Source organism: Callospermophilus lateralis, chromosome 4 (genome assembly GCF_048772815.1).
Source record: "Callospermophilus lateralis isolate mCalLat2 chromosome 4, mCalLat2.hap1, whole genome shotgun sequence".
NCBI lineage: Eukaryota > Metazoa > Chordata > Mammalia > Rodentia > Sciuridae > Callospermophilus > Callospermophilus lateralis.
Window position 1 is genome coordinate 88,434,917 of NC_135308.1, and position 144,179 is coordinate 88,579,095.

The window sequence follows — 144,179 nt, forward strand, 5'->3', positions numbered from 1 at the left end:
TTCCTTTTGAATAGGGCATCAATATACAACTGGTTAGTTTTCTAGGTGCCTTTGTACCAAGAAATTCCCAAGAGAGGCATCACCTGTTTCTCAGCAGTTCAAAGATGATTGTGCATTCACCACTCCCAACATCTCCCCTTTTTTATTTTTTTATTTACATATAAGTGATAGGCTATTATTTGAAGTTCTCAGATTTCTTTCTGGAAGATATAGCATACCGTTGTTATAACACAAAATAGAATTAGTTGCAAACACATTTCCCAAAATGTACCATACTGAATGTTTTAACATGTTCCAAAGATTACATCCATTTAAATCACAAAGTATGTTCATCAAGTCATGCAGGATTCACATACATGGTGGCTGGAGACTTAGGGTCTTCCTGCTATTTGATTATATGTTGAGCCTCATGTGTCAGGTTCTTCAGTTGTCCCCACATTAGCAGATTGGCATTCTGTGTCTGCGGTCTTCTTCACCTTCCTCTTCTTTCTTCTCAGCTTCTTGTTCCCAGTTGGGTCTAATACCAACAACTCCAGCTCAAATCCCAGTTGCCTGAACTGCAGCTTCAAATCTTCCATGGTGATGATGAACAGCATGTTCAGGCACCAAGATAGGATGAGCCACACCCTCTGAAAAGACACAAGCATGGTCTCTACCACATATTATTACCTGATCTGGTCCATTTTATTGTCCTATTCATAAGTCTTTCTACTAGACTAAGCCTGACAGGCCTATTGTGGTGGGAGTTGTGTGTTGCTCAGCAGCAGTGTGATCTTTAACATTACAATTTTAAAAATTTAAAACAAAAACAGCATGATTCAAACAACTTTGTGGTGTTCTATCCTCCTACCCCCCTTTTAAAAATTATCACTAAAGGGACAAGTAAGCCTGGTTTACGCTAACGTGGTCTTGGGGATTAGAAAGTTTACAAAATACAAAATGAAATTAACAAGAGTAAAACCACATTGAGTTTGTACAATAGTTATGAACCAATCTCAAATTTTTAATTAGCTATATATTTTTTATTTTAAGATCACAGTAATTTTTATAGCAAAAGTCTATGTTTTTAAACAATTTTAAATGAACTTAAGTAGGTATCTTAACATGGAATAAGATGAGAGACAGAGTCTTAACTTAGGTGATATGGCCTCTTGAAAAATCTTGTGTTTTATTTTTGAAACTGATTTATTCTCTTTTTAAAATATTATTTTATAAAGGTTTTATATATCATTTATGAGTCTATATGAATCAGTTAACACAATTTAACACCACATCTGAAACATAAATCAAACACATTAAGAGAGCTTTTGACCTCCTTTTGTGGGAAAGTTGCAAAATTTGTTTACATCCCATATTGTTAATCTCTAAATAAACCAGGCTCTCCTAATCCTCTTTTTTCAAATGAATTTCAGTTCCCATCCTAGTGGAAAGAGTAACAAAACATCTTATGACTTATAACAGGTAATTTTTATCTCATTATAAAATAGTAAATGATGTAAATAAAATTTTAATGAAATTGTTACTTTTACACAAGTTTGTAAGAGACATTTTTTTACAGAGAACTTTAGTTTGGAGGATACCAGCTGGTAAAAAGTTCTTTTAGATGTTATACTTTAGAGGCTTATATACTTGGGTGATAAGAATACATTTAGTATAGGGCTGGGGATATAGCTCAGTTGGTAGGGTGCTTGCCTCACATGCACAAATCTCCAGTTAGTAAGTTAGTTTTATTTTTTAATTTTACCATTGATTTCTAATTTCATTCTACTATGATCTTGTAGAATGCAAGGTATTATCTCTGGTTTTTTTTTGTATTTGCTACAAATTGCTTGGTGGACTAAGATATGGTCTATTTTAGAGAAGGGTCCATGTATTGCTGAGAAGAAAGTGTATTTTCACTTGTTGATGGTTGAAATATTCTTTATATGTCTGTTGATTCTATATTATTAATCATATTTTTTTAGTTTTATAGCTTATTTATTTAGGTTTTTTCTTTTTCTTTTCTTTTTTTTTTTTTTTTTTTTTTTTGGAGAATTTGTCCGGTGGTGAGAGAGGTGTGTTAAAGTCACCCAGTATTATTGTGTTGTGGTCTATTTGATTCTTGAAATTGAGAAGTTTTTTCTGATGTATGTAGATGCTCCATTGTTTGGGGCATAAATATTTATGATTGTTATGTCTTGTTGATGTATAATTTCCTTAAGCAGTATGAAATGTCCATCTTTGTCCCTTCTGATTAACTTTGGCTTGAAGACTACTTTATCTGATATAAGGATAGAAACCTTCACTTGTTGACAAGATCCATGTGAATGATATGTTTTTTCCCATCCTTATACCTTCAGTATATGTGTTTTCCTGTGAGGTGAGTTTCTTAGAGATAGCATATTATTGGGTCTTGTTTTTAAAATCAATATGCTAGTCTATGTCTTTTAAATGAAGATTTTAGGCCATTTATATTCAATGTTACTATTGAGATATGATTTTTTTAAGAGAGAAAGAGAATCTTTTTTTTTTTTTTGGTAGATGGACACAACACAATGCCTTTATTTTTATGTGGTGCTGAGAATCAAACATGGGTCCCGCTTGTGCTAGGCGAGTGCTCTACTGCTGAGCCACAATCCTAGCCCAAGATATGATTTTTACTCCCTGTCATTTTGATTTATTTCTGGCTTTTAATTTGAATCTGTTTCTCTATTGATTCATTGTTATTTTAGGTAGTTCCTCACTTTGCTTGTTTTCACTTTGACTTTTCATTTCTTCATGAAATATCTTATTTGAGTATGTTTTATAGTGCAGGCTTTCTAGTTGTTAATTCTTTTAACTTTTTTTCTTATGTAAGGTTTTTATTTCATTGTCAATTTGAAGCTTAATTTTGCTGGGTATAGTATTCTTGGCTGGCATTTATTTTCTTTTTAAAATTTTTTTTAATGAATGACAGTATGATGCATTTATGCACTTTTGATATAGCATACATAGATAGGATATAATTCCTCATTTTTCTGAGTGTACATGTTATAGAATTGCATTGGCCATACAGTCACCTATATACATAAAGTAATAATGTCTGTTTCATTCTACTATCCTTTCTATGCCCACATCCTCTCTCCTTCCCGTCCTTCATTTCCCTCTACCTAATCAAAGGTAACTCTATTCTTTTCTAGCCCCCCACCCCATTTATTGTGAATTAGCATCCACATATTAGAGAAAACATTTGGCCTTTGGTTTGGGGGGATTGGCTTATTTTGCTTAGCATGATATTCTTCAATGCCATCCACTTACTGGCAAATGCCATAATTTCATTTTTCTTTAAATATGAGTAATGTTCCATTGAATATATATGCCACATTTTCTTTGTCCATTCATCTATTGAAGGACACTGAGGTTTGCTCCATAGTTTAGCTATTGTGAATTGATCTGCTATAAACATTGACATGGCTCCATTACTGTAGTATGATGATTTTAAGTCCTTTGGGTATAAACTGAGGAGTGGGATATCTATGTCAAATGGTGATTCCATTCCAGGTTTTTTGAGGAATCTCCATACTGCTTTCCATAGTGGTTGCACCAATTTTCAGTCCCATCAGTAATATATGAATATATCTTTTTTCCTACATCCTTGCCAACATTTATTGTTTCCTGTATTCTTGATGATTGTTATTCTAACTGGATAGAAATAAAATCTTAGTCTCTAATTGCTAAAGACATTGAACACTTTTTTGTACATTTGTTGATCAACTGTATTTCTTCTTCTGTGAAGTGTCTGTTCAATTCTTTAGCCCATTTATTGATTGGGTTATTTGGTTTTTTGAGTTCTTCATATATCCTAGAGGTTAATGCTTTATCAGAAGTGCATTTGGTAAAAATTTTCTCCAATCTGTAGGCTCTTTCCTTACATTATTGTTTCCTAAGCTGAGAAAAAGCTTTTCAGAGTTTGATATATATTATTCCAAGACCTCCTTCCTAGCTTTGAGGGTCTGGGTTGAGAGATCAGCTGAGATTTGGATTGGTCTCCCTCTAAATGTTACATGTAATTTTTCTCTAGTGGCTTTTAAAATTCTGTCCTTATTCTGTATGCCAGCCATTTTCATAATAATTTGCCTTGGTGTGGTTTGTTGTAATTTTGTATATTTGGGATGCTGTAAGCCTCCTGAATTTGATTTTCCATTTTGTTCTGTAAGTTTTGGAAACTTTCTGATATTATTTCATTGAAAAGACTGTGCATTTCCTTTGTTTGTATCTCTAAGCCTTTATCTATCTATGGTCTTTTCATGTTATCTCATATTTCTTGGAAGTTCTATTCATTGTCTCTTAACATTTTTTTCCATGATCAACTTTGTTTTCAAGATTATATATTTTGTCTTCATTGCCTGAAACTCTGTTCTCTAAGTGATCTAATTGGTTGGTGATGTTTTTGATTGAATTTTTAATTTGGTTTATTGATTCCTTCATTTCAAGAATTCCTGCTTATTTTTTTCCATCATCTCTATCTCTTTATTGAAGTGATCTTTTACTTCCTGTATTTTCTGATTTCACTTTTATGCCATATTTTACCTCACAGATCAGTTTACCTATGTGCATTCTAAACTTCTTCTCTGATATTTCTTCTACTGTGGTGTTGATGGATTGTGTTATTGGAGCATCTTGATTTGTCTGGTGGAATTTGTTCCCTTGCTTTTTCATATTGTTTGTGTGTCTACCCACCTAACAGTATGGATCTGAGGCAGTAGAGTTTCTACCCTGTGGACTTATAATTCCTGAATATTTCTAATATCTCACTGTTTAGGGGGAGACAAATAATAACAACAACCAATGCAAAGAGTATATAGCATTAAACCAAATAGTTACTACTACGAAAGTTACAATGTTAATTGTCACAATAAGCAAAAGATATGATCAGTTATTGCCTACAATAAAAATAGCAAGTTTGCAAAAGCATTTACAATTTCAAATGGTAGAAAGGGAGAAAACAAAAGTGATATAGGATGTGATGATTATGAGGGAGGGGGAGAGAATATAGAAGTAAAAAATTTTAAAATGAGTGAAAGAACAATAGATATTGGCTGTTAGTGGAAGAAAAGACAGAAAGAGAAGCAGGGGAAATAGTAAGAGAAAAATACAAATACAAAAATAAAAATAAAAGAGTATAAAACAAAAATAAAATATAATAATCAAATATAGTCCTCTGATCCATGAAAAATAACTGGCTTCAAAAATGCTTGAAATGAGAAAAAAAAACAAATATGGATATGTATAAATGTCCGTATATCTTTAAGATCATGATTAAATTGAGAAAAAAAAGGGGAAAAAGTAAGAAGAAAAAAATGAAAAAAAAAAACCTTGATGAAAAGTTTAAAAATTCTTTTGGTTGGAGTTCAAAAAAGTCCCAGCTTCTCTTCTCAGCAGTTTTAGGTGCATGATGCTTCAACCTCAGATTGCTGAAGTGAGAGAGGTAATCTCACAGGTGGAATTCTTGGAGGCAGAGTTTTGGCTTACGTGGACTCCATGCTCTTTGCTGAATGCCAACTTGTCTGGAGACTTTAAATTAGTGCACCTCCAGAGCCCAGTAATTGCTTGTTCACTCTAGAAGACTGTACCCCAGGGATCTCACCTGGGTTCCACTCGTGTGGTGGAGGAGACAATTCTTAGTCCCCTATGTCACCTGTGGCCCCCATGTTTTCTGATCTTGGGTTTTGTATCCAACTCAATCACTCCTGCCCTGCTCTTCTCAATTCCTGGCCAGATGTATCTCTACCAGCTGGTCCTGAAAACAGCCAGATTGGAGGGAAAGGGGTAGAGCTGGTTGGGTTTTCATAACCGGTTGTCCCCTATGTAAATGTCTCTCTATGTTTGATATTTTCTCTCTCTCTCTCTCTCTCTCTCTCTCTCTCTCTCTCTAAAGCTTTCATAAACTACATGGTTTATTGCCAAAGAGAATTTTTTTATGGTTACAGTGCTTTAAAAAAGGGTGAGAGAAATATGAAGAAACCTCACAGGGAGTTTGATTTTCTCTTAAAAACACTTTATTTTGTTCAGTGTGTATATCCTGAACCTCTATTTCAGGCCAAAGTTGGGTTTGTCAGGATTGGCTCCCACAGCTGCTGGCCTCTGTGCCACAGCTGTAAAATGGTTCCTTCCTTTGTCTTCTGCACACCACTGGGAGTAATGGCAGCCTCTTTACCCACAAGGGTATAGTGCAGCACAACTTTCATAGTTGAGCAATGTCCCTGATCTCTAAATGATCCATACTCAGACATGCCTCTGTCCTCCTAAAAACGCAGGTTCCTTTAATTCTCTTACCCCTTCATTTTCCTCAGGGAAAATGAGGTGTTTACAGCCTAGCCACGGCAGCAGCTGTGTTCCTGGAGATTTCTTTCTTATTTTATTATGTCTAAACTCCTGAGTCCCTGATATGCTTTGAATGTCCAGTTTTAAATACCAGTAAAGCTCCCCCTCCCTTTATTGTTCACCCACCATGCTGAGAAGCTGCCTGTCTGCTTTCTTGATTTCATGCCATGAGGCAGCCAGGAAAGTGACCATCTCTATTCCATCATCTTGAAAATCCCCCCTAAAAATACCTTTCTACTTCCTGGTTACCATGTCTTAAGCTGCTTTCCTTTGCCATACCTTTCTGCCATGATGTTCTTCCTCACTGTGGGCCCAGAGCTATGGATTCAACCCATATTGAACTGAACCTCTGAAACTGAGGTTTAAACATTTCTTCCTCCATGTTGTTCTTGTCACATGACAAAAAAGCTACCTAAAACAGAAATTGTTACTGAGAAGTGGGGTTGTCGCTGTGACTAACCTGACCATGTGGTTCAAAGGTCGTTGGAGCTGGTTTGTCTGAACAGAAATTTTGAAAAGTTTAGAGATGAAAGCTGGATCAACTTTAGAATGTTGTATGCTGAATGAATGATTCTTGTGGGAGCTCAGAAGACCAGAATGCTATTGGGACTGTGGACAGTAAAGATTGGGCTCATGGAGTTTCAGAGAAGAAGCACTCTACTGGAAATTGGACTAGAGGCTATTTGTATTATATTCTGGAAAAGAGATTGCCTAAATTTTTCCCATGTCCTGATCCTTTTTGTGAGGTTGAATTTAAAGGTGATGTAGTAATAAATCAGGCAGAAGGAATTTCAATATTGCACAGTATTCTGGGGTGGCATGGGTATTGCGTGTGGCTTTTAGCCAAGATTGCTGTGATAATCAGAACCAAAAATATCTGAAAATTTTGAAGTTTGGCTAGAAAACTGTGAGTAAAACTGGGGCTGAGGAAGTTGCTGTTATTAAAGTCATTATAGCTACTAAATAATGCTAAGTACTTTACTCAGAAACGATAGGAAAGATGGCTTAAAGGCATCTCAGAAGTTGCAAGGCCATACCCATTACAGGCTCCAAGGTATAAAGGAAAAATTTCCTTTGATAAGGGGGTCACACTGCTTACACAAGGGGGGGCCTCAGAAGATTTTTCCCATAATGCTCAGATACCCAGGTACTTAGAGGCTGCTGCAGTTGTCATCCCAGGAGGCTTGCTTTAAGATGGCAAGAGACCTTGGCATCAACCATGTGGTGTTGGTTGTTCAGGAATGAAGAATGCTGGAGTTTGGGGGTATTGAAGATTTCACTGAGATTTCAAAGGAAGACTTGGAAGGCCAGAAAAAGTGGAGCAGAGTCAGAGTCCCTATGCGCTGTCCCTGAAAAGTTGATGCATGAAGATGTGAGAAGGAAGCCAAAGCTGCAGGGGAGACCTCCTGAAATTAACAAAAATCCAGTAACATGGGACATCTTCCATAGAAAACTGTGGTAACTGAGCAGAGACAATCCATGAGAGAAGCCATGTGGGCTAAAACCAACAAGGACATGAAAGTGAAGCTTCACAATCCCTTTGGAAAGAATATCACAATACCATGTGCCCCAGATGCTAGATATGGAGCTATAGGATGTCCATCTGGATTTTGTGTGACCAGCTGGATTTTGATCTTTCTTTGGTCCCAAATCTTCTATGTCCCTATTTCTCTCTTGTGAAATGAAACATTTACTCTATGCCATTATATATTGAATACTGACTTGCTTTTGATCTTTACAAGGGACAACCTTCATGAGTTCACTTCACTCTCCGATGAGATTTTGGACTTGGACTTTTGTCTAATGCTGGAACTATTACGAGAACGGGACTCTTGGAAATGGGCTAAACGTATATTGCTTTATGAGATGGGCATGAATTTGGGGGGGGGCAGGGTTGGAATGTTATAGTTTAAATATGAGGGTCTTGTGAAGAGCTGTGACAGAAAATGGGAGAGCAGTAACTGAGACTGGGGGTCTCTGATGACTTCACACCTGAGGCAAACCTACTGCCTGGGAATGTTTCTGTGCAAGGGCACAGGATGCCTAGCTGTTATGGTAATTCCCTGCCTGAGGAGGCTCTGTGCAAGAGTCTTATCAGCTTTGACCTTGATCTCAGGCATATAGCTCCCAGGGATAGAGGAATTATCATGCTAGACAACAACAATGTTTCATCAGCTCTGCTACTCTTGAGCCTGACTGCTTAAAAGTAAATTTAAACAATGGGCTTCCTTGAGTGCTACACAAAGCTCCTATCATTGCACGTTTCAACTATGAAAAAGCTGCACAGATCTTTGTAGTTCTGTGACTTTCCTGAATACAAAGAATAATGCTTGTATAGTCTGTAACCTGATAATGACACATATATAAATAAAGATTGTTGGCATAACCCTTTAGATTTGCTTCTACATCAGAGAGCAGCCCTCTAATTGGTCCCAGGTAATTCATCTTCATATTTGTGTGTGAGAGTCTTTCTTTTCTAATTCCCCATCACCCCTTGCTGGTACCACAAGTTTGGCCATGTAGTATCCATCAGTGTTCCCCAAAAGCTCATGTGTGATAGAGTGTAATAACTTGTGCTATACTTCAAATCCAGAGGCAAACTGCTGGATAAATTTCTTTGGAGAAATTCAGTTTTTTCAAGATAGAAGGTAATGCATTTTACTCAAAGTCTACAATCTCATCTAAAAATAAATACCTTCAAAGAAACATCCAGAATGATGATTGACCCCAAATATGGGTACTGTGGCCTGGCTAAGTTCATACATAAGATTGACCATTATTGGGTATAAAAAGGACACCCACAATGGAGTATCCTAGTATAAGCATCAGAACTGAACAGGGTGAGGAAGACATCCCAATGGCATGAGGAATGTGGTCTCAGGGCAGAAGTCTGATGTAAGATATTTGAATAGGGTGAGAGGATGTCCTAGAGGGAGGGCATCCCAATACAGAGTTAGTTTCACATAGGTTAAATGAGACATCTGTAAGAAAAAGAATATGGTGCCAGCAATGGAAGACTGGGTGGCACCATTAATGGGAGATTGGATGACAATACCATACTGCCTTAATTATTTTGTCTTATAGTTCCTAACTTCTGATAGTAGACTTCATCACCTTTGTCATTCTTCAAGATTTCTTTGGTTTTTCTTGGCCCTTTATGTTCAATATAAAGGATAAAATAATTTTGTCAATTTCCACATTTCAAAAAATATTAGAGTTTTGACTATTCTGGGTCTCTTATTTTTTCCAAATGAATTTCATGATTGCTTTTTCTAGTTCTATGAAGAATGTCATTGGGATGTTAATAGGAATTGCATTAAATCTTTGTAATACTTTCGGTGGTATGGCCATTTTGATAATATTAATTCTGCCTATCTAAGAACATAGAAAAATTTTCCATCTTCTAAAGTCTTCTTCAATTTCTTTCATTAGTATTCTGTAGTTTTCATAGTAGAGGTCTTTCACCTCTTTTGTGAGATTGATGCCCAAGTATTTTTTTGAGACTATTGTGAATGGGGTAGTTTTACTAATTTCTCTTTCAGTTGATTCATCACTGATATAAAGGAATGCATTTGATTTACGTAATTTAATTTTATATCCTGCTACTTTGAATTCATTTACTAGTTTTAGAAATTTTCTGGTGCAATATTTTGGATCTTCTATATATGGAATCATGTCATGGCAAAGAGTAATAGTTTGAGTTCTTCTTTTCTGATTGTATCCTTTTAATTTCTTTCTCCTGTCTAATTGCCTTGGCTAGAGTTCCAAGGATGATGTTGACTAGAAGTAAGTGGTGAAAGAGGGCATCCTTGTCCTGTTCCAGTTTTTACATGGAATGCTTCGATTTTTCTCCATTTAGAATGATGTTGGCCTGGGGTTTAGCATAGATAGTTTTTACAATGTTGAAGTATGTTCCTACTATCCCTAGTTTTTCTAGGGAAAAAACTTTTTATGAAGGAGTGCTGTATTTTGTCAATGCTTTTTCTGCATCTATTGAGATAATCATTTAATTCTATTGATGTGATAAATTAGCAAGGAGAGTGAGGCAAGAGGCATCACAACACCAGACCTTAAACTACAGAGCTGTAGTAACAAAAACATCTGAGTATTGGCACCAAAATACACACAGAAACCAATGGTAAAGAATAGAAGACACAGAAACAAACCCACATAAATATAGTTATCTCATACTAAACAAAGGAACCAAAAAAATTCACTGGAGAAAAGATAGCCTATTCAACAAATGGTGCTGAGAAAATTAGAAATCCATATGTAACAAAATAAAATTAAACCCCTATCTCTCACCATGCATGAAACTCAATTCAAAGTGGATCAAAGACTAAAGCACTAGAACAGAGACCCTGTGCCTAATGGAATAAAAAGTAAGCCCAAATCTTCACTATGTTGACTTAGGATCTGACTACCTTAACAAGACTCCCAAAGCACAAGAAGTAAAATCAAGAATCAATAAATGGGATAATTCAAACTAAAAGCTTCTTCTCAGCAAGGAAACAATCAATAACATGAAGAGAGAGCCTACAGAATGGGAGAAAAATCTTTATTACATGCACCTCAGATACAGTATAAATCTCCAGGTTATATAAAGAACTGAAAACACAAATAGCCTAATCAATAAATGGGCAAAGGAACTGAACAGACACTTCACAGAAGAAGAAATACAATCAATCAACAAATATATGAAAAATTATTCAACATCTCTATCAACTAGAGAAATGCAAATTCAAATTACCTGAGATTTCATATCAACTCCAGTCAGAATGGCAATTATCAATAATACAAGCAACAAAAAATGTTGGTGAGGATGTGAGGCAAGAGGTACCCTCATACACTGCTAGTGGGACTGCAAATTAGTGCAACCATTACTGAAAGTAGTATGGAGATTCCTCAGGAAACTTGGAATAGAACAACCATTTGACCCAGATATCCCACTCCTTGGTTTATACCCAAAGAACTTAAAGTTAGCATAGTATAGTATCACAGTCCCATCAATGTTTATAGTTCAACTCACAATAGCTAAATATGGAACCAACCTAGCTGATCTTCAACAGATAAATGGATAAAAGAAACTATGGTATATATATATATATATATATATATATATATATATATATATATATATACACACACAATTGAATGTTACTCAGCATTAAAGAAGAATGAAATGATGGGATCTGCAGGTAAATGGATGGAGCTGGAGAATAGCTAAGCAAAATAAGTTAATCCCAAAACACCAAAGGCTGAATGTTTTCTCTGAGATGCAGATTCTAATTGACAATGGGGATGGGGGCTAGGGAAGAATAGAGGTATTTTGGATCAGGTAGAGGAAAGTGAAGGGAGGAAGAAGGTATAGGGGTAGGAAGGTTAGTAGAATGAAATCAGACATCATTACCCTATGTGCATATATGACTACATGACCAGTGTGAGTGTACATCATGGATAATTAGAAGAATGAGGAGTTATACTCCATTTATGTATGATGTGTCAAAGAGCATTCTATTGTTATATATAGCTAATTAGAAAAAAATTAAAGCTCCTCTATAAGGGCTACATACTAATTCCAACCATGTGACATTCTGAGAAGGGTAAAAGTAAGGAACCCATAAAAAAATATTCATACTTGCTGGGGACTTTGGGGAGGAAAGATGAACACTGATGGCACAGAGTATTTTTAGGGCAGTGAAACTTTTCTATATGATTCTGTAATGGTGGATACGTATGATTATAAGTTTGTGCCAACCCACAGAATGTATAATTCCAAGGGTGAATTCTAAACTATAGATTTTTAGTGAAAGTGATATGTTAATATCAGTTGTAACAAACTTTCTAAAAAGTAATAGGGTTTTGCTTGAAATTACTCTGAACCCATTGATAAATATTTGAAGAACTGACATCCTTTCAGGATTTTTAAATAGTATGACTGTCTTTGTTGAAAGGATGTCAGTTATTCAAATAAGGATCATGATATAAGTCTTAATTTCTCTGAATAATGTTTTATAGTTTGATGGTAAAGTTGTTAGATACCTGTTATAAGATTTATTCATTGTATTTTGATGTGTTATTTGTGTGTGTGTGTGTGTGTGTGTGTGTGTGTGTGCTTGCCATTAAGTACCAAGGATCTTTATATTTATTCTCAGTTCTGAAATGGAGTCCTCATACATTGCTGGTGGGACTGCAAATTAGTGCAACCTTTACTGAAAGTAGTATCTGAGTCTGTGACTCAGATAATATGCCACTATTTGAAAATAAAAGGTCCCGACCAGCCCCAGTCTTCCCAAGTCTTTAGTTACAAGATCATACTTCATTCACCACACAAGATAATCATGGTGAAGAATTAAGGAGGCACACTGAAGATAAAAGCAAAAAAGGAATAATCTTACAAGCAGATCATTCCAGTTACTTAAAAGGTTAAGTTTCAGATTAATTTACACAGTAGTGACAAAACTATTTAGTCTCAGTGAAAACAAAGACAGTCATTCCATTTAAAAAAGATCAATTCAGAAATACTAATTCAGGCAAGAATGCAAAATTCAGAATATTAAAAAAAATGCAAGGCCTGGATGCACAAATACACTCAGGTGAATTGCAAACAGAAAGGGACACTTGAGGGATCCGCAGACCAGTTCTCTCTTTCTATGAATGAGGAAAGTGAGCAGACACAAACTGGCAAAGCTCATGTGGTGACATCATGTGCACACAGATCTAACTCCTGGTGCCATCTGCAACCCCATATACTTAAAATAAGGACATAATACCCAGAACACAGAAGCCCACTGATTTAAATAAAAGATTTTAGGACTGATACAGAGACATGAGGTAAAGTTAACACAGCACAGTAGCACACCTCACGTTTCAGAGATGAAATGAACTCTCAAAGATTTAATGCTCCATTTTCTCAAACAATAAAGTTTCTATCCAATTTGCTGATTTATAGTAAAATGTACTAGCTTAAAAAATGTGCACTCTTCACACTTTTTTGCCTAACTTTTAAAACAGAATTGGCTGTTTTTAGCCCAAGAAACCTATGTCATGCATGCACTTTAACTGCATGTCTTAGGAATACATGCAATCTGTGATATTTTAGTAACTTATAGTGTATTTATAAAATGAAAAGCTCTATCAAAATACAATTTTCACTAGGAAAAATAAATAAAACAAATGAATGGATCTCCACAAAGCAAACAACAACTTTGGTAGACTTCAGTGTAGGGCAGTCTATAACAAACACATTAGCTCTTATTCCCCCAGACCTGCTCATTTTCCAAGTTAAGAATTTCTAACATTTTTTTTATCTGAGATTTTATTATGTTGACATTCGTTTCTCATTCCACATCATCTTCAGTCAAGTTCTGAGCACTCACAATTCTCTAATTGTTGGGAGCTTAGTCAGAAGCATCTGGAACACTTGGTGGTGCAAGAGTTTTCTGTAACACTTGCAGCAACTGCTGTGGCTGTCCACGAACAGCAGTTGCGTTTGTCAGATGGTCCACACCTTTCTCATATTCACCTCGGGCTAGCAGCTCTTTGCCGAGTTGTATTTCTTCAAGGAAGAACTTCTGAACAGCTTCAGCATCTTTAAGGTCGGTAACTTGGAAAACCCAGCTCTCTCCTTGGCAAGCTTCTGCTTCTTTCTCCGGTCCCGACGCCTGTTCTTGAAGTTGGGGTGGCTCCAGTTGGGTCGAAGTAGATGCAGTAGCCAGAGCGCCCCACTCACGCTAGCGGCTACATGAGCCTCACCACCCTCAGTTCTGTATGCTGGAAGGAGGAACCTGTGTGTGTTTTATGCTACATAAGTAGTATGATTTACTAGTATCATTTTCTAAGTATTGATATGTGACAAAAATACATTTGATTTTGTATGCCTTTGTAGCTAGTTAACTTGTTAAAATTAACTTACTAATTGTGATAGTTTATCTGTAGCAACTTTTGGATTTTTTACATATTCAAACTGTAATGCCACTGATATTTTACTTTTTTTTATCCTCACTAATTTTAATACTTTTTCCTCTTGGTTCCTGGCTAGCACATACAGTATAAGGTAGATTGGAAATGGTATAGTAGGTACTGTCTTCTCACTCCTGACATCAACAGCAAAGCTTCTAATACAGCCTATTTAGCTAAGTTTGGTGTAGAGTTTTTTTTTTTTTTGGTCATGATTGTGTCCTGAAACATATCACATGGAATTTGTTACGTATTTTCTCACTCTAAGTTAATGTTTACTTTTTAACCCCATTATGTATTCATAATTTTGAATTTTTTTTCTTATATAAGTTTTCCCTTCAAATTTTATAAACCTAAAGTGGTGTAATAGTTAGTACTGCCTTGGTGCAGGTGTTTAGCCCTGCACTGGGTGTCCAGCCTCCAGCTGTCTTCCTGCTACCCCATCCTTCATGTCATTCTTTCATACCTGTACTTATTGCCTCTGGTGTGCAAAGCGGCTGCTGCTTCTAAAAGGATAACATCCACAGTTCAGGAAGGAAGAAGAAAAAAGGGCAAAATGTCTCCTCAGAAAGCTTAGTCTTTTAGAGCAAAATAATTTGCAAACCTCTGCCAATATCTCTTTGGCTTAAACTATACTCACTACAACTTCAGTCACCAGCAAAGAAAACATTGTTGTATTTGGTTCTATTATTCCCTCATTTAGAACTGGAGTTTTTTCTTTCTCTCCATCATCTCCCATCAGCACTTGCATTGGTAGCTTATGCAAAAGCAGGAAATCACCGCATATCCATAAGTGTATGAAATTACCTAGTACTTTTTTTGTAACTGTTTTCATTGTATATTTATTGACTCTAATGAAATGACACCAACTTGAATTGTACTTGAACTTTATTGCCTATAACTTGGTTACTACCTTCCTCAGGTACACACCATTAAAACACACATCCTCTATATATTCTTGTATTGAAATGAGGAAGTAATTGTACCATAAACACTCATTGGAGATCCTCAAAATCTAATAATTTGGAGACCCAATTTCATTTTATTATTATTGTTTTAACTATGTGTATTTTTTATGAAATATTATTTCAAAACCTCAAAGAGCATATAGGAAACTAAAACTGAAAGACAAATGCCTTATTCTTTGACCCTCCTCATAATGAGTCTAATGCCCCAGAGACACCTCTTTTAAGTAGTCTTGTTTTTAATTCCTCTGCTAGTGAGCTTCATAATGTTAACATGTGTACCCATTAAATTTTAATTTGTCAAGAAACATTTAAATCTATGTTATAACTATGAGGAATGGTTATTCCTTCTTCTTCCTTTTGTATTTCTTTCCCCAACTTTTGATTTTCAAAGTTAATTTTTTAAGATCCTGTAAATATTGATTACATTTAGAATTATATATCATACATTAGTCAGGCACAGTCGAACATACCTATAATCTCAGAGACATGGGAGGCTGAGCAGGAGGATTGCCAGTTCAAGGTTAGCCTCAGCAATTTAGTGAGACACTGCCCCAAAATAAAAAAATAAAAAAAAAATAAAAAAACCGAAAAGGGCTAGGGATATAGCCCAGTGATAAATCACCCCTAAATTCAGTCCTTAGTACCAATAGATAATAGAAAGATGATAGATAGATAAAGTACTACTTCTAATACTATTTAACTTTATATTTCTCTACAATATTAGATAAGAAAATTATAGCCCTAGATTTCTCATGGCCTGTTCTCTTGTAGCTTTCCTACAAATACGTCTGCTGTGACATAATCTCTGTTCTTATGAGATAATGCCAGTTTTCAGGACAAGAACTTCTGAGGCCTCAGAGATGCCACAACAAAGGTCATGAGAGATCCCCACGCACTCCAGCACCCACTCTCTCTGGTCTGCTTGCTCCCATCAAGGGAGAAATGTCAAACGAGTGTCAAGGGAGGACCCTGTGCTATCTTCCCCATGAAATACTATCTCCCCCATGAGGGGTTAGGAGTGAACCCAGAGCACTAGGTCTAGATTCATGTCTCTCTGAGCTGTAATGCTCCAGTGAAGAAATTCAAATGGGTAAACTGTGAGCAGAGTGAGACTCAGCTTTCTTTGATCATGTCAAACCTCTCAATAGGGATCAAGGTGTTCCCAATAAATTTCTTTTTCTTTAGTTTGCCTTCATGATGAAGGGTCCTGAGGGGACCTAGGTGCCACTCCTCCTAATTTTGACCCTCACATTGTCATCAACACTATCTGCCTTGAATCCATCAGAACTAATCTCATTTTTATTCTTTGTTCCTGTTCATGTAACTCAACTAAGAAACCCCAGAATTCTAAGTACTCATTCACTTTTTACACTGTGTTCTCAGGATCTCACAATCCTGTTTATACTCAAACTCCTGAATGAACATTCTCTTCACCAGTGCACATCTAAGAGAAATTTGCTCCCCTCAAAACCTTCTCATGCAAGCACTATTTACTTTTTCTCACAACTATCTAGATACAGGGTAAAAGTCCTTGTTCTTCATTTCAGCTTCCAGACTATTTTTCCCACATACAAAAAAAAAAAAAAGCCATTCATGTCATAAGCCTGTAATAGTACACTTCACTTCTGTAGTCATACAAACTCCAAAATTGTACACCTCTTATCCATAGATCCTCTCTCATATTTCAACACTATTTCTGTCTTGAATCTCAGATACTTTTAATACATCAGGTGTATGAAGTCTGAAAAAAATCACAAGCTTAAAATTTAACTTTTAACCTGTTCTACCCAGTCTTTGTCATCTCAGTTTCTTTCTTTTTAAAGGACACACTCATTTAAGAAGTCATATGGGTCTACAAAATTCTGTAGAAAAGCCTTTAATTAAGAGGCTTGTTTTCTGCTGTAGTTTGGATCTGGAGTGTCCCCCAAAGACCCATGTGTTAAAAACCTGGTCCTGAGTTTGATAATATTAAGTGGCAGAACCTTCAAGAGGTGGGGCCTAGTGGGAGGAAGTTAGGTCATTGGAGTTGTGCCCTTGGAGGAGCTATTAGGACTCTAAACCCTTCCTGTCTCTTTGTTTCCTAGATAACACAAGGTAAGTAGCTTCTTTTCAACATGGTTCCTGAGGTGTTCCCTTCCAACAGGCCCATAACAACATCATCAGTTGACCATGGACTGAAACTCCTGATTCTGTGAATCAAATTTTCCAACCTTTTTAGTTGGTTTATCCTAGATATTTGTTATAGTAACAGGCACCTATATATTTCTTATAATAACACACTGTCCAGTTACCAACTCAGAATCTTCTACCTAACTTCCAATTTCCTTCTAAGTGCATTTAACATTCCTATACCTTCTTCCACTCTATTCCTTATGGACACTCTCATTTCCTTTATATTCAACACAAATGATCACAGTGTATTGACACTCACTTCTCCCACCTTCTTTCCTACAATCTCTCTACCATTAGGGATTTTGACTTTCATTTAAAATTGAGGCAGAATGAGGAGTAGATGAATATGTTCATTTACTGTTTTGAACCAGAGCCCTATAATATTAAAAAGTTTTCATGTACCTCTAAAATCTTTTCATTATTTTTACTCATAAATTAAAAATAATATGAAGAGGTTTAGTTTTTCATGGATATGTTGAATTTTATTGACTTCAGTTTCATAAAAGAAGCTACTTTTCAAAAGTATCATTCTCCCAGATAAGTTTTGGAAATTAATGCTTGTGTTCTAATTTAGGATCCAATCAATAACAAACATTGATCTACAAAAGCCTCCTGAAACTGGGAAAATAGTCCTTTGACAATATCTGGTACTACAAGTGGTCTGTAAAAGCTATTTTTCTCATAATGTCCTTCTATCCTTTTATTCAGATACTTATTTTTAAAAGACTTGAGTTGTTGGATTTAAATTACTGAAAAAAAATTCCAACCATCTTCACTACATAATTTTTAATAACCTGATTACGTTTGTCAGTATTTTGAACAAAATGAGCAAATATATGACATGAGTAATAAAGGAAAGAATTGATAACAAAAGATGACATATTAATGAGCAATCTACTTTGAAAATTCATATCTGGAATGAATAGAAATATCAAAGAACAAGTACTAAATATACTAAAAGGTTGTAGGTTTACTTCACATGAAAGTAATCAACGTGAATAAAATATTTCAAGTTCACATGAAAGGATGAAAATCTCAGTCTCTGAATAACCCCAATATACAAATTTGATAGCATTAAATAGATTTTTAGAATAGAAAAATTTTAGAACTATTTGGAAAAGGAGACGTAGGAAACAGACCCTTTCTTTGAATGAGTTAAAAGAGAAATTGTTGCTTTAACATAAAAAGTAAATCTGGCTTTAAAATCCTGTTTAGTGGTTGTCATAAATGTCTCCCCTAAAACATCTCAAGTGCTGTTCTGATACTTCAGACATATAGTGAACACTTTCACCATGAGAAAGTTCTTAAAAGATAAGAAAAGTTACCTGCAGTACCTCTAATGATTTTTAAACAATTAAGTTTTATACTGTGTTTTCCACCTCTGGGAAGGCTGATAGAATAGAACACTATAGTTTAGTTTTCATTTCTTCATCATTCAAAACCTTGGAATTTTGTTGAACATCTTTGCACTCTTTTTCTTTCTCTGTAATCTTCGTCACTGCAAGCTCAGTTCCTGAAGGGTCATTTTCACCAGGTAGATGACGCTTTCTCAAAAGAATCAGGATCAAAAAGGCAGGAATAAAACTTAATCCTCTTAGTGCTGCTGGCAATCCAAGGTAGATGTGTCTATTTAAAAAAATATTAATTAATATTAAATCTTAGCCAATGTGATTAGCTCAAACTAATTTTGTTTATAATTATAGACATTTTATTACCCTAAAAATAGAAATTATTTTGCATATCAATATATAAGCAATTTTGCCAACATTAATTCCAGTGTTTATTTTTTTAATTTTCTATGCAGAAACTCCAAATTTATTTTCTTCATATCTACCATTTGTTATTTTCATTATTATTTTTCACATTTAATAAAACCTCCAACTTAAATGTAATACTCAGAGTAATAGCAGTTTTATTCTAGTATTTAATAAGAATACTTTCATAGAATCATCATTAATCATGATATACACTCTTGGGGTATTTTTTTAGATGATCTTTATCAGGTCGTAAGTAGTGTCATGAAGGAATGAGGTCTGAGAGTGCTGAGGCCAATGGTGGCAAACTGCTCAATTTCTGTGGCTCCATCTCCAGTGTAGAACTTGCTGGTTTGACTACTCCCCCCACACTCTGAAGCATCCTGGATGTGCACCAGCCTTGGACATTTTCCATCCTGCTAGGAGCAAAGATTGTAATCCATGGGGCTAAATATATAGCCATCTGGCATGGCCCACATAATGCCAAAAAGCTCAGCTAACAAGAAAGGTTTTCTGTGGCTCAGGAATCAACCACATCACCAGGCATGCAGGATAAGGGCCTCTGGAGAAAGTATGCCCATGTCTAGAAATAAGTTCTCAAATCCAAACACACATCTCTGCTAGGAAGAATTTTTGACTCATAATTTCCCCTCTTGTCTATTCTATATTATATTATTTTGCTGTTTTTCATTACCTTTTTATCTTATTTTTATTATATTAAATAGGATTTTCTCTTTCTCTTCTCTTCTACTCTCTCATTTTCCTTCTTTTTGAATTTTGCTTTTTTTAAATTTTTCAGTTTATTCTGTAGTATATTTGTCCCATTCTTTTCTATTACTACTGGTGTTGCAGTTGTTTTCAATTTATTTTTACTGTATTTTGATATTTGGTTTGTTTTTATATTGTGGGTATTATTATTGTTTTTTTTCTTCTTTGTGAGTGGAGCTCTGACTCAAGCATGGCACCCCAAGCATGTGGGTGGGGGCTTTGTCTCTGAGATACTCTGAGAGCACAGTTGAGAGAAACTCCAACCATGACCTAGTCTCATTCAGACCTTAATGAATGCTCTAAATTAGGATAAATAAATAAATGGCCTGAAGAGACAGAAGCCCCCATCCCGCAACCAATGGCTCAGCCTTCTGTATTCATAAAAGAAGGGTTGTGAGGTCCCACTTTTGAAAACTCAATCCCATAGCAACAGACAGAGAATAATGACACAATTACTGTGGATACCACATTGTTGACAAGACAGGAAGAATTACCACAGAAGGTGCACCCAGTATACTATGCTATCTACAATACACCAGCCTAAATTAGGGGGGGACCCCTATTCTTTCAAGACCTACAGAGGAAGCAGGTCTTTCAAGTTCGAATAGTATGCACTGTATCCAAACTCACCAATCATAATCAGCTAAGCCATGGGAAAACTATACTACTAAATACATTTGTAATAAAATTCAACAGTACACAACAAATTGATAGCCTAGGGCACATAATTAACAGAAGGCTATTCTCTAAGAAGGCCTTCATATAAAAATAGAAGATATATAAATCCCAATAGATAGGCAAATATTAACTTAGATATAAATGAAACAAAAGAAAATGAGACATCATGACTTCTCCAAAATCTGATAATTCTCGGAATAATTGATTCTAAAGATACTGAAGTATAGAAAATGGCAGAGAATTTTTTAAATGATGTTAAAATGATCATTGAATTTAAAGAAGATATCAATAAACAGTTTAATGAGTTAAGAAATAAAATGAAGGATATGAAGAGCAATTTTAAAAAGAGACAGAGATTCTGAAAGAAAATAAAACCCATAAATCTTAAAAATGTAAAGCTCCATAAGCCAAATAAAAAATTCAGCTGAAAGCCTCAACAACAGACTAGATCAAGTGATATAAAAAATATTAAGACTTGAAGATAAACCTGATGAATTATACATTCAGACAGTAATCAGGAAAAAAATAAGAATGACTAGAACATACAAAACCTATGGGTCATGGATAAAAGACCAAATGTAGATGATGTGATGGTGCATGCCTGTAATCCCAGTGGCTTGGGAGGATAAGGCAGAAGGATCTCAAGTTCAAAGCCAGACTCAGCAACAGCAAGGCACTGAGCAACTCAGTGAGACTCTGTCTCTAAGTAAAATATGAAATAGGGCTAGGGATGTGGCTTAGTGGTTGAGTATCCCTGAATGCAATCCCCAGTACCCGCCCCCACCCCCACAAAAAATAGAGACCAAAATGTACTTACCCCATGTACAGATAAAGGAGCAGAGGTAAAAGCTAAAGACAAAAACAATTTATTCAGTGAAATAATAGAAATTTCTGAAATCTTGGGATGGATATGGATGCTTGGGAACATGAGACATCTAGAAACTTAAATAGACATGATAAGAAAAGAACCTCTGCACAATAAAACATAATTAAACTGCCCAAAATACAAAATAAAAAAGAATATTGAAAGCTACAAGAGAGAAGTTCCAGGTCATGTATGAAGGCAAACCCATCAGAATAATAGATTTCTCAACAGAAACTTTAAAGGCCAAGAAGACATGGGATGATATACAGCAAGTCTGAAAGAAAATAACTTCTAACCTAGACTACTGCATCAAGCAAAATTATCCTTCAGAATAATTTTAATAATAATAATAATAATAAATAATTTAAATAATATAATAACTATTATTTAAATAATGATTTAAATAATTTAAATAGTAAAAATTAAATAAAGATCTTCCAAAATCAGCATTAACTAAATAACTTCATGACCACTAAACTAGTATTACAGAATGTACTTAAAGGAATTCTGTACTCAGAAGATAAAGCATGATAAACACAATCACAAAAGCACAGAAAAGAATAAATCTCACTCTAGAAGAGTACAAAAACAAATGAGAATTAGGAAATAAACATTATTAACTCAATAAACCATCTTAAGATGGATATAGAAGAAAGAAATGAACATATGGTATTCAAAACAACCAGAAGAAAAACAACAAAATGACAGGAATTAGTACATACCTTTTTAATAATCTTGAATGTAAATGGTCTTAATTCTCCAATTAAAAGATGCAGGCTGGCTGATTAGATTAAGAACAAAGATCCAACTGTTGGGAGTCTCCCTGAGAACTCCCCAGGCCTTTCAGACATGGCGGCAGGCAAATTGCCAGTGGGCAGCTAAGAACTCCCTGGGCCTTTCAGATAAGGAGCCCCTAATGCAATATGGTGGTGGGCAAATTGCCAGTGGGCAGATAAAAAGTTGTTTTGAAAATTTTCTAATTGGTCCTCTCGTCTTCCGTGATCGTGGACAGCTCGTGCCCCCCATGAATCTTATGCAGGGTGGACGTGCGTGCACTGTAGGTGATGACCTGACCTTTACTATGATTGGCCCTGGGAGCTTCCTGGTTTAAGATAACTGACTCTCACTTTCTATATAAGCTAACACCAGCTTGCAATAAAGTGCTTCATCTTTGTCACTGCTATCTGTGTGTGCGTTTTGATCTCTGACGACGAGACTTGGCCTTTCACCAACAATTTTATTTTTCTACAAGAAACTCACCTCACTAGGACAAAGATTTTACAAAGTAGATCATATTACACCATAAGGCAAGTCTTAACAAATACAAAAACAAACAAACAAAAAAAGTAATTTCCTTCAACTTTCCAGATAATATTGAGATAAGCCTCATATTAATATAAAGATAAACTATAGAAACTGTACTAAGACATGGAGATAAAGAATAGGTTTTTAAACAAAAAACAAACCAAACAAACAAAAATGAGCCATTGAAGAAATCTGGGGAAATTCTGAAATTCCTAGAATTGAACAAAAATGGAAACACAACATATCAGAATATGTGGAATACAATTAAAATAGTACCAAGAGGGACAGTTTTAGCTATGGGGGCCTACTTAAAAAACAGACAAACAACTGTGAGATCTTTTTCAAATAAATAAGCTAATAACACAACCTTAAGGTCCTAGAAAACAAGAATAAAGCAAAACCAAACATAATAGAAGGAAAGAAATAGTAAAAATCAGAGATAAACTAAATAAAATAGAACAATACAAAGGATCAATGAAACAAAATGTTGGTTTTTAAAATAAATAAATAAATAAACAAGTTCTACAAACTCTTAGCTAAAGTAATCAAAAGAGAGAGAAGACCAAAATAAAAAAAATTAGACACAAACAGGGATATTATAACAGATACTACTGAAGTACAGATTATTATGAGAAACTATTTTGAAAGAACATATTCCAATAAAATAGAAAATATAAATTGACTAATTTCTATGTACATATGACCTACCAAATTGAATCAAGAGGATATTAAAAACCTACAAATATCAACAACAAGCTATGAGACTGAATTAGTAATAATAATGTTCCCCCCCCCAAAAAAAAATCAGAAGACTGGTTGAATTCTTGCTGAATTTTGCCAGATTTTTAAAGAACCAACATTAATGCTCCTCAAACTGTTCTTTAAAATGGAAATAAAAGGAACCCTTCCAACTCATTCTATAAAGCCAGTATTACTCTGCTATCAAATCCCAATAAGAACACACAGAAAAAGAAAACTCGGGACAAATATCCTTGATAAATGCAGATTTAAATATCCTCAGCAACATACTTAGAAATCAAGTTCAACAATCTATTTAAAAGATCATACACTATGATAAAATTGGTTTCATTCCAGGGATGCAAGGATGATTTAATACGCATAAGTCATTATATGCAATATATCATTTAAATACAATCAAAGATAAAAACCACACTATCATCTCAACAGATGCAGAAAAAGTCTTTGAGAAAATTCAACATCCATTCATGATAAGTCTTGAACAAACTAGGTAAAGAAAGATCACAACTAAACATAATGACTCCATATGACAAAGCCATAGCCAACATCATTTTGCATGGGGAAAAATAAAGCATTTCTCCCCAAATAAGAAATGAGACAATGTATCCACTCTCACCACCCCTATTCAATATAGTATTTGAAAATTTTTTTTCAGAGCAATCAGGCAAGAAAAAGAAATAACAGGATATAAATAGAAAAGGAAAAGGTCAAATAACCCCTGTTTATAGATGACATGATTCCATACTTAGAAGGTACTTAGAGATCCCACCAAAAACTTAAAACTGATAAAAAAAATCAGCAAAGTAGCAGGCTACAAAATTAACATACAAAAATAGTAGTTTTTCTATTCAGCAATAAATAACTCACTGAGAAAGAAATCAGTAAAACAACCCCATGAACAATAGCCTAAAAAAATACCTAGGAATAAACTTAATCAAGGAAGCAAAGGAACTCTACAATGAAAATTATCAAACACTGAAGAATAAAATGGAAGAAGACACAAGAAAACAAAAAGATCTCCATGTTCATAGATTGGGAGAATTAACATCTCCAAAATTGCCATACTGCTAAAAGAAATCTACAGATTAAATGCAATATCCATCAAAATATCAAATTGGAAGTGCAGCTGGTCATTCTTTGAAGAACTAGAAAAAATAATCCTAAAATTCAAATGAAAGCAAAAAAGATTTCAAAGAGCCAAAACAATCCTGAGCAAAAACAGCAATGCCGGTGACATCACAATAATCAATTTCAAAATACACTACAGAGAGACAGTAATAAAAACACCAATGCACCAAGGGAATGCACTAGAGGACCTATAAATAAACCCATGCATCTATGACTATGTGGTTCTCAAAACTGGCATCAAAATACATTGAATAATGGACAGTCTTTTTAGCAATAATACCGAGAAAACTAGACATCCACATGTAGAAGATTCCAACTATATCCCTCTATACAAAAATCAATTCAAAATGGGTCAGAAACCTTAATGTAAGTCTTGAATATTTGAAACTACTAGAGAAAAACATAGAGGAAACATTTAAAGATGTAGACACAGGTAACAATTTCCTGAATAGGGCTCTAATAGCTCAGGAAATAAAAGTAAGTATTGACAAATGGGATTACATCAAATTAAAAAGCTTCTGCAGCATCAGAGTAGGTCTCCCAACTACTTGACCACGTAGGAGTACCGGGTACTTGAGTGGGACCACCATTGGCATCAGCACCTACACATAATTTCTGGCCACCCACTCGAGAAAAAATCACAGACTCCCATGCAGGACACCTGGCAGCTTCCCATGCACAGGAACTCTGGCTGCCACTCCCTTGTGGACCCCCATCTACAGGGTCGCCTTCATCTTGGGACTCCGCAGCAGTGGAGATACTAAGCTCCGTGGCCTGCCTGCACTCAAGCGAGAACTTCACACAGGCTGTGAAGTCAACCAACAACCACACACTGCACACCACAGAGCTCATCTCTCAACTCATCATCCAAAGCCATCACTCAGCTACCCTCACCAACTCAACAGCCCATGGCTGAAAGCAACCACCTCTATCTTGGGCCACCTTCATCACCATCTTTAGGAGGGGGAAACTCCCAGTTTGGAAGTGCAGCTGGCCAGGTACCCAGTTTCTAACTCCCCCCTCTCCCCAGTAGCCACTAACCAGGCACAATGAGTGTTCAAAACAAAACAGCTCTCAGCAGGGCAGGTGTGCAGTGCGCCTTTGGGCACTGTGTCATGGCTCAAGAGCCCTGGAGAGAAAGGTCCTCATTTGGAAGTAGAAAGGGAAAGGGTGAGTGTGATACAGTTTAGAGGTTAACACAGAGACCAGGAAGTGGGAGGTCTTCAGGAGAGATAAGAAGATAAGACCAGGTACTCACATCACATGAGTAGGCCCAAAAAGAGATCCTTGAGATGCAGTCTCCCATACATATGGGAAGAATAGATATTGGGGAGAGGGGTGGGAGAGGAAAGGAGGTTGGAATGGAGTAGAAAAGAAGATGGAATGAGATGGATATCATTACCATAAGTACATATATGAAGACACAAGTGGTGTGAATATATTTTGTATACAACTAGATATTTAAAAAATTGTACTCCATATGTGTAATATGAAGTATAATGCATTCTGCTGTCAAATTAGAATTTAAAAAATTTTTAAATGTGGATATTTAAATATTATTGGAGTTTTGCTACAAATTATCAATTTTGTACTCTTAAATAAACCATTTTATGTATTATAATGTATTTAATTCTTCACATCCAAGAAATCACTTAAATCAAAAGTATTTTAAAGATTCAGCAGATACAAAGCATATTTGTTCTTCAAATGTAGATCAAAAACTATTTTAATGTAGTTCTTTATAGGTTTTGTCTTTAATGTTTTAATTTTTTCAATTAAAAGAAGGCATTTTCGAGGATGAATAGGAAAATTCAAATACATACCATATATTAGGTGATTCACATTTTTCCTAATACATTTTCTCTATATCACCATAGTAACAGTCAAGTGGGTCGGCTGTTTGGAGAACACCATTGATGGCAAGTCCTTTTCTATGCAGTCCAGTTAATGATTGTCAAGAAACTTGTGTGTATTATTTGCCATGTGAAGCCCGGGGCTATGAATTTGCAGAATGAGTGTTCATTTATAGATAAATATTTTGGGGATGACTTGAGTCACTCTGCCACCTCAGTTCATTCTAAACTCAGTAACTTAACTTGTAACTAAATTAGTATGTGTACCCAGGAACAGCTTGGAAAATTGGACTGTGCTCTATTCTGATAGGACAGATAAAGAAATTTTCAGATAAATTTCTTTTCAAAAAATTCTCTTCCATCATCCCAGTTAAATTATGTCAAATAGGGGTAGATGTTTTAGTTGTTTATTAAGTAAACAGATTAATGTAATTAACAACCTGAGTTTCTTCTATCACAAATATAGATACAAATCTCTTGGCTCTCAAAGCTCTCAATCCTTATCCCCACAAAGAGGCAAATGAAACTAGGTGAATGTACCTTCTCTGACAAATGCAGCCAAATTTATTATCTGTTCAATATGTAAACACAGTAATAATTCTATTATTTACATTTCAATTAAAAGAATTTATATCTTCTTTCTCATAACCACATAATAAAATATATATTTTACATTAAAAAGCTTCTGCATGGCAAAGGAATAAACAGATTGAAGAGACAACATATAGAATAAAAGAAAATCTTTGCTAGCTATTCATCTGAGAAGATTTAATATTCAGAATATATAATGAACTTTAAAAACTAACATCAAAATGACAAAATAACAGTAAAAAGAAAAAAAAGGCAAATGTTCATGATCTCATCCTCGTAGGACACTGAGGCAGGAGAATCTCAAACTCAAAGCCTACCTGGGCACCTAAATTAGACACTAACTCAAAATACAAAAGGGCAGGGGTATAGTTCATGGGTAGAGGGCTTTGCCTCCCATGTGTACAGCCTTTGGTTCATTCCTCATTACCAGAAAAAACAATGAACATACAATCCGAAAAGTTACTTCTCAAATGAAAGACAAATGGCTATGTAAATATGTTGAAAAAAACGTTCAGGAGGGAGGGAAGATGGCCGCGAAGGGAGTGCAGTAACTCCGTGAACTGTGTCACTGTGAGGGAAAATGACGAGTTAGAACGGCTAAAAGCTATCTTGTTAGGAATTTCCAGCAAAATTGGGGTGCTCCAAAACCTAGTGGAAGGATTTTCATCGCACGAGGATCAGCTTCAGGGGCTCAAACGCGAGCCATCTGTCCGTACGAAGCGCTGCTTGTTTGGCAGATCGCCCCGCGGCTGGAGTCTGCGGCGCGCGCTGGGAAACGACGGGCTGGTGGCGCAGAGATACAGCGATGCTGATTCTGCGGGCTCCTGCCAGCTAGGCATTTGCTGAGCTCGGAGCTGAATTCTGGGTTGGAGACGGGGGAAGGAAACGGTCCAGTTCGCTTCTTCACACCGGTCAGACCACGGAGGAACCCAGCGGCCACCATCTTGGAGAGCTGACGTCACCATCCTTGTTTTCGACTGATTGCAGCTCTTTCAGCTATAGAACAGGTAATTTCAGGCTGACAATTGTCTGCGTCTCGCAGACAAATTGCTCAGACTTAGTGCTAAATAACCCGCGGAAACTGCTTCTTGGAGCCTGCTCCTATCAGAACACGCACCGAGCCCGGAGCGGCGGAGCTCCGGCTCCCGGAGCTGCTCTGGCCCAGGGCTATAGAACCCGCGGAAACTGCTTCTTGGAGCCTGCTCCTGTCGGAGCATGCACCAAGTCCGGAGAGGCCGAATTCTGGCTCCCGGAACTGCTGTGGCCCAGGGATAAGGAACCCGCGGAAACTGTTTCTCGGTTCGGGTCCTGCTGAATACTGTGGAGGCCAGAGGGGCGGAGCAGAGCCGCCGCCGGAGCCCGGAACAGGCCCATCGACCCGCCGGCGTGGTGTCGCGTCGCCCCGGCTAGAGCAGGGGCCGAACAGAGCCGCCGCCCGCGCCCGGAACAGGTCCAGCGACCTGCCGGCGTGGTTGTCAAGAAACCCCAATTGGAGTAGGGGGAAAGCAGATCCTCCACCCGCGTCCGCAAGGTAGGCAGGCCTGTGACAGACTGGCAGAACAGCCCCAGCGGCCTGCCGGCGTGGTAGACACGTCACACCACTTGGGGGAGGGGCAGAGCAGAGCCGCTCCCCGAGCCCGGATCAGGCCCAGCGGCCTGCCAGCGTGGCAGTCACATCACTCCATTTGGAGTAGGGGCAGAGCAGAGCCGCCGCCCGAGCCTGCAAGGTAGACAGACTTGCGACCGACCGGCGGAACAGGCCCAGCGGTCTACTGGTGTGGTAGACACGTCACACAAATTGGAGGAGGGGCAGAGCAGAGCTGCCTCCCGAGTCCGCAAGGTAGGCAGACCCGCGTCCGACCGGCGGATCAGGCCCAGCGGCCTGCTGGTGTGGTAGACACGTCACCCATCATCCCAATTGGAGTAGGGGCAGAGCAGAGCCTTCTCCCGTGGTCGGAGCAGGCCCAGCGGCCCGACAGCGCCATAGTCACGTCAACCCAATTGGAGCAGGGACAGAGCAGAGCCGCCACCCGCGCCCAGAACAGGTCCAGCAACCTGCCGGCGTAGTAGTCAAGACACCCCAATTGGAGTAGGGGCAAAGCAGATCCTCCACCTGCGCCCGCAAGGTAGGCAGGCCTGTGACAGACTGGCGGAACAGGCCCAGTGGCCTGCCGGCGTGGTAGACACGTCACACCACTTGGGGGAGGGGCAGAGCAGAGCAGAGAAGAGCCGCTCCCCGAGCCTGCATCAGGCCCAGCGGCCCGCCGGCGTGGCAGCCACATCACCCCATTTGGAGTAGGGGCAGAGCAGAGCCGCCGCCCGAGCCTGCAAGGTAGACAGACTTGCGACCGACCGGCGGAACAGGCCCAGCGGTCTACTGGTGTGGTAGACACGTCACACCAATTGGAGGAGGGGCAGAGCAGAGCCACCTCCTGAGCCCGCATGGTAGGCAGACCTGTGACCTACCGGCGGATCAGGCCCAACGGCCTGCTGGTGTGGTAGACACGCCACCCGTCACCCCAATTGGAGTAGGGGCAGAGCAGAGCCTTCGCCCGTGGTCGGAGCAGGCCCAGCGGCCCGACAGCATCGTATTCACGTCAACACAATTGGAGCAGGGACAGAGCAGAGCCGCCACCCGCGCCCAGAACAGGTCCAGCAACCTGCCGGCGTAGTAGTCACGACACATCATTGGAGTAGGGGCAGAGCAGATCCTCCACCCGAGCCCACATGATAGGCAGGCCTGTGACAGACTGGCGGAACAGGCCCAGCGGCCTACCGGCGTGGTAGACACGTCACAACACTTGGGGGAGGGGCAGAGCAGAGCCGCAGCCCGCGCCCAGAACAGGCCCAGCGACCTGCCGGTGTGGTAGTCACGACAACCCAATTGGAGAAGGGGCAGAGCAGAGCCGCCGCCCGCGCCTGCAAGGTAGTCAGATCCGCGACTAACTGGCAGAACAGGCCCAGGGGTTCACGGACGTGGTAGACACGTCACACCAATTGGAGGAAGGGCAGAGCAGAGCCGCTGCCCGCGCCTCCAAGGTAGGCAGACCTGCGACCAATCGGCAGAACAGTCCCAGCGGCCCGCCAGCGTGGTAGACAGATCACCCCAGTTGGAGGAGGAGCAGAGCTGCCGCCCGCCCCTGCAAGGGAGACTTTTCAACTATACAAGAGCAATATAAATATATAGGGGGAAAATTTCAAAAACACAACAGTTTCACTAAGCAGAAAGAAACATGAGCAATATGAAAAGACAAGGAAAGAAAGGACCAAAAGCAATGCAGGTCAACTCAACTTTAGAAGAGGTAATAGCTGCAGCAGATGGAATGTCAGATAAAGAATTCAGGATATACATGCTGCAGATGATCTGGAGTCTCAAGGAAGACATTAGACAGCAAAATCAGACAATGAAAGATCACTTCGACCACTTCGACAATGTATTACATAAACAAATCCAAGAAGCAAAAGATCAACTATACAGGGAGATAGAGGTAATAAAAAACAAACAAACAGAAATCCTAGAAATGCAGGAAGCAATAAACCAACTTAAAAACTCAATTGAGAATACTACCAGCAGAGTAGAACACTTAGAAGATAGAACATCAGACAATGAAGACAAAGTATTTCAACTTGAAAAGAACATAGACAGCTCAGCAAAACTGTTAAGAAACCATGAGCAGAACATTCAAGAAATATGGGATAATATAAAGAGACCAAACTTAAGAGTCATTGGGATACAGGAAGGTATAGAGGTCCAAACCAAAGGAATGAGCCACCTATTCAATGAAATAATACGAGAAAACTTCCCAGACTTGAAGAATGAGACAGAATCCCAAATCCTAGAAGCATACAGGACGCCGAATGTGCAAAATCATAAGAGATCCACACCTAGACACATTATAATGAAGATGCCCAACATACAGAATAAGGAGAGAATTTTAAAAGCTACAAGAGAAAGGAAGCAGATTACATTTAGGGGTAAACCAATCAGGATAACAGCTGATCTTTCAACACAGACTCTGAAAGCTAGAAGATCCTGGAATAACATATTTCAAAAACTGAAAGAAAATGGGTTCCAACCAAGAATCATGTATCCAGCGAAATTAAGCTTTAGGATGGAAGATGAAATTAAAACCTTCCACGATAAACAAAAGTTAAAAGAATTTGCAGCTAGAAAACCATGTCTTCAAAACATCCTCAGCAAAACATTACAGGAAGAGGAAATGGAAAATAACAATGAAAACCAACAGTGGGAGGTAGGACAGTAAAGGGGGGAAAATAATCAAAAAGGAAAACAAACCATGTTTAGTAACATAAATAAACAAATATGGCTGGAAGAACAACGCATATCTCAATAATAACCCTAAATGTTAATGGCTTAAACTCACCAATCAAGAGACACAGGCTAGTAGAATGGATCACAAAACAAGACCCAACAATATGCTGCCTACAGGAGACGCATTTGATAGAAAAAGACATACATAGACTGAAGGTGAAAGGTTGGGAAAAATATCACTCATATGGACTTCGGAAACAAGCAGGAGTGTCCATACTCATATCAAATAAAATAGATTTCAAGCCAAAGTTAATCAAAAGGGATAAAGAGGGACACTACATACTGCTCAAGGGAACCATACACCAATAAGACATAACTATCATAAATATATATGCCCCAAACAATGGTGCAGCTATGTTCATCAAACAAACTCTTCTCAAGTTTAAGAGTCTAATAGACCAACATACAATAATCATGGGAGACTTCAACACACCTCTCTCACCACTAGACAGATCTTCCAAACAAAAGTTGAATAAGGAAACTATAGAACTCAATAACACAATTAATAACCTAGACTTAATTGATATATATAGAATATACCACCCAACATCAAGCAGTTACACTTTTTTCTCAGCAGCACATGGATCCTTCTCAAAAATAGATCATATATTATGTCACAGGGCAACTCTTAGACAATATAAAGGAGTGGAGATAATACCATGCATCTTATCTGATCATAATGGAATGAAACTGAAAATCAACGATAAAAGAAGGAAGGAAAAAACATGCATCACTTGGAGAATGAACAATTGGTTACTAAATGATCAAGGGGTTATAGAAGACATCAAGGAGGAAATTAAAAAATTCTTAGAGATAAATGAAAGCACAGACACAACATATCGAAATCTATGGGACACATTAAAAGCAGTTCTAAGAGGAAAATTCATTGCTTGGAGTTCATTCCTTAAAAAAAGAAAAAACCAACAAATAAATGATCTCATACTCCATCTCAAAATCCTAGAAAAAGAAGAGCAAAACAACAGCAAAAGAAGTAGAAGGCAAGAAATTATTAACATCAGAGCTGAAATTAATGAAATCGAAACAAAAGAAACAATTGAAAAGATTGACAAAACTAAAAGTTGGTTCTTTGAAAAAATAAATAAAATCGACAGACCCTTAGCCATGCTAACGAAGAGAAGAAGAGAGAGAAATCAAATTACTAGCATACGGGATGAAAAAGGCAATATCACAACAGACACTTCAGAAATACAGAAGATAATCAGAAACTATTTTGAATCCTTATACTCCAATAAAATAGAAGATAGTGAAGGCATCGATAAATTTCTTAAGTCATATGACCTGCCCAAATTAAGGCAGGAGGATATAGACAACCTAAACAGACCAATATCAATTGAGGAAATAGAAGAAACCATCAAAAGACTACCAACTAAGAAAAGCCCAGGACCGGATGGGTATACAGCAGAGTTTTACAAAACCTTTAAAGAGGAACTACTACCAATACTTTTCAAGCTATTTCAGGAAATAGAAAAAGAGGGAGAACTTCCAAATTCATTCTACGAGGCCAACATCACCCTGATTCCTAAACCAGACAAAGACACTTCAAAGAAAGAAAACTACAGACCAATATCTCTAATGAACCTAGATGCAAAAATCCTCAATAAAATTCTGGCAAATCGGATTCAAAAACATATCAAAAAAATTGTGCACCATGATCAAGTAGAATTCATCCCTGGGATGCAAGGCTGGTTCAATATACGGAAATCAATTAATGTTATTCACCACATCAATAGACTTAAAAATAAGAACCATATGATCATCTCGATAGATGCAGAAAAAGCATTCGACAAAGTACAGCATCCCTTTATGTTCAAAACGCTAGAAAAACTAGGGATAACAGGAACTTACCTCAACATTGTAAAAGCAATCTATGCTAAGCCTCAGGCTAGCATCATTCTGAATGGAGAAAAATTGAAGGCATTCCCTCTAAAATCTGGAACAAGACAGGGATGCCCTCTCTCACCACTTCTGTTCAACATAGTTCTCGAAACACTGGCCAGAGCAATTAGACAGACGAAAGAAATTAAAGGCATAAAAATAGGAAAAGAAGAACTTAAATTATCACTATTTGCAGATGACATGATTCTATACCTAGCAGACCCAAAAGGGTCTACAAAGAAACTATTAGAGCTAATAAATGAATTCAGCAAAGTGGCAGGATATAAAATCAACACGTATAAATCAAAGGCATTCCTGTATATCAGCAACAAATCCTCTGAAATGGAAATGAAGACAACCACTCCATTCACAATATCCCCCCAAAAAATAAAATACTTAGGAATCAACCTAACAAAAGAAGTGAAAGACTTATACAATGAAAACTACAGAACCCTAAAGAGAGAAATAGAAGAAGATCTTAGAAGATGGAAAAATATACCCTGTTCATGGATAGGCAGAACTAACATCATCAAAATGACGATATTACCAAAAGTTCTCTATAGGTTTAATGCAATGCCAATCAAAATCCCAATGGCATTTCTTATAGAAATAGAGAAAGCAATCATGAAATTCATATGGAAAAATAGAAGACCCAGAATAGCAAAAACAATGCTAAGCAGGAAGGGTGAATCAGGCGGTATAGCGATACCAGACTTCAAACTATACTACACAGCAATAGTAAGAAAAACAGCATGGTACTGGTACCAAAACAGGCGGGTGGACCAATGGTACAGAATAGAGGACACAGAAACCAATCCACAAAACTACAACTATCTTATATTTGATAAAGGGGCTAAAAGCATGCAATGGAGGAAGGATAGCATCTTCAACAAATGGTGCTGGGAAAACTGGAAATCCATATGCAACAAAATGAAACTGAATCCCTTTCTCTCGCCATGCACAAAAGTTAACTCAAAATGGATCAAGGAGCTTGATATCAAATCAGAGACACGGCGTCTGATAGAAGAAAAAGTTGGCTACGATCTACATACTGTGGGGTCGGGCTCCAAATTCCTCAATAGGACACCCATAGCACAACAGTTAATAACTAGAATCAACAAATGGGACTTACTCAAACTAAAAAGTTTTTTTCTCAGCAAAAGAAACAATAAGAGAGGTAAATAGGGAGCCTACATCCTGGGAACAAATCTTTACTCCTCACACTTCAGATAGAGCCCTAATATCCAGAGTATACAAAGAACTCAAAAAATTAGACAACAAGATAACAAATAACCCAATCAACAAATGGGCCAAAGACATGAACAGACACTTCTCAGAGGAGGACATATAATCAATCAACAAGTACATGAAAAAATGCTCACCATCTCTAGCAGTCAGAGAAATGCAAATCAAAACCACCCTAAGATACCATCTCACTCCAGTAAGATTGGCAGCCATTATGAAGTCAAACAACAACAAGTGCTGGTGAGGATGTGGGGAAAAGGGTACACTTGTTCATTGTTGGTGGGACTGCAAATTGGTGCAGCCAATCTGGAAAGCAGTATGGAGATTTCTTGGAAAGCTGGGAATGGAACCACCATTTGACCCAGCTATTCCCCTTCTCGGTCTATTCCCTAAAGACCTAAATAGAGCATGCTACAGGGACACTGCTACATCGATGTTCATAGCAGCACAATTCACAATAGCAAGACTGTGGAACCAACCTAGATGCCCTTAAATAGACGAATGGATAAAAAAAATGTGGCATTTATACACAATGGAGTATTACTCTGCATTAAGAAATGACAAAATCATAGAATTTGGAGGGAAATGGATGGCATTAGAGCAGATTATGCTAAGTGAAGCCAGCCAATCCCTAAAAAACAAATGCCAAATGTCTTCTTTGATATAAGGAGAGTAACTAAGAACAGAGTAGGGACGAAGAGCATGAGAAGAAGATTAACATTAAACAGGGACGAGAGGTGGGAGGGAAAGGGAGGGAGAAGGGAAATTGCATGGAAATGGAAGGAGACCCTCAGGGTTATACAAAATTACATACAAGAGGTAGCGAGGGGAAAGGGAAAAATAATACAAGGGGGAGATATGAACTGCAGTAGAGTGGGTAGAGAGAGAAGAGGGGAGGGGAGGGGATGGGAGGGGGATAGTAAAGGATAGGAAAGGCAGCAGAATACAACAGACCCTAGTATGGCAATATATAAATCAATGGAAGTGTAACTGATGTGATTCTGCAATTTGTATACGGGGTAAAAATGGGAGTTCATAACCCACTTGAATCAAAGTGTGAAATATGATATATCAAGAACTATGTAATGTTTTGAACAACCAACAATAAAAAATAAATAAATAAATAAATAAATAAAAGAAAAAGAAAAAAACGTTCAATATTCTCAGCCATTGTGGAAATGCACTTCAAGCCTACATTAAGATTCTACCTCAGCCCAATCAGAATGGCTATCAGAAAAAAAAAAAAAAAACTTCTAATATTCATATGGAGAAAAAAGAACCCTTATACACTATTGATGGGAATGTGGGAATGTAAACTAGTATAACCACTATGGCAGCAATACAAGTTTCCTAAAAAAACTAAAAATAGAACTACTATATGATCCGGTTATACCACTTCTGGGAATACATAAGAAAGACTTACATACCTATCTTCACCTATTTAAATAGTCAAGTTATAGAATTGGGCTAGGTGTCTATAAACAGATGAATGGATAAAAAATATGAGATATACACAATGTAATATTATTCAGCCATGAAAATGAAATCATGTCATTTGTAGGAAAATAGACGGAACTGTAGGTCATCATGTTCAGTAAAATCTGCTAGAAACAAAATCAAGTACAGCCTATTTTGTTTCATACTTGGAAACTTAAAAAAAAAAAGTGGGGGGACTATTAGAGAAGATTGAGTGAAAGAAAGGTTAATAGGGAAAGAAGATAAAATTAAAGCACAACATATGCATATATTGAAATGTCACAGTGAAGCCCATTGATTTGCATAATTAATGAGTTAACATTTATGATAAAAATATGTACATTTAAAAAATAAATTATCTTTACCTGAAGTTTGTTGAATCATATATTCTGCATGCCCCTGGCTTACCACATTTCAAAGTTCCCCAATGTAAACAGGTAGAGTCCACTAAAGCTCCAAAATATATTGGTGCTGGAATGCCAGCTATAATTATCAGAAAAAGAAAACTTCATCAACAAGTTAAGAATTAAGAGACATTTTTTTTTGGCAAATATTTCAATTTCCCCTATATGATTAACAAATATTGTGTAAAAATATAAATCAAATGCTCTAAATTTTACTTTAGAAATGTTCTATTACTGTATAACTAATATATATAATAGTTTCTAGATTATAAAAATAAGTCATGATAAATAAAATACAACAAAATTATTGATAGAATAAAACAGTGACTAAAAGTAGACTATATTTTCTGAAATGTTTTGGAAAAAATTATGTGTACATTTCATTTTAACAAAATATTTCCTATTTATTCTCAAGTATTATTGAAGAGATGTGTAATTAAGTTTTGATAGGAGAAATGAAAGGGAGAAATTCTCTATCTTCCTACATAATTCATTCTCAATACTAATTAAGAATTGCTTATAAACAGAATGCATAATCCTAAACTGTTATTCTGAGAGAATTATTTCATTTATAGTTTATTAGTATGTATCATACTAGGAAAAATAACATCCTACCAAATATTCTTGTGCAAAATGCATGTAATCCCACACCAAGGGACTTCTCTTCAGACTTGATACACCTAATAAAGAAAAGAAATTTATAATAAGCAAAAGTAAAGATTTTAAACCTATCAGAGTTTCTGAAAAAGATTATGCATGCTATTAACAAACACTGAATATTTTAAAAATGTACTTCCATGATCAGGCCTTGGTTACTTAGGGTCTGATTATTCTGCTTGTACCCAAATAGGAGCCCAATTTCTGATCCCTAGAATTTTATCCATCACTTTTTGCTCAGTCAGGTGTGTGCAGAGATACTAGAAATGAATCCAGAGGTGCTCTATCAGTGAGCTACATTCCTGGTCCCTTTTTATTGAGACAGGTTCTCACCATGTTGCCCAGGCTATATTTGAACTTAAAATCCTCCTGCTTCAAAAGCTTCTGAGTAGCTTGGATTGCAAGTCTGTGCCATCATACCTAACTTTCTTATTCTCTCTCAGAAGAATATATTTCATTTCAATCCATTTTTATCCCAGTATCTTTATATTGACAGTAGTATGCTGGGAGCTATCAGCCAAGTAGGTATGACAATTTCCTTGCCAGCGTACCCCCATGTTTCTTTAGTGGAAGGACTCATGGAAATAGGACATTTTGCAGCTACATTGCATGTAAGGTGACCTTGCTCAAGGACCAGGGCGGATCCGTGTTTAGGGTGTTCCCGGTTTAGCATAATACGAGATTAGGGTGTTCCCTGTTTAGAATAGGGCGTATCCTGCTGCCTGAGTTCCTCTTGAGTTCTTAGGGTCAGACAGTATATTTTGGGAGACAGAAGCCCAGTGGAAGTGGATTTTGGCAGAGAATGTGGATTTCCCCAGAACGTGTTTGTAGAAGGCCGGTGTGAGATTGGGAATAAAGAATTGCTGTTTGAATCTACAAGTTGTGAGTGGCTCGTGATTTGTGCCCAGCCAGACTGCGGCAGTAGTAGTTCTTGATCTGAAAGGTTAAACCTTTAGCTGAAAGCAAAAACAGCACATACCTAGCTTTTTCAAATTATCTGCATTAATAAGATGTAGGAAATTTCAGATAAAGGAAATGTAACTTATGTGAGTAAGTATAAGAAAAAAGAAAAGCAATAATAAAAACTTTCCAAATAAAGTGAATTTAAAAACTACAAAGCAAAACTATTTTAAGTGATTTGACATAATTTCAAGAGTTTAACAGAGATTTCTCCATTTTCTGAAAAAATTTTCCTTGCTTTTCATTGTTGTCTGGAATTCCCATATGTGGAAATTTACACTCCAGACAACATTGGAGTGTAAATGAAAACTATACTGCAAAAGTATTTTTGATGTCTCAAACACTTCTGCATCAGCATGGCTATATGCTCAAAAAGTTCACTTTAAGAACTTCCCTGTTCTACCTTTCCTTTTCTGATTAACTCAAAGTTGAAAAATATTAATGCCGCTTTCTTCACAGTATATTTTCAACAAAAACTACATTTCATTGGTATTTTCTTTATACAGATATTATATTAGATAGAATAATTCTACAATCTTAAAAAGTGAAATGTCATTGATCAAAAGACCATCTATCCGATGGAGAAGTTATTTAAATAACATCAATAATTTTATTTAGAAATTTTATTCAGAGAGAATAAAATCCAGCAGACTTAGAATGATCCTTTTGGTCACCAAATTTATTTTTAATAAATACAAAAATTAGAAGCCGCAACAGCCGCCCAGCCAGACCGGAGCAGGAAGCCGCGACAGCCGCCCAGCCAGACCGGAGCAGGAAGCCGCGACAGCCGCCCAGCCAGACCGGAGCAGGAAGCCGCGACAGCCGCCCAGCCAGACCGGAGCAGGAAGCCGCGACAGCCGCCCAGCCAGACCGGAGCAGGAAGCCGCGACAGCCGCCCAGCCAGACCGGAGCAGGAAGCCGCGACAGCCGCCCAGCCAGACCGGAGCAGGAAGCCGCGACAGCCGCCCAGCCAGACCGGAGCAGGAAGCCGCGACAGCCGCCCAGCCAGACCGGAGCAGGAAGCCGCGACAGCCGCCCAGCCATACCGGAGCAGGAAGGCGACAGCCGCCCAGCCAGACCGGAGCAGGAAGGCGCCAGCCGCCAGCCAGACCGGAGCAGGAAGGCGCCAGCCGCTCAGCCAGACCGGAGGAGGAAGTCCAGTCCCCACCCCAGCGCTAATCTCCAGAAAGCCCATCAACCCTTAAAACCCATCAAAGTGGGTGTGGCTACCAGCACAGTTGCGGCTGATCCAGGTACCCGGTTTCCAACTCCCCCACCCTTAGCTGCGATAACTCAAAATATTTCCCACAAGCTTTTGGGGATTGTAGCTATCAACACAAAACAACAACTGTAGAGGCACCTGGTTTCTACCTCAGAGACTAGAGTAGGGAAGATACAGGTGGAAGCTCATTTCCCTTCACACTGGCTATACCCACCACCCTGAACACAGAGGCTCAAACTAGGAATAGACAACGCCACCTACTGGAAGCAAGGAAAACAGTGTTCTGAGAGACTTTTTTTTTTTTCCTCTCTTTCTCTTTTCTTCTCTCTCTTCCACAACTTCAGCATATGTGAAACCAAGAACTGAGCATGAACAACTGAATTACCAAAGTAATATAATATAGAGGAATTGCATATACCCCACCTCCCCCCTATTTTTTTTTCTGTATTTCTATCTTACTTCCCTTTCCCTTCTCTTATTTCTCTTTTCTTCCTTGTTATTTCTTTTCTTTTTTTTTAATTCATATTCTCTCTATACCACTTTCAATTTCCTAACTTTTGCTATCTATACATAGGGTAACTATCTAAATAGGAGGTTGAGTCTATACATTCTTCCATAAATTACCAGTCGAATGGTTAGAGTTCTCCAAAGGTGCTAAGTTAGTTTAACCTCATTCCCTCACTCCTTTCTCTTTAAGTATAACATCCTTCATCTGAAATTAAGTTTTCTATATGCCACCAGATATGGTACGCCTTTTATGAAACTAAGGAATATATTCTTAAGTAATAATTAAATCCAATATCTATAGTCTTAGAATCTAACTATAAATGTATTAATAATGAAAACTTGTCCTTAGATAATGTACTGTTGATATTGGGGTCTGTTAACATTGTCTTTCTCCGAAAAAGAGGGATATTGGAGCTATTCAAGAACAATACAAATATATAAGGGGAAAAACATTAGCTCAACAGTTTCACAAAGCTAGAAAGAATCATGAGCAGTATGAAAAGACAAGGAAAGAAAGGACCACAAACAATACAGGTCAATTCAACATTAGATGAGGTAATATCTGCAGCTGATGGAATGTCAGACAAAGAGTTCAGGATATACATGCTTCAGATGATCTGGAGTCTCAAGGAAGACATTATTCATCAAATTCAGACAATGAAAAATCACTTGGACAATGAATTACATAAACAAATCCAAGAAGCAAAAGATCAACTCTATAGGGAGATAGAGGATATAAAAAACAAACAAACAGAAATCCTGGAAATGCAGGAAACAATAAACCAAATTAAAAACTCAAATGAGAGTATTACCAGCAGAGTAGAACACTTGGAAGATAGAACTTCAGACAACGAAGACAAAGTTTTTTAACTTGAAAAGAACATAGACAGCTCAGCGAGAATGTTAAGAAATCATGAACAGAACATCCAAGAATTATGGGATAACATCAAGAAACCAAACCTAAGAGTTATTGGGATACAAGAGGGTACAGAGGTCCAAACCAAGGGAATGAGTAATCTATTCAATGAAATAATACTAGAAAACTTCCCAGACTTAAAGAATGAAAAAGAAATCCAAATACTAGAAGCCTACAGGACACCGAATATACAAAATCATAAGAGATCCACACCAAGACATATAATAATGAAGATGCCCAACATACAGAATAAGGAGAGAATCTTAAAAGCCACAAGAGAGAGGAAGCAGATTACATTTAAGGGTAAACCAATCAGGATAACTGCTGATCTTTCAACACAGACTCTGAAAGCTAGAAGATCCTGGAACAACATATTTCAAACGCTGAAAGAAAAAGGGTTCCAACCAAGAATCATGTATCCAGCGAAATTAAGCTTCAGGATTGAAGATGAAATAAAAATCTTCCACGATAAGCAAAAGCTAAAAGAATTTGCAGCTAGAAAACCAGCTCTTCAAAACATCCTTGGCAAAACATTACAGGAAGAGGAAATGAAAAATAACAATGAAAACCAACAACGGGAGGTAGTACAATAAAGGAAAAACTAAGCATAGAGGAAAAACTAATCATGTTAAATATCATACATAACCAAATATGGCTGGAAATACAAACCATATCTCAATAGTAACCCTAAATGTTAATGGCTTAAATGCACCAATCAAAAGACATAGGCTAGTAGAATGGATTAAAAAAAAAGATCCAACAATATGCTGCCTACAGGAGACTCATCTGATAGGAAAAGACATACACAGACTGAAGGTGAAAGGTTGGGAAAAATCATATCACTCATACGGACCCCGGAAGCAAGCAGGGGTGTCCATACTTGTATCAAATAAAATAGACTTCAAGCCAAAGTTAATCAAAAGGGATAAACAAGGACAATACATACTGCTCAAGGGAACCATACACCAACAAGACTTGACGATCATTAATATATATGCCCCAAACAATGGTGCAGCTACGTTCATCAAACAAACTCTTCTCAAGTTCAAGAGTCTAATAGACCACAACACAATAATCATGGGAGATTTTAATACACCTCTCTCACCAATGGACAGATCTTCCAAACAAAAATTGAATAAAGAAACCATAGAGCTCAATAATACAATAAATAACTTAGACTTAATTGATATATACAGAATATACCACCCAACATCAAGCGGGTACACTTTCTTCTCAGCAGCACATGGATCCTTCTCAAAAATAGACCATATATTATGTCACAGGGCAAAGCTTAGCAATTACAAAGGAGTTGAGATACTACCATGCATTTTATCTGATCATAATGGAATGAAATTGGAAATCAATAATAAAATGAGAAAGGAAAAACCCTACATCACATGGAGATTAAACAATATGCTACTGAATGAACAAAGGGTTACAGAAGACATCAAAGAGGAAATTAAAAAATTCTTAGAGGTAAACGAAAACTCAGAAACAACATATCGAAATCTTTGGGACACTATGAAAGCAGTACTAAGAGGAAAATTCATTTCATGGAGTTCATTCCTTAAAAGAAGGAAAAGCCAACAAATAAATGACCTCATGCTACACCTCAAAGCCTTAGAAAAAGAAGAACAAATCAGCAGCAAATACAGCAGAAGGCAAGAAATAATTAAAATTAGAGCAGAAATCAATGAAATCGAAACAAAAGAAACAATCGAAAAAATTGACAAAACTAAAAGTTGGTTCTTTGAAAAAATAAATAAGATTGATAGACCACTAGCCACACTAACAAGGAGAAGAAGAGAGAGAACCCAAATTACTAGCTTACGGGATGAAAAAGGCAACATCACAACAGACAATTCAGAAATACAGACGATAATTAGAAATTATTTTGAAACCCTATACTCTAATAAAATAGAAGATAGTGAAGGCATAGATAAATTCCTTGAGACATATGAACTACCCAGATTGAATCAGGAAGATATAAACAACCTAAACAGATCAATATCAAGGGAGGAAATAGAAAAAGTCATCAAAAGACTACCAACCAAGAAAAGCCCAGGACCGGATGGATATACAGCAGAGTTTTACAAAACACTTAAAGAGGAACTAATATCAATACTCCATAATCTATTTCAGGAGATAGAAAAAGAGGGAGAACTCCCAAATTCATTCTATGAGGCCAATATCACCCTGATTCCCAAACCAGAGAAGGACACCTCAAAGAAAGAAAACTACAGACCAATATCCCTAATGAATTTAGATGCAAAAATCCTCAATAAAATTCTGGCAAATCGTATACAAAAACATATCAAAAAGATTGTGCACCATGATCAAGTAGGATTCATCCCTGGGATGCAAGGCTGGTTCAATATACGGAAATCAATAAACGTTATTCACCACATCAATAGACTTAAAGATAAGAACCATATGATCATCTTGGTGGACGCAGAAAAAGCATTCGACAAAGTACAGCATCCCTTTATGTTCAAAACATTAGAAAAACTAGGGATAACAGGAACTTACCTCAAAATTATAAAAGCTATATATGCTAAGCCTCAGGCTAGCATCATTCTAAATGGAAAAAAACTGAAGGCATTCCCCCTAAAATCTGGAACAAGACAGGGATGCCCTCTCTCACCACTTCTATTCAATATAGTTCTCGAAACACTGGCCAGAGCAATTAGACAGACGAAAGAAATTAAAGGCATAAAAATAGGAAAAGAAGAACTTAAATTATCACTATTTGCGGATGATATGATCCTATACCTAGAAGACACAAAAGGGTCTACAAAGAAACTACTAGAGCTAATAAATGAATTCAGCAAAGTGGCTGGATATAAAATCAACACGCATAAATCAAAGGCATTCCTGTATATCAGCGACAAATCTTCTGAACTGGAAATGAGGACATCTACCCCATTCACAATATCCTTAAAAAAAATAAAATACTTGGGAATCAACCTAACAAAAGAGGTGAAAGATTTATACAATGAAAACTACAGAACCCTAAAGAGAGAAATAGAAGAAGATCTCAGAAGATGGAAAAATATACCCTGTTCATGGATAGGCAGAACTAACATCATCAAAATGGCAATATTACCAAAAGTTCTCTATAGGTTCAATGCAATGCCAATCAAAATCCCAACGGCATTTCTTGAAGAAATAGATAAAGCAATCATGAAATTCATATGGAAAAATAAAAGACCCAGAATAGCAAAAGCAATTCTAAGCAGGAAGTGTGAATCAGGAGGTGTAGCGATACCAGATTTCAAACTGTACTACAAAGCAATAGTAACAAAAACAGCATGGTACTGGTACCAAAACAGGCGGGTGGACCAATGGTATAGAATAGAGGACAGAGAAACCAATCCACAAAATTACAACTATCTTATATTCGATAAAGGGGCTAAAAGCATGCAATGGAGGAAGGATAGCATCTTCAACAAATGGTGCTGGGAAAACTGGAAATCCATATGCAATAAAATGAAACTGAATCCCCTACTCTCGCCTTGCACAAAAGTTAACTCAAAATGGATCAAGGACCTTGATATCAAATCAGAGACTATGCGTCTGATAGATGAAAAGGTTGGCTCCGATCTACATATTGTGGGGTCGGGCTCCAAATTCCTGAATAGGACACCCATAGCACAAGAGTTAAAAACAAGAATCAACAAATGGGACTTACTTAAACTAAAAAGTTTTTTCTCAGCAAGAGAAACAATAAGAGAGGTAAATAGGGAGCCTACATCATGGGAACAAATTTTTACTCCTCACACTTCAGATAGAGCCCTAATATCCAGAGTATACAAAGAACTCAAAAAATTAAACAATAATAAAACAAATAACCCAATCAACAAATGGGCCAAAACCTGAACAGACACTTCTCAGAGGAGGACATACAATCAATCAACAAGTACATGAAAAAATGCTCACCATCTCTAGCAGTCAGAGAAATGCAAATCAAAACCACCCTAAGATACCATCTCACTCCAGTAAGATTGGCAGCCATTATGAAGTCGAACAATAACAAGTGCTGGCGAGGATGTGGGGAAAAGGGTACTCTTATACATTGCTGGTGGGACTGCAAAATGGTGAAGCCAATATGGAAAGCAGTATGGAGATTCCTGGGAAAGCTGGGAATGGAACCACCATTTGACCCAGCTATTGCCCTTCTCGGACTATTCCCTGAAGACCTCAAAAGAGCGTACTACAGGGATACTGCCACATCGATGTTCATAGCAGCACAATTCACAATAGCTAGACTGTGGAACCAACCCCGATGCCCCTCAATAGATGAATGGATAAAAAAAATGTGGCATTTATACACAATGGAGTACTACGCAGCACTAAGAAATGACAAAATCATGGAATTTGCAGGGAAATGGATGGCACTAGAGCAGATTATGCTAAGTGAAGCTAGCCAATCCCTAAAAAACAAATGCCAAATGTCTTCTTTGATATAATGAGAGCAACCAAGAACAGAGCAGGGAGGAAGAGCAGGAGGAAAAGATTAACATTAAGCAGAGTCATGAAGTGGGAGGGAAAGGGAGAGAAAAGGGAAATTGCTTGGAAATGGAAGGAGACCCTCATTGTTATACAAAATTACATATAAGAGTTTGTGAGGGGAATGGGAAAAAAATAAGGAGAGAAATGAATTACAGTAGTTGGGGTAGAGAGAGAAGATGGGAGGGGAGGGGAGGGGGGATAGTAGAGGATAGGAAAGGCAGCAGAATACAACAGTTACTATTATGGTATTATGTAAAAATGTGGATGTGTAACCGATGTGATTCTGAAATATTTGTAATGTTTTGAATAACCAATAAAAAAATAAAATTAAAAAAAAAAAAAAAAGAAAAAAAAATTCCTACAGTAACATAACAAAGTAATTAAATATGTTGTGGAGGATTTGGAAAGGCATACAAAGATATTTCTGTTTTTACAAATAGTATAGACTATTCCTTGGTTTGACAGTACTTGAGTCTTATCCCTGCTTATGTAAATACTCCACTAAAAAATAAAAGGAGATTTCATTGTCAAAAAAAAAATAAATAAATAAATAAATAAATAAATAAATACAAAAATTAAATAAAACATTTAAGTTTTATTGAGGAAGTTTTCTTTCTTTTCTGTTTTTAACATATGCCCTGTGGTCTCACAAAAACATAGAATTCTGAGAATTCATAAATTATAAGCAGTTTAAACTGTTCTCCAAATTTTATTATTTCTTGACTTTGATAAGAATATCAATTTCTAGAGTCTAGCAATAACAAAAAAATTAGAATGTAGTTATGGAAAAAATGCTGATAGAAATTTAAATTTTTATTTTAAAATGACAAACTAAAGTAGATGATGCATCCCTTCACCATCACTTTAGAGGATTCCATAATAATAGGTAACAGATATAAATATGTCTATTAAAAAATCCAGGTGTTAAATTCCATAATATGATCTTGGCAAAAGATGTCAGAAGAATAGAAACAAATAAATCATGAACACATAAAAGCACTTGTTTTACTAGAGAGTAGATTTTAATAACTAAAAGTTTTAAAATTGATACGCAAAGAATAAATGTTGTTAAGAATCTCAATATTCCAGTCGACTGTTTGAAAAGTATAACTTGCAGGGCTCTGTAGTAGAGCATGTGATTAGCATGTATGAAACCCTGGGTTCAATTCCCTGTATACACACACACACAAACACACACACACACACACACACACAAATACACACAATATAACTTTCAAAACAGCAGAAATAAATCCAATCTGTACAAAGGGAAGAAAAAAAAAGTGCTAACAGAGTTCTACCACAATAATTATAATAAATATAAATAAATATAAATAATTATAATAAATATAAATGTGTTAAATTCACCAATATCAGGTTAGAAAATCAAATATAGCAAGTTGTTTAAGAAGTGAAATGTAAGATTGAAAATAAAGAGAAGGAAACACACCTAATGGGCATGTCATGAACCATAGTGTAAAGGTTAAATTTAAGTTTTGCTTTTCTGTAAGTTTAAGTTCTGTTTCCTTGGAACTCGAAACTTATGTTAAAAACAGTTACTTATGTCAAAATGTACCCTGACCCAACACCCCCTGACAAAACGCATGATTATTCTGTAATGGTTATTTTGTAACAATCCCACCCTCGCACCCTAACTGCCATATGAACTTCCCTGTTTAAACACTGCATAAAAACTCTGCTTAAGCTGTGCTCACTGCTCCGGCTTCTCTCAGGAGAACTCTGAGCCCCAGCATGCTGGTCTAATAAACCCTTTGCTTTTGCATGAGATAGTCTCTTGGTGGTCTCTTCCTCCGATGTTTGCCTGACCCTAACAATAGGAAAGCCAGAACTATAATTTTAAGAAGAAACAAAATAGAATTCCCTAAAAGAAAAGACTAAATGATAAAGAATAAACTTTATTACTGGTAATAATAAAAGTATAATGATCAAAGTAAACAAATGATTCAAGCATTAAATTAAATCATTGACTAAAGAACAACCAAAGAAGCTCAAAGGGGTTGGAGAATAATAAAGAGCAGAAATCCATGAAACATCAACTAAATCATAAACTGATTATTTAAAAAAGAAAGTTAGATGAGCCTCTGGCAATATTGTTCAAGAAACTAGACTAGATGCAAATAAGTAAAATACAGAATAAAAAGGAAATGTCTTTTAGACATCAGAGAGTATGAAAATAATAAAAGAATATTATAAACACATACTAATAAACATACAACATGTGTAAGCAGAAATAAAATATGTGACAGAAAATAAAAAGTAAATAAAGAGAAGAAAATTCCACCAGAAAAATTAGTCCAAAGTACAAATATTTTAACAGGTGAGTTTATAAAATTTTCAACAATCAGACAATTTTAAAACAAAGAATAATATCCTTTATCACAAGACTTCTCAGAGATTTTTTAAAGTAGTGCATTATATTTTTACATAATAGTATAATTTTTTACATATTTGTACATGCAGACAAACTAGGGGATGAAAGCAATAATCAGATATTTAACAAAAGTAACCCTAGAATTGAAAAACTAGAAAATTTACCGGTTCTTTTTGTAGGCCAATGATCTGAGAAAGGAAAAGAATGAAAAATAATAAATCTATTTTGCTTATAAACATAGATGTGACAATTGTTTGAAAGGGTGCACTGATCCATTCAAGTAGATCAGTGTATAGAATGGATGGAATAAGTCCCTGTTCCTTCTTCCTGTTCCAAAAATCCATTTAACATGTTTTCCTCAAATAGAGAATGTATCAGAAATTAAACTGATAAGAACAGATTGTATAGTTGACTTTAGTAAAAATGCCAAGAAGCAATAGCTATAACAATTTTAAGAAAAATTCAAACAAAAAATATTCAAAAAAATTAAATCATATTTTTAACTATATTGTGATTAAATGGTACTTTTATCAGATAAGCAAATAAAGCTCAACATTTTTCACTTAATCTCACTAAGCAAAAGTTCTGAATTGAAAAATCACATATTTCATTTTCAGAGATTAAGAAAAATCTATTTGATAAAGTTTACCACCTAGTTTATTATCAAAACTAGATAAAGACTACATATTAAAAGTATACAGCAAGCATTATACTAAATAAAGAAATTTGATAAGGTTTGGAAAATAAGAGTACTGACTAAAGAATACTCATTTAACTATAGTTCAGTATAGTTTGGGGATTGCTTGTTGATACTATAAGAAAATTTTAAGTCTGAGATGAGTAAAATCTGAAAGTGAAAAGATAAAACTTCCTACTTAAACATGGAAAATTTACATAGAAATCCTAGCAAAACTCTCAGATGTGGGACCCATTCAGTGTCAGTTAGCTCCTGTGTATCATAGGTGGAGGCCGAGAACAAAACTACAATGGAAGCTAGACCAGTAATGGTCCGAAATTAAAGACTCAGGAGGAGTGACTGAGAGGACTGATCCAATTCTGCTCACTGCTCCAGAGAGATATTTAGAATCACCATGAGATCATTTATCTCAGCAGAGCTGATGGAGCTGGGGTCCAAGTTTAGGTAAAAAATTAAACGAAGTATACTGGCATGGCTGCTCCACCTGTGGGACACTGCGGCAGTTGCGATAATGTTGAATGTTACAGAATCATCTAAGATGGCTTCAATAACTGCTCACCCTACTTTATAACAGTGCCTTCACTCCAGTGCAGTGAGGGGAAAGTAGCTTTGACTGCTTCTCACCGCTTACAATATGTGACCGAATTCAGGAGATATTCCCGTGCCCAGAGGCAAGCTCTATAGAAGAATTACAGGCCTATTTTCAGGAACTGGGGATGAAATATGCTATTTACATGCATGACTTCTACTGCCAAAACGAGGGATATAGTGCTGTTTACAACTCAGTCCATCCATCCAATTAGGGTACCCTGGTGTTAATATTATCCACATTGGCAGGGCAGCACCTCCAGTGAGAAGTGCAAATTACAGCAGATATGTAAATAATACAGCAGAAAACAGTAGTCTAAAACCCAGCGCAAACTGGAAAGGCATTTTCAAGACTCCCATAAACAGATATAGGTGGACTTATTTGTAGCAGGAGTAGATGAAAGTAAAATAGATAAGCAACCTAATGCTACTCTGGTACAATCATGAAAGCAATCACCTAAGGACAAAAGACTTAATCTCTTACTCCCCAAGAAGGGAAAAGAAAGAGATACAGTGAGAAATGTAGAATGGACTCCTACTCAAAAAGGAGGTAAATACAAACTTCTCTTATTAGGAGACATAATAAAAGCAAAGCTCATGGTTTCCCCTGAGTTTTTCAGCCCTTGGTTGTGGAATAACTAGAGGGGAGGTTGAGAAACAGGGGTCTGAGCCATGTCTCCAGACAGGAGGCTGTGTATAGAACTGGCAACAGACTGATTTTCAAAAAATATTTAGAGAATAAAAGCATTGGTGGACACGGGAGGTAGAAGCACATTGATTTTGCATAAAGTAATCCTGACAAATTACTAAGCTCTGGAAGAGTTTAGTACTCAGTTGGGAATATATCATTGTGTCTAGACCTTGTTAATATCTTCTCTAGCATAGATATAACCCTTGAGAGTCAAGACTCATTTGCCTTTAGGTAGGAAGGCAGACAATGGACTTTTACCATGTTACCTCAAGGATCTCTCCATAGCCCCACCATTGTCACAGGTAATTGAGATTGACCAAGAAACTAATTTCAGAGGCCATGACATATAATAGTGGGCTCAAATCCAGGACACATGATGGATTTTCCACCTGCTGTGCAATACAACAGGAGCTGGGTTAATTGAAATAATGAATGGTCTGCTGAAATAAGGGTTAAAGACTGTTATGGCTTAGATATGAGTTGTCCTCCAAAATTCATGTGAGAGATAATGCAAAAAAGTTAGAGGTGAAATAATTGGGTTAACCTAGTTAGTGCATTGATGCACTTGAATGGATTAACTGGGTGGTAACTGTAGACAGATAGGGTATGGCTAGAGGAGACAGGTCACTGAGGGCATACCTTTGGAGTTTATATTTTTTCCCCAGGAGTGGAGATGTCTGCTTGCTGATTACCATGTCTGAGTTGCTTTTCTCCTCCACACACTTTTGCCATGATGTTCCGTCTCACTTTGGCCTAGAGCAATGGAGTCCGCCAACTATGAACTGAGACCTCTGAAATAAACTTTTCTTCCACTAATTGTTCTGGTCAAGTCTTTTGACCACAAATCTGACTAAAACAAAGATCAAAAATAACTCTACGCCAGGTGGAATATTCATGTGCCTGAGTCACTGAGAACATTAAATGAAAAACCCAGACATCAGGGGCCTGCAGTCATTTCTTATGTTCACACACCTTGTGGCTGCCAGCATTAATATTGCAAATAAAGGACACATCTACTGAACATATTCTCAAACTTTTCTGGGGCATGAGCAACAACTTACAATTGCCAACTCCTCAACACATCACATATGAAATAGGAAGCATTAGTTGGTCATGGACTATACAAGTAGGGACCCAGTGGTTCACTCTACTGACACCTTGTGGAGAGAGAGAATATCTAAATTTAAAGTAAAGCCTACTGTGATGGGAACCTGGCCCCCACAAGTACAGTGGGTTTTACCCTCAGGATTCATCACTTGAGGAACACTTTGTATCAGTTATGGCAGTTATGTATTTCAGAGGTATATTTCTTTCTATGCCCCCAAAGTGCAAATAGATTGGTCTGGTGTACTTGCCCAAGCAAGCCTATTGTGCTGGTTACTTAACTAACACATTATGGTACAGTGGCCTGTATTCTGCCTCATGGAGCTATGTTGCCATTTTTGGTGCCTATTAAATACTACTCATATTTGCCATAGGTTAACAACAAGTTTTCCTGGACTGGGCAACATATATTGCATAATACTCCAAACAGACTATTAGAATGCTCAGAACTCCCTGTGACCAGCAACACAAGGACTTCCCTGGGTAGTATGACTTACAAATGAGATATAATGGACTTGGTTGAAATAACTGCATTGAAAATACTCACAAAATGGCCATTACATAATTATGCTAAACCAAGGGTTTTGCTTTAATTAGAGAGACACTGAATACTTCTCAAGTACCTGGGCGCACTTATGTATGGAATGGGCTTTCATGGGATATAGCAATTCAGGTTATAGTTAAAAAAGACAGTATTCCATTTTGTCACCCAATAGGTTCCTGATAGCTTGACTCTGGGTAAAAACAATGAATTCAGCAGATATCCTCAACCTATGTGACTCACAGGCTTTCCCCCTGCCATGGGGTGCACTATGGATACATGGGTCTGTGGATGACCTTGTCTATCTTACAATTGGACGGGATGGTGTACATGGGGATGGCCTTATAGCCCAGCCCTAGTTCTGCCTCTTTTAATATGTATAATAGTGACGGAGATAACATCAAGGTACTTCACACAAGACAGTGCTATGCTGTGCCTCCTGGTGGTTCTATCCATTAGCTATTCTTTCTCTACAAGCTGCAATGATGGTGGAAACACTCAAGTCTCAGCTTTACCCTCCCACACTGCCCAAACTGTCAGTCAGACTAAACATGCCATATCCTTGATAACTGAGGACAACACTCAGATTTTTTAAAAAAGGTAGTTTTATAAAATAGGATGATACTAGTTAGGCTAATGGCTGCCCAAGCTGGAGTATGTGCAGTCTTGGAGACAGAATGCTGAGGATATATATACCTGGTAATGAACACAGTATTGCCCATACTTTACCCTAGTGTCTAAAAAAAAATGATGCCTTGATGTCTTTCAGTTGACCCATTCTCTGTTTAACTTCCTTTCCTTTGACATGGCGCTGTATCTTTTATGTTCTCTTAATAACCTTAGTGTAATTGCTGACAGGCTCCTGCTTCTTGTACTGCTGCTGTAGGATATAGAAACAACATGCTTCCAGATCCCTGTCCTGAGGGCTTTGCAGAGGATGGGAGGCAGTAGGCCTCATTAAGGAGCTTCCAAAGCACTGAAGGGATGGAGTGTTGGGGTAAACACTAATTGGTGCCTGGAAGACTTGTTCCTGGTTGTGAGATAGAAAAACTCTAAGGAATATGATGATGAAGGAAGAGGAGAAGGAAAACCAACCATTTTCCTTATTTCCAATCTTTAGGTAGGGATCAAAGCAGAGTGACCTTGGTTGTAAAGTAAAAGATTATGCTAATAAAAGATCTGAAAAACTCCGTCTACCCAGCAGGCATGTTACCATTCTATATATTCCCCATTCTTGTCAACATGGGGTAGACCTGCATTGTTTCCAAGTCTGCTGCTGCCAAAGAAGTAAGTAATAAATTGTCTAAATCTTCGCTTCTCAGTCTTCCAAGTTCTTTCTGTGAGATTGGTAAACAGTATGTGGGGGTTTTTGTAGCCTTGGGGTTGAAAAGTTTCCTTCATAATAAACCAGTAAATGTAATAAAAGTGCTTCCCTGAGTTCTATAAGCCATTATAGTAAGTCTTCTAACCTGAAGAATCTCCAGCCTATCACTAGTCAGTCAAAAGGCTGAGAGCCCCAGATTTTCCATGCTCATAAAAAACAATAGAAGTCTGGGGGAACTGAGCCCTTTAACTCTTGGGATCTGATGATAACTCTAGGTTGATATTGTCAGAACTGAAATGAACTGTAGGACACCTTGGTGGTGCCAGAAAATTGATGATTGTGGGGGAAAAAAACAGAGTCTGGTGTCAGAAGGCTTCTCTGTGAATAGAGAAACTTTTTCTCAGAGTATATACATATGAATTCATAAGTATGTATATAGTTTATATATTTGTGTATGTATCTAGGAAGCAACCTAATGACATATCACCTTTATGAAGAATCTTTTAAAATTCTACTCAAGTACATAAAAGATATTGATATTGCAGCTTCACCAATATTTCATGTCCAGTTTTCTCCACCTGATCTGCAGAACCCTCATAAACCCAATCAGAATTTATATGTAAGTATAAAAATCTAAATGGCTAAATCAATTTGGGCAGAGATTAGGCACAATAAAGGTGACAAGATGGGTGGGCAAGGAAGTTACCATATGATATTTTAACATTTGCAATGCTAAAGCAATTAAATCAATATGACACTAATTTAATAATAAGAAAATCTATGAAACAGAAAATATATGAAAAATATACCCATGCTGTGAAAATTTAAGATATGATAAAGGTGGCACCACTACCAAAGAACCTGTAATTTAGGTTGTGATATTGGTAAAATTACTTCATTATATGAAGATAAATTGAATTGGGCATCTTTCTCTCTTGCACTATATATAAAAATAGAGTTAAGATGATTTTAAGACTATAAAAGCAAAAAATAAAACTATAAAGCTTTTATCCTAAACCTGTTAGAATAAAATGTATAAGGCAACATTTTTATAAACTGAGAATTTGAAAATGCTTTTTAAATGTGACCACTCACTACCATACACCCAAACCATAAGGTAAAAAAGTTGTTATGCTTACATGCAATTTTTAGGATTTTACTTCATAAATAGAGAAAAGTTAAAAGAAACATAAGACTAAAAGATAATTATGTCATTGCATCAATTATAGGCATATCATTATATAAATTATATCATTGTTTCAATTATATCATACTGCTTATTACATTATATCAATATAATATTATAAATTATAATTTACATAGTCACCATCCAAATCAGCAAGGCAAAGAGGAAAATGGGGTAAAAAAAAAAAAGAATCAGCATCTTGAAGTAGAAATCTAAATACTAAATAACTAAAAATTAGTTCAGATATGCTTAACTTTACTCACCAGGAAATCACACTAAACATCAATGAACCACTATTTTACACCAACTGGAACAGTAAACATTAGAAAGTTAGATAATTCCAAGTGTTAGGGAGGCTATAAAGTGGGGGGCAGGACACTGAAGCAGTGATGGTATGAGAACAACTCTTAAGCACTAGCTATACTTGGTGTCTTTATATATGCATGTACTTTAAGAACCAAACCAAGGCATAGAGCACCACCGTCTGAGTGAAGTGCATACTGAAAATGCATATTGAAAAAAACATATCTATCATACTTAAGTGGGTGCCTATGGTGAGTGAAAGTAGGAGATGAAATTTAATACAAATGAATAAATAAATAAAATAAAGCAAGAGAGAAAGCTTGCCCCAGCTCATAATGATAAAACGTAATGAACTACGATTAACTTAATTCTGCTTCTGAATTTCAATGAGACAAGGAGAAAGGGGAGCAGGTGGGCAACTGTGTTCAGGATTGTTTATTAGGCATGAAGAATGCTATAACTGAAAGAGCACATGTTTAATATACCTAAGTTTGGAACAAGGCTCTGCAATTTCCTAGTTTTAGGAAAACATTACTTGTATCTCACAGTAGCCTTGTAAAAGAGCTGGGCATTTACCATTTATGCCCATTTTTATTAAAGAAAAATTGAGCTTAGAAAGATCAAGGGACCCTGGTAAAAAAGGGGGGCTTCTAGTAGTTTTAAATTCTGCTGTCCTGTAAGCTAAACCAAATGAGGTGGCTGCTACGCAACTATTCTTTACCTATCTAAACAACCATTTCATAAGGCTAACCCTAAAATGGGCATGTATCTCATCTTGCACTACACAATGAAAGATCCACTTATTCTGAGAAATAAGAAAGGAAAATAGCAAAGGATAGGGAGGGAAAAAAACAAAAGATGAACATCCATATTATTAACTTCAAAATTTTGTAAGATTCAACAATGTTTAATGCAAGATCCTTAATAAATGTATAATAGAGCACAGAGTTCTTAGATATCATAAGCCTCAAAATACTTAGAAAAAGTTACTATAATAAATTACCAGAAAGAAATCCAAATAAAGAAAATAATTACTGTACCTCAGGAGAACCATATATCCAGGTATGGCAGCTAAAGAATAAATAAAACTGCTAATTGTCGACAAGATTAGAAAGTACTGGAGCATCATGGAGCAGTCATGGCCTTTGTCACAAAGCCCAAGAACTGCAGATGAATTTCCTGATGTTCGAATACAGCTACAATTTTGGAACACCTGTCAAAAATAATATATACTATTTAAGAATTTTGAACACAAATCTCAATTTTTTTATGTAGTCAGTTGGATCAAGATGGAGACTGCTGGGGCTGGGGGTATAGCTCAATGGTAGAGCACTTGACTAACATGTGTGAGACTGTACTACTCACACACACCAAGGGAAAAAAGTATGGACAATGCTTATCTCTATGTTCCCATCTCCTTTATGGTCTCTCTCAGGATTATAGCATAAAACAAAGCATAGAAGTATAGTTTCAAAATATGACATTTTAAAAATTTGTTCTAATTTGTTATACATAACAGAATGAATTTCAACTAATTGTACACAAATGAAATACAACTTCTCATTTCTCTGGAAATACATAATGCAGTCACACCGTTCATGCAATCATACATGTACATAGGGTAATAATGTCTGTCTTGTTCCACCATCCTTCCCACCCTCTTCCCCTCCCCTCCCTCCACTCCCCTCTGCCCAAACTGCCAATTTCAAAAAACCAAAGGCCAAATGTTTTCTCTGATATGTGAATGCTGATCTATAGTGGGGAAGGGGGAGGGAAGAATAAAATAAATGGTATTTTATGTAAATACATGAAGTAAATCTGCAATAGCTCAGCTATTCTAAATGCACACTTTTAAAAAAACAAACACTTACCTGCCACAATACAAAGTAAGAACAACAAAATCTGTTTGATTGTTCAAATGTCTACATATAAACAAAGCTGTGTCCTCCCAAAATATAGTTTATTTTAAAAACAGAGTAAAGTCATCACTTTTTGAATTATTATGTTTCCCGATCTCATTAATAATAAAATTTGTATTTTACTTTGGTCACCAGCCAACTTTATAAGGTTGAACATTCTTGAGGCAAGAAGACATGCCTAGAGCAGGCCCAGCGGCTTGCCAGCGTGGTAGACACATCGCCCCATTTGGAGGAGGGGTGGAGCAGAGACGCCGCTCTTGCCTGCAAGGTGGGCAGACCTGCAACCCAACGGCGGAGCAGGCCCAGCGGCCTGCTGGCATGGTAGACACATCGCCCCAATTGGAGGAGGAGCACAGCCACCACCCGCCCCTGCAAGGGAGATTTTAAAACTATACAAGAGCAATATAAATATATAGGGGGGAAATTCAATAACACAACAGTTTCACCAAGCAGAAAGAAACACGAGCAGTATGAGAAGACAAGGAAAGAAAGGACCACAAACAATGCAGATCAACTCAACTTTAGAAGAGGTAATAGCTGCAGCCGATGGAATGTCAGATAAAGAATTCAGGATTTACATGCTTCAGATGATCTGGAGTCTTAAGGAAGACATTAGACAGCAAAATCAGACAATGAAAGATCACTTCAACAATGAATTACATAAACAAATCCAAGAAGCAAAAGATCAACTATATAGGGAGATAGAGGTTATAAAAAACAAACAAACAGAAATCCTACAAATGCAGGAAGCAATTAACCAACTTAAAAACTCAAATGAGAATACTACCAGCAGAGTAGAGCACTTAGAAGACAGAACATCAGACAATGAAGACAAAGTATTTCAACTTGAAAAGAACATAGACAGCTCAGCAAAACTGTTAAGAAACCATGAGCAAAAGAACATCCAAGAAATTTGGGATAACATAAAGAGACCAAACTTAAGAGTCATTGGGATACAGGAAGGTATAGAGGTCCAAACCAAAGGAATGAGAAATCTGTTCAATTAAATAATACGAGAAAACTTCTCAGACTTGAAGAATGAGACAGAATCCCAAATCCTAGAAGCCTACAGGATGCCGAATGTGCAAAATCATAAGAGATCCACACCTAGACACATTATAATGAAGATGCCCAACATACAGAATAAGGAGAGAATTTTAAAAGCTTCAAGAGAAAGGAAGCAGATTACATTTAGGGGTAAACTAATCAGGATAACAGCTGATCTTTCAACACAGACTCTGAAAGCTAGAAGATCCTGGAACAACATATTTCATATGCTGAAAGAAAATGGGTTCCAACCAAGAATTGTGTATCCAGCAAAATTAAGCTTTAGGATGGAAGATGAAATCAAAACCTTTCACGATAAACAAAAGTTAAAAGAATTTGCAGCTAGAAAACCATCTCTTCAAAACATCCTCGACAAAGCATTACAGGAAGAGGAAATGGAAAATAACAATGAAAACCAACAGTGGGAGGTAGTACAGTAAAGGGGACAAATAATCAAAGAGGAAAAAAAAAGCATGTTAAGTAACATAAATAAACAAATATGGCTGGAAGAACAATCCATATCTCAATAATAACCCTAAATGTTAATGGCTTAAACTCACCAATTAAGAGACACAGGCTAGTAGAATGGATAAAAAAAAAAGATCCAACAATATTCTGCCTACAGGAGACGCATTTGATAGAAAAAGACATACATAGACTGAAGGTGAAAGGTTGGGAAAAATCATATCACTCATATGGACTTCGGAAACAAGCAGGAGTATCCATACTCATATCAAATAAAATAGATTTCAAGCCAAAGTTAATCAAAAGGGATAAAGAGGGACACTACATACTGCTCAAGGGAACCATACACCAACAAGACATAACAATCATAAATACATATGCTCCAAACAATGGTGCAGCTATGTTCATCAAACAAACTCTTCACAAGTTCAAGAGTCTAATAGACCACCATACAATAATTATGGGAGACTTCAACACACCTCTCTCACCACTGGACAGATCTTCCAAACAAAAGTTGAATAAAGAAACTATAGAACTCAATAATACAATTAATAACCTAGACTTAATTGACATGTATAGAATATACCATCCAACATCAAACAGTTATACTTTTTTCTCAGCAGCACATGGATCCTTCTCAAAAAGAGATCATATATTATGTCACAGGGCAATGCTTAGACAATATAAAAGAGTAGAGATAATACCATGCATCTTATCTGATCATAATGAAATGAAACTGGAAATCAATGATAAAAGAAGGAAGGAAAAAATCATGCATCACTTGGAGAATGAACAATAGGTCACTGAATGATCAATGGGTTATAGAAGACATCAAGGAGGAAATTAAAAAATTCTTAGAGATAAATGAAAACACAGACACAACATATCGGAATCTATGGGACACAATGAAAGCAGTTTTAAGAGGGAAATTCATCGCATGGAGTTCATTCCTTAAAAAAAGAAAAAACCAACAAATAAATGATCTCACACTTCATCTCAAAATCCTAGAAAAAGAAAAGCAAAACAACAGCAAAAGAAGTAGAAGGGAAGAAATAATTAAAATCAGAGCTGAAATTAATGAAATCGAAACAAAAGAAACAATTGAAAAAATTGACAAAACTAAAAGTTGTTTCTTTGAAAAAATAAATAAGATCGACAGACCCTTAGCCATGCTAACGAAGAGGAGAGAGAACTCAAATTACTAGCATACAGGATGAAAAAGGCAATATCACAACAGACACTTCAGAAATACAGAAGATAATTAGAAATTATTTTGAATCCTTATACTCCAATAAAATAGAAGATAGTGAAGGCCATGAAAAATTTCTTAAGTCATATGATCTACCCAGATTGAGTCAGGAGGATATAGACAACCTAAACAGACCAATATCAATCGAGGAAATAGAAGAAGCCATCAAAAGACTACCAACTAAGAAAAGCTCAGGACCGAATGGGTATACAGCAGAGTTTTACAAAACCTTTAAAAAAGAACTAATACCAATACTTTTCAAGCTATTCCAGGAAATAGAGAAAGAGGGAGAACTTCCAAATTCATTCTACAAGGCCAACATCACCCTGATTCCTAAACCAGACAAAGACACTTCAAAGAAAGAAAACTACAGACCAATATCTCTAATGAACCTAGATGCAAAAATCCTCAATAAAATTCTGGTGAATCGGATTCAAAAACATATCAAAAAAACTGTGCATCATGATCAAGTAGGATTCATCCCTGGGATGCAAGGCTGGTTCAATATACGGAAATCAATAAATGTTATTCACCACATCAATAGACTTAAAGATAAGAACCATATGATCATCTCGATAGATGCAGAAAAAGCATTCGACAAAGTACAGCATCCCTTCATGTTCAAAACTCTAGAAAAACTGGGGATAACAAGAACATACCTCAATATTGTAAAAGCTATCTATGCTAAGCCTCAGGCTAGCATCATTCTGAATGGAGAAAAATTGAAGGCATTCCCTCTAAAATCTGGAACAAGACAGGGATGCCCTCTCTCACCACTTCTGTTCAACATAGTTCTCGAAACACTGGCCAGAGCAATTAGACAGACGAAAGAAATTAAAGGCATAAAAATAGGAAAAGAAGAACTTAAATTATCACTATTTGCAGATGACATGATTCTATACCTAGCAGACCCAAAAGGGTCTACAAAGAAACTATTAGAGCTAATAAATGAATTCAGCAAAGTGGCAGGATATAAAATCAACACGCATAAATCAAAGGCATTCTTGTATATCAGCGACAAATCCTCTGAAATGGAAATGAGGACAACCACTCCATTCACGATATCCTCAAAAAAATAAAATACTTGGGAATCAACCTAACAAAAGAGGTGAAAGACTTATACAATGAAAACTACAGAACCCTAAAGAGAGAAATAGAAGAAGATCTTAGAAGATGGAAAAATATACCCTGTTCATGGATAGGCAGAACCAACATCATCAAAATGGCGATATTACCAAAAGTTCTCTATGGGTTTAATGCAATGCCAATCAAAATCCCAATGGCATTTCTTGTAGAAATAGACAAAGCAATCATGAAATTCATATGGAAAAATAAAAGACCCAGAATAGCAAAAACAACTCTAAGCAGGAAGTGTGAATCAGGCAGTATAGCGATACCAGACTTCAAACTATACTACACAGCAATAGTAACAAAAACAGCATGGTACTGGTACCAAAACAGGCGGGTGGACCAATGGTACAGAATAGGGGACACAGAAACCAATCCAAAAAATTACATCTATCTTATATTTGATAAAGGGGCTAAAAGCATGCAATGGAGGAAGGATAACATCTTCAACAAATGGTGCTGGGAAAACTGGAAATCCATATGCAACAAAATGAAACTGAATCCCTTTCTCTTGCCATGCACAAAAGTTAACTCAAAATGAATCAAGGAGCTTGATATCAAATCAGAGACATGGCGTCTGATAGAAGAAAAAGTTGGCTACAATCTACATACTGTGGGGTCAGGCTCCAAATTCCTCAATAGGACACCCATAGCACAAGAGTTAATAACTAGAATCAACAAATGGGACTTACTCAAACTAAAAAGTTTTTTTCTCAGCAAAAGAAACAATAAGAGAGGTAAATAGGGAGCCTACATCCTGGGAACAAATCTTTACTCCTCACACTTCAGATAGAGCCCTAATATCCAGAGTATACAAAGAACTCAAAAAAATTAAACAATAAGATAACAAATAACCCAATCAACAAATGGGCCAAGGACCTAAACAGACACTTTTCAGAAGAGGACATACAATCAATCACCAAGTACATGAGAAAATGCTCACCATATCTAGCAGTCAGAGAAATGCAAATCAAAACCACCCTAAGATACCATCTCACTCCAGTAAGATTGGCAGCCACTATGAAGTCTAACAACAACAAGTGCTGGCGAAGATGTGGGGAAAAGGGTACACTTGTACATTGCTGGTGGGACTGCAAATTGGTGCAGCCAATTTGGAAAGCAGTATGGAGATTTCTTGGAAAGCTGGGAAGGGAACCACCATTTGACCCAGCTATTCCCCTTCTTGGGGTCTATTCCCTAAAGACCTAAAAAGAGCATACTACAGGGGCACTGCTACATAGATGTTCATAGCAGCACAATTCACAATAGCAAGACTGTGGAACCAACCTAGATGTCCTTCAATAGACGAATGGATAAAAAAAAATGTGGCATTTATACACAATGGAGTATTACTCTGCATTAAAAAATGACAAAATCATAGAATTTGCAGGGAAATGGATGGCATTAGAGCAGATTATGCTAAGTGAAGCTAGCCAATCCCTCAAAAACAAATGCCAAATGTCTTCTTTGATATAAGGAGAGTAACTAAGAACAGAGTAGGGAGGGAGAGCATGAGAAGAAGATTAACATTAAACAGGGATGAGAGGTGGAAAGGAAAGGGAGAGAGAAGGGAAATTGCATGGAAATGGAAGGAGACCCTCAGGGTTAGACAAAATTACATACAAGAGGAAGTGAGGGGAAAGGGGAAAAAAAACAAGGGGGAGAAATGAATTACAGTAGATGGGGTAGAGAGAGAAGAGGGGAGGGGAGGGGAGGGAAGGGGGGATAATAGAGGATAGGAAAGGCAGCAGAATACAACAGACACTAGTATGGCAATATGTAAATCAGTGGATGTGTAACCAATGTGATTCTGCAATCTGTATATGGAGTAAAAATGGGAGTTCATAACCCACTTGAATCAAAGTGTGAAATATGATATGTCAAGAACTATGTAATGTTTTGAACAACCAACAATAAAAATTTTAAAATATAAAAAAAAATTTAAAAAAAGAAGACATGCCTAACTCTATCTATCTTGTTTAAAAAAAACTGTTTTTATGTGAAAAACACAAAAAGCACATACATAAATATACATAGAAAACAGAAGAAAAAAACACAGCAGTTTGAGAACAAAATTGAGAACAAAATTGCCAACTTCTTTTTCAATGATAAATTGTTTTCTGTCCAGTATATTTTTAACCCAAATTATTTTAATAATAATCTAAACTGGCTTAAAATTACAGATGAGTACTCAGACACTGTGAAGGCGTTACATAGATCTGAGAAGTGAAAAGGTAACAAAGTGTGTATATAGAAGGTAATTTAAGTTATACAAATAAAAAAAAGTCTGGTTTTAAGAAAAGACTAAATTTGTTTTCAGCAGATATAGGTCCAGTTCAAAGTTAGAAAATGCTAATACAATACACAGAAGGTCTGTCAAAAAGGCCAGTAGGATGTATTACCATGTTCGATCCAGTTCCAAAGGATGTCTCACAACCAGCAAGACAAGCTGACATATATGATAAATCATTGTCAATACATAGAAGTTCTGTCAAAAAGGCCAGTAAGATATGTTACCATGTTCAATCCAGTTCCAGAGGATGTCTCACAACCAGCTAGACAAGCTGACATATATGATAAATCATTGTCGCCACATACAGGATCCCATGTTTTAGTTGGACAGTTGCAAGCTCTATTGCAGTCATCAAGGACTTTATTTCCCACATATAAATCTTGTTGTATTCTGAAATGATTTAAAATAATACCATGGATACTGAAACACTATTCAAGACTTGTTTTTCTTCTTTCTATCTTAATCTCCAATTATGTTTCCTCCCCTCCACCAAAATAGAAAAAGAAATCTTCTATCAATGTGTGACTTGCCTACTATAGTTTTGGTGTAAAAGATAACCAGGTGCAGTGTCACAAAACCACTTTTTCAATGATTTATTTTAGAAAAATACAATCCATAAACAAGCACTAAGTGCCTACCATGTGGGATGCATTTAATTTTTTTTTAGTTATAAATGGACAAAATGATTTTATTTATTTTTATGTGGTGCTGATGATCAAACCCAGTACCTCACCTAAGAAAGTGCCCTAGCACTGAGCCAAAACCCCAGGCCCATGGGACGGAATTTTCCGGATATTATTAGAACTAAAACATGAAGATGACCTAATCTCTAAGGTTGATCCATGTGGGAGAAAATAATGAGAGAGCTAACTTGAAGATCAAAACCTCCTATTTCCATTTATAATGCATTTACTTCAGAAACAAAGTCACGTGAGTAAAAAAAAAAATCATTCTTCTGGTTTAGTACCCAGTACTTATAATTGTGATCATGCACTAACTAATATAAGAGTCTAGAGAATGAATTCAAATCCTGTGACTAGACCAAAGTGTGGCCTTCCACATGTTCTCTCTGGGAATCAGCATAATTGGAGATGCAGACAATCTTTAAGATTCTTTCCAATTTTAAAACCTACATTTCTACACTGATATGGTTGAAGAGGTTTTTTGAACTTCTCTAATCTTCCATTTCTTTATCTATAAAATGGAAATAATAATGCTTATGTTAAGCGGAGCTTGCAAGATTCAAATCAGATAATATATGCAAAAATTATGATTTTATATTTGAAATTATTTTAATACTATAATACTTGATGACTTTAAAAGGAACACTTTAGGAAGCTTTTCATTTCATTTTGACTTGAAGTGAATTTTTTAAATTTCTCATTACTATGGAAAAATCTTTCTGTAAACCCAGATAAACCTCAAAATACAATATCTAAAACTATTTATACTTTAGACATAACTATATCAGTGATGTACATAATTTATATATTAATTTACCATGAATTAGGATTCAATAATGCTAATTAAGCCCACCATGGAAAAATCTAAAGGCTATTTAGACTGCATAGTCAACTTTTCATTTTAATATTTACAGGGGTATAAAATATATGGATAACAAATCCTAATATAACCTATAGGTAGCTTCCTTTATGTACATTTTAATGTCCACTAGGATATCACAAAGACTACCAATTATACACATACACACACAATCATAAACTCATTCACCCTGTGATGTTCACTGCTTTTTTAATAAAACTAGAGTTTGAATGGATTGGTATATAATTGATAGGTAAAGGAAAGATGCAGGATGACCATGGATCACTGCCATTAACTCCTAAAAAAATGATTTGGTTTTGTACAATCACTAGAGAAAATATGCTACTAACAGTCTGTTGAAAGAATATGGTATTTACCAGAAAAAAAAACATACCCTGCATAAGAGGTAGTTATGCCAGCAACTGGAGAATTATCACAAGTCACAAGAAAACATAAAAAATAGAGAAGGTACTCAATTACAGATAACCAACATCCTATGTGGGCAGCTTGTTTAACGGTAATCTTGAACTTCTTCATAATTAAACCACCAGCAATATATCCAATGCATACTGGAGGTAAGTTATAAATACCTATAAATGCAAGTAAAATGTTATTTACAAATTGACAACAACAAAGAACAAATATATTATCACTTTTGCCTAATATGTTTTACATAAGAAAGTATTTAGATTGAAGTAGTGGTGATTTTAACCCTACTCAGTTACACATCATGTACAAGGAGATTTCAAAATGACTCATAATGTCAAGTATATTTTTTAAAAAATATTATTATCATTCATTTAATTATTCACAATAGGTTTTCAATTTCTTATAGTCAGGTATCATGATCAAAGTCTCTTTTATTAGGATATACATAGGAGTAGCAAGTCCGAGTTGACCAGTAATTTATTATATTACTCTCTAGTGTGTGGGATAGGAATATATACATATATAAGTATTTTATATGTATATATATAACATATGTATATATATATATATATATATATTTATATATATATGGCAGTTCAGTTACTTACTCCCACTTTGATTATTAAGAATTTGACTCAGTTCAAGGTACTTTAGAAAGTCATTCTGCTGAAACTTTGGCTGTTGAGTGTGGCTATATTTCATATTTTGCTGTGCTAACCAGCATTCTTCTTTCCCAGCTCTTTGTCCCCTTCTTCAATACAAAAAAGGGAAAAAGCAAAAGGGAAAGACAGCCCTAGGCTGCTTTGTATAATATCTGCATCACTGAATCATATTCTTGGATGAACGTGTTAAAACTCAAGGCATATAGGTACACATAGCCTGGGATAGTCATTTTTTAGAAGAATAAAAAGATCTCAGGAAAAAACTCAGGCAAAGTAGAATCACTGGGGTTAGGGTAGTTACAGGAAAGGCAGAAAGTATGTAGATGCAGAAATATTTAAAACCATCAGGGGACCAAGGAACTACATTAGGAGGAATATGGAATCCAAGAATTTAAGCCAAAAGAGTAAAACACAGAATCCTAATGAGTTAACTTTAATCCTTTATAAATTAATGAACTGCCTATCTGAAAATTCACTAATGTTTGCATTTCCCGAGATTTCCATAAACATTATGAGTTTCTATTCTGACTGGAAAGAGGGCAGAAAAGAGAAAAAAAAGACAATTTCTGACCTCTTCCCCTTCATACACTTCCTTAATTTTCCTAGAGAGTGGAAAGAGGAAATTTAGCAGAGACAGGAATATCCTAAAAGATTTCAATTTAGGAGTTTCCTAATCTCTTTGTCACATTGTTCACCATTTCATGGGGGTTGGGGGGTAGTATGCCAATAACTCAGAGAGAAACAAACATACCAATGAGAAAGATTGCATCAGAAGTTGATTTTCCATATTGTTGTTCCAGATATTTAGGCATAAAGGAGAACATGTTAGCAAATGCATTGAACTGTAACACACTTATAAGTATGAAAAGCATGTAAATTGGATTGCAGGAGAGACTTTTCATGAATGGTAAAAAATCTGAAATGAAAGAATGATAGTGTCAGATCAACTTGGCTTTGCATTTTGTGGCAGGTGTTTTCCTGAAACATCAACCTCCCTCCTCGATTATACTTCGTAATGTACATATATCTGTTCATTCTTTTTACTACCTGTAAGCTGAAAATATATAAGCCGAGTGGCTTCTGGAAATCAGTGATATACCTAACTGGGTAGAATTATAACACAATAGTTTACCTTCCCTAAGTCATTATTTAAGCAAAATTTTAAAGAGACAAATGTAGGGGCTGGGTTTATGGCTCAGTGGTGGAGCACTTGCCTCACATGTATGAGGAACTGGGTTCAACTCTCAGCACCACATATAAATAAATGAATAAAATAAAGGTCCATAAATACTGAAACAAAAAATTTAAAAAAGAGACAAATACAGCATCTGGGTCCACACCATTTTTTTATCCTTTTTTTCTATTAATATCCTCTCTTCTCTAGAGATCATCTAGAATGGAAAATGCTTTTTCTCCATAATCTGGAAGGAAATCACTTTGATAAAGAAGTATGTACTAAAATATAGAAACTATCACTCCCTGAATATTTAAAATAAAGACATGGGAATTAATGGAATAAAAATTTGTTTAAGTACCAGGAATTTTTCTGCTTCTTCAGAACAACAGTTTCAATTGTTGTTTCATCAGTTCACAATGGGATGTATATTAGAACTACCTGGAGATATTTGTTAAACCATATGCAGGCTCTGTTCACATAGATTTTGATTCATTTGGTACATAATAAGGACAATATAAATGATTTAACCAAAATTTTTTTCTGCTTAATTTGTGGCCTGTCTATGGTAAATGGGTTGAGTCACATTGCAGATATTTTGGCTCAAATTCTAATTTCTTTTCACTTTTTCTATCTTCACGTTCTCTGTCTCAATTTCCTTGTTTTGTACTGTCCTAGTTTACTTAATATTAACTGCCTACAACTTACTCGAGTCGAGAATGAAGTATGAAGAAATAAACCATTTGGTAGAAGAAATAACCATTGGTGGAGGAAGCACAGCTTAATGCAAAGAAATAAATCCCACTTGTAGAATTCCTGCTTAAGAATAAGGTCCATGAAGGTCCATGCAGAGGAGGGAGATGTGGTCAATGTGGGGATTGAACTCAGGGTACATGACCACTGAGCCACATTCTCAGCCCTATTTTTATATTTTATTTGGAGACAGGGTTTCACTGAGTTACTTAGCACCTTACTGTTGCTGAGGCTGGCTTTGAACTTGTGATTCTCCTGTCTCACCCTCTGAGCCTCTGGTATTAGAGGCGTGCGCCACTCGGCTCTTTGGGCTTTTTAAATCACCCATTTTTGTTGACATCCCTGTCCTAATAGAAGAGTCTTGATAGTTCAAACCTATTTAACATATTTTATCTTACTCTAAGCTCTTCCCTAGTTTTGAAAGTTGATCTTACAAACCACAAAAACTATTCTGTGTTAATATTCTCTATCAGTCTGTATTAGCCCTTTTAGAAGAATTGTTATCATAATCATGATGCTTAAAATTTTCAAGATTGTAAACTAATCCTAATCTTCCAATAAGTATTAAATAGTGTTTAGTTGTGCTTCAAGTGAATTTGTGATTGTTAATAAAAATTAATGTGTAAATTGTAAAAGAGCTTGTGAATTATGGTAAAATAACAACATCAACAATGAAAATATTAGTACTAATAGGAATAATAATAGGAACATGTACCAGAATTCCTTTCACCTGTACACAATAACTCTATAATAAAAGTAATGCTATTATTGCCATTTTACAGATAATGAAACAGCCCCCCCACCCCCGCCATCACCACCCATCTTCCAAATAAATACTTTTTAAGAATTCTAATGCCCAGGCTACATTCCCTAAGAATTAACTCAAACTTCCTGAGACTACTATACTACTTTCAAGCATCAGTAAATTCTAAAATTCCTAAGTGATTCCAATGTATGCCACGTTTGGGATAAAAATACTACATACTAAAATTATCTACGCTAAGTTTCCCACCGAAACATCTTCTTGAAAACTTTGCCTTGAACTTTGATTAAAGATCTATATAAAAAATGCTACATTAATTATGCTCTTGCATTCACTGAAATTCACTATGTTGCTCAATGCTACTTGTATCATACATCATATGATGATATTTTTTCTACACTTTTATACTTTGTTATTGAGGGAACAATTTATCTTTAAAAATTATCATTCACCCCTTTATCAAATATAAAGAATCATATTATCTATAATGTTTCCTTTTTCTGCCTTAAACTCCAGGAAGCTCACAGCTAAGCTAAAATTTTGGTTATAGAACTATACTACCTATTATGATTAGTGCATGTTTTTTCCTACTATTGTTCTTTAATTTCTACTTGTTCATTTTTAAATTAGACTTATGTTCTCTATAGAACAGATTGTTTTAAAGCAGATAGGACCAAATATATTTGCTTATTTGGAATTCCAAGAATGATTTCAATTTTTATATAAAGACTCAGATAAAACAGCTTTCAAATTATATCATTTGTTTTCAAAGATTAGCACAGGAAGAATCAGACTAGTTAGATATTATTGACTTGTGATCAGTAATAACAAAATATCTTAATAGCGTACATCAGCAGCATAATATATTATAGTGCTAAGCTAAAACACAGAAACACCTATGTAAAATAAAAGGTAAATTATGGTGTTTAAAATTTTTATATTTGCCTTTAGTGATTCCATCCTTTTCCTTCTTGACCTCTCCTCTCTGTTTTTCTTCTTTGTCATTTTTAATGATGTCAGCATTACCCTCTAGTCCCTCCTTTGGAAGCGTTTTGGGCAAAAAGAAAAAAGGAATGGCAGTGAGGACATTCACTCCTGCACAGATCAAAAAGCCAAACCACCATGCACCAACCCAACGAGTATCAGTGGGAGTTATGGTCAGAGCATCTGTAAAAAAATTTATATATTTATATTAGTTTATGTCATATCTCTTGTATAAAATACAGAAAATTATTAAAATTATAATTCTCAGGATCATTCAGATAGAAAATTTTCATACAATTCAGACATTTATAAATTTATCTAAGGTTGATCAATGATATGAAGTTAAAGTTAGAAGCAAGAAGTCTTGGTGAGCTGTTGCACAGTAGGGTGATTATAAGTAACAGTTGTGTACTATACATTGCAAGAAAGGATTTTGAAAGTTTTCCTCTTAAAGAAAAGAGAAATAGATATTATACATTGTTTACATATATCAAAACATCACATGGAATCCTATTAGTATGTATAATTTTTGTTTTATGTATCAGGTAAAATAAATTTAATTTAAAAAGATTTGTCTGCCAATGTGTACTGCTATGACATAAATAATAAAGCAATAAATTAGCCTTGATTATCTATCATATCACTAAAGAATTTATAACTAGGTACTTAATAAATAACTGAAAGGTCTATTCCATTATCTACAAGTGATCCCTTGATTACAAGAAAGTAAAACTTATATTCTTAAATCTTTTGAAACCAAAATAATGGCTGTGATATGACAGAAAGAGTAATGGACTTTGAATCAGAAGATCAGCATTTTATCTTCCTCTACTATTTACTCCACTTTGATTGGCTGATGTAAACTTGAAATAATCTACCTTTGTGAGGGTCAAATAGGACAACAATTACATGAAATTACATTCATAAGATACTTTGCATACTCTGACACTGTTTAAATAGATTTTATTGAATTACCTGTGTTTACAGATCCAGTGTCTACATAAATGTTTGCACAGAATGACGCTAACAAAAGTCCAATCAAAGGACCGATGATAGCTCCTGTTTCTATAAACCCTAAAAAAACCAAAAATACAAAGTTATAGTATAGTTACTCACATAGAGTCTGGTTCTATGAAAAGAATGAATTTTTCATTTTTTTTTTTTGAGAGGGGTTGTGCTAGTTGTTGAATGTAGGGACTTACTCATGATAGGCAAGTGCTTTTTTGCTTAGGTATATCCCAATTATCGGAGATATTTTTGACTGAGATATTCAGCTTATAAGAAAAATAAACTTGGTGTGCATATAAAATAACATTGATTTTGTAAATGTTGAAAAACAAGCTGCTATTGTTTGAATCTGCGATGTCCTCTAAAGCTTCATAGGTTAGAGGCTTAGTCCCAAGTTTGGCATGATTAGGAGTTGGTGCAACCTTAAGATGTGAGGACTATTGGAAAATCTTCAAGTCGTTTGAGTCATGCCCTAAAAGGGGTGATGAGACTCTAGTCCCTTCCTCTTTCTCTCTTACTTCCTGGCCATGAAGTAAGTAGTTTCACACACATGCTTCTGCATCATGTGTTACCTCACTACAGGCCCCAAAACAACAAGGCCAATTGATCATGAACTGAAACCTCTGAAACTGAGAGCCAAAATAATCATTTTTCTCTTTATAAATTGATAGTATGGTTTAGATATGAGGTGCTCCCCAAAAGCTCATGTGTGAGATAATGCAAGAATTTTCAGAGGCAAATGACTTGATTATAAGAGTTGTCACCTAATCAGTAGATTAATCTAATGATGGATTAACTGGATGGAAATGTAGGAAGGTAGGGTGTGGTTGGAGAAGTAGATTACTGAGGGTGAGCAGAGCTCTCTGTGCTTCCTCATTTCCATGTCCTGAGCTGCCTTCTTCTTCCATACCTTTCAGCCATAATGTTCTGTCTGACATTGAGCCCAGAGCAATGGTGTGGTCCATCTATGGACTGAAACTGTGAATTAAAATAAACTTCTGCTTCTTAAATTCTTTTTTGTCAGGTCTTTTGGTCACAGTGACAAAAAAAAAAAAAACTGACCAAAACACTGATTATTTCAGGTACTTGCTAAAATAACAGAAAGTTGACTAACATAGAAGCCTCATAATTTAAAGCCAATTTCTCAATACTTCCAAATTCTCTTTTATGCTGAGTAAAAGCTTTGCTCTAACAGCACAGACACACAGGCATCCTATTGAAAAATCCATGATAAATAAAAATAAAATATTTTTGATGCTTTACATAGCCATATTTTTAAAGAAATTCTAAAGCAATAACATGTAAAAAGAATTTTTTATACATATTCCTCAGAAAAACATCACTCCAAATCTTCAATTAAAAATTCCTTGAAAAGAATATGCCCTCATTATTATGGTACATCTCATTGATTTTATCACAGTCTCCTTTCTTATCCTTCACATTCTTATTTTCTACTTTCCTCAGTCTCTTATATCCTCACTTGGCTTCTTAATAATTGAAAATTCATCAGCAGCCACCTCTTGATTTATGTGCAATTCAGAATGTATGCTGATCCGTTCCTGATCACTGAAAATCCAGGCAGGAGCTTCTTCAACTTCTTCTGCCTACTTCAAATTTTGTCTCTGCATTTTGTCTGCCTTCTCCACAGTCTCAGGGCTGAAGCTCAACTACCCCATGTAGTCCTGACTTGTCCGGTACCAACCCCTTTTATATTATCTGTGGTCTTTATCTGCCTAACATTCCCTATTCTATGCTTATTTCGTATCCTCCCACCCAATGATTGTTACACTATCTCTAAAGCACTCTGCTCTATTTCCTTTCCCTATACTCTATCTCCATTTCCTCACCTCCTCCTCACTTGCTCGAATCTCTTCACATTATACTAAACAGTATAAGTAATAACTCTTTGTCACTAATCCAGTGTCCTATCTTGGTCTTCATCCTGCTAACTCTGTCATTTGACATTGCTGACTAACTCTTGTCATTTTTCTCCTAGAACCTTCACAAAACTGTACACTCATTACTTTACTTTTCCCACTATGACTACTTTTTCTTTGATTTTTCTTCCTCTTATTCTACTCTTATTCTACCTCTTATTCCAATATTTTACCCTAGGGTCTCTCATTATACAAATGAGCTTCCAATGACAACCTCATTTTTCCATTCTAATTTTATTTATTATCTCTATGTAGATGATTCTCATGCTGTATACCTAACTTTCATATTCTCTCCTAAACTCCAGAGCTATACATGGAACTATTTTATTGATGTCTAGGTATTAGATTTATAATTATTTCGTTGTACATACACACATGCAGATATATAACATTGATATAATTATGTAGTTATTTATTTACTAAACTTATTGTGGACATGTATCTTATTCATCTTAATATGTAGATAAATTATCATAGTTTTACATATTATGTACCTATTATGGTTTAGATATGAGGTGTTCCCCAAAAGCTCATATGTGAGAGAGTACAAAATGTTCAGAGGTCAAATGATCAGATTATGTGATCTTTGACCTAATCGATGGGTTATTTCACTTCAGTGGATTAACTGGGTGGTAAATGTATGCAGAAATATATGACTGGAGGAAGTAAGTCACTAGGGGTATGACTTTGAGGTTTATATTTTGTCCCCAGTAAACAGCGCTTGCCCGCTCTCTCTCTTTTTTCTTTTTTTCTCCTCCTCCTCCTCCCTCTTCCTCCTCCCCCTCTTCCTCCTTCTTCTTATTCTTGGTTGCCATGTCCTGAGCTGCTTCCCTCTATAATATCCTTCTGCCATGATGTTCTGCTTCACCTTAAGCCCAGAGCTGTACAGCCAGCCAACAGTGGACTGAACCTCTGAAACCATGAGCCAAAATAAACTTTTCTTTCTTTAAATTGTTCTTGTCAGGTATTTTGATCATAGCAATGAAAAGCTAACTAAAACAGAAATTCATACCAAGGAGGAAAGTCACTGTTGTTACTAACCTAACCTTCTGGTTCAAAAGCCTTATGGAGTTTATGAGAGGAATTTTGAGAAATTTAGAGATGCAAAGTATAAGACATTTAAAATGTTGTAAGCAGAGCTTAATTGGAGATTCTAATTGGAGCACGAAAGACCAAAATGCTAATAGGACTGTGGATAGTAAAGACTGGGATCATTCAGAGGAGAAAGAAGACTGAATTGGAAATTGGACTAGAGGCTACTTATGTGGCAAAGTTGTCATCTACATTTTGTCTATGTCCTGGGACACCCTAATTAATTTGGTGGAGGAAATTTCAAGGCAGCAAAGAATTCAGGGGGCAGTATGGCCATTGCTTGCAGCTTTTAGCTAAGTTTACTGTGATAATCAGAAGCAGAAAGCAGAGTAGAAAGATTTGAAAAACTTGCAGTTTGGCCAGAAAAGTGTGACTAAAACTGAGGCCAAGGAAGTTGTGATTGTTAAGACATTACATCCACTAAAGAGACACCAAGTACCTTATCCATAAACAATAGCTTGAATGCATCTCAGGAATGGACAAGACAATGCCTATCACAGGCTCAAAGATCTCCTTTGAAAAGAGATCCTGGAGGCATCTTGCTTGCACAGTGGGGCCTAGGAAGTTGTTTCACTGTGCTCAGTCATCCAGGCACTCAGAGGCTGCTGAAGCCATCATCCCAAGAGGTTTGGCTACTGCTCAAGATGGTGGCAGACCTTGGCACCAACCACATGGTCCTAGTTCTGCAGGAATGAGATGCTGGAGTTATGGTGACAGGGAGGTTTCCATTGAGATTTCCTAGGAAGGCCAGGAAAAGTGTAGCCAATTCAGAGTACCTGTGGGCTGTCCCTGAAAGGGTGATGCAGAAAGATGTAAGAAGGAAGCCAAAGCTACAAAGGAGACCCCTCTGAGATCAAGAGATGCCAGTAACATGGAATATCTGTCAAGGAAGCTGCAAGAACCTATAGAGATAACCTAAGAGAGAGGCCATGTGGACTGCAACCAGTAAGGCCACAAGGGAAGAAATATACATGCCCTTTGAAAGTAACTACATGATCTCATGTTCCCAAGATGCTAGGACTCGTTTGCTCATCTGGATTTTGATTTGTTTTAGTCCCATATTTTCTTTCTATGCCTCCATTTCTCTATTGTGAAATGAAAATGTTTACTCTGTGCCATTGAATATTGGTACAATTTGCTTTTGATCTTGGCTCAAAATCAAGAGTTTGCTAGAGTCTTGAATGAGATTTTGGACTTGGACTTTGGGTAATGCTGTAACTGTTAAGACTATGGAAATGAACTTATGTATTTTTGTATACATAATTATGTAAATGAACTAAATGTATTTTTTACTGTGATATGGACATAAGCTTTGGGGGGGGGGGTGCAGAGGAGGAATGTTATGGTTTAGATGTGAAGTGTGCTCCCAAAGCTCACATGTGAAATAGTGCAAGAATGGTCAGAGAATCCACTGATGGGCTGGGGATGTGGCTCAAGTGGTAACGTGCTCACCCGGCATGTGCGGGGAGCTGGGTTCGATCCTCAGCACCACATAAAAATAAAAAAATAAAGATGTTGTGTCCACCAAAAACTGAAAAATAAATATTAAAAAATTCTCTGTCTCTCTCTTCTCTCTCTCTTTAAAAAAAAAAAGAAAGAAAATCCACTGATATGAATTAACTGGGAAGTAAATGTGCATAGACAGGGTGTAGCTGGAGGGAGTAGGTTACTGTAAGTTCAACTTTGGGGCTTATATTTTGTCCCTGGTAAGCATAGCACATGCTCGTGTTCCACCTCCTCATCTCTTTATCTTTATCTCCCTCTCTCCATCACTTTCTCTTTCCTCCTTGCCAGGTCCTGAGGTGCTCTCCTCTGCAGTGCCTTTCTGTCATGATTTTCAGCCTCACCTTTTCAGCCCAGAGCCATGTATAGGGTTGGATGAACATAGACTGAATCTGTAGAACTGTGAGCCAAAATGAACTTTTCCTCCTCTAAGTTGTTCCTGTCAGGTCTTTTGGTCACAGTGATGCAAAAGCAACTAAACCAGTACCATAGTATTTTATGAATATTAAAATACATATTAAAACAAGCTGTTTGCTAATTTATTTTAGAAACGTGTGTGCAATCTTTCAATAGAAGTATGTGAAGGGATTTAAAAAGATTGAAAAGAAAAATAATGAGATTATTGTAAAGTTAGTGAATCTCCAAAAAGTTCCAAAAGTTATTTGGGGTAATGATTCATAGTTTTTTAAAATTTTAATCCATCTTGATTATGTATAAGTCTGTTCTTATTTTCTCTCACTCGCTTAAAGTTATTAAGTTTATAAAAAGATAAATCTACATTAATAAGAAAATAACCCTATAGACAAAGTTTTGATTTTTTCAACTAGATAGAATAGCTAAGGGATATAAGCAAGTCATTTATAACAAATTAATATTACAAGATTGGGAGAAATATAAGAAAGTGGCCCTTGGGTTGACCATTATACCAGATAATACATTAATATAAAAAGGTAATTATGAAGATTGCTTTTGTGAAAAAATATGAAGAATCCCCTAAGACATGGAGACTGTGATGAAGAGACATTATCAAGGAAACTATATATAGGGTATCAGGGTTGTGATTGATAAGTAAGAGATCAGAGTTAATAAACAAGAAGCCAGCAGGTGTCATGAAGGTGGTAAAGAAGACTTGATTAAAACAATGTTTCAGAAAGACTACACTGCAAAAACATTTATAAGAAATCAATAAAAGAGCAAATAGAAATAAGTGACCAACAAAGAAGTTATAATAAATTATGAAGCAATGAGAATCTGAACAAAAACTGAAATAGCAAAAGTAGTGAGAAAGATCTTGAATCTTCTTAGAGCTTAGAATCTTCTTAGAAAGAATGCAGTGTTAGGGAAATAGAGCATTCAGAGGATTTGAGGAACACTAGATTAGTAGTCTTTTTAATAGTAGAAAGCAGATTTTGCAGCTAGGCAAACTTATACACACGTGTAATCCCAATGACTCAGGAGGGTGAGGCAGGAGGATTGCAAGTTCAAGGCTATCCTGGGCAACCTAGAAAAACTCTTTCTCAAATTAAAAAAAATTAAAAAGGACAGGGGATGTAACTCAGTGCTATAGTGTCCCTGAGATCAATTGCTAGTACCTTAAAAAAAAAGAAAAGGCAGATTTTACAAAGTGGTTTATAATTGATTGCCACATTCAAAAACCTTATGGCTAACTATGCCAAGGGACTCTACTCATCATTCTGGAAAACACTAAGATTCTAGGTAGACAATAAATTTTTAACCTAAGGGAACTTCTGTCTTGAATAGGAATTAAGGCAGATTTTTAAACTTACCAATATACAAAGGAGAGTTTTCAGATTTGGCAAAATCTTCTATATAGGAAATACCCAAAGGCATGATGGGGGTTTCACCTATTCCACGTATAATATTTCCTACCAGTACATATACCCACATTAATGACTTAACTTCCTTCACACACTCTGCATTAAAATGAACAAACAAAAAAAATTGCATTAGTGCTTGGATAGTAAGTGTTAGTGACACTTAATTCAAAGTTTTCTTTAAGCATTTCATAGTTCTTATATGCCCATGACATCTTATCAATAATTTATCTACTTGGCCAGCAATTAATCATTGGGTCACCCTTATTGCATTTTTTTTGCAAGATTGCTTAGGTTTGGACAAGTATAAGTGGTGTGCTGGAACCTGTTCTTTTGGGCTGGGAGAAAAGACTACATATACCCTTTCCCAATTCAATATTTAGTGTCAATTCTTTTGGGCAGTTTGATGGGAGTATTTACATCATATAGAATTTGGCAAACACCAAATATCAGGCTTACCCCAACCCCCCCAAATTTAGTTTACCAGTAACTACTGGTCCCAGTTAACAGCTATGAGTGTTATCTCATTCCTACACAACTTTGGGTAGATAAAAAAACACACATACACAAATATATCTCCCCATAATTCATATCACATTTATCAATATCACATTTATTTAAAACCAAGTTCCATTCAAGATTGAATTTTCTACAGCTGATAACTTTATAAAAACTAAAAATATTTAACTGGGAAATAATCACTTTATTTTCTATGAAGACTACTGTATACTGAAACTACCAAAATCTTTTAACAACACCACCCCAATCCTTGGAGCAACACCTTCTTATTATAATAATAAAGACCAGGTCCAAGGGAATTCAAAAGAAAAAAAAAAGAGAGCTCTCTGAAGACTTAGATCTACCTTTTTGCCATTTTTGTTCTAAGACAAAAAAGCTGTTAAGCCTTAAGGAAACACTGTAGGGTCATGTTTTCGGGAGAGTGAAAGACAAGGTACTTTCACCTCCTGTAAACTGGCCAGGTGTTGTTCACAAACATCAGGGACCTGAGCATAGCTGTATCCCGCAGTTTTTTGAGAAGTCTAGCTCGAAGTCATTCCCAGTCCCAAAACATCATAGTCTCCATTTCTGGAGATTTGTTTGTTTTCCCCAATGATAAGCACAATGATTTGCATCTAGAGATCACAGACAAATCCTAGGCTTACTCTAGGGCAAAACTGAAGATGTTAAGTGACGAAAGAATGAATGCACTTTCCTGGAGATGCACCAAAGAGGGGAGGCTTTGCTGCCCCCACTGTAATGCAGACTAGTGCCTACACAAGCCTTCTGCAAAGCCAGAGTGAGTTCAGGCTACTGGTGATGTTTTCCCTTTTTTTCTCAGTAGCTTCTTTGGCTTAGCTCTTCTGAGACAGTTAGTCTTTAACTCTGATTCCATAATGGCAGTAAGTTCCCAGCTATCAGGACTACTGCAACTTCCACTGTCACAAATCCAGTATTAAAATGTCCCCATCAGAGGAGGAGAAGTTCTGGTTTGAGGTAAGTCAGCAGTCATATCCAGACTAAGTGTCACTAGAAGATTATTTAGATCCCTTAGCATATGAAGGAGCAGAGGGCAGTATGCTGTTACAGTTTTGTGCTAAAGTGTAAAGTCAAGTCTCTGTTAAAGAAGGTCAAGGAAATGGAAAAACAAATTCCCATTAGTAGAAAGGGAATAAAGTAATTCCAAATTTTAATATACTTGCTGCTTTCCTAGCTATAGAATATCAGTGATATAATACAAAGCTTTAGAACTTTTTTTTCTATTTGCTATTTGCATAATTGTAGAGACCAAATAATGAATATAAATTCATCCTTCAAAGTAATTTTTCTTTGTGAGATTAACTCTATAGTGGTCCTAGGATGGTTATCATTGACTCATTTTTTTGTTTTTTGTTTTTTGCTGTACATATTGGAGATTGAACCCAGTGTCTTACACATGCTAGGCAAGCTCTCTACCACTCATCTACATTTCCACCCCTCTTTGACTCATTTTTAAATAACCATTTTAAGAAACAGACAGGGAAATCTTAATAGATACATTGAATAAGGGATAATAATCTATATTATTAGACATTCCTATTTTCCTTCTTGTGATCCCCTCAGAATCCCAGAAGAGAAGAAATATCTTCTGTTCATTCACCAAAATCATTTAACTAAACCCAATATTTTGTCCAAAAGACCAGTTATGAATTCACTGGACAGAATGCCATACAATGAAGTAGACAACCTGATGGATCTTGTGTTGGTCTTGAAGTCTGGTTGCCATTTTCCATACACAGGAAACTGTTTGAGGACAAGTTGCTTGAAACTGAAACTGTAGATTCATATTCATATCTGTATGAATATGGGGAAAACATATTTATGTTAAAGAATTAATGAGGACAATGTGGGCATTTTGCAGATTACTAACTCCTGCTTCACTTCAGCCACAACATTCAAATCCTGTAAAGATGTCTTTTCATCTTTGTTACTCTAATGATCATAAATTAATATCATCAAAAGAATCAAATAGGCTGCTCATTGAAAATGTAGACTCCCCTTACAGTTAGCTTTCAGTTCTCTACATGTCAATGTTATACCTTTTAGATTATCTGACATCAACCATCTGTGGTTTTTAGGTGACCATTTCCTGGAAATGATTAATATGGAACAAGGAACAAAAACTAAACTTAAATAGAAAACTCAACATATAATTAAGAAAATAAAGGCTTTGGTGGGGAGGGAGACAATCTCTACCTTTGGATTCTCTGAAGTTTGCTCATAAGACGCATAACCATGAATTCTGAGAATCCAAAAATAATTACTCAATGTGTTCATTAACTCCTAAAAAAAGGAAAAAAATTGCCCATCATAATGAGGGGCCTTGGGAGAATCTCAACTATCAGCACAGCTTAATGTAATTTTTTTCCTCTTCTCACAAGAACAAAAGGGTTAATAGATTGTGGCCATTTAATTTAGGCAAATTACCACAGGATCCAAATATCCTTTCTCAGAAAATAAATTACATACTACAAGATTATAGGAAATTATGTCCAACTGAGTCTCTCTTTGTTAGAAATTATTCTGTTCTTTTTAATGTGTATATTAGATAAGAGAAAGCCAAAAGAAAACTTTCCCTTCTTAGTTGTATATGAGCTAGAGTGTTATGCTTGGATACCCTCAATAGTCTTTAATTTCTATGCTGCCGGATATAATACAAAGGGTTTAAATACCTTGTCCTTAGAACAATTGCCTAGTCATGCCCATAGAACATGGCTGTGAACTGTGAACAAAAGTTTCTATTTCCTTACTGATGAGCTCATGAGACATAAGAACTTCAAAGAAATAAGACCTTTGGCAGATGGTGGAACAAATGTAAATAACAGCCAATATTACTTGATATTACCTTAGATAAGATAGAAAATAAAAGAGCAGTAAAAACTCTTTGCCTGAAAACATTTGATCCCTTCAAAAATACCCGAGAAGATAAAATAAAATAATTTGTTGATTTAATTTATATACTTAAAATTTAGTCTCTTATTCAAAGTCCATTTATTCATAAACACCAACCAAATAGCAATAAAAGGATTTTAAAATGAAAAACAAAAATGCACAATTCAACAAGGATAAAAAGACTGGGAAATCTGACAATAAGGCGGAGTTTGAAGAAATGTGGAAAGTGGGAAAGCAGGTATGTCAACCATGACTGAGTGGGAGAATGAAAAATATTGTCATAAGCGTCTACAGGGGAGCACTTAAACACATGCTGTACATCTCTAGAAAGTTTCAGGCAAGATACCTAAAAATGTAAGTGTGCATGACCCAAATTTCAAATGATTTACACACTTTGTTTTAAAGTGTACATAAAAATGAGTTAGACCTACAAAGACATCCCCTGCCTCTCACACTAAAAATGTACATTGAGTCTAAAGTCTAAACAGGCATACTGAGGACAGGAAGGCCATGCTAAAAACTGAGTATTCAATAAAATAGAAAAACTGCATACTAAAAAATGAGGTTACCATTCCTACCATCTGGTAGCCAAGCTTCTACCTCCCAAGCAACAGAAAGTAGAATCCTTGCCTAGAATAATTAATTAACAGGTGATGCCCAGTTCTGAGCCATCTGAAAACAACCAGTCCTTACCCTATGAAAAAGTCCTCCATTAATCAGGACAAACATGGAATTTCTAATTAGCTTATTGTTGCTGTTATTCCTCTCTTAAATATGAATAACCAAGAACAAGATACATGAGGGACACTACAGTGGTAAAGACAGAGACAAACAAAAACTACACTTGGAGGAGCCAGAGACAACAAAGACAGATGAAGAAAATTTAGATGGGAAAAGATATTGCCTTCTTGAAAGAATAAAATGTTCCTCAAAAAGAGATATTAAAAAAATAAAGGAGTCCTTGAAAATAAAAAAAAATGATAGTATAAATTAGAAACCCATCCAAAGGTTTGGAAGACTCATCTCCCAGAAAGTAGAAGGAGATATACCATAAAATTAGAGAAAGAAGATGAGAAAAACATAAGTTTAATCCAGAATATCCAATATTCAAATAATAGAAGTTGTAGAAAGAGAAAAAAGAGGGATATGGGGAGAGAGATATTATCTAAGGGAAAAAATACAAGTAATTTCCCCAAATGTCCACTGAAAGCACCTAGCACAGAGAAGAAAAGAACTTATGCCAAAATAATTATGAATTTCTGACTCTAGAGTTTAAAAGAAAAATCTCAATATTTCCCAGAGAAAAGAAACTGGTCACATAGATTAGAATTGCATAGTATTCTCAATAATAATAACACTGAAAAGAAAAAATAAAAACAGCACTTTGGAATGGTTTCTAAACTATAGATCAAATGTGGAAGTAAAATAAGAATATATTCAGATGAACAAGGTTTTAAATATTATTTTTAAATACTTTCTCAGAAAGTTACTAAATTACCCCCTAAAACCTCTCTGACTGCACTGAGAGGGCAACTGCTCTACCAAATGGTGAGGAATTAATGAGAGATACAAAGAAAGCTAATCAAAAGAAAAAGTCAATTATTATAATTCAGGAAAAATAAAAGTTACATAACAGAAAAAAAACAACATGATTCAGTGGTGAAAAGTGTTTTCAAATAATACAAATATAAATACTGCATATGATTTTATAGTAGGAATTCAATATACATCCAGTACAATGAGGTATTAAAAACTAACAAAATACAGAGGCAAACCCCTAAAAGAGCTAAGGCAGTTACAAGGTTACAAGCGGTTGCCCTTGGAAAGCAAAAATCAGGGGTAGGGGACAACTCTTTCAATATAATTTTATTTTTACAATCTTATACATAAATTATTTTGGTAAAAATTAAAATAAAAATCAACATTCAGACTGCTCTCTTTGTGACCTACAATTAAACAGAATCTTATTGCAATCAAAAGTATCTAAATAGTCCTGAGAAAGGAGTAATTCCCCAATTCTGGCAGGTCCTAAGTATTTTTTCACTGGATTCAACCTCATGAAAGAAGTGTCCCAAATCTCTGTTTCACGGATTGACAAGGTGTAACTGTGTGAGTGGAAGTGAGGCATCCAAGGGCACAAGACAGAATTCATTTCTTCCAGCTCCTACTTCACTATTGTGTTCTTTAGGAAGCATCACTCCCAGAAGGGGAATTACAAGCCTCAGTTCTTGCAAATAAAAAACAAACCTAAAATATCATCAAAGACTGGACTACTTACCGGTTCATGAGGAAATGAGGTAGCGATATTAAGAAACACCCTAATCCCATAACCACACATCCAACACCAATCATTATAGGTCTATGTAGTTTAGTTCCAAAATAACTCACAAATATAATCAACAAAAGATTTCCTAGGGAAAAAAATTGAGAATGCTTATATCAGTAGGTATTAACAAAATCTAAACAGTTTCACCCAGTCATTTATACAATAGTATTTACTATATAACAGCCATCACAAGTACTGGGATTGATACTCAGGATGCATAAAACCTTTAAATAAGTAAGACAAAACTTCTGTCCTAAAGGAGGATTCTGTTTCACAATTAAGACAGATACATAAACAGATCTCTGTGGAACATCACCGTTAAAGAGGGCAGAGGAAAGGAAGCTAATGAAAGATACTGAACAATAATTTTGGGGAATTTTAAACCTCTGTGATTATCCAACCTTGGGAAATAGGGCACAAAAGTAGATAACAGCTTGTGTGTGACCTCTGGCCTCTCCTTCCATACCTGTTCTACAAAACAGGTATGGAGTTAAAAGCTGAAAGAACCAAAATGTAAGTAGGTTCTTGACAACCAGGCATTTTTAATTCAATAAACAATATTTACCCTGATTCCAGTATGTGTAAAGAAAACCTCTATGATAAGCTTAAGCATTATAAAAATTTCAAAAAATCTTTTCCTCAAGGAGTTAATTTTCTAAGTAGTGTTGAATACTTTGAAGACTTTTCTTTCAATCTCTGTTTCTCTCTAGTCTGCATTACATATAGAACAGAAGTAGTGTTTACATTATTTTACATGGAAAGTGCCCCACATCTATAACCACATTGGCCTCTCCACATCTGTAAAATTCCCAGTACTAATGCTATCCTTGTTGAAGGTAATGTCTATGGAAGCTCACTGAAATCTGTATGTTTTTGTAAATGAAGAAAGGAAGAGCTTTCCTTCCATACATTAGTTTGAATTCATCTTTCACATGGCCTTGCTCTGTCAGTAAAATCATTGCCATAAGGACATAGGACAAGAGAAGTGTGGACAAGGCTATGGAGAAGGTGCTTATAAAAATAACCATTGAGGAATTCAAGTGAAGTCACGTAACTTACTTCTGTTTTTCTCCCTCAGCAATTTATTTTGGGTCTTCAACATTCTCAAGTCACCTATTACATCCAGTAGGAGTAGTGGTAGGAGTAGTTAATATTTTATACTTTGTTAAGAAATTTAGGGCAATGAAATATTATGGTATATGGTTTTCCCACCCTGGGGCCTTACTGCCTTCCTTCAGTTTCAGAGGTATTGGTGCCCATCTGACCATTCAAGTCCAAGAACAACATCCATTTTCTCCAGCAATTCATACCAACAATTAAAATCTCCCTCACATATTTTAAACCTCTCACTCTCACTAAACTTTAGTCTACAGATGTCTTAACTAGTTTCTCTCTAAACGTCCAAGAACATTCATCTATACTTGCAGATTCCATGTCCCCCCACCTCCCATTCTTTCCTGAAGTCACTGCTGTCTCCACTACTTTTAAGCTTCTATTCTTCTTTTTTTATCTTTTCTTTTTTTTTTTTTTACATGTTAAGAGATTGAACTCAGGGTCTCACATGTACTAGGCAAGCACTTTTTAACCATTGAGCCACATCTCCAGCCCTACTTTTTGCTTCTAAATCTACTATTCAATTAAAAGTACTTGGCACATGTCATTGATTACTTCAACACTATGAAACGATGGAAACAGTTCTCCATCCTTATCTAATTGAATATTTCTAATGTTTTTAACACTGTTGACACATCCTTTCACATGAAATTGAAATACATTGTTTCTTCTGGAAATTTTTACTCACTTGGCATGTATAGTACCATTCTGTCTTGTCTATTTCTCCTACCATTCTTTCTTTTAACACTTTAATGGGTTCTTTTTCTCCCATCTCTGGCTTAAACACTGGTACAATTCCAGGATCCACTCTTTATCCATTGTACTTACTCATTTGTTTGTTTCACTTTGCAGTGCTGGAGATAGAACCAGGGATTCCTGCATGCCAGGCAAGCATTCTATCACTGAACCATATTTCTAACCCCTGTCCATTGTACTTATCTTACATCCTCTCCCTGAATAGACTCATCTATTCTCTACTCTTAACAAACTCCTACTTACTCACTATTCAATAGCTCCAGCCCAGGTAGTTTCCCCGTGCTTTAGACTTTTGACTGCAATGTAAAGATCACTACCCAAAGGTCTCACAGATACCATCATGAAAAAATCACCTAAATAAAGCTCATCATCATCTCCACAGCCACTACCATTATCTTGCTCCTCTTTCTGTATTCTCAGCCTTGACACTACTATCCTTGCCACTGTCCAAGTTGGGAAGCCCTTTCCCTTACCTGCCTCTTATATGTCATCAGGTTCTCTGGAATTTAACTCCCAGATTATTTTAAGTCACTCTCTTTTCTTCATTCCTATAAGTATGATCCTGGCTCAGACCCAGATACTTCTCCGTTGGCTTCAGCATCAGCCCCCTGGGCCCTCTCTATTCTCTATCTGGTTTTCTACCTTCAAATCTATCTCAACACAGTCATAAGCATTGCCCTTCTAAAATGTGAATCCGACATGGCTTTAAACAGGGATTCTTAGTCATGGCTAGAAATCACAGATGACATGAACTTGAGGGAGAAAAAAAAGTTGCATCTTTATTTTCACTAATCTCTATTAGCTTTTCCATTGATGGTAAAAAGTAGGCAATAAAATAAAATAGCATTAACAATTCTTATGATTTTGTCACCAACAGAAATATAGACATTTGCATGTAATTACAGTTGTTGCAGATACTCAAATATTATTAACACCAATAATTAGTTGAAAATTAATGCTAGATCTTGTTTAATGTGTTAAAATCCAGGACTATTATTTAAAAAGCTATTTTTATATTTTGATATAATGCTATTTCAATATATTTGGCTTCCTTTCTACCGCTATAGTTTTTTGTTTTATGAAATTACATGATTCTGAGATCATACGGCAACAGGTTACCAAAGAGGTGCTTAGCACAGAAGAAGACCAACAACACCCTTTCCAATCCTTATTGACTCTCTCCCTCACACCAAGACTAAAAAATATACTCCATAACAATTCCACAAGTCTCTGCCCATTTCTTACCCTTAAACACCCTACCCACTTCTCCAGGTTCACATCCTAACAATTTCCACCTCAAGCTTGACTACCCAACAACACAGGGCTGAAGATTTCTCCCCACACAAGCTACTGTGCTGTTTCACCCTCGTGCTGCTGCTTCTATTGGAACTCCCTTCACATTTACCTAATACCATTTCTTCACCTGGAAAACTTTTACTCATCTTTCAAAAGCCTGTCTTTCCCAAATGAGGTTGTGTCCCCTTTCCTATTTCAATAGGATCGTGCATGCATTTATGAACGATATTTATTGCATTCAAAATTATTATTTTGCACCTATGCCCTCCACCAGCCTGTGAGCTGAGTCTATGCAAGGAGTCTATGCCAGAAATCTATGCAGGAGTTAGTTCTAACTCTATTTCCAGGAGTTAGGAGAGTCAGAGTAAGATCTGAGATAGTTCTAACTTTATTGCCAGGACACAGGAGAATCAGAGTAAGATCTGATCAGTCATCCCAGGTTTCAGTTTTGCTTCTCCTCAACCCTGGTTTTTCTTCACATTTTGGTTAAATCTATAAAAGGCAATTTTTATCTTGAAAGAAGTAGAAGCTATTATAAAACTGCAAAGGAGTAGCATCACTATTTCTATGTAGCATTGTTTACAGAAATCTTTTCCTCCCTCATCTTTGTTCTCACAAATTCCCAGTTACTCCAAAAATTAGAACCTAAAAGTAAACTTCATTCTTCCCCATGGGATGTTTCTAAAATAAATTCAGAGAGAGACAGGAAACTAGTTTCTTCTTCTTTCTGAACTTGGAAAGGAGAATTGTCAACCTCCCTGGCATAAAAGGAAAAGAAAAATATTTGTGTTTTCCTTTGAAAAACAAATTCCTTTGGTCTCCCACAATACATGCTAAATTCAAAGATGACAACCTTGTTTCACTCAGGGCTGTCAAATGATAGATTTAAATATAAATACTCTGTTACTCATGCCAGATAGCCAAGAGACTATTAGGATAAAAAAGATAGTGGTGCGATATGTGGCAATATTTAGGTATTAATTTGAGGTAATATTTAAATGGATTGTTTGTAAGCATATCGTAAGTTTAGCCAGGCTATTCAATCAGTTTTAGAAAACATGTAATTCAGTTAGATTAAATGGCTTAAAACAGTAAATAAAGAGAATAAAATTCAGAACAGCTAATAGATAAAACAAAATATAAACACAAGTAATGCAAAAATAATTCATTACCAATTTCAAAGCTCCCATTAATAAATCCAACTAGAGATGTCGGGATATTGAATTGTCTCTCTATTTGTGTGAGCATGGAATTCATATAAGATCCGGATAGTGTTTTGGATACATATGCACAAGTTAATGCCAACAAAAACATCTAGAAAGAAACAAATAAGAAAACTTTATTATTAAATTATATTTTCATCATCTATTGGGAAAAAGTCCTCTGCCATTAGATTATCTGCAACTTAAGTAACCCGTGAGCTTGCAAGAAACTTTAAAATCTGGTCTGTTCTTCTGGTCTGTCATGACATGTTTTCTCTCTAAAAATTCAAAGTGGGACTAAATGACTAACGGCACTGAATTTTGTAGGTAGTTATAGTCTCATTATTTTATAGGCATACCTTATACATACAGAGAAACAACTAGTTATTCTAACACACAGCTGTTGATTCAAACATCTTAAGCACTACAATGCTATCTATGGTACAAATGAATACATATATTTTATGAAAATAAGGAATACAGAATCAAACAAAGACACTGTTGATGTAGCAAATCTGTTCAAGTTCTCTCTGAAGGAGGACAAGTCCCAGATGACCTTAACCAATCCAGCTCTTCCTCCTCTCTTGCTTGAAATTTCTGGGCAGAATTATTGCAATCTCAGTAAATAGGAAATGTCCAGGACAATCTAAAGTATGCCTTCATTTTCCCCAGCACAGGATGTTCTATAATATTTGAACTCAGCAAACAAAATGTTGCCCATGATATATAAACCCAAGGTCAAGCACTTTTGGGGTCCCTCAGCTGTGGAAAAAAGGTAGGCCTATGCAGAGATGAGACTCCATCTTCTCTGGGTGGTTTTCTGGGTGTTGAGGGACCAACTCACTACAGATCCCAGGCTTCTGTTTATCTTTACTACCTGCCTGTGAGAAATAAATTAATTTTTCCTGATGTGTTGTATGAGTTTTCTTCTCAGCAACTCATAACTCCAACAGCTGGGTTTATGCAAAACCTCCTGTCAGATTTAGGAACTTTTGTAGTCTCTTATTCAAAGTAACATGCAGATTATATGATGTCAGATTTCTACTTACTGGTACTAAATTTACTTAAAGTAATATTTTCATTACAAACTATATGTAAATATGTCTTTAAATTGAACAGGTTCTTATTATGATAAATAAATATGCATACTACAAATTTCTACATCTGAATCAATCATATCTGCTACATAATTAGTTCCAAAAAGCAGTGATGTTGATGCCTTTTTGCTTTTCAGTATTGGGGATCAAACCCAAGGCCTCACACACACTAGGGAAATGCTCTACCACTGAGCTATATCTCCAGCCCTTTTCTACCTTATTTTCAGACAGTGTCTCATCAAGTTGCCGAGGCTGGCCTCAAACCTGCCATCTTCCTGCCTCAGCCTCACTAATTACTGGGATTACGGGCATGTGTCCCTGTGCCTAGAGAGGTAGGGAGGAGGGTTGATGCCTTTCATATAACATCAAGGAAAACTTCAAAATTAGAACCACTGTGATCAACAGAGCTAGTACAATTTTATTTAAAATGTAAAAAACTAAATTTCTGATAGGTTTATTAAATAAAAAAAAGACATCTTTTAGCAAGGATTTGAAAACAGAAGCATATTGGGTACTAGTATAGTTAGGAAGATTAATTCCTGCATCAGAATCAACAGAATATGGAATATTTATGTCAGTCTGAATGGTGGTTTCCAGTCACATGCCATAAGACTTTTTCCTTGCCCATATTTAAAGTTACTTCCTGATGATATTTCCATCTCAGACTTCATTTTAACCTACTTTAGCCATCATTTTCAAATACCTAAAATCCTTACTCCACACACCCAATCTTGAGCCGACCCATAGTTTGTGGGCTGTCTCATGCATTCCCTTCAAAATTACTTACAACTTTATTCTTTTTTTCAGTCTCCAACCCAGTCACGTACTCTTCCATGAGCAGAAAATGATTATCAGCAACTTCATTGGAAAAGTTAGCTCTATCCCTATCCCTTCTAATTTTCATCTAGTTCTAGAATAAGTATTCTTTCTCCTATAAAATAACATCCCTTCATCCATGCTCTTAAGTGTATTTTTCCCATTTCTGAAATGAGTCATCAATTATCGCTCCCTCTCCTCTCACTTCTTACTGCCTCTCTCCCCCCTGTAACTTAATAATGCATTCAAGATACTTCTGTGTCTTTTGAAAACAATATATTCCCTCATGCCTGATGGTAGATGTTTAGAAGAATAATATATATTCATTGCATACATTATTTATCCTTCATTCAGCTTTCAGTCTGCTATATAGTCCGGCGTATTCTGAAGGTATTACATTAAAAAATCAGAAACAACTTCCTAAGTTCCAAATCCAATAGACAATTGGATAGTCAATCATTGGCTTATTTAATGTCTCCAAATTATTTGTTACCATTAATCTCTCTTTTCTTCCCCAAATTCCCTCCTCCCACACATACCTAAATTTCTGCTTACCTGATAGACTCTATCTACTTGGTTTTCTCTTTGGCTAACACATTCAAACTTTAGTTTGTATTTTCTACTCTTTCTGCCATGCATGTTCTCCCAAGAAATATTATTCCCAGTGCTCCAATTGTATGCCTACCTCTATTACAGCCCCTATCACAGTCCATTTTATCTATGTGTTAGGATTCTTCCCTCATTGTACTGTGAATAATTCAGAATTAAGAGCCACATTTTACTTGCTTTTGTGTAATTTATGCCTAGTAAGTGGCTAGTGTAAGCACCTAAGACATGTTTATTGAATTAATGACAGATCAAAAACAACCTGAATAAACAGTCAGTATGAACTAAAAATAAAACGAAATCTAATGGAGTCAAACACATTGTCGTAATCCATTTCAGGTGTAATAACAAAATACCATAAACTTATGAACTCTAAAACTTTATTTCTCACAGAAATACAGAGGCTAGGAATTCCAAGATCAAGGCACTTGAAAGTCTGATGTCTGGTAAACACCCACTTACTGGTTGAAGGACAGCTGTCTTTTCATTATGTCTTTACATGGTAGAAGGAACAAGAGGTCCCTTGAAGTCCTCTTTTAAAAGTGGCCTGATTTCACTCATTAGGGTTCCACCCCTGTGACTTAATTATCTCCTGAAGGCCTTACTTCTTAGCATTATCACCTTGGGGGTGGGATCTCAGCACATGAATTTAAGGATCACAGACATTCAGATCACAGCATACACCTAAGCCAAAGGTTATCTGTACCCATTAGTCTACTGAAATCTGAATAGAAATTTTTATGAAAAAGACCTGGGAAATTTTAATATCAAGCATAGCATAAACTGCAACTATTATATAGCTGCAAAATACTGTAGCTATGTCTCCAGCTATTTAAGTTTTAATATTAAATATCATTCATGGAACTTCTCTCTTCTCACTATAAGCCTTTGCAGATCATATTACTGAGACTATACAACTTTCACATGACTTTATAATTCAGGTCTCACATATAAAATCAAGGTTTTACCAAATCAAGTACAAATCTTACTTGGGAAAATATTTTTTTCTACTTACCATTTTAAGAAAGAAACCTAGAAGGATCATGATCCCAGTGTTCTTTCCTTAAAACTATTAAATGAATTCACTAAATAGATTCTATTCAGAGAGTGAAATAAGCCAGTGGTAGTGGCATTCTAAGTCTAATGTTAACCTGTATACACAGCTAGTTCATATATATATTCCTACTAACTTTTAACAATTATGTTCTAAAGTTTGAAGCAAATTTGTTAAAGACAGTCCTCTGATGCTTCCAAAAGAATTTTGCTGAATGAGAATATTTCAAAATTCAAAAAAGTAGAGAAGTCCAATGGATTATTAAGAAGTTGCCTCTCATTTTTACTTGCTAAACTTGTGGTTGCAATATTTTGCCATAACATTCACATCAGTATATAATCTTGCTAAACTCCAAAGTAATAAAAAATAAAATTTAAGACCTATTGTTTATAAATATGCCTGACAACTTTTCTGCACAAATGCTAGTAATGATAAATATTTGAAATATTCATAATTTTTCCTAGCATCTAAAAAAAACTCCTACAAAATAGGATGATTGTTATTATACTTTTCAGAGGAGAAAAATTAAGCACAAAGAGGTTAAATAAGTCACACAATGTTATACAGAAAATAGTATCTGGACACAGATAGGAACCTAGAGAATTCAGACTTAGATTCTTATTTTTAACTAGACAATTAGAGAAGATCATGAGAATTGAAGAATAATTTAAGAGGATTTTTTATAGTTAGCATGGCATTTCAGGCAAAAGTAGTTTTCTAGATCTATATTATAACTTACCACTGTTGTGTACATACACAGATTTGACCCACACATGTGTAATGGGAAAATGAGCTTTTGATAGGAAAATGAGTGCCAGTTTCTTAGGAAAACACTCTCAACAGGCACTAGCTGTGGAATTAAGACAAATGCTCAAATCCCCAGGTTGAAAATAAATATAATGAATATAAGATACTTTTGGAGCTTAAAAGAAAGAATTTGCTCTAAAATAGTCAAAACCATCAGAACAGCTAACAAAACCAGTATTTTTCTTGTAGACAATGATTGTTATAATGCCAAAGCTTGAAGAAAACATTTGTTTTACTGGGTCATTGTGAAGTAATCTTAGCATACTAACAAAGCATTTCTGTCCAATGAACTATTTTCTAATACTAACCCCACATACTTCTCTGAGAGAGTAACCCCTGAAAGGTGAGCATTATATTAGTATTCGTGTCTTATTCCAGAAAATAATTCCTGGAAAAATATAATGTGTGCCTCAAAGTTTTTAAAATCCTGTCCTTATTATTTAAGTCCCTCAAAATCATTCCTGATTAAATTGCCAATATCAGTAATTTTATTTAGATATACTCTTGGTTACAAAACTAACTTCTTTAAAGCAAGAAATTATCAATAGATAAGGCAATATGACATTAATGTTAGATCATCTCATGTAGATATAAGCGGTTTTACAAGGACTAAGTTTAAGAAAAACACTTTACATATATATGTGTATGTGTGTATATATATATACATATATATACATATACGTATATGTATATATACATATATATATGCCAAAAAAAAATCCATACCTTCACTTTGGAAAGACATTTTATTCTGTGGGTTTCGATCCTTTTCTCAGTTTCTCCCATGTTGCTCTTCTGATTATTCCAAGATATTTATGTTTTAAATCTTGATATGTCTTAGTTCTATCTTTATAAGAAAACAGAAACCTATTAAATTACTGACAAAATCATATCATCATTCTTTTGAAAAAGCATTGAATTTGAACAACATATATGGAATCTACTGTATTAAACAAATATCTAGGAAGTTTTTGATTCAGATCTAGTAAATAATGGGATTAGAGAAGATACAGTTTTAAATTTCTATTGAAAAAATTACTTTAACTATAATCACTCTTTATTTGCATAATTCATTATCATCCCCTTGCAAATAATGACTATGTGGTTAAATTATAGCTTTTCTCTTCTTTAGCCAAAACTAACAGACCAAAGTGATCTCCCTGGACTCACTTGAAAAGTGCTGCTTTTAATAATACAAACACTTTGGTTTGTTTAGTGCCAAAATTCTGCTTCAGCAAGCACACAAAGGCTCACAAATCTTTACTTGGCCAGGCTTCCTCCTCAAGTTCTTTGCATTTCAAGACCTCCCTGGCTTCTCAGGAAGAGAAATGCTTTTTGGGGCACTGTTGATTCACAGAAACCTGGGGAGACAAGGAATTTTAATCATGGAAATAGCCTCAGTAAAAATAACAAATAATTCTACAATCTGAGAAAGAAATCTACAATTCCAATTGAAGATGTAAAGTGTAATAGAGATGAAATATAAATGGAAGGGTGTGTGTGTGAGAGATATACATATGAATAACATTATACATATGATATATATGTAATAGATATCTACATGTATACATAATATATAGGCACAGATTTTTTTTCAGGACTAGGGATTGAATCCAGGAGTACTCTACCACATAGCTACAACCTCAGCCCTTTTTATTTCTTATTTTGAGACAAGATCTCCCTAACCTGCCTGGGTTGGCCTTGACTTTATGATTTTGCTGCCTGAGCCTGCAGAGTAGCTGGGTTTACAGGCATGCACCATCACCACCAGCTAGGCATATATTTTTATATGTAATAAAGGAAGAGGACTTAAATTCTATTAGTTTGTAATAACTTCTTCTCAAAGATTTTATTTATTTGGTGTCTAGAAAGAAGGACAATATTTTGCACCAAAAGGAAAATATTTTACTTTGATAATATTTATTCTAGCAATTGTTTTCAAGTTACAAGTACAATATCTTAACAGTATCCCCAGCATTAATATATTAAATATCCTTTAAATGATATTCATCTAATCAGTGATTCTGAATGGTACTAACTTTAACAAGTGCTGTCCCTTTCTAAATTTGCTGAATCCCAAATATACACATTAAAACAATCATCACTAAGCAATTATGTACAAGCTTAGCTCTCTCTTCTCATACCCTCCAGATTAAAGCACTGGAACTCAGCAGTGAACAAGACAGGAAAGATGTCCTATGGAGAACATAAACTAGTTGGAGAAGTCTAAGTCTTTGGGGAAGGCACTTGGACCCAGATCCCTAGGAACTTATACTTTTATTAGGAAAATAAAATTTAAATAAAACAGTGAAATAAAATCAGTGTATGATGTATTACAGCTTGTTTGGTTTGGAAATGGTAAAATAAAACAAACATAGGTTATAGATGAAAATTATAGAAATTCTCTAGGTCATAAAAATGAAACCATGCTGAAATTTCAAAATCACAAAAAAACTTCAAATTTTGCATTACCTTAATGTAATGCAACACTGGTATTGAAAAAAAAACTGATAGAAAGGGATAATTTTCATCAGAGTAGAAACTGACGTGATTTAATCATATACCAAATATGGTTTAATCAGAAGCCTGTCAACTTTCCCCATCTCTTCTTTTGCATTTAGAATCTAATCTCTCTTCCCTGATTTTTTGCCTTCTATCCCTTCTTGACAATATTTGAACCCAATTTAGTCACTCTATCAAACAATGAGAGAATTTATTCCTTTTCCATGTCAAAATTGTCTTCTCTTTTTTAAATGGCTAAAGCCATGACTATTCTAAATGTCTATTTTTCATATTGTAGCTAGGGGGCACAGAAGCTGGATTGGGTGCCCAGAAAATCCTCACATAGGGAATTTTGTAATTCCTTCCATAAATTATGTTACTACCTTACCATCTAGAACCGATTTTGTCACCATACCTTGAAGACTTGTTTTAAAAATGCTTTTATGGTATTGAGAAAAGTTTTGTGAATAATTGGACTGGTATAAGAGGTAATAAAGTTAAACACATGGAAATAATTCAATGTAAATAAATTAACCCTAAACTTTCTCTAATTTTCCAGCTTGTATCATGAAAACATTCCATCCTTTCGAATACATTTTAAATGTTTTCCTGGAGGAAAATAAATGAACAAAATCTATTTCATTTATTCAACCCAGAATTCATGAAATCCAATACTTAATGTCACAGGCACCCTTGAGCACTTTGACCCTAAATCAGGAAGGCATGTAGAGCAAGATCCAGCCATGTGAATAGGCCCCTTTTGTTAGCACAGTGTTGTTTACATGGTGACTTCTGCTCCCAAGATCACAGAGTATCACTGACAAATCCTCATCAATCATCACTGTTAACAAAAACAACTTGCTGAAGTTTAATTAAGTGGATAATCATTTTATTTCTCTAACTCTTCAGCATACAAATGGAAACAAGTAATAGAACCAAGTAATGGAACAGGTAATACCCCCTCAAGCAAATGTGCTTGAATTTCTTCTGGTAGCCAGTTACAACTTTAAGTTGTTTTGTTTTGTTTGTTGTATTGTAGTTACACAAACACACATGCACACATACACAGACACACACAAAACAGAAAATGTGCTCTCTTACAAAATTTTAAGGACACAGTACAGAATTGTTGATTATGTGTATACGAATTGTTAAACAGCCACTCTGTGGAACTTTTTCTATCTTGTATGACTGACTCTAATCCCAATGAACACCAATACTCTGGGATTTTTGACACCCTTTGATTGCCAACCCCTAATGAAATTTCTCAATAATAAGAGAATACATTTTTAAAAAAGGAATACAGCTCATTTATGCTCTATATTGACATAGTTTATAATATTAGAAACCAGCTGGGGAAATACATGCATTTAATTTCATCTTATTCTTTACTACTGAATTAAAGAAATAAAGACTTTATCATGGCAAAGTACATACATGAAGAAGGCTTAGGAGATGATCCTTTCTCTGGGAATAAAAGAGAATCACACCAGCAAAAAACCTTATGAAAAGCTCATATTTCCAGGATCTTCAAATAGCTTCTAGCTCTCTGAGAACAGCCTCTTGGGTGGTATCCAGTTGAAACAATTTCAACCAATACCAAACCAAGCAAGCGCATGCCAAGGAAGTACGTGTAGAATCAACAATGACTTTTTGTATGAGGCCTAGCAAATTATTTTACTTCTATTTGTTCATTTTCATCAGAAATTAAAGACGAAAATGATGGATTCTGCCTATCAGCCTCAGAAATGTAGGCAATATTTTATTTTCTATATTCAGAGGAGGAACCAATAATGCACAGCTCTAGGAAAAACTAAGTAAGAAACTGAACTTAGCATTAGAATATTATCCATACAGATGATCTCACCATGCAAAACAAAGTCTGGAACACAAGCAGAATTCTTCATCAGCAATCAATTAAGCAGTAAAAACACCTATTCATAGAACATGAAACAGAGAAATCAAGCTAAAACCCAAATTCTGTCTGTAACAGAAATGGTTGTGAATAACATTAAAGTCATATCCCATACCTAGCAATGATTAGATAATTATGGAAATAACCAGTTTCCCACCCTGTGTTAACAAAACACCCTCTTCAGCCTAAGTGTACTCAGACTCCTTTAAATCCTCTACATGCTGTTCAATCTTGCATTTTCTAGTTAGAGCAAGAATCTTAAAGCCAGTTTAGAGAATCCCTCACACTTGATACCTGATTATCTGAAAATCTGATCAAATTCTTCATCCCAGGTGACATCTGATCACTTTGACCTTACTTCAGCAAGAATTCTGTGGTTTGATTTAACCAGAATCTGCACCCCCCATACCTTTATATTTCCTTTTTGTAATTTTCCGTCACTGATCCTCACTCTTCTCCTTGCGTATAAAGTCTCACTGCTCTGTGCTGTATTCAGAATTGGAACAAGTTCTATATGAAAGTTGCTCTTCTGTTATTACAATAGTTCCCAAACAAAATCTGTCTTTACCACTTTAACTACTGTCATCTCTGGTTTTTCTCTGAGAGAGATAGGAACTGTTTAATTTCTTCAGATTATGATATCAAATCTTCTCTTCTTGTTATCTGCACAAAATTTTAGATACAAAAATATATATTTCCATTTAATTTTCTGCAAGTAAATACTGCACTTTTTCTTATAAAGATTTCTATGTTTCTAAAGATCCAAAAATAAATAAAATGCTTAGACTTTTTCCTAATCCATTTATTTATGTATTTTTTTCATTAACATTAGTGAATATAATGAGGTAGCTAGCTAGAGTCGGAATGTCAGACATTGGAATTCAGTTGACCTGAGTTTAATCCCTGATTAGCAGTGAGTTGTTTATAAACTCCTTCAGCCTATTTCTTTTATTTGTGATTTTAGAATGTTTACGTCTACCTTACAATACTGTCATGAAGATCTAGTTATAAAATTCACATCAGCTCCCTACTGTGGTGCTAAAATAAAACCAGTCCCTCCATCAATGATAGTGATTATTATTCATTCATTCCACAAATATTTATTAAGCCCTACTACATTCCAAACACAGCAGTAGGCGCTAGGGATACAAAGATGAATTCCATGTGCTTGCTCTTAAGAATTCTCATAAGCTATTGGGAGAGATAATTAAATGACGATAATAGCTAGTTACTGCCATAATACAGACAATTTGAGCTAAGTAGTAGAAAGAGGAGACTAATGAAAACTATTCATTTGGGCTGTCATTTGTAGGCAGCAGAATCATTTAAAGATGGGCTTTGAAATTAGGCATAAGTGTGAAAGCCTCTTTTAAAATTAGTTTTTAATTTTGTACAAGTAACTTAAACCTATAAAAATGAAGACAGCATCTTTCTTTTCAATGTCCAGATAGGAATAGACCTCACAATGGGTAATAAAGGAATTTAATATCAGAAACTAGTTACAAAGGTATCAAAACTATCAAAAAGCCAAACTGGGAATGGTGGACAACTCAGAGATTTATAACACTGGAAAGTCACTCCTTACCCAAAGGTTGTATCAGAAAAAGAAAGGGCTCAGCTACAGAAACTTGAGTCCTTGAGAACTCAAGACTATCACAGGCCACAAGTGCCTTTCTCTTGTCTACAATCCCAATGTCACACAAACGTTTCCCAATAACACAACCTAACAGGAAGTCAGATGTCAAGGGAGCCTGGGAAACTCACTTTTTAGAAGTCAGTCTCTTGGGATACAGAGAAGACCAGAAAATGGGGGAGAATACATGTGAGACAAGAATAATAATTACCAACACAACCTTAATCCTTGCAGTAGAATTCAATAAGGTATATTAAATGAATAATATAAAATTAGCACACAATCAGCATTCAATAAACAGTAGCTATTCATATCATTAGATAATATAAGTTGTCAATACTCTTTTTATTCTCAGTAATAAAATATTCAGAAAACTTAATTATTATTTATTTGGCTAGCTTGCCACTTCACAAGTGATCTCTGTGTAATACCAAATAAAATGAGATTTTTGTCATCAAATCAACTGATTTTCAGATGACCTGAAAAGATGAACTAATCACTTTTGCATCATATAAACACAGCCATAGTCACCAAATCTTTATCCAGCAAGGTATTTACGGTTTTGTTATTTTATAAGTTACATATGTAAGGAAAGTATTCAAAGAAAACCAAGTTGATGGTACATACATGTTCTTGGTTACCTCTAAGTGCTTTATAGGAATGTTTTAACAGACTTTAAAATGGTACATAAAAATACCATTAAAATGTTTTATGGTACATAAAAAATGGTACAAAAAAGTTACATAAAAATGTTTCTATGGTGGAAGGAGAAAAAGAGTAAAGTATAATGATCATATTATTATTGTTGTTGTTGTTATTATTTATTCCTAATCTCCTCTCTACAGGTATGTGTGTGTATTGAGAACCTAAGCCAAACACAGGAGTACCAGATCCAGAATCTTAAAAATGGTTCTCTCTGAATGGGATTATGATTGATCTTGTTTTGTTTTTCCTTTAATAATTCCTGTGTTGTTTTCTATAAGGATCATTTCTTCTAGTAAAAAAATACAAATGGATAAAGAACTAGCATCATTTGAACTGAATCCTTAAACATATAACAACAATACAGCACACTTCTGATCTATGCTAATGCTATTCTTAACTACTTTTGAGGGTTTTTTTTTTTTTCATGTTTCTCTAATTATTTCACTTTCACGAGGAACTTGTCAGTTCTCCTCTTCCTTCTCTAAGGACTTAATTCAGTAAATGCCTTGCTTAAGGCAGCTGTAACCTTCCTGATGGAAGCCACTGGATGTTAAGAGCTGGGAGGCACCTACTATTTGGATCTTCCCAACTGGCTGCATATGTTTAAATGTCAGAATAATATCAATTCAGATTTCTACTTTGGGACTGGTAAATAAGTTAATTGTTTAAGTTTTTCAAAGGGAACCATTTGGAGTTATAAATAAATATCAAGTGAGATGTTCAGGGACTAGATTTAATCAGAGTGTATGTATAACTCACCTCTCTGTCTACCACTCAGCTGAATACCATTTGTCAGCATAGTGGTTTGGGTCATTAGACAACTATAAATTTTTATTTGTGGTCATATGCTGTTTTATTTTTACTTCTAGTGGATCATTAGGTAAAGACAGGAAGCATAGAGAACACCAATGTTAAAGTATAACCTAATGAGGAGAATAGGAATCATAGTGTTATGAGCTTCCTTTGAGATTACTTTTATGTGATCAGTAATTTCATACTTTTATTTGTAATTTCTATCTAGTACCTCATTTTATGGTTCCAAAAACAACTTTTGAAAATAAATAATAGCTGGAAGATTTTCCCAAATGGAGTTTTTTATATTCAAAGAAATGTCTGCAAATAATGATATAAAACCAATTTCTTATTTTCTCAATTTTAAAGAAAATTAATATTACAAAAGTTTATTTTTAAAATTATAAAAGGGGCTGGGATTGTGGCTCAGCTGTAGAGCACTAGCACTCGGGACCTAGCATGGGCGGGACCCAGGTTCAATTCTCAACATCACATAAAAATAAAGACATTGTGTTGTGTCCACCTACAAAAAAAAAAAAAAAGATTCTCTCCCTCTCTCTCTCTCTCTCTCTCTCTCTCTCTCTCTCTCTCTCTCTCTCTTTCTCTCAAAAAATAAAAATAAAATTATAAAAGTGTTTAAGTGTAAAAATTCCAAAATCATCAAATCAGTTTTCTTAGATTTTAACAATTTAACATAATAAACTCTAATTTACACTTTAATATATGACTTTCCAAGGTTTAATTCAATATAAAGTCATTTTTTAATTTATTTCCTCTCAGGTCATACTTTTAAAATGAGTGTATAGCACATATTAAATAATATGACACAAAAACAAAAAAAAAGTCTTCATAATACCTAATATCATACTAAAATAAACTTCATAATTCCTTACATATTGATCTAAAATAAAACATTTTAGTTAGAATATCTATTTTTAAACAAACTTTTTAAAATTTTATCAATATTTATAATTAACAACAATCTTTGGAAACAGTAATATACAGAATGAAGAAGAAAAAGGAAATAATAATGATTCTTAGCTTTCTATCTTGTTGGTAAAAGTAATTGAGATAGAGAATACAGAAGGAAGAATAGCACTATGGGAAAAAAAGCAAATTCAATCTCTGAGGTGATGAGTGTGAAGTACCTATAGGTCACATTCAGGTAGATGTGTTCAGTGGGCAGAGATTAGAGTAATGCATTTGCAGGTCATCAGCATGACAAAGGACTCTGGCATCCAGTTGCAGAAACATAGAGGCACTGAATCTGGATGGGAAGAGACTTCATTGACCTTTATCTTCAGGGCTTTATATTTTTTTATTTTATTTTTTTTAACTTTTGATATCTTTTATTTACATTATTATTTGGTTCATGATATTTCCTCTATTACTTTGTGATTATTTTGGTTGTTCAAAACATTACAAAGCTCTTGACATATCGTATTTCATACATTTGATTCAAGTGGGTTATGAACTCCCATTTTTACCCCATTTACAGATTGCAGAATCACATCGGTTACACATCCACGTTTTTACATATTGCCATTCTAGTGACTGTTGTATTCTGCTACCTTTCCTATCCTCTACTATCCCCCCTCCCCTTCCCTCCCATCTTCTCTCTCTACCCCATCTACTGTAATTCATTTTCAGGGCTTTATAGACATAACCTTTTCATCTCATCAAGCCCCTATTTTCTTGGGCTACTGAGATATTTCTTTCAGAGTACCTTAGAACATTTGCAAAACTAAATAATCCCAGTTTATGGTAATTTCTTCTTGCACTGAGAACTGATTATATATGGCACTTACTATCTCTTCACATAATAGCAGACAAGGCAAGAACATGTACATAGCAGGTGATTAATAAATGTGCATCTCTATTACTTAAAGTCATCTAAATCTCTGTAAAAAAATTAACTTATGCTTCTTGCAAGAATTTCTGGTTTTGCTTTTCAAGTTTAACTTTTAAAAAAATTTCAAAGACTGATTTTAAAATATAAGTCAGCAGTACTTAATAAGTAGGTATCTCCCATTCATCATATAGACTGAATTATTTCTTTCATTATCGCTACATTTTAGTTACTGAAGGATTTGAAAACATCCATTTCTCATCTTAAATCATGGAGTTTATCCAGCTGAGGTTTCAGAGAGGGTTAGGATTATAGTATCTGACATGACTAATCCCTGATTCCAGTTAGTGATGGAGATTGAATTTCACATTTTGCTTATTTGAAAAATATGTGCAAAAAGAGTCACTAAAAATGAGAACAAACTAAGCTCTGTTCCTGTTGAATGGTTTAGATTTTTTTTGTTTGTTTGTTTGGTATAGAAGAATCATCAAGCATGAAGAATTTGATGCTGGAATAAAATCCAATTGTTCTTGTAATGGAAGTAGAATATCATTGTTAAGATCATGGAAGTTCTAGAACTTCTCTGGAATAGTCACCTTTGTAAAGCATGGATTATAACATGAGATTGTAACAATTATTATATAGGACCCAGGAAAGAAAAGGAGAGATACTATTCTCTGAATTTGTTGATATAATCAACAAATATAGAATAATGGTAAATGTGCTTTCTGTCTTAGGTTTCCACAATTAGATTAGTAAGGTAATGGATTGCCATTGTGATAAAAACTTAAACCTTCACACTTAGCACACCTTCTGCATATATTCAATTAATGAATCTCTGTTATTATTCCAGAAGAATGGATACCTATCCTCTTGAGGATATTTATACAGTGAGCACTCCAGTGTAATTTTGAAACAAACACTGGGCTCAAATATAATTGCCATGCTACATTCTACTTTGAAATAAGATACCCAGAGTATATATCTATAACTCTATTAGGAAAATTCATTTTGCTTTTCATACTGCTGTCCTTTCTTCATGTTGGGGTTTCTTGACACATAGGTAGGTGTATATGAAACACTGAAAAACACTATCATCATGGGTTAAACTCCAAGACAGTAATGTCTCAATTGCTAAAGCACCATTATCAAATAGAAAGGGCTACCAGGGCACCACTGTGGTTTACAAAGAGGACAAATGTTTCCATGTTTAGCTATTTCATGATTGCCACAGTTTGGGGATGTTTTGATACATTATTAAACTCAAAAGCATCAGGAAAATTTCCATTCAGGTCATACTTGTTATTATTTCCCTTTCTGTTAGTATACAAACATTTTTTTGTTTTTGTTTATGTTTTTGTTTTTTGTTGTTTGTTTAAGAACTTTGAATACATCTGGGTTTACTGAAGACATGATGGATATCCAGGTACTATTGATTATATTGTGATTCCAGGATCTTTTCCATCACTGATTATAAAATATTCAAGAAGACTTAGCAACGATATTATCTCATATTTTTCATCTGGACTCTGGGAACTCAATTCTGTGTTCCTTTGGAAATTACTCCAAAACATGAACTCACAGTTTTCTACCTTGAATTACCTCAATGGCACAAAGTTCATGGGTAAAAATCAATCAATTTGGTGAATACATCCAATCCTTTTGGGTTGACAAGTCATTGAAGAGTTCATAGGTCTAAAGGGTTTGCTAAATATTGACTTGGTAATGTTCTCATTTAGCAAATAGGAAAACAACCATTTTGTAGTACACATGCATGAAGAATATTTAGTAAAACAATTACATGCACACAAAGTTTTGACTAAAAAACAAAATTACTGAATCTCATGATTTTTACTGAAGTTCATGATTTTTAGCCAGAATATATCTTCATTTTCTGCCTACTTGCTTATCTGTCTTTAGGCCTTTTCATATTATATAACACTCCTAGCCAGAAATGAACTTTGTTAAAATAAGAGCTTTTAGAAAGAGTTCTATTTATTTTATCTGCTTCTTTAGACACGTATTATTTTGGTAACTTTTATTTTGATTGAGCTTTAAAATACTTATACATTTATTTCAGTATGGATTCACGGGGTGTTTTTTTTTTTTTTTTTAATTCAATGGGATATAAACTGCTGGGAGCCACAGCTGAGTCAGAATGGCCCCTGGCATTTTGCCAATAGTACTGGTTGACAGGGGAGGCATTACTATCTGCCTCAGCGGCTACTTTGGAGTTCTCGTGGGGATTCCCGGAGAGTTCCCATTGGTTGGGGAAGTGCAGGAGGAGGGATTTCCAGAGGAGATATTTCTGGTGGCTGGTTCCTTGACTAGCCACATGGGGTTTGGGATAGTTCCCAGGGAGCATGTGTGGAGTGTGCTGGTGGAGTTCAGATATAAAGTTTGTTCCTGCTTCAGTGGCTCGTGATTTGTGCCCAGCCAGACTGCGGCATTAAACTACTTCTGGGTTATTATATTCATGTTAAAATTTTCCAGTAGCAGCTCCTTCAATTTGATTCTTATATCCCAATATATTCCCATCCTAGTAGAGTCCTCTTCAGACTGATTCTTATACCTTTTTGACATGACCCAATTATTGCTTAAGCATTTCTTTGCTTTCTGTGACTAGAAGATGTTCTGGGCTCATTTTTTTTTTTTTTTAATTTTCCAGGAAGAGTTCTCAAATTAACACTTTCTACAGGGAATCCTGGTTCCTTTTATTATGATATAATATTTTAAAACTAAGAGATATAATAATATATATGTGTATACCCAGGAAATATATATGTGTATCAATAAATATAGATAAACATAGGTAAATAAACAGATATTTACATGAGTTTATACTGAATTCCAATTCCTACCCAATGATCAAGAATTACAACACTTGTTTACAATTGCAGATAAAATTAACATTCAGAGAAGCACAAAAGTTGTAAATATACAGTTCAATAAGTACTGACAATTGAATATGCCTATAGAGCTCATATCCTACCAAGATACAGAATATTTCAATCATGCCAGAAAGGTTCTTCGTGGATACCACAGTTTTGAATGCTGAAGTCATTTGGGATTTTCTCAGAGTAGATTTTTTAGTAATATCTAGGAGTACTTTAACTAAGAACTTTAAAAAATTAATTAAGAATGATTGACCACACCGTGAAATATACACAAATTGTTTTTTAATGAGTTACGATGTTGACTTTTCAAAGGAAAATAAAATAATAAGGAAGAAATGAAACCTTAGGCTTTGTTACCTCAGTCTATAAATTAAGGTCACGTATGGATTATGTTTCTTATAATTATTTTAATCATCTTTTTTGGTGACCCATATTTATCTGCAAATAATCTTTCTTTCCCTCTTAAAAAATCTTGTTTCTCTTTATTATCAACTTCAGATAATTTTTGATACTGAGTTCTTATATCAAAGAGATTTTGTTTTCTCTGGTATATTTGACTTTTAAACCTAGAATATTTTTATCTTTCCATGTACCTATCAATAAATTCATGCCCTTCTTGAATTCATTAAAATAAAACTAATCTTGTAAAAGATCTTTTGCTACTTTTTAAATTATTAGTCAGGGATGGCAATAACCTGTACTTGAAATTGCCTTGGGATTTGACCATGTGTATCTGTTCTGAGCACTCTGTCCTCTGGCCAGTTCCTGTGTTCTCTAAACTATAGCAATGAAAACTCCTTTTGTACTTTTTTGTTGCTACTGGTTTTTTTTCTTTGCTTTGGGTTTCTTTGTTTTGTTTTATTGCAGTAGATTAGCTAACAGACTTAATTAGAATGAAAAAATTTAAAATAGTCATCATGAAGATTAAAATAAGAAGTTGAATGGAAGAGAGTAAAGGAACTGGTGAATAGCATTGACTGCTAGACTGGACAATATTGGAGAACATACATTTGTAAAGATGTTTATCAATATCATTGCATAATTTATGATAGAAATATTCAATAGACAGTAAAAAAGAAGGAAATAAGTAGATTTTTGTGTTTACATAGAATTTGGGGTTAGCTATATATATTCAGCAATGGGGTAATGAAGTAAAGGTACCTCTATATGAGGCCAGTAGGTATAAAACTGAAATTATGGACTATGAAGTCAAGTTTGAATACAGAAAAGAAGGAAGAATTAAGGAAGTGATATTAAAATCACAGGGAGGGTAAAGTGATGAGTTGTATAATGCAGGAGAAAAGTTGGTTCATTAAAAAAATTAAAGAATTAGATAATTATATCAGTACTGTCAAAGAGAAAATACTCAACGGTTTCCTGTTGGAAGATACCAGATGGGAAATAGCTTCTTGAGGTTCCAAGGCCACTGAACAGCCACATTTACAGTCTATTTATTTAGAGTGCCAGTGAAAGTCAATGAAATACAAGAGTGCAAAAGTGCTCAGAAAGGCAATACCAGGGTTTGAATAATTAACCCATAAGGGTGTGAAACTTATTCAGAGTAAGCAAAAAAGTTCTTCTAGTGCATCATTCCTAAAAATTTCTAACACATCATATAATTAGACAAGACTGTGGAATCTTCTGTCATTAAAAAGAAATTCCCCCGACCAATACTGTAAAAATATTTATATATGTTTCCCTGATATATTACATAAGCCAGAACCCCACCATCTGTGTCATAAGAGACTCAGTCCAGAGGATAGTCCTTTTCTGAAAGAAATATGGAATTTACTGGTGACCACTGTTGAGAATCTCAATGACCCAAGCTCCTGGTCGGCCATGGATACCATTAAGAGATGCTACTTCAGAACAGGGCTCTCTGAGAGCAAAGGGGGCAATAAGACTGCAAAACAGTAGAGGCCAGTTTGATAATACTTGAATACAAGTAAAATGGGTACAGTTATTATAATAAACATCAAGGTTAGTGTCTTAGTCCATTTTTTTGTTGTTGTTGTTGTTCCTAATAATAAAATAGCACAGACTGGGTAAGTTATAAAGAAAATAGGCTCATGGTTTTGGTCCAAGGGCAAAGGCTCAAACCTAGTAATCTTCTTCTTCCTGCCAGAGTCCTAAGTCAACACAGGGCACCACATGGCAAGAGATAGGGATGGCAAAAGAAACCTAGCCAAACTGGTTTTTATAGCAGAACCACTCTTGACATAACCCATTTACCCATTAATCAAATGAATGAATCAATCTATTCATGAGGGCAGAGTCCTCAGAATCACCTCTAAAGGGTCACCTGGACTCACCTCTTAAATCTCATAACGATGATTAAATTTCCACATGGGTTTTGGAAGGGACAAAACATATTCAAACCATATCAGTTAGGGTAGCAACCAATAGGATCTGAAGTGCGGAAAGTCATGAATATAGTTAACAGTTCATGACACCTTTAGGTGCAAGATAGATTGGTACTATCTATCTTGAATTGGTACCTAACAAAGTTATTACTCAATCCACACAATCAATAAACATCAAGGATACATTGCCAGTAGGCTGAGAACCTTACCCCTAATAAAATGTTGCAATACCTTGTTTAATTTCCCAGTATGGAACATTTTTCATATTGGAAATTACTGACTGAAGGAAGGACCATGTCCCCTAAAGGAAGGGAAGATGACGTCTTAACAAGTATATGTGATTTCCTCCACTCATTGCACAAAGCTAGCTGTATGGCCATATTCTAGGGTATATGTAGTAGGGAAAATCTTATACCCAAATATCTCAAAGACTGGTACACAGGCTCTGAGTGGAACTGATACCTGGAAACCATATTAGTAATTAGAGCACCCTGTTAGTCTGCAGCTACATGTGGGCATATAGTAAACGTCCTTTTCTAGGTGTGGCTCAAAGTGGGTCCACTAGGTTCATACATACACATGATCATTCTTTGCTTCCCAATAATTAGAATGGCCATTCTTGGTAGATGGTAGAACTCCACATTTGTTCCTTAGCTTGCACGGTTAGAACTATCATAGTGATATATATACAGAGCATCAGAGGTTAATGCTACTGTTATAAACCAAAAGATGAAGTATTACTTTACTACCCTCCATTTAATGCACCACTCTGATCCCTGAAATAAATAGACAAACCCTGAAAGATGATAGTATATTACTACAAACTCAATCTATCCCCCTTTGCAGTTGTTGTACTAGATGTGATATGTTTTCTAGGAGAGAGTAGCATGCCTTCACATACATGTTATACCACGTTGACCTGTAAATTTTATTAATTTCTACCCTTATCAGTGAAAAAAAGAATCAGAAGTTATTCATATTTATGTGAGAGGAAAAAGAGAATACATTCACAGAGATATCTATGAAAGGAAAAGACAGTATATGAAGGTTATGGCATAGTATAAGAATCACAATAGAGATCCTTAGGCATGTAAGGGCAATACAGTATGCAGCTACTAGGCCATGGAATAGATGGAGCACAGATCAGGGTGCATAAAGTGACCATGTGGCCAGAGATGCCCACAATGTTCTAGGTTCTTTCAGACTCTCCACGTCATAGAGTGTGTAGGCCTTACATATCATAAGGAGAAGTAATATATTCAGGACTAGGCACAAATGGGTTGAGAGCACACATAAGCAGCATCGGTAGGCCAGACTCCAAGTCACCCAACAAGGTTGTTATCTGCATCTCTCCCTGAGATCACATCTATAGCATCAGGAAAGTTCATTAACATCCGCTAATAGAGGAGGCAGAAAAAGACTGAGCTTGGTTCATAGATGGGCAAGTTTAATACAAAGGTACAAGACAAAAGTAAACTGCTGTTGCTCTACAGCCCCACTCTGTGGTGGCCTGAAAAGAATGATGGCAGGCAACCTTCCCAGTTACCAGAGCTTCAGAAGGTACACATGGTCATCTTACTTTACATGAAAAGGGAAATAGTCCAAATATATGCAAGTCAACGGGAAGTGGCACTGTTTAGAGACTTTTAAGAGGAGGTCTGAAACAAGTGGATGGTTTTATAGGAATTCATACATTAACATGAAGATCTTTGAATGGCATGGTAATGGCTACAAGGGAGCATCTACCATGTAAGAAGCACTAACAAAAATAAACAAAATGATCCAACCAGTTGGTATTACTCAGTGGGATTGCCCTAGAGCTGATATATTGAGCACATAAAACAGACTAATTATGAGGAGTCATGGAGGTGACCAGGAGAAATAGAAAAGATTCCTAGAAACAAAGCTAATCCAGCTAGTGTCATGATATTTACCCAGTTATTCAGGAAGAGAGACCAACTCTGAGCCCCAGCACAGTACGCTGGAGAAAACTATTCAGTAATTTGATGGTAAATAGCATCCTTTCCACCCTGAAAAGGGTATTGATTCATTTGTACTGTGACTGATATGTACTACATGTGAAAATGCCTTGCCTCCTCATAGGGCTTGGGCCATTATCTAATCATGTATAAAGTGCTTTTTAATTCCTGGACTGCAGATACCAAAGTTATAAGCCCCAGCACTACCTGTGGGATCTAGGGATGATTACCCTGATATCATACACTTCTATGAGTGTGAATACCAGTGCCACAAGCCCCAAAGTTAACCACACATGCCCCAGGAGTCCTAGAAAACATCTCCTCCATAGCCAACAGACTTTGGATCACAGCCCTGGTACCACTTTGTCCCCCAAGACCTGGAGGAGGTATCATCTGGTCCTACAGCTCCACAAAAGCATCTAACAGTGCAACAAGCCCTAGCACCATATATAATCACCTCATAAAACTCAGGGATGGTTAAAACCTTAAGTCCATGATTACCAGTGCCATACACCCTAGCACCACCTGGACTCATCCTATGGAACCTGGGGAAAAGGCCTCTTCCAATTTTGTGGCTCACCTCATGGCTTAGGGACTATGGCTGCTGGTACCACAACCCTTGGCATCACCTATGCTTTCTCTTAGGAAACTGGGTAGAATATTTTCCACATCCACACTACAAAGACTGTGGCAGCTGCCACCAAAAGTTCCAGTGCCATCAGGGCTCAATTCTGTGGAGCCTAAAACCTAACTTTTGAAGGAAAAAGATTTTTTTTCATTTAGATATCAGTTGGATAGATGCTTTGGGTTTAGTTATAGGGTAACTCAAACATATTTTCTTCTTTTTTTCTTTTTCAAATGTATTTTCTTGTTGGGTGTAGTGGCACATGCCTCTAATCCCAGCTGCTAGAAAGACTGAGGCAAGAGGATAGCAAGTTGGAGGCCAGCCTCAGCAACTTAGCAAGATCTTGTCTCACAATGAAAAAAGATAAAAAGGGGCTGGGATGTAGCTCAGTGGTAAAGCACACCTGGTCTCAGTCACCAATACCAAAAATAAAAGAAAAAAAATGTATAGTCTCTGTGTGATTTCTTCATCTTTAATGAATATTGTTGTATGATTATGCAGTGGATGTATTACTGCATAATCATACAACTATCTTCATGAACTACTGCAATCTAGACTATAGAGGCACTCAGATACTGCTGAAATCAATTAAAGATGAAGAAACCAAGAATATTATACCCAAATTATCCTTGAAAACTGAAAGAAAAATAGTCTTTCCCAGATAAACAGAAACATAGAATTCATCACCATGGGAACAGCCTAAAAGAAATACTTAAGGGAAGCCTACATTAGAAACAAACAAACAAACAAAAAAGGTAACAACCATCATGAAAACACAAATATACAAAACTCAATAGAAAAACAAATAAGTGAAAGAAAAAGAGAAGAAAACCAAAACTTAGTATGGCAGGAAACTACCAAGTCCCAAAACTAAATAATAAGGGAGGTAGAAAGGAACAAATAATATACAACACAAGCAGAACACAATTAACAAAATGATAGAAGGAAATTCATACCTATCCACAATAACTACAAATATAAATGGATTAATTCACTAATCAAAAGACACAGACTGGCTGAGTGGATAAACAACAAGACCCAACTATATGCTGCCTATAAAAAGCTCACTTTTCTGGTAAACATACACATAGACTAAAAGTAAAGGGTTGGAAAAAGATATTCCACAAATGGAAATCAAAAGCAAAAAGGAGTAGCTATACTCATATCAGATAAAGCAGACTTTAAATTTAAAAAAATGGAAAAGGGACTAAAAATATTCTTTAAATATTGGTAAAATGATAGATTCAGCAAAGCACAATATATGCAGATATAGCAATTATAAATATATATGTATCCAACACAGGATAACCCAAATATATAAAGCAAATAGTATTAGTTTTAAAGGATAGATAGACTCAAATACAATAATAGTGGGTGAGTCTAATACCCACTTTTCTCAATGGATGAATCATTTAGACAGAAAATCAACAAAGAAATAGCTAATTTGAACCATACTGTGGAGCAAATGGACCTACCAACATTAACAGAGTACTTCATCTAATAGCAGAATACATTTCCTCTCATCAGCACATGGAAAATTCTCCAAGAGAGATCATATGTTAGGCCCCAAATCAAGTATCAGCAACTCTTCTAAAATTGAAATCATATCATATATCTTCCCAGGCCACAACAGAATAAAACTGAAAATCAAATGTAAGACTATTAAAAAAAATACATGGGATGAGTAAAGTGCTCCTAAATGAGCAATGAGAAATAAAAGGAAAATACAAAAAATTTTACAAATAAATGAAAATAACAACAAAACATACCAAAATCTGTGGGATATTTTGAAAGTAGTACTGAGAAGGAAGTTTATAGCAATAAATAGACACATTTAAAAAAAATAGAGAGATCTCAAATAAACAACTTAACAATGCAACTGAGAGACTTAGAAAAGAACAAACCAAACTCAAAATTAGTAGAAGAAAAGAAATAATAAAGGTCAGAGCAGAAATAAAATTGAAACTAAAAAAAATACAGAAGATCAATGAAAATGAAACAGAGTTTTTTAAAAAGACTAACCAAAACTGACAAACCTTTAACAATACTAACCAAGAAAAAAAGAGAATCAGAGATGAAAAAGGAAACATAAAAATGATACAACAAAAATACAAAGGATTGCAGGAAACTATTATATTATAAACATATGCTTAAAAAAACTAGAAGAAATTGATAAGTTCCTGAAAATATGCAAAATTGAACTCAGAATAGGAAATCTAAATTGAGAATCTTCCATCTAAAAATGTTCAAGACTTAATGGACTTACTGTTAAATTCTATAAAATATTTTAAAAAGAGCTAATTCCAATTCTTCTTAAATTATTCTAAAAACTGAAATGGAAGAAACTGACAACTTTTCATGAGGCCTACATTACCCTTATATCAAAACCAGACAAATATAACAAAAAAAGTGCAGATTCATATCCTTCATGAACACACATGTAAAAATAAAATACTTGCAAATCAAATTCAACAGCACATCAAAAGATCATGCACCATGATCAAGTGGGATTCATCCCAGGGATGCAAGGATGGATCAACGTATTCAAAACAATAAATATAATATAACATATCAACATAATGAAGGACAAAAACCATGTGATCATTTCAATAGAGAAAAAGTATTTGATAAGATTAATCATGACTTCATGATAAAAACTCACAACAAATTACAGAAGGATCCATACCTGAAAATACTAAACACTTTATATGACAAAATGATAGCCAGTATCATACTGCATAGGAAAAAGCAGAAAATGTTTCCTTAAGACTGAAACAAGACCAGCATGTACATTTTGCCACACTTATTTACTATAACTGCAAGTCTTAGCAAAAGCAATGAGGAAGAAAAAGAAAGAAAGAAAGGGCATCCAAATTAAGGAAGAAATTAAGTTATCCATGATTGCAGATGACATTATTTTATACATAGAAAAAAATAAATACACCATCAAAAAGCTGTTAGAATTTACAAATAAATTCAGTAAAGCAGAAGGCTATAAAACCAACATACAAAAAACAGTAGCATTTTTATATATCAATAATGGACTTGCTGAAAAAGAAATGAAGAAAGCAATCACACTCACAAAGCTTCAAAAAATAAAATATTTAAGACTAAATTTAACCAAGGAAATGAAAGGGGTCTACAATAAAAATTATACAATACTGATGAAAGAAATTTTAGAGGACATGAAAAATTGGAAAGATATCCCACTTGTGGGTCAGAAGAAAAATTGTTGTTAAAATGATTATACCACCCAAAGTGTATAGATGCAGTGCAATTCCCATCAAAATACCAGTGACTTTCTTCACAGAAACATTTTAAAAATCCTAAAATTCACATAGAATCATAACCAAAGTGATCCTGAGGCAGGTGTGGGGGATCAATGTTGGAGGCATCACAATACTTGACTTCAAAACACTACAAAGCTAAAGTAACTAAAACATAGAATATGCTCCTAGAATAGAGAGCCCAGGAACTAATCAATGTGCATACAGCCAATTGATTTTTGACAAAAGTGGAGAAAAATCAGTGTCTTGCATAAATGGTGCTGGTAAAATTGGATGTGCATATGTAGATAAATAAAACTAGATTTGCTTCCTCTCACTGGACACAAAAGCAACTCAAAATAGATGAAATACCAAGTGTTAAATCTGAAACTATGAAATTTCTACAAGAAAAAATAGGGGAAACTGTTAGGGTCTATAAACAAGTCAAGATGGCACCTGCCATTTTGCCAGAGGGAGTGGTTTGTGAAGTAACGCCAGCGAGCCATTAAGTGTGGATATTCCTTATTGGTTGACTGCTGTATCTAGTTTATGTTAATTAAGAAAAGCTGTGTGGAATGTATATGTACCCCTCCTGTCCTACAATAAACAGCTCCCACTCCTGCTGTATCAATGTACACAAGTTGCTCGTCATCCCCCGGTTATTTTGCTGCAGCGGGACTGCGGCAGGAAACACTTCAAGACATTAGTGTAGTCAGTGATTTTTTTTTTTTAAGATGGGACCCCCAAAGACACAAGCAACAAAATAAAAACAGGCAATGGGAATTATATATAACTAAGAAGCTTATGCACAGCAAACAACCAATAGAATTAAGACACAACCTACAGAATAGGAGAGAATATTTGCAAAATCTTAATCCAACAAGGAATTAATATCCAGAATACATAGGAATTCAAAAATAAAAACAAAAAATCCAATTTAAAAAAAAAAACGAGCTAAAGAACTGAAAAACACTTCTCAACAGAAGACATGCAAATGGCCAATAAGTAGATGAAAAATGCTCCGTATCACTAATCATCAGGGAAATAAAATTCAAAATCACCATATGACATCATCTCACCCCAATTAGAATGGTTATCTTCAAAAAGACAAACAACAAAAACAAAAAAACAAATGCTGGTGAGAATGCTGTGAAAAGGGAATTCTTAACACTGTTGGTGGGAATGTAAATTAGTATAGTCATCACGGAAAGTAGTATGGAGATTCCTCAGAAAAATAAAAATAGACCCACCATTTGATACAGCAATTTTGCTATGGGGTATATATCCAAAGGAAATTAAATCAGTATACCAAAAAGACACTTGCATACCCATGTATATTGCAACATTATTCATAATAGCTAAAATACAGAATCAACCTAGATGCCCTTCAGCAGATATATTAAGAAAATGTGGCATATAAACATAATAGAACACTCATTCATTCATTCATTCAAATCAGTTACACATGACAGCAGAATGATCTTTGATTCATTATATACAAATTAGCATAATTTTTCACTTCTCTGGTTGTACACAAAGTAGGGTCACACCATTCATGCAATCATTTACCTAGGGTAATGATATTGTCTCATTCCACTATCTTTCCTATCCCCTTACCGCCTCCCTCACCCCTTTGGCCAATCCAAAGTTCCTCCACTCATCCCATGCCTCCACCATTATGGATTAGACAAGTAGTTCTTTTCTATGTGTATCACAAAAAAAGCTCGAAAGTACCTAGAAAAGTGTTTCTCTGTTGGTAAATAATTACTACATGCTCATTGAATACATGAATGATTAATATCCTTTCTGAATTAAATTATCACTTTAAAATTATACACTGATAAGCCAATCCTAAATTTAAAATATACTACAGATCAGTGTAAATCACACCTTTTTCAGGATATAGAAATAAAATCAGCTGTTGCTGAATTTCTTGATTATGATTTTAATATATACAAAAATATATGTTGTGAAAGTTATATAAAAACAACATGATTGAACAACATGCAAAAAGGCAATATTAGCTAACTGCTTCCTATTTTGGATATAATAACATTCAACCAACATAAATATGTCAGATGGTAACAAATATATGTTTGCCTAAAAAAAACTGTCTAACCCATTTCTTCAGGTCAGTAGAAAGTCATATTTTCTTGGTAGTGATGAAAACATGACAAGTTATGATACAAACTAATTTCCATGTGTCCATTTCATCTGTACCTGAATCTTCAATGATCTGATTCTTCCTTTGACAAAGATGGAAATCAGAAAATATGATGAAAATGTAGAGATTGAACTGCATCTCATATGTTTGGTCCTAGAGAGATGCTGCCTTGTTTTGTCTCTGTGATACTCTGTGACACTAATATATAGAAGAAAGTGGTCCTGTTGCCTCCCATGAGAGCCACTGTTTCAGAGTAGGTAGAACCACAAAGAATTCTTTCATGCAACCCAGTTGTGGACAATACTATCATGCATGAAGAATAAATCAGAGTTGATGAAAAATCAGCCAGCAGCCCAAAATGAGGTAAATAAACCAGTTAACATGAATGAACAATATCCTTTCTGAATTAACAGTGCTTGACTACAGAGAAAGCTGAGTAAACATTTCAATTTAAAAAATTTACCTCTGAAATATTCAAACCAGTTATCTATGCCTTAAGTTAGCAGATAGTTGCCAATTTTGCCTTTAACTCTGAAGTGTATACAATTGACATCAGTATCAAAAGTAGTCTAAGTATTATGACAAGTTCATCAAGAAATTTTTAAAGGAGCCCCTTTTTGTGATATTATCGTATGTTAAAACATGAAACACTTCTGAGTTCACCTAATCATTTGTGTTGCTTGCAAATCAGCTATCTTAGAGAAAAGGTTTTGATTAACACAACTTAAAAAAAGAAATGTGAGGTAGGTTGGTTACAGCTTGAAAAGTTGATTTGCCTTGAGCTTTTCACCACTGGCTTAACCACTGGATTAACATTTTACTTTATTTCTCACCAGGCCATAATTCTGAGTTTGTGGAAGGGTGTCTACCTTCATATTCATCATACAATGGCAAACAGGTTCTGGATTAGAAGACTAGCAAACAGATATAATTTACTCATATACTTTTTTTTTTTTTTTTTTTTTGGAAATACCATTGGCCCTGATAATATGGAGAATTAATTAAACATCTGTTGGTGGTCTGTTAATGCTTTGGTTACAACTGGGCCACAGTTAAGTAATTGTCTACCTAATGGAATTTTAACTAAACTAACTCCAAAATACCACCCTCAGAGTTAATGTTTCCTGCACTCCTTTGTTTAAAGGCACTGAAGAGTTCCTGTTAAAAATTCACTTTCATATGATGTAAAAGAGGCTCAGTAAACATGTGCAGATTGGCTAACATCATACAGGCGAAAGTCAGATTACCTTATGCATAGCAAGACCCTTGGTAAAATTACCATCCTATATCTCTGATCAGGCTAAAACACCAAAATACAAACACCATGAGAAACCCACATGCACATATGCATGCACAGTCCACATGATATACGCCTGCCACCTTCAAAGAGTCAAATTGTCCTAGTAATTTGTTTTTCTCTCCTTAATCTTTATGATATATGACAGGCTAAATCTAAGGCTGATTACTATGAAAACACCTTTTTCAACCACATTTTCTCTTTTCCTCTACTTTCCCTGTCTTCTCAGACATATCCCTTCAGTGTCTCTCTTTGTTTCTTTCCAATGTGACACCAGCTAACTTAAGACACCATTCTGACTAAAAGATAACTAATCCTCTGCCTCCTTCTCAGAAAAAAAAATGCATATGCTTATAAAACATGGTTATCTTATGCGAGGGGAAAATGTTAATAATAGACATTTCCATTGCAAAGCACATATAGCAAAACAGAACAAAATTTTGTAATATCTTTAACAAAATTTTGTAATATCCACTAGGTAGAACTTACTCTATCTACTCTCATGACTGGTTCCTACATAGAAAGTCTGAGGAATTCTAGTAATGGCTGAAGAAAAGAAAAGGAACCATATGGATCAAATTTGTTCCTGGTGAATAATGTCCTTTAAATGTGACAATATTACTGCTGTGTAGTTAATATTGGCACTTTCATAAATGAAGTCATGTATTTTCAAAAATTAGATAAATCTCATTTACTAAATGATCATTTGCATACAGCATTGCTGTTAAAAATAGTATGTGCTGCCTTTTAGGAAGTTTTATAATGAGAGAACCATAAAACTTTAGCATCATAAGAAGTCTGAGAGAAGGTGTAGTCCCTCATTCACCAGACAGACTATAAATCCATGGTGTATCCAATACTTGGTTTCATGTTTTCACAGAGGTCGATGATTCAGAGCTCTGCCTGACACACATTCCACAGCTTTTCGTGCTCTGTTTCTACTCTTTTTGTTGCCCAAAATATAATATATTTAATAAGTTAATATCAATATATTAATACCTTTTAATTTTGAATCTTTCCCAGACATATACATATTTAATAGGAACCTTTTACTTTTTTTTTAAATAAAAGAACTGACTAATCCATTAGGAATTTTAGCACACCCAAAGTTGAAGATGCAAATATATTTGATTTGGAAGAGCTTTAAAGACCTTTCATAAAATATTGTGTAATTTTTCATCTGAATAAACATAGCAGAAAATTATAAGCATAAGAGAAAACAGAAAGTGAGTAAAGTAATTAAAGGCTGACCCATGCAAAACTAACAATGCATTTAATTCATTAAGTTAAATTCATATAAGATTTTTTATAAAAAAGTAGAAGCTTGAGATTTTAGAGCTTTATAATAAGTTTTTTTACACTGAATTCACATGTTAGTAGATCCTATCTCCTATTATTTAAATAACTATCTGAAATACTGCTTGTAGTATTTCTTGGTAAAGTCAATGTTGAAAATAACCACTTTTCAAAATCCCTAGCTCATATGTACAGAACAATTTTCCTATTCCATATCCATATAACCATAGGGAAAATATTTATTAACATAAACTCCATAGGAGAAAGTAGCTAAATGGAACTTTTCATTAAAACAAACAAACAAAACTTGAAAGCAATGACCATGCATAAAAAGAAGGTTAATTTCAATCTTCATGTGTTGGAAAATTTGTTTTGATTTTGATGTGTTTTATATTTGGTTTTGCTAAGTAAAATTGCTGAATTTTCTAACATTGATTTTATACTATACAAGTTTAATTCATTCTTCACCAGAATCTCAGATAATGAAGACCAAATATAAATGAAAGTAGCACATTCACATGGAGTTAACTTCCTCCTTGCAATAAGAAAGTGATAAATCTATAAATCAGCATTCATGATGTGATCAAAATAGCCTAGACACTAAGGTTGGTCCAGACCAGTCTAAAATGCTAGATCCAGAGAAAGAGTGTTCATCAGTATACAGGGCCTCAATATCTTCATTTGCTTTGGGCACAGAAAGTAATAATGCTGCCCATGTATTTTAGGTAAAGAGGTAATCATGAAAAATCCAGGGTCATTATCAATTTGTGGGAGTGCATTCACAGGACAATGTTAAATTATAATTGACTTTTAGTTAGTGTTTATCATATCACTATAGAAGACAAATATACAAGGCTGAATGAAAATTATGAAATTAAAATGCATTTTTCCATCTCAAATCTTGAAAAACCATCACAAATTATACTTTATTAAATAAATAAATCAATGAAAGAGTTATAACTGAAATCAATGAAATCAATTTTCCAAATGACAAACTTGCTAAATTTATCAAATTTACTAAAACATTTCATATATTTATTGTATTATATTGATTTCATATTTACATATTACATGATTATATTGATTTAATATTTAAATGTTATATTATCTTACAATACATATTCTCATTAAATACATTTTAAATAATGTTCAGTTTGTCAAACCTAGATTCTGGGCTTATTGGTCTTTCTATGATTATTTTCTAACATATATAAAAGCATGTATTTTAACATATTCTAGAGCATAAATATATTAGCAAAGAAGTTCTAATAGGATAGTATTATAGACTCAAAAAGAGGAACAAATAAATCAAATATATTTTCATTTGTAAAAAGTATATTCATGAGGAATACAATTAGGAAGAATGCATTCAAAGAGAAAATATTCATATAGAATATACTCTTCAATAGGCTCTTGATTATTTTCAAAGACAAAATATTTTTATTCATTTAATATAGTTGAATCAAGTATGTTTATAGGAAACCATACACAGAATCATTTAATATGTTCATGCAGATAGATGAGTCATTTAAGCAACATTTCTGGTAAACTGGTAAATTTAGTGAATAGGCTATTCCATGATTGGCTTTTAATGCTTCGATATTTGAAGAATTTATCTGTTTTTACAGAATTGTAGTGAAACAATTGTGGGTCAAACATATGAATTGTTGCTAAGCATAGAATACAGATAAAGGGTGGACAATTGAGTGCAGAAGAATTTACAATGAGAGTAGACATAGGTCAGATCAATTGCCAGCTGTGTAACTTTGTATTGAGAAGATAAGATCTGAGAAATAAAACATGCAGAACAATGATTATCTCTTGTTCTTGCTTCATTAAAAGCCACTGGCATAGTCATCTTCACTGCAATAACTACTTAGTTACAGAAACCAAAGCAATTTCCCTTTAATTGGAGTTTCACCTATTGTGTGACCCAACCTCTGAGAACAACAGATACTAATATCCTGAATTTACAAACCTATAACTTAGGCTGACTGTTTTATACCATTATGAAAGAAACACATTTTCCATGCACTTTATTTGGAAACAAGATGAGCTAGCAAGTTTTCATAAGCCATAGTGCCATTAATAATAGGTTCATTTGTGTATTTTGATAATTGCCAAAGTAAATCTACCCACATAAAGAACAGCATGTCCTTCCCTCCTTGAGGGAAGCTCTTAATAATATGACTGATTCCAAGTTCCAACATAATTGTAAACTAGAGGGGAAAAGCCATTATTTATAGCCTATTTGTCAATACCATTATTTTTTTTTAAATGAAGCATGTTGTAAGATAAAGTGAAGATGTCATTCATTTGGTAACCCAAATGAGAAGGAAATTATCAAAAGTGGAACAACTTAAAAGAAAACTTGCTTAAAACATCATTGTCAGTGGTTTGTACTAGCACAAGTCAATCCACTTACTCAAGTGCAACTTATTTGGATTCCTACATGGTGGGAAACAATGCATTAGGCTTTGAAGTGAAGTGGTAAGCTCACATTATTTCATTATTTTTCTTAATATTTTTGTAATAATTGCTTGATTTTGCTACTGCATGTTTTCTTGCTGGTCAGGTAAGTTATGGTTTCCTGTGTGTGTTTTTCCTTATCAACAGTATAGCAATATTTAAGTTCCCTGTGGCCCAGGACTATTTCTTTACCTAATTTTTACAACCATGATTCATAATATAATGATGAGTGCCAAATGTGGACTGCATTCTTAATGCTAGGTAGTATGATAACATGGATTTTAAAGATCTCAACTAAATCAACTTGTTAGACCTGAAGTTCTATCCAAGTAGAAAGTATCTGCCTTACTTACTTCTGAATCACCTTACCCTTTCCACTATTATTTAATTCAGTGCCTGGAACAAAAGAGATGCCTGTTAGAATTTGCTAAATCAAGAATGAATTTTAAAATCAGTATTATAAACAAATAAATATTTGGAAATGTAGATATATTAATTTGCTCACAAACACAGAGCTTGTTTTCTAACTCAATTTGTCGTTCTCCAAAGCCCTACCTCTTAACCACACACTGGAATAATGAAGTGCCTAAACATTTATAAGATACTGTAAGGAGGCATCAGGTAAATAAGAGGTTAGTTAGCTGCTAATAGTATTACTGTCAAGTAGCTTAAAAGCCAATAGATAAGAAACATAGGCTGCTTGATATGGCAAAATGTGTTCCATTACATGAGACGTACAAGTATGTGGTTCACAAAGTTCAGCATGCTCTGGGAATAGAAAGCAAGCTGTCAACTTATTAAAACAGTTTCTTAACACATGGTCTATATAGTCCACCTGCAATGTATTTCTGGCCATAATCACAGACCTGCTAAAAAAAAATGCTACCCAGCTCAGGAGCATTCAAATGATCTCCAAGAGCATCATACACTTGTTGTCTTGCTTTTTTTTTTAATGCCTTAGAAAACTTCTGAACCTTACTAGCAATTTTTTTTTCAAACTTGGGAATAAGTCACTGATGAGGGGAATAAATGAAGTGTTCAGGCCAGTCAAATAAATCCCACACAAGCTCACTATTATCTGAGCCTTTGGATCCCAGTATGCAACAGATCTGAAGTTGCCGTTAGGAAGTTTACTCCTGGGTTTCAAAGTAGGCTAGCCAATTTGTGATCTAAAGAAAATCTTGAGAAACAAATCTGAAGAAACCATTGAGAGGGATTCAAAATGCCTTCAGATACCATGTTCATGTTGAAAGTATCAGGCCTCTAAATATAATCAGAACTATCCCAGAAAATGTGCTGTTTATTTCATAATTTTTTTAAAAAAAATGACTGTTATTTTTTAATTTTTTCTTCAATTTTTTAATTTATTTTTTAAAAATAAATGACAGCAGAATGCATTATAATTCTTATTACACATATATAGCACAATTTTTCATATCTCTGGTTGTATATAAAATAAACCCCTATCTCTCACCATGCACAAAACTCAATTCAAAGTGGATCAAGGACCTAGGAATTAAACCAGAGACTCTGCATCTAATAGAAGAAAAAGTATTCCCTAATCTTCATCGTGTGGGATTACACCCCAACTTCCTTAGTAAGATTCCTATAGCACAAGAATTAAAACCAAGAATCAATAAATGGGATGGAATCAAACTGAAAAGTTTCTTCTCAGCAAAAGAAACAATCTGTGAGGTGAATAGAGAGCCTACATCCTGGAAACAAATTTTTACCCCTCACACATCAGATATAGCACTAATCTTTAGGGATATAAAGAAGTCAAAAAGCTAACCACCAAAAAAAAAACAAATAACCCAATCAATAAAGGGGCCAAGAACCTGAACAGACACTTCTCAGAAGAGGATCTATAATCAGTCAACAAATATATGCAAAAATATTCATCATTTCTAGCAATTAGAGAAATGTAAATCAAAACAACTCTAAGATTTCATTTAACTCCAGTAAGAATGGCAGCTATTATGAAGATAAACAACAATAAGTGTTGGCGAGGATGTGGGGAAAAAAGTACACTCATGCTTACTGGTGGGACTGCAAATTGGTGCAGCCAATATGGAAAGCAGTATGGAGATTCCTTGGAAAACTGGGAATGGAACCACCATTTGACCCAGCTATCCCTCTCCTGGGTCTATACCCAAAGGACTTAAAATCACCATACCATAGGGACACAGCCACATCAACGTTTATAGCAGCACAATTCACAATAGCTAAACTGTGGAACAAACTTAGATGCCCTTCAGTAGATGAATGGATAAAAAAATGTGGCATATATACACAATGGAACTTTACTCAGCAATAAAAGAGAATAAAATCATGGCATTTATTTCATAATTGACAGATGAGAATTAAATCTCACCAAGTACTTCAGTCAAGACCTACATTCCCTAAATCGATCCAATTTCTGGAAATACAAAGAGAGGAAAGACTAGGAAGGATATATGGTAGCAATTAGACAAAATTCTAAGATATCTGAGCCATTAAAAGCCCTATGGGACTTTAGTTTGCTAAGTTCAATTCCAGTGTCAGTAAAATACCAATGACATTTTATTTTTGCACTAATTGGATTATGATATTTCCCTTCTTATAACTGATTTCTTAAGGTCATTTGATTGAGGAAATTTCTAAATTTAACACTTGAGAGAGTTACTATAGCTGTGTAGATGTATGTGTGTGGGAAAATATCCATTATCAATCAAGATTGCCTATATATAAATATATATTTTTGCTTGTTATATATTGTTTGTAGATAAAACTTTGTTGTTGTGAGTCTCTGAAACTCAGAATATTTGTTCAGAATATTTATGTGTTAGCTCTATCACCCATAGCCCAAAGCATAATACAACAAAGATTTTTAACCAACTTATGCTGAACTATATTAAAATAAAAATGTTCCTTTTTGGTTCGGTTCATGAGTTGGTTCCTTGTTCCTGAAGGCATTGTCTCCTGAAGAAGGAAACATACAAAAACATGGCAGTTTCATTGAACAATTTATACTCAAAGTGAAACCACTAATCTTCAAAGGAATTTTTGGTGTGCACTTCTTAACAATAGTTAAAAACGATTTCAACTTTAATTATACACTACTTGTCTGAAAAATGCTAAAACATAATCACAGAGTATTCTTTTTAAATTATTATAGTATCAGTTTAAACAATCAAATCATAATAAGAGTTCTTTTGACTGTTCACCTTAGCACTTTAAACTTCTATCTATCCAACCACAGCATTCATAACCAGCATTTATAAAGAAATGAGTATTTGAAGCCGGGTAATTTTATCTTATCTATTAGGTTGGAAGTTACTTAGCATGAGATCAAATAGCAATATAACTAAAATGTTAGCAACCAAAATAGTATTTTTTAAATGTTCCAAAATATTTCAGAAACAAAGGAATAGTACAGGAGTCAGAATAATTTTATATGCTTTAAGACCATGCATTTTGAGAGAGGCTCCCCTATACTTCCCTCCAAGCATCCAAGTAACTATCTCTCCTTGCTCCAACAATTTAATATTTGAACAAATTAATCTAAATAGACCCTGGATCTGTGGAAACCAACTACCACAAAGGGAAGATGGGAAAGACCAAATTAAAGAGTGAGAAAAATCAACTAAATTCTCAGTCCTCTTCCCTAAATTGTCAACCAAGAATATTCATTTCTTGAGGAAATATAAGAATGTTTTAAAACTGAAAGTCCCTGGAGAAAAGAACCACAAATAGTGAAATGTGGAATCTGCCAGATAAATTGTCAAATTCCCACCCAATAATCTTATAGTGAACCATCAGTTGGCAAGCCATGTCCACACATATAGCACCTGATCAGCTTTGTAGCAACTGACAAAAATTAACTGGCTTTCTATTGCTTCCAGACATGTTTAAATAAGAGAAAAGACATGTTTAAATAAGAGAAAAAACATGTTGGCATGTTTAAATATGCCAACACAAAGACTTATACAGGAATGTATAATATAGTAACTTAATTTGTAATAACCTCAAATTGGAAAACCCAAAAATCCTTTAATAGGTCAACAGTTAAACATTTTATGGCATATTTACAATGGAATATTACTTAGAAATAAACAAACACAAACAAAATTCCAAAAGCCTATTGATGTAGAATGCAAATAAATTTCAAAAATTATTATGCTGAATTTTAAAAACCAGACAAAAATAATGCTACATTATTTCACTTTGCACAAAATTCTAGAAAATGTAAACAAATCTATAAGAACAAGAAAGCACATGCGTGGTTGTCAAATGAGGGAGTTGGCAAGTGGAGAGGATGGGGGAGTAGAGCAATAATACATTACAAAAGGTCACAAGAAATTAGGAGTATAGACATGACCATTATATTGATTATGGTGATTGTTTCATGGGTGCATATATATGTTAAAACTGATTAAACTGTATATCTTAAATATGTACAGTATAATATTTTGATAATCCCTACATGAAGTTGTAATACAACAGTAGTAGAATGATAAATAAATGGGAAACTAAGGATAAACAGTCATTTAAAGAAAACTTCAATTAGAAAATATCAAGCACAAAACAAATGGGCTGGGGATGTAGCTCAGTGGTGGAGCACTTGCCTAGCATGTACTGAGGCTCTGGGTTTGATCCCCACCACCACACACACACACACACACACACACACACACACACACAAAGAACAAACAAAATTTTTTTTTAAAGGAAAGTGGAGGAGAACCTAAAGAAAATAAAACCTGCAAAGGGAAGATAGTTTTTAAAGAAAACAGCAAAATAAAGGTTATAAATAATATATTTAGAAATAAGGATGGATATTGTATCAATTAAACAAAAAACAGAATAATATAAAAAGACATTCAGAAAGCAAGAGCTCTTGACATTTTAAAATAGGATCATCAAAATTAATTTTAAAATTTGGATTATTTAGCAAATTTCCAAGAAAATAAAAAATTACAGATGAAAAATAGAAAAGTATAATTAATGCAAGATTAATTTAATACATCTAATTCTGAAAAGCCATTTTGTAAGGAAAGCAGAGAAAATTATTAAGAAATATTCAAATGTTTCCCAGAAGTAAAGGACACAGAGTTTATATGCTAAAAGAAACACTGAGTTTTCAGCTTGGTCAATGAAAGAGACCCACATAAAAGTATATTAGCATGAAATTTCATGTTCCAAGAATAAAGAGAGGATCCTAAGGGCTTCCAAGGAGACATTTTTAAGTCACACTCAAAGAATCAAAATTTTCTTTTCTCTCTAGCTACATAATCAGTTAGACTACAGTGAATGGTTTCATAATTCTGAGTTTAAATCTTATGTTCAGAATCATGTGTCTAGATCCATTTTCAAGCAAGACTAAAGAGAGAGTAAGGACATATTCAGAAACAGAAAGTCTCAATCTTTCACATACCCACTCTCAGGAAGCTACTGCAGGACAAGTGCCATCAAAATAAGGGACCAAACCAAGAAAGCTAGAGGAAGATAGAATATTCAAAGCAGAAGAATGGTGGGAGTATTTCTCAATGTGACAAAAAGGGGAGGAAAAACTGTGTTGCAATCTAGAGAACAACCAGTTCAGAGATTAAAGGAGGACAGAGGCTGTGGGCGAAAGACTGCAAAGGAGTAGACAAGGAGAAAGTTGGGAATAAAGAGAATACTACATAAAGGTGATTTTACCACTCTCTGAGACAATCTGAAGATCTAAAACTAAACAATAAAAGGAGGCAAATATTAATTAGAAGAAAAACAAAAGGTTGAATAAGAAAGCAAACATAATCAATAGTATCCTATTTGGTTCCATAGTGAACAGTACTTATGCCAACATAAAAGCATGTACACCCACCAGAAAACAATGCGGCTGCCAGAGTACTGAGGTCTGTCAGAAAGATACAAAGGGAAACTAGACGGCACTCACACTCGTCCAACATAGGATAATCTGAATATCAAAAAGATAAAGGAGCTCAAAAATCATGTTACTAAAATACATAGATAGGTTTATGAGACTAGACAAAAATCCCCTTATTATTTTTGGAGGATGTGAAGGAACCAATTAGTGATTACATTCTGAAAGCTGGTAAATAAAGGGAAAGATAAAAATAATGACCTTGTCTTTAAACCTACCTAAAGGTCATAGAATAGTTAATGTAGAATGTTCTCTTTTATAGAATAATTTCAGCTAATAAATGTCAAACAACTGATATAATTAGACTATCATTATCTTGCAACCCCCAACAACAATGATTCCAGGTTATCACCACCAATGGCTGTAAAAACCAATAGGTGAAAAGCTGATGGAGAACTCAGAATGAATAACTTGGCTGCCATTTGAACTGCTGGATCAAACAGCTATTATGTACCCCTTGATATGACACAACAGGAAATAAACAGCATCACATAAGACGTATCCCTACCAAAATAATGAAATCTGAATCGGACCAAGCCTCTAGAACAAGCCTCTACCAGTAGAGAAGAAATAAAAGTGAGAAAGAAACACATTAAATGATATCACATGTATGCCACCAGCAAAATCATGATATGTGAATTCTACATAATAAATGACCTAGTTATTTACATAAAAAAGGTAAATACTAAAAAAGAACAGAGAGTTATATTAAAGGGGTCAGAAGAGACAGAGCAACCAAAGGTAGTCTCATTAGGATCCTGAATCCAACAAACCAATTAAAAATGTTTAGACATAGAAAATGTAAATGCAGAATGGATTACTTAATGATATTAAGGAACTACTGTAAATTTTATTTTTAGATGTGGTAATGGTTCTATAGCTATGTTATATAAGGTATTCTTATCTTTTATAACATAAACAAGTAACATTACATGTTTGCTAGAGTTTGTTTTAAATAAAGTCAGTGTGAAAATTATATGATCTCTAGGATTTGTTCTATGTAATCCAGTCTAGGGTGGGAAGAAAGTGGATAGAATAAAGAGGAAGCAAGATAGACCATGTGTTAAAGTTGTTGAAATTTTACACACATTCAAAAGTATTACAAAAAGTTTAAAATATAAATCAAAAAAATTATGCACCTAATATGGATATAATCCAAGATGTTTAAAGTATTTTAGAAGGGGATAAGAAAAGTGAAAATGGTGTCAAGTGATGAATCTTTATCCTCTAAGACAAGTTATCAGCTTATGACATTCTAAATTGAAAAATCAAGAACATCCAGAGAAGAAAATATTTTTGAAATATGGAAAAACAGACAAGATAAAGTTGAGTACATGTGGAAAAGTAGACAGTAGACAAAAGTGAGGAAAAAGATTGCAATTTATTATTAGTCTTGTAATACTCTGCAATCTTTTTAAAACTGTGAGCATATACAAATATGATGAGAAAGTAAAAGTATTTTTAAAAAGATATACAAAAATGTTTTGCTATTTAAAATTTGATATGATAAAGGCAACTATTCTATATTGTGGATTATATCCTGACACTCAGTTTAATCTGCCCTTCTCTCATGTTTCCCCTTTATTCCACTGTCAAATCATGTTATGATTCTGAATATATTTTGAATGCATTTACTACTTCTCTAACTTTACTGGCATCACCGGACTCTGAGACTTCCTTTATCATTTCTTATTTGGAACCTTGATGTAGTCTCCTAATAAATTTCCTGGTTTTACTCTTTCCATCCTCTGGTCCATTCCACACAGTAGTCAGAGTGATGTTTTAAAGATGCAAAGCAGAACATTTTACAATCCTGCTTAGACCCTTCAGTAGCTTCAGATTGCCACCTAGAGATCCCGAAGTCCTTAAGTCAGCCTTCTTCAGTGACCTGCCCCTTCAGGCTCCTATTTACATCTTCAGCATCTTTAACATTTATGCCTTTATTCAGATGAATTTACACATGTTCTTTGCTGGTTCTGAACAATTTCCATTATTCTTTCTTTGATTGCTCTTTTGCTTTGAGAATTCAACTTAAATTCACCATTTTCTTTCTCACACCACTATATTATTTCTTTTCATAGCACTTACATTTTAGTTGCATATCTACCTGTTCACTTGCTTACTCTATTTCTTCCACAGACTCTAAGCTACAAGAGCAGAAATTTGCTTGATTAACTATCATATCTTTGTTACTTATAATAATCCCTGCCACAGAGTTGGTCCTCAACAAACATTTATTGAATCAATGTAATATATTACAGGACAGTTTTTCTCAATCTTAGTGTATATACTAAGGAAAGATGCACATTCTTATTCAGTGGGTCTGAGATGGGGCCTGAGTTTTGCATTTTTAAGAAGCTCCCATGGGAGGACAAAGCTGCCAAAACCTTTTCACACTCTAACTAGGAGACACAAGATGAGCAATGATGGTATTTGTTCTGTAGGAAGGAGCTCCTGATCCAGTAATGGAAATGCCAGGTTAAGAGGATTTAAATGACGACATAAACTAACATCATATCCATTAATATAGGAAGTATGTAAAAACTAGAAGCAATTTGGTATAAGGATAGGCATTGATCTTCCTAAAAATTATACAAGATCAGCATAAGGCCACATCTGGCTATAACCAAATCACTCAAGGTGTTGTAATAAGATACCTAATTTAGAGAAAGCAATTGACAATTCAGTATATGGGAATAGAGATCCTTTTTGACAAAGAAATAAACATCCTGGTATAGGTGATGAGAATTTGAACTTCACTCTGACCCTTCAGTAGCTGTGTAACCTTAAGCAAACCAATTATATTCTCTAATTTTCAGTTTTACTAGCTATAAATTGGAGCAAATTTTGCCTACCTTAGAGGTGTGAAGATGAAGGAAGTATCACATATCAATTAAATAACTATGCCTGACACATAGTAAAAATATCAGGTCCTTTGTAAAAATTTTTCTTATAATATTAACTTCCTAGGGAGTGAGGGAGAATTCATTTTTTAACATAATATATGGCACTCTTAACATCTCAGAGTGAAAAAGGGCTATGAAATTAAAATAAATAAATAGGTAGATTAGAGGCAGGGATCTAGGACTAAATGAATGCTCAACCATGAGAAAGAAAATCTGAGAATTGGTTCAGGATTTAGCATTAATTGGTTGTCTGACATTGGACAATATTTAATATGTCTAGCCCTCTATATCATTTCTAAACTACTATATACAACTGTTATATACATTATCTTATAAGAAATGATTTACATTCCAAAACCTTTATTTCATTTTCTTCCCTTTTGGAATATCAGTAAACTTCACAGAAATATTAAAATTGCAGAATCATCGAATATTAAAACAAGTATTAGAAACAAGTTAGTCTCTTTCTCTTGAAATTTCTTCTAACACCCTCAAATGGTGTTACTAAGTTTTAAAGAAGTACATAAAATCAATAAGCTTACTATTTTTTTTTAACTTGGAGAACTTCCATCATTTTTAGATAACACAAACATACACCGTCTCACTGACAGTTTGAGTTTCCTTTAGTTGCTGTACATGGTAGACAGTAGAATGAATTGGACATAACTTTTCTATGTTCATATATGAATACACAACCAGTAAACTCCACATCATGTACAACTACAAAAATGGGAAGTTATACTCCATGTATATTAGATATGTCAAAATATATTCCACTGTCATGTAAAACTAAAAAGAATCAAAAAAATTTAAAAAGAAACACAAGAAAAAGGGAAGCACATTTGTTGAAAATAAAAATAACAAATTATTTCAAAAGGCAAACTAGAGAGTATTCTGCTGAATCAAGTCATTCATAATTTTCTTAAGAAGTTAAAAGGGAAAGAATATCTTCCTTCAAAATAACTGTGATATTTCTGATACTAACTAATGGGAAAAGTCCCTGAAAACTGTGAGAGAGAGAGAGAGAGAGAGAGAGAGAGAGAGAGAGAGAGAGAGAGAATGTGTGTGTATTTGTATATGTATATATTTGTGTGTATATATATATATGTGCATCTCTATCTAAATATTGACATATGAATTTGTAGATATAAAATCATTGTTTTATGTCTTAAATCTCCCCCACCTCACTGTAAATGACTTTTGTTTTTATATACTTTTAAAAAAAATAAACCTCACCCTTCTATTCAATATGTTTCTGAATGTCATGGGATTAAGCCACAGGGGTCATCTGGATTTAGTTATATCTCCTCATTGTCTCTGACTCTCCTCTGCATAAAAGCACATTTACTGTTATTCATTACTTCTTTTTTTAAGTTCTTACTATGACATACATGTAATTCTTGAAAATCTGCTTACATTTTACAAAGATGACAAATTGAAACTTCTGCTGTATATTACACATCATTAACTGCACAGAGACACTCTGTATCTGCTGTGTTAATATTTACTGATGTATTAATGTAATAATACCCATCTGCTTCTGCTGTCTATGAGGCACTTTCTATGTCGGGATGGAAATTGATGACAAAGTCTCTCTGAGCTGCCTGATGTCAGAGCTAAGAAAGGTGTGAAGGGTATATAAGAGCTGGATTATTGGTAAGAAAGTAGGGGGCAAATACTCTAGTGAATGCAAGTTTGGACTTGTTTTCATACAGCTTTCTTGCTATCAAAGGCATTTTCTGATATTGCTGACACTGAAGCATTAAAAGGTAAGGAATTTCTTATTTCTGGGACAGTATTATTTAGTAAAGAAGATTTGAAGTTAAATATATGGTTTATTTCAAAGGAAAGCTAAAATTTGATTATTAAAATATAAATTATTAGATTGTTTAGAGAAAAAAAATTGGAAAATGAACATTTTAAAAATATTGGAAAACTGAAGAGTATTAAAGGATTTTACCAATAAGAATTATTAAGGTCTTTCTAAATTATGTTTTAAAATATTTAATTTTAAAATTAGGCTATGATTTAAAATTACATCAATCTCAACTGTCAGAAATTTCCTGATTTCACTGCTAGATTATTCTTTTCAGAAAAGTCAAGAAGTCATGTGCGTCCTAAAGCTACCAGTAGTGCTCCTTGTGCTCTTTGTGGCATTAAACCATCTGAAAGCTACCCCCATTGAAAGGTGAGTAACTAACTTTAAAATCCTGTTTCTTTTGTAAAGTGTGGGAAAATTAGTATTTAACACTGCTATATAACTAACAGCCCTTGTGCCATCAGATTTCTGGTGAAATTATGCTGCAAGCAGTACTTAAAGCTGTTCAGTTGTTCCTTTAATTCTGTGTTCTTTAAAAAATATTGTCAGTGACTGATAAATCTCTCTGCTGGAACTTCTAACAGACAGGAATGGATAGTTCCAGTTTTATCAAGAAATATGCTGTTGGAACTTAGAGGGGCAAAGCCAGAACACGAAGCAGGAAAAACTAAAAGGTAGTCATTTCTACTCTATTAACCTGATATTGAAACAAACTAGAGATTAAGTAAAGCATGTATTTTATATCAAGTAGAATGTTGTGTATATTTACATAGACTTTTTTTCCTTAAAGGGCTTTGGAAATATCCAAACTTTTACATTTCCTTCTGGAAATTAAAGTGTATATAAATAACCAGGGGGCAAATTCAAGTTTTTCAGAAGTTAAACTTAAGAGGAACTAGTTAAAAAGCCATTTGCTATTTGGAGATTCATTCTATACTGCTGGCTATTCTGTTAATAAAACAATTATAAAATGTTAATCTTCTTGATATTACTTCTGAGCTGCTATAAAGGTAGATTAATAATTCTTGAAATATTTTCATTATATAGCCTGTGCATCAAGATTTCCTCCGAAGGCTTACTATTCAAAGGTGTTATATCATCTAAAGGGTAGTTTTAAGGAAATGTAAAAACTACGTCAGGTGAAAAGATTAGCAGTAATTACAAGTTATGAATCAAAAACCCTTAAAACTTAGGTTTTCTTCCTTATATAAAAGATTTTGGAGTCCAGATTCATGCATCTGACATAAATAATGTCATGAGGATTTGTTTGTGCCTAAATCAGTTTTGCCCATATAGTCTTGTAAGAATGAACATATACACTCTTCAAGACCAACAAGAATTCAAACTGTTTTTAAAAAGAATGTGCTTTAGTCATATTTGAACTTTTCTCATTAGAAACATTATCATCTTGTCTTTATTTTCTTTGAGATGTTTTCTGTTGGGTGGTGGTTCACTGCAATGTGTAAAGGTTTCTACTGTACCTACTTATAATAAATAGTAGGAATCATCAAAGGATTTTCTTTGTCATTTCAGGGCTTATTTAGTTTACAGGATGTTCTTAGAACTAACTGTAATTTTCAAAGTTTTTCATGGATAAAAATTCAAGGTTTTTCACGGATAAAAATAACTTTAAAACTGACATGAAGTTTCTGATAAGCAGAACAATTGAATGATGACAGGAAAATTAACAGTATTACTTAGTATGTGTGTTAATATCTTGATCTTTTCTTTCATTAGATACAGACATTTACTAAGTACCTTTACAAATATGCCTTTATGAATATGTGCTTATTATGAGGTGAACTTCATTCAGAATTAGAATAATTCATAACATTACTTATTATCAAATTAAATCATGCTGGTCTCACAATCTTTTACTTTGAATTGGGTATACTTATAAGGCATTCTTCAAATTGCTTTTTAATGTGTTTCCTGAAATCAGTATATTTGGTCATTTTTTAAAGGACGAATGATTAGTCATCCTGAGTATTATATAACATCCTATAAATCTCATAAAAAGCTAAGAAAACCTTTGTAGAAATATCTCAAATTTTAAACTCCTTTTAAAAATGAAGCTAATATATATTTATTATTCACTGTAATTTGCTTCATCAAATTCAATCATCTCATTTGAGACTTTTGCAACATTTGTACAGGTAAGAGATCGGACTAAGAAGCAATAAAATGACTTTACAAACCAGAAAATGGTTACTTTTATTTTTTGTACCAGGGATTGAACCCAGGGGTACTCAACCACTGAGCCATATCCTCAACCTTTTTGTTTTTTTTATTTTGAGACAGAATCTCACTAAATTGTTTAGGGGCTCACTAAATTGCTAAGACTGGCTTTGAACTTGAGATCCTCCTGTCTCAGCCACCTGAGTTGCTTGGTTTACAGGTATTTCTTTACTTTTTACTGGCATTTCTTTACTTCTTACTCATGACTAAGGCAAAGGATCACACACTTTCCCTTTACATGTTATTGTAAGTATCTATCTTGCAAATAATCAGAGGGTAGTCAAAATATAATTTCCCAGTGCTATGCTATAGTCACTAGACTCTCCCAATAGAATCTCACAGATCCCCACAAATAAATGTTAATTTATTTATTTATTTTAAATGTTAATTTAAAAAAAAAAAACCCTGAAACTGAAATATCTTTAAACATACACAATTTAAGAGCTGTAGTTTAGCTTATTGCCATTGATGTTTAAATTCTCTTGTGGTCAAGAATTTCTTGGTGTGTATGTGCCTATAAGTGGTCTGTAGTTTTAGTGTTTCAATAATTAGGTAGACAGACAAGTCATGTCTGCCCAAGTAGTCAATGAGAAAAAAATGCCTGAATGTGGAGGTGCAATGCCTTTTACTAACCATTTCAGCCATAATTTTCCAACCAAATGACTGTTTTGTGTAGAGTTTTGTTCATGCTGAACAGCATATTTGGAAAAAAAATTCACAGTTCTGAAACAAACAAACATGAAAGTTCTTACTATTTGTTTTATGGAGAACAGTGGTCCTTCTAGGTAATTCAAATAAGATAACATTTTTCCTAGAATAATTTTAAATTCTACTACTGACCTTCCAACTGATTATCAAAGCCCCGCTCAGCATTTAGTGAACAGTATTTCATACTCCAAGCACTGGCTAAACACATCTTGGGATAGATAGCCCCTTTGAATTTCCTAATGTGACTGATAATTTCCCCTACTGCTTTACATCTATTAGTTGGAGGTGTTCGGGCCAAATTCCAATTCCTGTTGTTTTTCAATTAAAAAAATCATTTAGAACTTAATGTCCAATGTATGAAAATAGCATTATAACTTTTTATAGCATTAAGCTATCCTTTTGAAATGCACATTGTTCAAAGTTATACCTTCAAAAAAATATTAAAATAGTGTGAATAAGATATAGACCAAAAAAAATAGATCCCAGCCTGGATTTCCTTTGCCTGAATAATTGCTTTGTCTGCACACACTTAGAGTCAATAAATATTTAGTTCACCTGATTCTGTCTGAAGAATTTTCTACATTTGGAAAATAATAAGGTGGTAAAAAAATTTTAAATAATTTTTTCACATGAAACTTTAAAAAATTTACACTTAGGCTATCTCCAGAGAGAGATAATGAAATATCCCCCCTCACAAAGTAAACACACTGAGATAAATCCACTGTATTTAACCCAAAATATGTATATTTATTCACATCTGAACATTGAGCTTTTGGCCTCATAACTATTACTTATATATAAATTTTTAGCAACACTTTAGTTTCTATGGAGTTAAAAACTAAAATATTTCTATAATTTTCCTAAAGATTCCCAAATGAGTAAAGCAATCTTATTCTTCTGTATCCATTTAAAATTCCAATTTGAAAGACTGGGATAAAGCTCAACATGTGCAAGGACCTGGGTTCAATCTTCAGTACTACAATAAGTCAGTAAGTAAAATACCACTTTGAAAGCACACTGGTATATGGTCTGTATCTAGAACATACCACCAAAGGCTCAAGTATAAAGACTTGGTCCTCAAGCCACAGTGCTATCATGAAGTGGCAGGCTCTTTTAAGAGGTTGGGCCAGGTAGGATTTTGTTTTTAACATTTACCATAGCCCTTTCATTAAAATCATTGAAAGCATAAAATCTAAGTGACCATAAGATAGAAATGTTCAAGTATTTGTGCTAAGAATAGAACTCCCACAATGCAAAGAGTGCCTGAACAGGTGATCAATTGATTTCCCTTTATAACACCTAACTTTATAATATCTGAAATTCTCCATTTTATTTTACTGTGGTAAGGACATTTAAATTTTTTTAGTGGATAATGCATTATCTTTGACTGTAGACACACTGCTCTACAGCTTATTCATTTTTAAAAATATTTTTTTAGTTGTGGATAGACTTTTATTTTATTTATTTATATGCCATGCTGAGAATCAAACCCAGTGCCTCACACATGTCAGGCAAGTGTTCTACCGCTGAGCCACAGTCTCAGCCCCAGCTTAGTCCTCTTAATAGAGATTTCATGTCCATTGATTAGCAACTCTCTATTTCCCCATCCCAAAGTCTCTGGTAAACACAATTCCATTGTTTAAGTCTCAAATTTGAATATTTTATTCTTTTTACCTGTTCTTTTTATTTATACATGACAGTAGTATATATTTTGATATGTTATACATACATGGAGTGCAACTTCCCATTCTGTCAAATTTGAGTATTTTAGATAGCTCATATATGTGTAATCATGCAGTATTTGTTTTTCTGTGACTGGTTTATTTCGCTTTAGCATAATATCATTAAAATTTATCCATCTTGTTGTATATTGCAGAATTTCATTCTGATATTTTTTCTTGACATTCCTGATCCATTATTTCAAGGAACTTAACAAAAATTAGCTAATATTGCTTCCTTCTTGTTGGAAAGCTCTGAGAAATTAAAATTACACATATACAGAAATTATATAAATATAAAATGATATATATGTGTAAATATACACATATTTATTTTCATATATTTCAATTTTTATATATTCTGGGTTAGATATAAATTTTACATTTTGAATACTTTCTATATGTCAGAAAATAAGTTTATCAACAAGGTTTAGAAGAATATAATAGAAAGACTATTATTATTATCATTATTATCATCACTATATCATCATCATCATTATCATTCATCAGAAATGTATTCTGAATTTCCAAAGGAAGAATTATCCTGGGAAATGAAACATTGTCTACGGTGAAAGAGGCTGTATTATTTCCTAGTCAACAATTGATTCTGTTGCCATCTTCAAGGTATCAAAAGGATCTGTCATCCAGATGTTTGCAAACCAAAACACTGAGCTACTTCTGTGAAAATATCTCCTTTTCTTTTCATCTGTATGAGTATTGGGGGTCACATGGCTGTATCCAATCCCAATTCTAAGCCTCTAACCTTTCATATTTGTTCAGCATTACCAATCACCAGATGGACAAACGGAAATGCAACACTGCCACATGTGCAACACAACGCCTGGCAAATTTTTTAGTTCGTTCCAGCCACAACCCTGGTGCCATTCTCTCAACTACCAATGTGGGATCCAATACATATGGCAAGAGGAATGCAGCTGAGGTTTTAAACAGAGAACCATTGAATTACTTACGTCTTTAGAGGTCAGTGTACCTCAACGGTTCTCAATGTTTTGTGTATAAACATTCTAGTGATTTCCTATAATAATTAAGAGTGCCTTTTTCATTTCTAGAGTGAAAGTATGATTGTGCCCCTTGTTTGTTAGCAATACAAGAAAACTGTTAAGAATTACCTTAAATTTACTACCAATTAAGTTTCCAGAATAAAAAGATGATGTCTTTAAAACTAATACGTTCTTGCTATACAGCTTTAGTTTTTTAAAAGTCATTTTAAAACAAAATTTTAAAGATCTGAGTTTAAGAACAAAGGAGAAAATGGTAGTTTGAAACTTGGTAAATGGTAAACAGCTAGTAGTCAAGTTTTGATTATGAGCATTAGAATAACAGCCCATTATAGGTATCCTTGTTAAGCAATCCCTTTTTGCACTAGATTTCTGAAATAAGATGCAGTTTTAAAAATAAGTGCAAAAGTACTGCTCCTGACTCAGTCAAAATATTTTTGAAAATTCTACAATCTGTTGTCCTTGGTAATACTAAAGGTTCTTTTAAAGTATAAAAGCAATCTGTGTCCATGAAGGCTTTATTGTGTGTTATCAGGAGTAAGCTTTTATTAAATGTATATGCCCTTTGTTCTGTTTAAGTGGCTTTCAGCAAACTTCAGTCATATTTTTTATACCTTTATTTTATTTGTTTATTGTATGTGGTGCCAGGATTCGAGCCCAGTGCCTCACACATACTAGGCAAGTGCTCTACCACTGAGCCACAGCTCCAGCCCCATTCAGTCATATTTTATGCAGGGTATTTCAAAAGCAAATTGTGTTCCATTAGTCATGTCTTCAATTAAAAGATCAGAGACTTCTGGAAACTATGTGTTGTACAGCAACTTATTTTGGGGGGTAATTGGATGCTTCTAGCAGGGTTTTAAGCATGTGATGTACTTTTTTGGTGGAAAATGCAGTATTGGACATGAATGAAATGCTTTGCTGTAAGTCAGATTCATACAGGCTGTCTGCTTTTCCCAGACTGTGAGTCAGGTATCTTTGGAAGAAATATTAATTCATATAAACTACTACCATACTGAATTATGCCATTTCTAAATGCACTTAGCTTATAGTTTTAAAAAAATAGAAAAAATAGCATCTCAATCTTAGAATCTGACTTGTTAACTTGATTTCTATGTTAAAATTTTCCCTTATGAAGAAGTGTGCCTTAGATTACAAAATCATAGGTTTTTGTTGTTTTTTTCTAGCGAGTGTGTAGAAATAGGAAAAGATATTTATAATGAATTTTATGTCATGAATTGCATATTGAAACAAATAAATGGGCATATAAATTCTTATTGTGATGTTCAACTGTTGGCTCTTCTTTCAAAGTAGACTCATGCTCAACATTTCAAATTAAATAAGGTTCAACTAAGTTATAATTTCTTAATTTTAATAAAGATTTTCCTATAATAGTACAAATAAAATCGTATTACTTATCTCTACAAGGAATATTATCTATAATAAATACTTAGGCTTATGAATAATATATATTTATATGTTGTCATTTAGTTTTATATTTCAACACCCTAGTCATCTTTCAGGTTCAAGGACACTGCATATGGTAGTGCATGATTTCCAGTAATTAAAAACAAAGAATTTATACATAGCAACCTAACAACCTCATGTGCTAGAGATTAGAACATAGGAGTGACTATATAACTTTTGATTCCAACTGAAAGACTTTTGAGAAGATGACATTACATTGATATGGTAGATACTAATAGTAAATTGTTTCTAACATTTATTCATTCAGTTTCTTATCAAAGTAAACATTTGAAAGTGTTTAGCATTATTTCTCTAGTTAGATTGGTATTTGCAAATCAGCCAACAATCTAACAACACTGAGAATACTTTACTGCTATGAAGCTCAATGAATATTTCCCTGATTTTCCACAATTACTTTGTAAAAATGATGAGTATAACTTGATTTTCTTTGGAGGTACCAATGGTAAGATTTTGGTGACTAAATTTATTCCAAACTTTCTCATCATGAAATCACAGACTCCTGATTAACAGTGAGTTACACTTTCAAGTACTTTTACACAATTATATTTTTAAACACTTAGAAATACAAATAGTTTCTCTATGTTCCATGTTGCAATAGAATCAGAATAAAGAATTTAATAATACCACATATAAAACTTCTAAAATGTCACATGAGTATTATAAGAGTACATTATGTTGTGAGCCTCTTGCATCCCATATATCATCATCAGAAAAATTATACTCAGAGTATAATATTTAAGAGTAGAAAAGCCTAGTGAGTCCACAGTTCCTTTGGTTAATGTGTCTCAGTGAAGAATGGGGAGTTTCACATAAAGTTAAGACAAAGCATTTTCCTCTTGCCCTTTAATTCTTCCTTTCATACATACACACACTACTCAGAGCTAAGGAAAGATTGATCCTACAGTCAATGCATCTATAAGGGGCATTATTATTGCTCACCAATATCCTATAAGAGATCATAATTCTCAGCCCCTTTGCACTCACATGGGGCTAAAGGCCAATGGATATGAACAGGAGTGATGTGTGTCACTTCCGGTCTGATTCAATTGGTAAAATGCCTATATATTTTTCAGTCTTACTCTTTCCTCTGCTGCAGTAGTTCTGATGAGAAAGCTGGGTCCCCCGTGAGTAACTTCGTGGAGAGTATTCCTATTCATCTGTTTAAACATACAGTATGACTAAAAAATAAATCTTCATGGTTTCAATCTATAGCCCTACCCATAATATAAAAACCAAAATCAAACTTCTCACCTTGCCTTCCATACTTGCTTCTCCTGCCAACTATTCATTACATTTAAAAATAGTACAACCAGCCAGGCATGGTGGCTCACACCTGTAATCCTAGCAACTTGGGAGAATAAAACAGGAGGATCACAAATTCCAGGCCAGCCTCAACAACTTGTTGAGATCCTGTTTCAAGATAAACAATAATCAAAAGGCTGGGAATGTAATTCAGTGATAAAGTGCCCCTAGGATCAAAACCCAGTTCAAACAAACATACAAACAAAAATAGCACAACCATTCTTCCTCTACACTTCAACCTTGAAATCTAGGAAATATCTCCAGTTGCTCTAATTCCTTGTTCCATGCATTCAAATCAAAACAACTTTAGCCCTCTTTACTGAAAGCCAGGACCAATGAAATACCCTGTCAATCATTCTCTTACCTCCAGTTTTTTTCTACAATATTTTACACAAATAGTGGGAAAAGTTTCCAAATACACATTTCTCACTGTGTCAGTTTTCAACACAAAAGTTTCCAGAGGCTTATTCTTACCTATTGCAATTTGTGAGATTAGTTAGCTTGACATTAAAATCCCTCCAAAAATCAACTCAAGTCCTCTTTTCCAGCTTTATCTCACATCATTTTACTTCATATATTTATGAGAGTATTACATTGTTACTATTTAAAATGCTATATATAATGTCATCCTATTGCTGTATTCTTGATGTATTTGATGCACCATTCTTCAACATTGCTAGGTACCTAAAGCAGAGACTAGAACTTAATTATTTCTCCATTCTACAATTTTCCTGTAGTACAATCAAGAAATTTAATCCTATGTACACATTCTGGAGGTTACTTGAGAAGTTTGCATCTTCAGTCCTAGATATTGTACTGGCATAGAGCTCAGTTATCTTCTGAAAATGACTAGACATTTATCACCAGCATGTTTTAGTTGACAGTGGACTAAGCAATTGTTCCATCTAAATACATTACATTATGGAAGAAGCTAGCACCTAACATTTTATGGCAGATATTATTTTCCATATAACCAAACATAATAGCTGAACTACAGAATCTATATATTCTATATATACATAAAATGTATCATTATCTCAGAGCATATTAATTATGTTTTTTACATTGATTTGAATTACTAAACCCTTTATGGAATAAATCTCATCTCCCAATGAAATAAACATAGCATTACAAACTAAATATTTAAATTCCATGAATAATTATTGAAATAAAAACCTTACATTTCTATAATAAAGTATAATTAAATAAATTTCACTAAAAATGGGCTTTCTGGTGGAGTGGGGCAGGAGAAAATGGTCATGTTTCTCAATTTATTTGAAGAAAAAATGTCCTTTCTTTGAAGAATGATAATATAACTTAATAGACTTCCCTTTATTCTTATTATTGATTTATAATATACATTGAATTTATAAGTTTCACACATAAAACTTAAATCTTTGCTTATTGCTTAAACTGTGAAACTGTTTAATTTTGTATCACTTTGGTGAAACTATACCTAGTTTACAAAAGTCATTCTTTTTCATGCAGTTCTTTGACTTGTGTTATTTGGAAATATGTATACTGATTGAAATGTCTTTGCTTTGAAACATTTATTAACAGAGTAATGAAATATTAAAAAGTATAGTGAGTCATAGTTCTGTGACATTCTAACAGGAAAAACAAAAACACAAAAAAAACTAGAAATTTATCCATGATGCTCAGACATGACTTTGACAAACTGAATACTCCTGTCAATCATGAGAGAAATGGTTCCATAACTTGTTAAAACCCAAATTTTAAGATGAAATTTTTACACAGATATAGCTAAATAACTTTTCAGTGGAGCAATATATGAATTAGTATAATAGTATTTCATTTGGCTTGTGATTAATATCCATAAGAACATAAAGTGGCTGGAATTAGGGTTAACTCTAAATAAATTCTTAAAAAATAACTGTGGGGCTGGGATGTGGCTCAAGTGGTAATGCGCTTGCCTGGCATGCGCGGGGCTCTGGGTTCAATCTTCAGCACCACATAAAAATTTTAAAAAATTAAAATGTTCTGTCCACTGAAAAACTGAAAAATAAATATTAAAAAATTCTCTCTCTTCTCTCTCTCTCTCTCTAAAAAGAAAAACGAAAAAAATAACTGTGCTGTGACAGTTACTCATATAGCAACTCATATTTTTCCTCTGTGAACTGAGAGATATTTTCTACATACTGATTGCTGTGCTCCACTATCCAAACACTTTCCATTAAAGTTCTGTAACAAGACCAAGTAATAACAAGAATACAAATATGCATTTTACAATTTACAAGTTAGATCACGAGATCTTTGTGATGGGCAGGACCAGATATCATTCTTCAGTTGAATAATGAAAAAAAAAATCTAAAAGTATAAGTCTAATAGTGAAAAGCCACAATACAGTTTTGGGGCAATACCAATATTTGGACATTTGACAAATGCTTCTGCATATCTGATAATTATTTAATAAGGGTCTTTCATTATACATACGGAGGAAGCCTTTATAATGCAAGCCCCTTGGGCATCTACTAATAACAAGAAATACACTTATCTGGGTAGAAATCAAGTTACTATGAACCTCCTGTTTTCCCAGATGTGGCATGAAAAAAATAATAAATTACTGAGAGTTACTATGAAGCTTAAATGAGATTATCTCTGTGATGAAAATAGCTGGGATTCTGGCTGCAAATCTTCCCTGAAATAAATTCTGGTTCCTTCCCCTTTTCCTTGTGCAGGGTAAAGTTCCCTTTGTGTGCCTTACAAGGACCATCTTGTTACAGTAGAATGGCTTTGGGCCACACCTTTCTCGGAGGGGACCCATCCACTGCAGAGTTTATGAAGGTGATAAGGGAGAACAAAGTATTTTTTAATGAGAGAGACTCTATTCTATGCCTGAATGTCCCAACACAGCTCATACTTGGTACAATTGGTACCCATCACTCCTCCTACTTACAGCTATGTTTATGCTATGCTTATGTATATTTTCCAGAAGCTGTTCTAAATTCATTCACATGTACTCCTTAACTTAATCCTCATAAGTCTATGAAATAAGTATTATCCCTATTTGTAGAGATAATAAAGAATCTGAGGCAGAAGACAAAGTGATATGTACAAAGTCAAATGGCTAGCGTGCAGTAGAGTCAACGTATTAACCCAAATATGCATTTTTCCATGTTTGCTGAGCCAGATAGTATTTAAGTGCTTGAGATGCATCAGTATACCAGATAGACAAAATCCCTCATTCTCATGGAAGCTATGTTCTAGCATTGGGTAAAGGTAGGTACCAGAGATATACTCTTAGTCTCTATGTTTAACCATTTCCTCCAACCTAAGATATAATAAGGTGTGTGTGTGTGTGTGTGTGTGTGTGTGTAAAACTCTTGTCTTCTTCCTTCTTAGCTGAATAAACTAAATCACAAATATTTTTAGCAAAACAAGAAATCATAACAATTAGAAGAAAATAGTTGCTATCTTCTAAGTACCATTTATATGTACTTTATATATATGTATATAAATATATATAATTGTTAGTGCTTACAATACCCTATCATACAATGAGCTGGACCATTCAGCTCATTTTCACTCCTTAGTTTCTACCAGTAAATGTTACACAGTAAATAAGGATAGATCCAGGATTGAAACCCAGGTTTACCAGACGCTGGAGTCCAGACCATTTCTCTACATCATGTTCCAACAAAAGCATTTTTCTTTTACTTCCACAGTTCATTGTGGTTTATCCTATGTGGGGCCATGCCAAATCAGTTTGTCTTGGAACTGTACAAATAGGTCAGACAAAAGAATAATGGAACTAAAATATTTATTCAAAATGTGAAAAACTGTTTTAAATTGAGAATAACAACCATTTGGGGGAAGGAAGGGTACTGGCTTTGAATGTGCAAATCTCTTGCCTCAGCCTCCCAAGCCACCAGGATTATAGGCATGCACCACAGAGCCTGACAAAGAATAACAATCTTTACTTTACCCAGTATGAAAACAGTTTTACTTTGCTTTTTTTTTTTTTTTTTTTTTTTTTTTTTTTTTTTTTTTTTTTTAAGTTTCAACTGGAGAAAGTTGGAGGAAAAAAAAATCTAACACACTTATTAAAATTTCCAGCACTGAAACACTGCTGGTAATGCACTTTTTCCCTTTCAAAACCAAGTGGGATTTTTACATTCAGTTTGCTATTGATTCCTTTGTTCTGTTATACAACTAGGAAAACTTCAATGGAAACTGCCGAGTGGATCAGCCCACATCTTATACTCAATCCCTCAAGGTCCTCCCATAGGTCTTCAATCTACATTTCCATCTGTCTCACTATTGATTCCCTTGTTTGTTAAACTATCAATTTCATACTCACATTTAATTACCTTCATGCCCTGGCTCATACAATTCGCTCATTTGAAAGATACTTTCCCAGGGGCTGGGTTTGTGGTTCAGTGATAGAGTGCTCACCTGGCATGTGTGAGGTTGGATACTCAGCACCACATAAAAATAAATACATAAAATAAAGGTATTGTGTTCATGTACAACTTAAAAATAAATAAAAATAAAAAATACAAATAGGGCTGAGTTCAATACCCGGTACCCCCCCAAAAAAGAAAAGAAAGATCTTTTCCCAGTGTAGTTTTACTCTGGTCAGAATAGCAATTATCAAGAATACAAGTAACAATAAATGTTGGCAAGGATGTTGGGGGGGAAGATATACTCATACATTGCTGTTGGGAATGCAAATTGATTCAACCACTCTGGAAAACAGTATGGATATTCCTCAGAAAATTTGGAATGGAACCACATTTTTACCCAGTTATCCCACTCCTTTGTGGGACACCCAATGTACTTAAAATACTACAGCGATGCAACCACATCAATGTTTATAGCAGGTCAATTCATAATAGCTAAGGTATGTAACCAACCTAGGCACCCCTCAACAGATAAATTGATGAAGAAAATGTGGTACATATACATAATGGAATATTACTCAGCCATAAAGAAGAATGAAATGATGGCATTTGCAGGTAAATGGATGAAACTGGAGACTATTATGCAAATGAAATAAACCAAACAAAAAAAAACAAAGGTTGAATGTTCTCTTTGATATGTAGATGCTAACACACAACATTGGGATGGGGGAAGAATAGAAGTTCATTGGATTAGACAAAGAGGAATGAAGGGAAGGGAGAGGAGATGAAAATAGGAAAGACAGTAGAACGAATTAGACATAATTTTCCTATGTTCATACATGAATATACCACCAGTGAAACTCCACATCACATACAACCACAAGAACGGAATCCTAATTAGAATAAGTTATACTCTATATATGTATAATATGTCAAAATATATTCTACTGAAATGTGTATTTAAAAAGAACAAATTTTAAAATTTTTTAAAAAGAAAAATCCTTTCCTCATCTCTGGGATCTATACCCCGTTTCCTCTCAAATGCTACATTCTCTGTGGAATGCATTCTGATCTGTTCAGCTCTCCTCTGAATTTCTACGGACTTTTATCTGCATAACTGTTCCAATATCATTTTTCTTCAAGCATTCACTCAGTCACTGATCAAATATCTATTTATCTTATTTTTATATAATGTTAGTTTATCAGTTGCATTTTGAAGACTACCTCAGAGAAATTCATAGTTTCACCTTCTATTTTGGTTTTGTATGCCCAAATGTTATTTCCTCATCTGACCTGTAAACTACCCCAAATCAAGAATGTATGTGTTATCTCTGTAATTCCCACAGCACTTAAGTTCATTATTTGCATATAATATGTTTTCAGTACATATTGGTTGAATAAATGTATTCCATGAATATTGAACAAATAAATGAATAAGTGGACTGTAGTATAACTTAGTAATTTAATATAGTGCAATGAGATTGATAGAGTATGGCACCTTGTGCTTTTTGTTACACAGGAATTGTAGAGTTTTATTAAAGAATAGAAATAAAATATGCAAAATGCCTGCCATACTTTTAGTGTTCCACCAGTGATAGAAATCTTAGCCATGATAACTACAACTTCATGAACAAAGGAATGGTGTGGTATTACTATGGGTCCTTTGTTATTAAATGGGAAGATTTACAAAGGGAGGAGGATAAAGGTAGGTAACATAAGTGCATACAAAATTTGAGGAAGTATTCAAAAATAAACAAATACAGAAATAGAATAATGACAGTAATCTACCCACATCCTAAATAGAATTTGTTCCCTGCTCCAATAACCAAATGATGCAAAGTCACTTGGACTGCACAATGGCATATAGAATTACAAAATTTTGACAGAACCATACAAGATACAGCCTCTAAAAATCCACCCTCTTCCCTGTGAAAACATTATTTTTGTTCTTTGGAACAAAGGTTGTGATCAGTAAGAGGCACACAAATCCTTAAAAGGAAATAGCAGACAAAACAGAAACAGCACATCTAGTTGAGTTTACCTGGCTTGTAAGTAGATTAGGAGAGTAGGAGGAAATTCTAAAATTCTAAAAGGATAGAATTTAAGTTGCCAGAAATCTTACCACACATATAGCAAACAAAATATTAATCAACACTTTTAAAGTCGAAATCATGAACAGGCTTTATGAAAAGGAAAACTAAATCCATCAGAATTATGAACACTTAGATTTAGAAACACTATTTATTCATCTTTATGAGCATAATTCCCTGATTATCCTATAAATACATGGATATGGGATTTCTGGAACTGACATACTAATTAATTAGTAGGAGATTGCCTGAAGAATAAAAGCCTGGTCAGGACAGCTATAACCGTGACAAAATTGTGCTCTTATTTGTGATAATTAACTTCATTCTATTAAAAATGTGCCACTGGTTTTATAAATATAAATAATGTGATCAAGCAACAGGTCTTGAGCAGAAATCCTGTCCAGAATCGACTCCCACAACACTCCAGCATTTGAAATTCATTCTGGTGCATCATAAGGGCTTTTTAGTTTCAAGAGTCTCTAGCCA

The 144,179-nt window shown here is 34.9% G+C and overlaps 2 protein-coding genes and 2 pseudogenes across 4 annotated transcripts; 1 reads left to right on the forward strand and 3 right to left on the reverse strand.

The window, feature by feature from the left end:
• Positions 1-18,847: 18,847 nt before the first annotated feature.
• Positions 18,848-91,167, reverse strand: Slco1a2 (solute carrier organic anion transporter family member 1A2). 3 transcript variants are annotated; one of them, XM_077109223.1, is made up of 14 exons: positions 91,108-91,167; positions 85,972-86,113; positions 81,587-81,719; positions 78,104-78,210; positions 75,832-75,978; positions 69,480-69,578; positions 68,466-68,687; positions 65,582-65,746; positions 64,134-64,329; positions 62,422-62,587; positions 55,137-55,309; positions 37,112-37,176; positions 36,458-36,575; positions 18,848-19,067 (listed from the first exon to the last, which is right to left on the reverse strand). In XM_077109223.1, exons 1-14 carry the CDS (start codon positions 91,165-91,167, stop codon positions 18,848-18,850), a joined length of 2,013 nt encoding a protein of 670 aa, XP_076965338.1. The 3 variants fall into 3 exon arrangements, with proteins under 3 accessions (XP_076965338.1, XP_076965340.1, XP_076965339.1); XM_077109225.1 differs by lacking the exons at positions 78,104-78,210; positions 81,587-81,719; positions 91,108-91,167; XM_077109224.1 differs by lacking the exons at positions 36,458-36,575; positions 37,112-37,176; positions 91,108-91,167.
• On the reverse strand, positions 47,920-48,100 carry LOC143398736 (U2 spliceosomal RNA; annotated as a pseudogene).
• An 8,985-nt stretch (positions 91,168-100,152) lies between the features above and the next one.
• On the reverse strand, positions 100,153-101,370 carry LOC143396765 (carboxypeptidase M-like; annotated as a pseudogene).
• Positions 101,371-129,055: 27,685 nt separating this feature from the next.
• Iapp (islet amyloid polypeptide) lies at positions 129,056-134,409 on the forward strand. Its single transcript, XM_076852719.1, has 2 exons — positions 129,056-129,135; positions 134,211-134,409. The coding sequence occupies exons 1-2, from the start codon at positions 129,056-129,058 to the stop codon at positions 134,407-134,409; spliced, it is 279 nt and encodes a 92-aa protein (XP_076708834.1).
• Positions 134,410-144,179: the final 9,770 nt, after the last annotated feature.

Excerpts from the sequence above, each read along its gene's own strand:
- Slco1a2 (XM_077109223.1), bottom strand. The coding sequence starts at position 91,167 with ATGGGAGAAACTGAGAAAAGGATCGAAACCCACAGAATAAAATGTCTT. Across the intron at positions 69,579-75,831 it reads AAACTCTCCTTTGTATATTG|GGTTTATAGAAACAGGAGCT; the intron begins GTAAGTTTAAAA and ends TGGTTTTTTTAG. Across the intron at positions 62,588-64,133 it reads ATAACTACCTCTTATGCAGG|AATACAACAAGATTTATATG; the intron begins GTATGTTTTTTT and ends AAATCATTTCAG.
- Iapp (XM_076852719.1), top strand. The coding sequence starts at position 129,056 with ATGTGCGTCCTAAAGCTACCAGTAGTGCTCCTTGTGCTCTTTGTGGCA. Across the intron at positions 129,136-134,210 it reads AAAGCTACCCCCATTGAAAG|CATTACCAATCACCAGATGG; the intron begins GTGAGTAACTAA and ends ATATTTGTTCAG.